The sequence below is a fragment of the Capricornis sumatraensis genome, chromosome 5 (genome assembly GCF_032405125.1).
Source record: "Capricornis sumatraensis isolate serow.1 chromosome 5, serow.2, whole genome shotgun sequence".
Lineage (NCBI taxonomy): Eukaryota > Metazoa > Chordata > Mammalia > Artiodactyla > Bovidae > Capricornis > Capricornis sumatraensis.
In genome coordinates, this window is record NC_091073.1 from 25,389,197 (window position 1) to 25,533,375 (window position 144,179).

Sequence of the window (144,179 nt, forward strand, 5' to 3'; positions counted from 1 at the left end):
TGGTGAGTTCAGCACTTCGATAGCCTGCGTTCAGATGCCAATTCAGCACTGATTATAAAAGTGACTTTGGACAAATTTCTTATCCCACCTGTATCTCAGTTTCTCTATCATGAAAAGGGAGATGAAGACTTCCCTGGTGGTCCAGTGGTTAAGACTCCACACTTTTACTGCAGGGGGCATGGGTTTAATCCCTGGTTAGGGAAGTTCCACATGCTGCACTGGTGAGGCCAGAAAAACAGGGGGGGAGCTGATAATAGTGGCACCTGTCTGATATGATTGTTGCATGACTAGGTTGGCAATGCATGTAAAAACACTTAAACAGTACATGGCACACACGAAATACTATAAGTAAAATGTGTTCATTTATGATTTAAACTCAAATCTGAAGATACTAATTTGTGAAAGTGAAAGTTAGTTGCACAGTCATGTCCGACTCTTTTCGATTCCATAGACTACAGCTTGTCCCGCTGCTCTGTCCATGGAATTCTCCAGGCAAGAGTACTGCAGTGGGTTGCCATTTCCTTCTTCAATACTAATTTGTATCTTGTTTAATTTTTCTTTCATTTACATTTTAAGAAAAACTTTCCAATCATTCTATATTATTCTAAACACTTAGTAATTTTTAAATGTTATCAAATCCTCTCATATCATCTATTGATATAATTATATCCTTTTTATTCTTTCAATCTTGAAGATGAGCCTATTATTGCACACATATAGTAATGCAGATGTATCATATATTTAATTATAAAAGATTTATGAATAAGAATTTTTTTTAATCCTGAAATAATACTGATTTTTATAAACCAAGACATGACCAAATGCAAAGATTATACCATGTTCCCAACATAGTAGATTAAATTAATGTTAATAGACAGGTTTCCAAAGAAGACATAGATGGCCAATGGTTACATGAAAAGATGCTCAACATCACTAATCATCAAGAAAATACAAATCAAAACCACAATGAGATATCATCTCATACCTGTCAGAATGCATATTATTGGGAAGACAACACATAACTACTAGCATTTGGCTTCCCTGCTGGCTCAGTGGTATAGAATCTGCCTGCCAATGCAGGAGACATCAGTGCTGGATCCCTGATTGCGGAAGATCCCATGGAGCAACTAAGCCCATTTGCCACAGCTCCTGAGTCTGTGCTCTGCAGCCCTGGAGCTGAAACTGCTGAGCCCGTGTGCTGCAACCACTGAAGCTTGTGTACCCTAGAGCCTGTGATGGGCAACAGAAGAAGCTGCTACAGTGAGGAGCCTATGCCCTGCAACTAGAGAGAGGTCTCTGCTCATCACAACTAGAGAAAGGCCTGCACAACATCAAGGACCCAGCACAGCCAAAAATAAATGAATAAATCAGTAAAATCAATTTTTAAAAAATAACGAGCATTGGTAAGGATGTGAAGAAAAGGGAACCCTTGTGCCCAGTTAGTGGGAATGTAAATTGGTACAGCTACTGTGGAAAACAGTATGGAGGTTCCTCAAAAATTTTAAAGTAGAACTACCATAGAATCCAGCTATTCCACTTCTGGGTATTTTTCCAAAGAAGGGAAAAAACACTAACTTAAAAAGATACAAGGACTTCCCTGCTGGTCCAGTGGTTAAGATTCTGAGCTTTCACTGCAAGGGAAGCAGGTTCAATTCCTGGTCAGGGAACTAAGATCCCACATGCTGTGCACTTTGGCCAAAAAAAAAAAAAAATTAGCTCTTTCAAAAAGATACATGCACACCTATGTTCATTGTGACATTATTTGCTGTAGCCAAGCTATCAAAGCAATCTAAGTGTCTGTCAAAAGATGAATGGATATATATATGTATACAATGAAATACTGCTCAGCCATAAAAATGAAATCTGGTCATTTGCAACAGCATGTATGGGCCTAGATGGTATTATGCTAAGTGAAATAATAAGACAGAAATACTGTATAATTTCACTTATATGTAGAATCTTCTGAAAAATGAATAAATAGAACAAAAGAACAAATTCATAAATACAGAGAACAAATAGGTGGTTGCCAGAGGGGATAGGGTTTGGGGGGATGAGTGAAATAGGTGAGGTAGATTAAAAGTTACCAAAAAAATGAGTCATGGGGATGAAATGTACAGCAAGAGGAATATAGTCAGTTCTATTGCTATATCTTTGATTGTGACAGATGATAACTAGACATATCATGGTGATCATGTGTAATGTATAGAAATATTGAGTCAGTGTTGTGTACCGGAAACTAACAGTAATGTAGATCAATTATACTTCAGTTAAAAAAATACATAGACACTGGCAAGAAATGCATCAAAATGCTAGTGATGGTTATCTCTCTGGGGCGGGCATTATGGGTTATTGTTAATCTTTATGTATTTATGTATGTCTTGAAACATTAGAAAGAAAACAATAAATGTCATTTTAAAAGTTTAATGTTCAAATGATTCTTAATATTACATGTCAAATATGTAAGAATTGATAAGGAAGTTTTGAAGAAAATAGGACCTACCATAGCAGAAATTAAAGGAAAATATAATTATTGTAATAAAAGAAGCATGCCACAATGAATACATAAATCAGTAGATGGAATGGAAAGCTTAGAAATAAGAATTTCATGTATGATATATATTATCTTTCAAATCAATACATAAATATGAGGAGACATTATTTGATCTAGAAATCCCAGTTTTGAAATCTATTCTACAGAAATAGTGACATACGCATAAAGAATAATACATATGGAAGATTGTTTATTGACATGTTATTTAAATTGATGCTTTTGAAAGTAACTAGAAGTACATATTTGGGGAATGGTATATTAATATAATGGAATACAAAGCAGTTACTATTTTTAATAAGGTTCGATATATCCTTACCTGAAATGATGTTTATAATTTATTAATAATTTTTAAAGCAAGCTACATACTCTATTTTGGTTGAAATATGTATGTGAATATATGTGTATGTGTGTGAATAATAATATACATTTATTGAGAGTTCACTATCTGCCAAGAATTTTTTCAAGTTTATCTATATCAACTTATTTACTCCACACAGTAATCCTACCATGTGGTACCCCCGTTTTAAAGATGAGAAAACTGAGGTGCCACAGGTTACACAGCTCAAATTGACTGAGCAGGGAACTGAACCTAGGACAGTTGAGTCCAAACTGTGCTTTTAACCACTGACGTACATAGAGATGGGTGAATGCGAGGATGAGCAGAGATGGATAGACAGAAAGTCATAAAGATGATTCATGGATATGTCTGTAACAATGAAAAACTTGAAAAAATTGTGCATCAGATTGTTAAAATGTGTCCTCTACAAAGTGGACTTCAATGGGCCAGATGGGCATTCACTTCTTAAATAATACAATGTTTGTCGAAATAGAGAGTAAGAAAGATGTGATTATGGGTGAGTGTGAATCTCTTATAATTTTTTTAAATAAAAATAAAAGGTAAAATGGTATTCTTAAAGACTCTAAAATGACACATGATTTGTTCATGCCTTACAAATCAGGGTTTCCAAAGGTGAAGACAAGACTTCTGAAAATTCTACATTGAGTTCAGCTCCACCTGCCCAGTGAAAAGATCTATGTATTAATATTAGAGATGATACACTACATATCAAAATGTAGAGTTTCATTTCATGATCTTATTTTTGGTTAAAATGTTATCAGAACTTATCCTTAGGTTGTGTAATTAAGGATCATTTTAATCTCATTCATAATTGGTACTTTCAAAATCGTCTTCAATAAACATATATAACTATTATAATCAGAAAAAGCACAATAAAAATAGTAGAAAAAAAAAACAAAAGAACCCTGCCATCTTTTTATAAGACCCCCAAGTATCCCAGTGCCCCACAATTTCTTTGGTGAAGGAAACTGTCTTCCATTTTTCCTCTGTGGGCCTCAGCAAGAAGCATGAGTTCCAAGCATCCAGTGAACAGTTATTGAATGACTTATTTTGAATCTTGGTCATTTCAGGAGAGAGACTGGGTAGACATGGAAGAGGTGAAATCTAAGAGTAAAAGGACTACCAGTCAGATTGCTCAACTTACACCCACAGAAACAGATACTGAGTCAAGAAGAGAGCTAGCTAGAAGAAGTGACTTCTGGTCAGTGAGAAAGGTATAGTCAAGCCTTAACTTTTCAGGAATCTGCTCTTTGGTTTAGGTGAGTTAATTAATCCTAATTTGCAAGTACCTGTGCAAGAAAACAATGATCTGATCATGTCTGATTTCTATTATTCTCTATGATCACAGTTCTAACATTCAAATGCCTTAAATAATTGATGACGTAGTTCTCAAAAATCTTAGGTTATCTCTCACAAGATGGTAAACTCAGGATTACAAACAAACAAACCTAAATAAAATGCTTATCATGATTTTCAGTAAATAGTTATATTTAGAAAAATCAGGGAAAAAAAAAAAAAAAAACCTGTTCTAGCAGCTTTTGCCTCAATTCTGTCATAGTTTTAAAGCTAGAATCCTCCTCAGACCCCTATTTGCATAAAAATAAGCTTAAAACAAAAATTACCATTTTAAGATCATAAATTTTTGTAAGAGCTTGGACCCTCAATCTTCTTTTGGTCATATGCATTCTCTAATATGTAAATTCCTAAAATAATGATGATGTCTCAATAATCTCATAGGGGTTAGCTATTTCCTGTACAATAACAATAATAAATGATTTTATATATAACAAAAAATTACAGAAAAGTACTGAATCAACCCACTGTAGTAAATAAGTTTATAAGAAATAAATTATCCCAGATGCAGATATTCAAGACCAATAAAACCTTTACTGTAGCATTGAGCCATGAACATGGCTATAGTTATAGTCTATAGTTATAGTATTATGTGCAATTTTAAACTGACTGGTAAAAGATAAAGTCCTAGATACTGACTGATCTAAAAAAAAGAAAGAAAGGTGAATTTTTAAAAAGTTCTACTTTGTCTGATATGGACAGGAGAGATGGAAGTATACTTCCTTAGAGTGCATTTTCGCTTTTAATAATCACCTGCTTTAGAAAAGCACTGGGGTTTAGGATCCAGGCTGATTATTAACTATGTTCATTGACTGTGTTCACAGGGTTTTGACATACCTTACTTCTTTCAATCTTCACAACACTCACTCTTCTGACTCCAGGTTCCATGCTTAAACCCTGAACTTATTTGGTAAATCAAACATGTTAGAACAGTTTAGCAGGATTTTAATTATGTTCTTTTATTATTTAGTCAAAGGAAAACAAAAAATAAGACGAAGCATTTTCTTCTACTGGAAAAAAAAAGTGTATACATCCTGTTATTCACATATGTTTAATTTCAACAATTCTGTAGTCATGAATCAGTAATGGAAATAAAATTAGCTGCCTCTCAACTCTAAGATTTTATGATTTGGAGAATGAAGGCCACTTGAAGCCAACTTTTTGTTTTGTTTTTTTTAAATAGCTCATCCCAGTGAATTGCACAATGAATTAATTATATTATTTAACATTGCTATTTATTTTACAGATTAAACTATGTACCATTTTCCCTTGGGTATTAACATTCTAGACGAATAAGGACCTTGAATTCAACAAAGGCTCCATACCTCAAATCTTCAGACTCTTAGTAAAAAACAAAAAACAAACAAAAAACTTATCCACCTTGGTAGTTTTTATCTGGACTGAGAGAGGATTGATACACTGACCAAAAATAATAATAATAATAATTTAATCCAAAATCAATTATTTAACCACACATTTTCAACATGTGTTACCATAAGGTCAGAGAATAAAATAATGAGATATTCATCTCTGAGTGAGCCTACAGTCTTGTGAGAGAAAACTTGCTTCAGAGCGTGGTAGTTGCTATAATGTACGAGCATACCAAGAGCATTAGGAAAAGAGTTTCCTAAAATTTAGAGATGCCAGGGGTATAATGACAATGAAGATGTGTATCTTCAATTAAACCTGAAAGAAATGGTAAAACTTCAATAGATGGATAGTGGGAGAAGGGCAATAGCATGAAGAGGAGAAAATAATCAGTTTAAAGAATCTAGGTTATGAGAGAAAGGAAGACAAAGAGAATATAAAGGCATGGAAAAGAAATTGACATCTGGTTTTAGAGACCTATTTTTGTATAGGAAATGGGCAGTTCTTATCTGAACTAGACTTAGAAACATATTTCTTCAAGGATTGGATTTGGAGAAGTGAATTAACCATTCATCAATCTCAGCTGAGTTTATGCCAGGCACTATTGCAGGCTTATATTTACTTATCCATTTAATGGGCTTCCCTGGTGGCTCAATGGTAATCTGCCTGCCAGTGCAGGAGATGTGGGTTTGATCCCTGGGTTGGGAGGATCCCCAGGAGGAGGGCTTGGCAAACCACTCCAGTATTCTTGTCTGGGAAATCCCATAGACAGAAGATCCTGGCAGTCTAGTCCATGGGGTTGCAAACAACAACCCATTTAATAATTACAATTTTACAAGGATTCCTGTCTGTATTCCCATTTCACAGACAAGAAAAATGAGACACAAGGGAGTAAAGATTCAGACATGACTTAGTGACTGAACAACAACAATGCAAAAAAAACCCCACAATAAACAAAGATATCAAAATTTTAAGTAAAGGAAGATCAGTATTTTTTCCTTTGTTTCAGCATCCAATATGGTCCCATCTAGCACTGTTAACAAGTCTGTCCTTATTTTAAACTTTGCTATTTTTATTATAATTTTTTGCATTAATCTTGATTTTAAAAAAACACTGCCTTAAAATATTATTGATCTCGATTATTGAACATTTTTGCTGCCCTTGTAAATTCTGCATCCCAGGCAGGGACCTCACTTGCTGTGTGCTAAGTCACTTCAGTTGTGTCTGACTCTTTGTGACCCTATGGACTGTAGCCTGCCAGGCTCCTCTGTCTATGGGATTCTCCAGGCAAGAATACTGGAGTGGCTTGCCAGGCTCTCCTCCAGGAGATCTTCCAGATCCAGGGATTGAACCCACTTTTCTTATGTCTCCTGCATTGGCAGGTGGGTTTTCTACCACTAGCGCCACCTGGGAAGCCCACCCTAGTGCCTGTGTAAGCAAGAGGGAATTTCACTTATCCATCAAAGTTCCTTTTTATTTCTTCAGTAAAAAGAAATTATCTCCTTTCATTTTTATTTAATCATTAAGAGGAATTCCTTCACGAGAAGGAAAGGAATTATCACTAAAACTGAAACTGAACTTAAGTGATAATTCTGATTTTTAAATTGTCTTAATTCTAGATCACCAGTTTTCATATTTTTTTTTTCCCTAGAGGAAGGAAGAGAACAAATGATTTTAACTTTACAGATAAGAAAACCAAAACATGTAACAGCTCAGTGACAAAGCTAAACTTCCTAGTGCTAAATGGGACACATGAGATCAGAAGTTCTCTAGGACGAGTCTGAAGAAAATAAAAATACAACGCATACTACATGAACAAATCTTGGCCAAATAATTTGTCTTGAAAGAATAAGGTTTGGTAAGACACAGTGAATTAGGTTTTGAATTAGACACAGTGAGCTTGAATTCTCCTTTGGCCATTCACTAGCTCCATGATCTTTGACAAGTTACAAAGCTTCAGTTGCCTCATTTATAAAATAAGCCTTCTCATATCTACCTAACATTGTGTTAGGGGAAAAAAAAAAAAAAGAACGTAGCTAATAGTTTTTAGCAATTAGGATCTCAATCTGTGACAGAGGGCACATACAAAACAGAAAAATTCATATTATTAATTTTTTAGAGGTTACATACATTAGTAGAAGGGCAGAGGAACCAAAAGGGATAGTGCATCTAAGGGTACAGTTGCTTGAATCCAAAGGAGAGGAAAAGTCAGTTATTTGTCTTTAAAAGTATAGGGACTTTTGGTAGAGGAAGTCGAGGAAATAAATACTCTGACCTTACTCTCCTCCCCCTCTCATTTTCAAGCAGCCCCTAAGCCAGAGGACACTGAAGCCCAATTGCTCTATGTCATGCAGTCGGGTCTTAAGGGAGAGCTACAAGGTGCAGAAGGATGGAGAAGGAGTTTAGAGGAGCAAAAGGAAGCTTGCTGCTAAGTCACTTCAGTCGTGTTCGACTCTGTGTGACCTCATGGACGGCAGCCCATCAGGCTTCCCCATCCCTGGGATTTTCCAGGCAAGAACACTGGAGTGGTGCGGGGGACCGCCCGTAAAGGGTTAAGTCTTGGGAGCTGCTCGGCAGGTATGCAGAGCCTTAGGCATTGTTCCTAAGCTCCCTGTCCCGCCACCCTTGAAGAATTTTTATAGCCCTTAAGGTCAGGATGTCTTGCAACATGTCATAGAAGATAGATTACTTAGTATACTCTGTACACAATGGTAAGGGTCTAGTGATTGTATCCTGAGGTTAAAAAATAATCTTGTACATGTCTTAAGTCACGTACATTATCCTATAAATACTATAGCCTAATAAAGAAAGGCATCAGCCAATTGTGGTCTGATCCTCTCAACCCCATCTTTTGTCTCTCTCTTATTTTTCTTAGCGGGGACGCTCCGTTCTCTCCCTGTGCAGGTGCAACTCTTGCTTGTGCTGGCCGCGGCAGGTGGCGCCCAACGTGGGGCAGTTCGACAGTTTTCCTCGCCACTACTCTTATTAAGCTGAAAAGAGTGAGTATATAAGCATACAAGTGATTTAAATTAAGGAGGAGTAGTAAGGTATATAGTTGAGAGTATAAATATGGGACAGACGCATAGTCGTCAATTGTTTGCACATATGTTATCTGTAATGTTAAAACACCGGGGAATTACTATTTCCAAACCTAAATTAATCAATTTTCTTTCATTTATTGAGGAAGTTTGCCCTTGGTTCCCCAGAGAAGGCACAGTAAGTTTAGAGACGTGGAAGAAGGTAGGGGAACAAATTCGGACTCATTATACTTTACATGGCCCTGAAAAGGTTCCTGTAGAAACTTTATCCTTTTGGACACTAATTCGTGATTGCCTGGACTTTGATAATGATGAATTAAAACGTTTAAGAAATTTATTAAAACAGGAAGAAAATCCTCTTCATGTTCCTGATTCGGAGCCCACGTATGCTGTTCCCGAGGGAATTGAAGGTGACCCTCCCTTTTGTAACTTATCGCGTCCGCCGGATAATGATGATTCACTTTCCTCCACAGATGAGGCAGAATTAGACGAAGAGGCTGCTAAATACCATCAAGAAGATTGGGGTTTTTTGGCACAAGAAAAGGGGGCGTCAACATCTAAAGATGATTTGGTTGAATGTTTAAAAAATCTCACTGTTGCTTTACAGAACTCAGGAATCAAGCTTCCTAGTAACAACTCAAAATCTCCTTCTGCTCCGCCTCTCCCCCCTGCCTATGCTCCTTCCATAGTTGCTGGTCTCGATCCCCCTCCGGGGCCTCCTCCTCCGCCATCTGAAAATGTGTCTCCGCTACAAAAGGCATTGAGACAAGCACAACGACTTGGTGTCAGCTGATATATCCTATCCTCGAGTGACTATTTCTGACATTGATGAAAAAACCGGAAAAAGATCGCACCGTGACAGAACTGGACCTCTCGACATTCCGTTTTGTGGCAAACATCTAAGCATCCGCATAAGAATAGACACTCCTTGGACTTTATGTCGAGCCCGGGTTGCGTCGGTGTACAACATCAACAATGCCAATACCACCTTTTTATGAGATTGGGCACCTGGAAGAAAACCTGATTTTCCTGAATATCGAGGACAGCATCCACCCATTCTCTCTGTAAATGCTGCTCACACATATCAAACAGAACTGTGGAAACTTTTGGCTGCTTTTTGTCATGGCAGTAGTCTATATTTACAACCCAATATCAGTGGGAGTAAATATGGTAATGTAGGAGTTACGGGGTTTTTATATCCCCGAGCTTGTGTCCCTTACCCATTTATGTTGATACAAGGCCATGTAAAAATAACATTGTCATTAAATATTTATCATTTAAATTGTTCTAATTGCATACTTACTAATTGCATAAGACGTGTTGCAAAAGGAGAACAAGTTATAATAGTAAAACAACCTGCTTTTGTAATGTTACCAGTTAAAATAACTAAAGCTTGGTATGACGAGACTGCTTTAAAATTGCTACAACGCATTAACACGGCTCTTAACCGCACTAAAAAAAGTGTGAGCCTGATTGTTCTGGGTATAGTATCTTTAATCACCCTTATAGCAACTGCTGTTACCGCTTCTGTATCTCTAGCACAATCCATTCAAGCTGCTCATACTGTAGATTCCTTGTCATATAATGTTACTAAAGTAATGGGAACACAAGAAGATATAGATAGAAAAATAGAAGATAGATTATCAGCTTTATATGATGTGGTTAGAGTTCTAGGAGAACAAGTTCAGAGCATTAGCTTTCGCATGAAAATTCAATGTCATGCTAATTATAAATGGATTTGTGTTACAAAAAAGGCTTATAATGCATCTGACTTTCCATGGGATAAGGTGAAGAAACATCTACAAGGAATTTGGTTTAATACTAATGTTTCTCTAGACCTATTGCAATTACATAATGAAATTCTTAATATTGAAAATTCTCCTAAAGCTACTCTAAACATAGCTGATACTGTTGACAATTTTTTACAGAACTTATTTTCTACCTTCCCTAGCTTGCATTCACTGTGGCGAAGCATAATTGCTGTGGGCGCGGTTTTGACTGTTGTGCTTATCGTGATTTGTTTGGCTCCTTGTTTTATTCGTAGTATTGTTAAAGAATTCTTACACATGAAAATTCTGATACATAAAAACATGTTGCAACACCAACACCTTATGGAGCTTTAAAAAAAAAATAGAGGGGAGCTGCGGGGGACCGCCCGTAAAGGGTTAAGTCTTGGGAGCTGCTCGGCAGGTATGCAGAGCCTTAGGCATTGTTCCTAAGCTCCCTGTCCCGCCACCCTTGAAGAATTTTTATAGCCCTTAAGGTCAGGATGTCTTGCAACATGTCATAGAAGATAGATTACTTAGTATACTCTGTACACAATGGTAAGGGTCTAGTGATTGTATCCTGAGGTTAAAAAATAATCTTGTACATGTCTTAAGTCACGTACATTATCCTATAAATACTATAGCCTAATAAAGAAAGGCATCAGCCAATTGTGGTCTGATCCTCTCAACCCCATCTTTTGTCTCTCTCTTATTTTTCTTAGCGGGGACGCTCCGTTCTCTCCCTGTGCAGGTGCAACTCTTGCTTGTGCTGGCCGCAGCAGAGTGGGTTGCCATTTCCTTCTCCAATGCATGAGTGAAAAGTGAAAGTGAAGTCACTCAGTCGTGTCTGACTCTTAGCGACCCCATGGACTACAGCCCACCAGGCTCCTCCATCCATGGGATTTTCCAGGCAAGAGTACTGGAGTGGGGTGCCATTGCCTTACCACCGCATAATGTGCATTCGTGGTCAGTCATTCAATCTTGTCCAACTCTTTGCGACCCCATGGACTGCAGCATGCCAGGCTTCCCTGTCCATCACCAACTCCCAGAGCCTACTCAAACTCATGTCCATCGCATCAGGGATGCATCCAACCATCTCATCCTCAGTTGTCCCCTTCTCCTCCTGCCTTCAAGCTTTCCCAGCATCAGGGTTTTTTCCAATGAGTCCGTTCTTCGCATCAGGTGGCCAAAGTATTGAAGTTTCAGCTTCAGCACAGGTCCTTCCAGTGAATATTCAGGACTGATTTCCTTTAGGATTGACTGGTTGGATCTCCTTGTGAGAGAGTCAATTCCTAGGCAGGTTGATAAGAAGTCCGGGGGGTCCCCAAGGAGAGAGGGGTCTGAAATTCTCAAGGAGGAGGAAAGGACAAACTTTCTTTCCTCTACATTCCTTCTGTTCAGTTTAGTTCAGTCACTCAGTCGTGTCCGACTTTTTGAGACCCCATGAATCGCAGCATGCCAGGCCTCCCTGTCCATCACCAATTCCTGGAGCTTCTTAGGATTATATAACAATAATGTATCCTGCTTGAGGACAGTTTCTGGAAAAAACCTTCTGGCTAGTCCTGTTATCTTACAATGTAAATTATGAGAGTGGGTCTAGTAAGGTCTTCACAACCTCCAGACATTCTTTTGATTCACTGTAATAACTAATTAAAAAGTATAGAACTCCATTGCTAACACTGGCGAGGGGGTACTCTTTCTGCCCCCTTCTGATGTCTATGTCAGAAGTTTTCTCTATCTCTTTTATACTTTAATAAAACTTTATTACACAAAAGTTCTGAGTGATCAAGCCTCATCTCTGGCCCCATATTGAATTCTCCTCTGGAGGCCAAGAATCCCAGCGTCTTTTGTGGTTCAGCAACAACCTTTAATCTTGAGGGCTCATCCGGGAATCTTCAGGACAAGGTAAGGATGCTTGGAGCTCTAGTTCTCTGTTCTAGTGAACACGTTTTCTGCTGTACTTTACTAACTCTACAGTGTGCTTGCGTGAATGAATGACAGTGAGGAGCCCTGCTCTGCGGTTCCGCGGTGACCTCATATGGCTTATAGCAGAAACCTGTTGGGGGTTTATACTGACCTGGCAATGCCAAGAGGCACCCAATGTCTCCTTCGGGGACCAACCAGAAATGGACAAGGCATGTGGACTGAACTTTCCTTTCTTGGTCAAACCTTCCGGTCTCTTTGACCATTTCATAACTTCTTGGGAATTAGAACTACTCACCTATCTGTCGGATCATAGACTTTCTTTTCTTTTTTTTTTGGATCATAGACTTTCAAGGGACTTGTGATCTATGCTGTTACTGTGTACTGTTACTTAGGCCCCAGACTTGAACTGGTAGTCGGGAAGTGCCTAGCTAGGAGTCGAAAGTTTGGAAGCTAGATGGAGATGTAGCTCCAGGAGCATCTCTGAGGTTAAAGGTTACTCAGATTGGAAGTGCAATGGGCTTCTTCCTCTGGTAACACTAGCTCTTAGTGGACCAGAGAAGGCTTTCCAGTGGCTTCTGTCCCAACTCTTTAGATATTCTTTCTGTGAAATCTGTGGGAATGAACTGGACGGACTGGCCCTAATAACTCGAGGACAAAAATCACTTTTTCCTCACTGGCCAGCCCTTTACCATCTCTTTTGCTATCGCTTATACTGGTGTGGTGACGCTTGGAAGGAACATCTCAGTTTATGTTCGTACCGGTCCTATTGTGGTCAGGAATATACTCAGGGTCGTGCACAGGCAGTCAGGTGATGAATGTTTCCCCCAGCAGTCTTAGATTGGGAGGCATTCCGGAAGGTTACTTGGACAGCACCCTGGGTGGCATCAGAGGCAAGCAAGGTTTTAATGGTGAGGAGCTGGACATCAGTCTGGGATGCCATCAGGTCTAGGCCTGGTGCATCTCCACCCCGCCTCAGTGGGAGAACCAGGAGGGATGAGTACAGCGCCTGCATCGGTAAGGGACCAACTAAGTCCAACCAGGCAAGGAATGCTTCAGTGTAAAGTCTGTCAACATCCCCTTCTAGACCAGGGAGGGACGCTTCTGATAGAAAGATCCAGCCTCACTCCTTTGACACGCTTGATCTTCCTGTGTGATACTGCATGGCCATGGCATCCGTTGGAAGATGGTGAACGGTGGCCGGTTGGAGGGCCTCTTAATTATAATGCTGTTTTACAATTAGACCGGTTCTGTAGAAAACAAGGGAAATGGGTAGGAGTAGCATATGTGTTGCTCTTTTTCTCTCTGCGAGGTATGCCAGACTTATGTCCTAAGGCTATAGATTTGGGTGTGAAACCTTTAGCTCCCTTTTGTCCTCCTGCTTTGCCCCCTTACCTGGAGCTCCAAACTGAGCAAACTGATAGTCAGAGAACCATCCCCAGGAAGGGTTACTTTGGTCTCAGTAAAAACCCAAACTGAGAGTCAAACAGCCCAAGTAGCGGTCCAAACAACCCCTTTCTCAGTACAACCTCAGACTACTCTGGTTTCAGTAGAAACTCAGACAATCGAAGTAAGAGAAGCTCAGACAGCAAAAGCTAATGGTGAAATACAGGATGAGATGGAGGACAGCAGACAAAGAGATAAAGAAAAGCAGGTTTCTCCAATCTATCCCTGGGATCGTATGTGCAGAGCAGCCAGAGAGGCTGAGAAACAGCCACACAAGCTGTTGCCTCTTCATGAAGCACCCACCAGGGGAAATAATCAGTCTATGAGAGTTAACAAGCCCTTTTCTTGTCATGAAATAGAAAGAATCAAGGAGGATCTGGGAGACTATTTAGAGGACCCAGAAAAATATATTAGAGCTTTTAAAGGTGTTACTCTGCTTTATGACCTTACATGGAAGGATGTGATATATATCTTGGGACAAATGCTGACTCCCAGCTCAAAAAGTCGAGTTTGGGGGAACGCTGTTGCTTATGGAGATGAATGGCTTGGTAATGAATCAGTAGGGAAGAGGGAGAACCCACAGGGAATCAGGCAGTCCCAACTATAGTTAAGGAGGAAACAGAAAAGGCTCCATCTTGAAAGCAGGACTCCATCTTGGGCCGGACTGTGGACTTTGAGCGATATGCCCAGTATCTATGGAAACGACATATCAACTGGAAAACCAGGCCCCCCCAAAGGAAGAGCCCCAGGGCTCCTACCTAGACTCTCAGTCGCCTAAAAGAATACCCTAATTATCTGTGTAACCGAATAGAATCATACATTCTATTAGGCTTATTGGGGTATGACCACAGGCCTATTGATAATTGTCCACTGTTAACGATCTAGGCTTAAGGCATATGATTGTGGGTTAACATTGATTGTATCTTTTTCCTTTGTTCAGACTAGTTTCAGGGAACCTTATACACTTAGGGTATATAAGGTTTTCACAAAAACTGGTCGGGGTCCTTGGCTAAGAGGAGACTCTGCCTTGGGCCCGCCGGTGTCCACTATCTGCACTGTCCTTCTGAGTGAGATTGTTTCCCAGAACGTGTGGCTACAACTGTAGAACCAGACTGGGACTATAACAAGGCTAAAGGAAGATGGCATCAGAGTCAGTTTGTCAGATGTATTCTTGAAGGACTCAGGCAAGTGCGTGCTAAGACTTTATGCCGAAGCGGCAAACATAGAACAGGAGAAGGAAGCTCCTGGTAAATTCCTGGATAGAATGAGAGAAGCCCTTTGCAGATTCACTGAGACTGATCCCAAAAACGAAGAGGAAAGAGTGATCTCAAAAGATAGATTTCTCACTCAGTTACGGCTCCATATATCCACTGTAAGCTATTAAAACAGGCCTATGGATTGGAGAAGGAAATGGCAACCCACTCCGGTATTCTTGCCTGGAGAATCCCAGGGACGGAGGAGCCTGGTGGGCTGCCATCTATGGGGTCGCACAGAGTCGGACACGACTGAAGCGACTTAGCAGCAGCAGCAGCATGGACCAAATCAGTCTTTAGATAATTTGTTGCAACCGGCTCAAACTGTCTATTATGGTAGGGAATATGAGGAAAAGAAAGAAAGGCAGAAAAAGACAAAGGAACAGGCGGAAGCCCTTGTAATGGCTGTCAGGACCGTTCTTAAACAGCCTGAGAAAAATGCCAAGAGAGACCCAGGTGAAAAGGGATGGGTTTGCTATTAGTGTGGAAAGGAGGGGCACCTCAAGCGGGATTGCCCTCAGGCATCTAAGCCGCCCCCGGCTCCATGTCCAGTCTGCAAGGGACCACACTGGAGGAGAGACTGCCCCGAGAGGTTTAGGTTTCAGGGGTCAGGCTCTCAAGACAATCAGGACTGAAGGAGCCTGGGGGTGCCCACACAAGCTCCCATCCTAATTACACCTGAGGAACCCCGGGTAGTAATAATTGTGGGGAGCCGATCCATTGATTTCTTTTTAGATACTGGGGCAACTTACTCTGTGCTTACTGAAGCCCCTGGCCCACTTTCTTCCCGATCTGCTTCCGTAGTGGACTGTCTGGGCAGTCCACTGCCCAGTCTACTTTGCTTATTTGGGCTAAGTTTGTCAAGGGATCTACAAAACTTTACTGGCTCCGAAGCAGTTGTGCTATAATATGTAGATGATATTTCACTCTGTGCTGAGACAGAGGAATCTTGCTCACAAGCCTCAGAGGAATTCTTAAACTTTCTGGGAGGCTGCAGTTACAAGGCATCAAGAGAAAAGGCTCAGCTTAGTCAACAATCTGTTAGCTATCTGGGCCTAATCATATCAGAAGGGACTAGGGCCATAGGCCCCGTAAGAATTAAACCTATACTAAATCGTCCCCTGCCTATGACTTTGAGACAATTGAAAGGATTTTTAGGAATCACAGGCTACTGCTCCATTTGGATTCGGGGTTATGGGGAACTTGCCCAGCCTTTATATAAACTTATAACTGAGACCCAACAGGCCCAAACCGACAAACTGGTTTGGTCTCCAGATACTCAAAAGGCTTTTAAAGCTCTTCAGACTGCTCTCCTGAAAGCTCCCTCTCTGAGCTTGCCTACAGGGTCAGAATTTAATTTGTTTGTCACTGAAAGAAAAGGTATGGCCCTAGGTGTTTTGACACAACCCTGAGGGCCTCACCAGCAACCTATTGCTTATCTAAGTAGAGAATTAAACCTAATTTCACTAGATTGCATTGTCTAAGAATAATTGGGGCAATGGCTTTATTAACACCTGAGGCCTTAAAAATAATTATGGACGAAATCTTACTGTACTGACTTCTCATGATGTGAGTGGAATCTTAAATTCTAAGGTTAATACTTGGATGGCAGACAGTAGGCTTCTTAAATATTAGTCATTGTTGTTAGAAGGACCAATAACTAAGCTTTAAAGTTTGTGGAAATTTAAATCCTGCCACCTTCCTTGCTGAGAAGGAAAATGAAACACCTGATCATGATTGCTTCCAATTGCTAACTTTAAACTATGCAGCTTGGGAAGATCTGCCCTATTAAACAATCCTGACACAGAAATATTTACAGATGGCCGTTCTTTTGTTAGGGATGGGAAGCATAAAGTAGGTAACCTACTGCCGCTGTGCTGAGGGCTGAACAGGTTTTAGAAGCAAAATCTCTCCCCCAGGGAACCAGTGCTCAGTTAACGGAGCTTGTGGCTCTGGCATGAGCTCTAGAGTTAAGCAGAGGGCAGAGAGTAAATATCTACACTGATTCTAAGTACGCTTATTTGACTTTACATGCTCGTACTGCAATATGGAAAGAAAGACAGTTTAATATGGCAACAGGAGAACCTATTAAGCATTTCAGAGAGATCGAGAGACTTTTAACTGCTGTATATTGTCCTAAAGAAGTAGCTGTTACGCATTGCAAAGGGCACAGCAGGGATGGGAGTAAAGTAGCAGAAGGCAATCAGGTGGCTGACTTGCCAAGCCAGAAAAGCGCATTTTCACAAAACCCCTTCACTGCAGACACCCTTGATCTGGACAGGTCCTGTGGAACAGGAAAAACCACAACATACTGAGGAAGATTTAGAAAGATATGAGAAAAGGGGAGCAAAGATTACTGATAAAGGATGGTTACAGTCAGAGGATGGCTGATTAATACTTCCTGAAAATGCTCAATGGAAAAGTTTTCCTGAAGCCTTAGAATTAACTAATTATGTAACTCAGTTCTCAGCTTTTCAACAGGCATTAATGGAACTCCAGGAGGTGTCTCCTGACCCAGCCTCTGAGCCAAGCAAGCCTCTAATTGAGCCAGGAGCCAACGTCCTGAAAAAAACACTGGGATCTGGGGGCCACTCTCTCAAGCCCCTCTGGGAAGGCCCTAATTGCCAGGTTATTCTTTCTTTTCCCACAGCTGTCAAAGTGGCAGGAATTGATTCGCGCATGCATCACACTTAAGAGGTGGCACCCTGACCAGAACTAAGTGACATCATTTATGTCTTTACTTTCTATACTCTGACTTTGTACTTTTTAGATGAGCCTGATAATCTATGTGAGCCTACTTCTGCTGACTCCAAAAGTCCTGAGTCTGCCATTTGACCCTCAAGACAATGCCTTCCTGTCCTGAACTCATTCCTATGTCACATTCCACAATTGGTCTAATTGCTGGGTCTGCGGAGTGATCCCCTTATCATCAGTAGAAGGCTTCCCTTGGTGGACACCTCCACTTCAAGGAAAGGACTCTCTTCAACTCTGTAATGACATCTAACAATCTTAAGATGGACTGATATAACTATGGACATAATGTGACTTTTAATTTTGAGTTTAACTTGGTTTAATGACTATTTTGCCTTACATCTATAACTGTAAAACAGGGTTTGTTTCTAACCATCTGAAAGCTTTTAAGTTACAAATGGTTGTCCAAGCTTCTACGAGTGCCACAGCCTCCTCCAACTAATAGTCGGGGCCCCTGGAACAGAGATCCTCAATATGAGGGTTAGGAGAATATGTTGTCTCAGCAATTTAGGGACAATGCCCCTAAATAGCAGGAAGTAGTTATGGGATGAAAACAATGCCCCTTTCCCTTGGCAAAATAATTCTCTTAAAAGAAAAGGGGGGAATGAGAGAGTCAATTCCTAGGAGGGTTGATAAGAAGTCTGGGGGTCCCCAAGGAGAGAGGGATCTGGAATTCTCAAGGAGGAGGAAAGGACAAACTTTTTTTCCTCTACATTCCTTAGGATTATATAACAATAATGTATCCTGCTTGAGGACAGTTTCTGGAAAAAACCTTCTGGCTAGTCCTGTTTTCTTAAAATGTAAATTATGGGAGTGGGTCTAGCAAGGTCTTTACAACCTCCAGACATGCTTTTGAGTCACTGTAATAATTAATTAAAAAGTATATAACTCCATTGCTAACACTAGTGAGGGCGTACTCTCTGCCCCCTTCTGATGTCTATGTCAAAAGCTTTCTCTATCTATTTTATACTTTAATAAACTTTATTACACAAAAGTTCTGAGTGATCAAGCCTCGTTTCTGGCCCCCTATTGAATTCTTCTTCTCTGGAGGCCAAGAATCCTGGCGTCTTTTATGGTTCAGCAACAACCTTAAAGTTGCAGTCCAAGGGACTCTCAAGAGTCTTCTCCAACACTACAATTCAAAAGCGTCAATTCTTCGGTGCTCAGCCTTCTTTATAGTGTAACTCTCACATCCATACATGACTACTGGAAAAACCATAGCTTTGGCTAGATGGGTCTTTGTTGGCAAAGTAATGTCTTTGCTTTTTAATACACTGTCTAGGTTGGTCATAGCTTTTCTTCCAAGGAGCAGGCGTCTTTTAATTTCATGGCTGCAGTCACCATCTGCAGTGATTTTGGAGCCCAAGAAAAGCCTCTCACTGTTTCCATTGTTTCCCCATCTATTTGCCATGAAGTGATGGGACTGGATGCCATGATCTTAGTTTTCTGAAAGTTGAGTTTTAAGCCAGCTTTTTCACTCTCCTCTTTCACTTTCATCAAGAAGCTCTTTAGTTCTTGGCTTTCTGCCATAAGGATGGTGTCATCTGTGTATCTGAGGTTATTGATATTTCGCCCGGCAATCTTGATTCCAGCTTGTGCTTCATCCAGCCTGGCATTTCACATGATGTACTGTGCATATAAGTTAAATAAGCAGGGTGACAATATACAGCTTTGATGTACTCCTTTCCTGATTTGGAACCAATCTGTTGTTCCAAGTCCAGCTCTAACTGTTGCTTCTTGATCTGCATACAGATTTCTCAGGAGGCAGGTCAGGTGGTCTGGTATTCTCATCTCCTGAATTATTTTCCACAGTTTGTTGTGATCCACATAGTCAAAGGCTTTGGCGTAGTCAATAAAGCAAAGGTAGATGTTTTCCTGAAACTCTCTTGCTTTTTTGGTGATCCAGCAGATGTTGGCAATTTGATCTCTGGTTCCTCTACCTTTTCTAAGTTCAGCTTGAACACCTGAAAGCAACAACAAAAGAGAAGACTGTACACATGGACATCACCAGATGGTCAATACTGAAATCCGATTGATTATATTCTTTGCAGCCAAAGATGGAGAAGCTCTATACAGGCAGCAAAATCAAGACAAGGAGCTGACTGTGGAACAGACCATGAACTCCTTATTGCCAAATTCAGATTGAAATTGAAGAAAGTAGGGAAAACCCATAGACCATTCAGGTATGACCTAAATCAAATCCCTTACGATTATATAGTGGAAGTGACAAATAGATTCAAGGGGTTAGATATGACAGACAGAGTGCCTGATGAATTATGGACAGAGGTTCATGACATTGTACAGCATGCAGTGGTCAAGACCATCCCCAAGAAAAAGAAATGCAAAAAGGCAAAATGGCTGCCTGAGGAGGCCTTACAAATAGCTGAGAAAAGAAAAGCAAAAGGCAAAGGAGAAGAGGATATATATACCCATTTGAATGCAGAGTTCCAGAGAATAGCAAGGAGAGATAAGAAAGCCTTCTTCAGTGATCAGTGCAAAGAAATAGAGGAAAACAATAGAATGAGAAAGACTAGAGATCTCTTCAAGAAAATTAGAAATACCAAGGGAATATTTCATGCAAAGATGGACACAATAAAGGACAGAAATGGTATGGACCTAACAGAAGCAGAAGATATTAAGAAGAGGTGGCAAGAATACACAGAAGAACTGTACAAAAAAGATCTTCATGACCCAGATAACCAAGATATCTTGATCACTCACCTTGAGCCAGACATCCTGGAGTCAGAAGTCTTGTGGGCCTTAGGAAGCACCACTATGAACAAAGCTAGTGGGGGTGATGGAATTCCATTGAGCTATTTTAGTTCCTAAAAGATGATGCTGTGAAAGTGCTGCACTCAATATGCCAGCAAATTTGGAAAACACAGCAGTGGCCACAGGACTGGAAAATGTCAATTTTCATTCCAATCCCAAAGAAAGGCAATGCCAAAGTATGTTCAAACAAACACAGGTACTTGTGCATTTAATTCAAATAACAGTCCAATGGCACACCACTCCAGTACTCTTGCCTGGAAAATCCCATGGATGGAGAAGCCTGGTGGGTTGCAGTCCATGGGGTTGCTAAGAGTCGGACACGACTGAGCGACTTCTCTTTCACTTTTCACTTTCATGCATTGGAGAAGGAAATGGCAACCCACTCCAGTGTTCTTGCCTGGAGAACCCCAGGGATGGGGGAGCCTGGTGGGCTGCCGTCTATGGGGTCGCACAGAGTTGGACACAACTGAAGCGACATAGCAGCAGCAGCAGCAAGGTGAAAACTATTATTTTCCCATTTTATACATGAGGAACCTGAGGCTTGCTGTAGTTAGGAAGTTGCTAAAGCCTCAGAACCAAGAGTAGTGGCTTGCAAGAAATATTGTTTCCAACATTGTGTTAGCAAAATATAGACAAAATTTAAATACCTATGAACCTCAACAGATTAAATAAATTACAGTACATTTATAAGATTTAATACCATGTGTCAGTAAAAAGAAGAGGCTCTATGAGTATTGGGTAATGATATTTTGATATGTTGTTACAGAACAGTGTGTATATTACCATTTCTGTTAGAAAATAAAATTACTATGCTATCTATATTCTTGTAGATGCTGTTGCTGCTGCTAAGTCGCTTCAGTCGTGTCCAACTCTGTGCGACCCCAGAGACGGCAGCCCACCAGGCTCCCCCGTCCCTGGGATTCTCTAGGCAAGAACACTGGAGTGGGTTGCCATTTCCTTCTCCAATGCATGAAAGTGAAAAGTGAAAGTGAAGTCACTCAGTCGCTCAGTCGTGTCAGACTCTTAGCGACCCCATGGACTGCAGCCTACCAGGCTCCTCCGTCCATGGGATTTTCCAGGCAAGAGTACTGGAGGGGTGCCATTGCCTTCTCCATTCCTGTAGATGAAAGAATATCAAATATGTCTGGAAAAATACACAGGAAACTGTTAACTCAGCTGCCTCTGGTGAAAGCTGAAATAGAGATACATTTTTATTGCTCACCTATACTTCTGAATTTTTTTACCATGGTCATGTAATACTTATTTCAAAACAAATTAATTAAAGAAAAATCAAATTGTATGTAACTAGCGACTTCCAGAGAAGGCAATGGCACCCCTCTCCAGTACTCTTGCCTGGAAAATCCCATGGATGGAGGAGCCTGGTAGGCTGCAATCCATAGAGTTGCTAAGAGTTGGACACGACTGAGCGACTTCACTTTCATTTTTCACTTTTCATGCACTGGGGAAGGAAATGGCAGCCTACTCCAGTGTTCTTGCCTGGAGAATCCCAGGGATAGGGGAGCCTGGTGGGCTGCCGTCTGTGGGGTCACACAGAGTTGGACACGACTGAAACGACTTAGCAGCAGCAGCAGCAGCAGTGACCTCCAGAGAAGCCTGTAATTTGGAATACAGTGACAGAAAATGTACATGCATAAAAACTAGCTTTCTTCCTCTGCATCCTGAGCAATTTGCTTTCTCAATAACAATGAAGTCAATTGCCACATCAGCTTCAGTTAAATGACTGCAAAATAAGGAGTAAACTTTCATCTATATTTTACAGTGTTCTGCCCACGCTACAAAAGCAAACTCTGTAGGGAAAACAATAAGATCAGCACCCTGAAGCATTTGTAAGAGGTAACTCACACGGTAAGCTAAATATATAATACCACAGTCACAAACAGCCCAGCCTGAGAACATCCCAAAAGGATTGCTGCTTTTTTTTTTTTTTTCAAAAAATTTTTCTTGGTAAAGGAAGCAGGTGGCAAAGAGATTAACCACAGCTCCCTGAACCCCGGAAGACATAGAGCTCTGTCCCCCGGGTAAGACCGCTATCCTTCCAGGTTTTCATTCTTTCCAGGAAAACTAACAAGCTGTTTCTCGTGGCACTTTCAAACAGGGAAGATCAAGACAGAGAGAAACTGTGGCCAGCAGGGATGGAGAGACTGGCAGATGAAATGATGGGGTTGATTGTTACCTGGACAGCTAATTTTTTTCCCCCTAAACGATGCACTAAACACTTTTAATTGTTGATCTCCTCCATCTGTTGCCAAGGAAAATGTCCTTCCTGGGAGGACGCATTTCCTGGATTTTCAGTAAGTTCTCTCAGGATCTCTACGATTTCTGAGATTCCGATTGCCCTCGGGCTGCAGGAAAGGGCGCAGGAGGTTGGTACAGGATGCTGAGCTTAGGCTGAGAAAGGATTGCCTCTTCGCTAGTAACTCCTGCCTGGTCACTTGGCCCCTCCCGGTTGGGGGCCCCGCCCCCTCCTCCGCCTCCCCGCAGAGCAAACCTTATAAAACCGCTGCGACCTGGGTCCATCCAATCGGTCTGGGTTCAGTCCGACTCGCAGGTCAGCGAGATCTCGCGCCCACTCCCCGGAACACCGCGTGCCCGAGTTATGGCCCAGGGGCTGTACCACGAGGAGTTCGCCCGCGCGGGCAAGCGGGCGGGGCTGCAGGTCTGGAGAATTGAGAAGCTGGAGCTGGTGCCGGTGCCCGAGAGCGCGTACGGCGACTTCTACGTCGGGGATGCCTACCTGGTGCTCCACACGACGCAGGCCAGCCGGGGCTTCACCTACCGCCTGCACTTCTGGCTGGGTAAGGGGCCAGCCGGCCGCGGGGCCGACTCGGGGAGGGGCGAGGCCGCCCGGGGATTGCGAGTGGCGGGCTGGGGGAGGCAGCGCTAGCGGGACCCCCCTGGAGACCCGTCGCGCCGGTTGCGCCCCGGCGGGCGCCCCCTCCAACTCTGGGGTTGGACACCTTCCCCTCGCGAGAGTCCGCGCCTGCAAACGCGGCAGCGAACGCAGGGCGCGGCGAAGTGGGGGCGCAGGCTTACCTCCATCGCTTTGACCTTTGTCGAGTCCACCTCCCAGGTTTTGCAGCTGGTTCCTCTAGCTTCTCCCCCTTTCACCTTCCAGTCTCCAAACTCCCGCTTCCTCCCAGGGCGGCTGCCAGCCGCGCCCTGGGGCCGGCCAAGTGAGGCTCACCTTCCGACAAGTTCATTCCTGGTTTCCCTGTCAGCAAGGAGATGAAGTCAAACAAGTTTGTGGGCATTCGCCCGCAGCCGCGGGAAATCCTTTAAAAAAAAAAAAAAATATATATATATATATGTTTTGTTTTGTTTTGTTTTGCCTTGGACTCAGCTTAGCGTTCTCTAGTAATTGCAACGGTTAAGTAAGTTCTTGGCTGCTTTAAAAATCATATTACAAGCCTGCACCGCGCTGCTTGCAGCTTTGGTGAACAGAAATTCCTCTTGATTAGGATGCTGGCGGCCGTATCAATACAAAGTAAATAACTTTCTATGGCAGATTTTGTATTTAGATGAGTCGCTTTATAATGACTGTTTTCATATTTATTACTTACGTGTTTGAACAAGGACACAGTTTGAAACAAAACAGCTCCTTCATCGGTAGTAATTATTTTGGGCTTCACCCGCACCGGGCTCTTGGGACACTGGGCCTTGTGTGCTCTACTTTTTCCACCTTCTACTTTTACTGGTAAACATCCTGAATGTCTAACCTCTCCCTGTGAGATCCTGTGCCACTGGGCACACCCCGTCTAACAACACACCGATTATCTGAGCCTTATTGCCTTCGTTGAGAATCAGCTTGCCTCCCCTAGACTGGGTTTATTTTTAGTTTTATTCATTATGGGGAAAACACACAAAACCACATACATATACATTTTGAAGTCCCTGAAAGTCGTTTTTCCTTCCTAACGTTTGAAGATTTTGAGGCAAGATGGTAGAGAACACTGAGAAGTGATGTTCTCAATATTAGCCACCACCTGGAGCAAACACTTCCAAATGAGAAATCCATACAGGGAGACAGGACTGTTTCATTATAACATTTATTTGATACTAAAATTTTGTGCCTGCTTGAGGAGGCTGAGGCTGAGATCCAAATTCATTGTGGTTTTCTAGTGTAACGTCACTATTCCTTTTATCACAGACAATGATCTGTTTATGTTTTATACCAAGAATCACCCCACTGAAATCTTAATGAATAACTTATGTTCATGAATGAGTGATGCCACATAGAATAGTAATGCCTTCACCTTGGTCCTTCTGTTTAGAACTTAGTTCTGCAGTGAGTAAAAGTGTCATAAATGAATGAATGAATGAATCAGACTTCAGAAAGGGAAGAGAAACTAAACTGATGTAGTTCATCAGTTTCAAAAAATGTAATAGAAATACTTTGGGCAGAAACGTTTTATGATCTTAAAGATCTATAAAAACTGAACTTAATAGTGCGTTAATTAATAGGTTAATTCAGTAACTTTCAATGTGTCCAGCACTGTGTAAGGCATTTTTACATACGAATAACTTATGGAACTTCCCTGAAAGTTTACAATCTCAATAATGCAATAAAACAAAAGTGATAGAACACAGGTAAAATGTGATGAGCGCCAGTGAAGAGACACAAAGTGTCTGTGGTCACTGCGAAGCAGAAAAGCCTTGATGGAAAAAAAAGGAAAATGGGGGGAGTTGGGAGGGATTGTGCGATAGAAGCTCATGGGAAATGTGGAAAGTTTAGAGCACAGTAGCCAGCAGGACCTGTAAATATAACTAGATCTAAATTTGGGCTTCCCAAGTGGCACAGTGGTTAAAGAACCCTTGTCAATGCAGTAGACACAGGAGATGGGAGTTCGATCTCTGGGTTGGGAAGATCCCCTGGAGGAAGAAATGACAACCCACTCCAGTATTCTTGCCTGGGAAATCCCCTGGACAGAGGAGCCTGACAGGCTACCGTCCACGGAGTAGCAAAGAGTCAGATACAACTGAGCACAGGCACACCATTAGACCTAAATTTGGGTGAATTCATGAGGTTTGTTCAGAAAAACAGATTGAGAGCACCTTCCAAGAGGGAGAGCTGAAAGTTCAAGGGAAGAGAAAGCCTGACTAAAGAAAGTCAGTGGAGAGGAAGAGGAAAGAGAATAGAGTTAAAATCAGCCTGGAATGAGAAGGAGCATAGCGTAGAAATGAAGAAACAGGCCAGCTGAGAGGAAGAAAAGGGAAACAGGAAGAAGTGGGACCCCAAAGAGGAGAACAGAAGAAGAGTTATCTTCCCTGGCCTCTCCCTCAGTGTCTTTCCATAATACCCTTGCATATCTCAGATCTTTTTATTTGATTATTTTTTTTTTCTTTTACAAAGTAAGCATTTATTGCATGTAATTTAGAAGTTGTTACATTGGTTCTTCCTGAAAAAAATGTCAGCTTTGTACCTAGCAGTTTAAATGCATCTACCAACTAGTCTGTGCTGGGTGCTATATCAAGGCACTGAATCCAAAAAACGGGGTGAGAGTATATGACACACAATACGAAGAACTTATACACTGGCTGGGGAGGATGCTGAGAAACTGGAGCTTTATACATTGCTTGTGGGGGGGGGGTGGAATATAAAATGTACAACCATTATGGAAAAGACTTTGGCAGTTTCTTATGAAACTGAACATGCAACTTCCATGTGACCCAGTAGTTGCATTCACGGATATTTAATCCAGAGAAATTTCAGATTCATGCAAGAACCAACACATTGATGTCGTAGCAGCTTTGTTTGAATAGACAAAAATTTCAGTCAGCGCGCATAACTTTCAACAGGTTACTGATTAAACAAGTGGCACCTCTATACCAAGGACTAATACTCAACAACAAAAAGGAACAAACTTTTTTTTAAATTAATTTTTATTGGAGTATAGTTGCTTTACAATGTTATGTTAGTTTCTATTGTACAGCAAAGTGAATCAACTATACATATGTATATATATATATATATATATATATATACACATACTCTTTTTTTTTTTAATTTCCTTCCCATTTAGGTCACCACCAAGCACTGAGTAGAGTTCCCTGAGCTATCCAGTACGTTCTTATTAGTAATCTAGTATATACATAGTGTCAATAGAATATATGTGTCAATCGCAATCTCCCCATTCATCCCACTCTCCTTCCCCACGTGGTGTCCATACATTTGTTCTCTGTGGCTCTGTCTCTATTTCTGTTTTGAAAATAAGATCATCGATACCATTTTTCTAGCTTCCACATATACGAGCTAATATATATTTGTTTTTCTCTTTCTGACGTCACTCTGGATGAGAGCCCCAAACTCCAGATAAACACAAGTCAGATGAATCCCTTAGGGAATTATGCCTAATGGGAAGAAGAAAAACAACACCAGAAGGTCTGATGCTCTATGATTCTACTCATATAACAGTTAAAAAATCTAGATTCATTGCTACCAGAGGTTAAGGATGAGGTGAGGAAGGAGTGGTTCAGGTGGGAGGTGGGTGGAGTTTTAAAAAGGCACCATGAGGGATTTTTTGGTGATGGAACTATACAGTGTCTTGACTATGATGGTGGGTATGTAAATTTACACATGTGATAAAATTATATTTAATTAATGTACAAATGCAGATGACTACAAGTAAAATTGGGGAAATATGAAAAATGTAAGTGGATTGTATCAGTGTCAATATCCTGGTTGTGGCAGTCTGTGCTGTCCTGTACTTATATACTTATACTTTAATGTATGTATACTGAATTAGTGGGGAAGGCAATGGCACCCCACTCCAGTACTCTTGCCTGGAAAATCCCATGGACGGAAGAGCCTGGTAGGCTGCAGTCCATAGGGTCGCGAAGAGTCAGACACGACTGAACAAATTCACTTTCACTTTTCACTTTCATGCATTGGAGAAGGAAATGGCAACCCACTGCAGTGTTCTTGCCTGGAGAATCCCAGGGACGGGGGGAGCCTGGTGGGCTGCCGTCTATGGGGTTGCACAGAGTCGGACATGACTGAAGTGACTTAGCAGCAGCAGCGACATACTGAATTAGTATACATACAGTATACTAATTTAGTATACTAAACTATGCATACTAAAGTTTTACAAAATGTTCCATTTGAGGAAACTTGGTCTATTGATCCATCTGTCTATTCTTCAACCAGTACCATACTATCTTAATTAATTATTGTGCCTATATAAGAAAACTTAATATCATAGTTAGTTTTTTTACCTTATTTTTCTTTGTCAGGATTGCTTTAGCTACTCCAGGGACTATCCCTTTTCACATTAATTTTATAACAAATTCATGTGATCTGTAATAAACCTTGATATGATTTTGATAGGAACAGCATTAAGTCTATAGTTTAATTTGGGGAAAATTGACATATTTATTATATTACAAGACTTACAATTCATGAACACTGTCTTTACTAAGGTCTTTGATTTTTGTCATCATTTTGTAGTTGTTAGCATGTAGATCATACTTGATTTGTTAAACATATTCCTGAGTATTTCAATTTCTTTGAAGTGACTGAAAATGGTATTGTGCTTTCAATTCCAATTTCTGCATGTTCATTGTTTCTGTATAAAAATGAGACTGCTTTTTGTTATTGATTAATATTTATCATGCTATCTTGCTGAATGCATTTATTCTTAAGGGTTTGTTTTATTCTTAGGATTTTCTATGCAGATCATCCTGTCATTTCTAAATAGACACATTGTTTTATTCCTTTACAACCTCTATGTTTTTTATTTCTTTTTCCTGCCTTTCTGCAATAGTGAGAACTTCCCGTGTTATGTTCAGTAAGAGTACTTGCCTTGTTCCCCATCTTTGGGGGAAAGGATTCAGTCCTTGATCATTAAAAATTATGTTAGCTTTAGGTTTTTTGAAGATGCTGTTTATTTAAGTTGATAATTTTCCCCTGTATTCCAGACTTGCCGAGAGCTTTTATCATGAATGGATATTCCATTAACCTAGTCATTAAACCTCTCTTTTTATTATGTTTTATATATAAAATCATCACATCCTCAAAACAATTTCAGGAAGTTTACAGCATATGGCTTCCCAAGGTGCTCAGTGATAAAAGAATCTGCCTTCAGTGCAGGAGACGCAAATTAGATCCCTAGGTCGGGAAGATTCCCTTGAGAAGGAATTGACAACTCACTCCAGTATTGTTGCCTGGAAAATCCCATGGACAGAGGAGCTTGGCGGGCTTCAGTCCACGGGTGTTACAAAAAAGTCATACACGACTTGGAGGCTAAACATACAGCATATATACAAATAAAATATAACACAATATAATGTAAATAACGTAACATAAAACAATATAACATGAAAGGCATTGGGAAAATCAGCATGGGAAAAATAAATGAAGTCATAAGAACTCATTCCAAACACTCAATAGTTTTTGTACACTTATGAGAATTTCATCATGCTATAACTGATTTTGATTTTAGTTTTTATATTCAAAAGCTAGTATTGGTTTCATTAAGACCTTTCAGCCTTTTTAGAAGACTCTGGTTTACTCATACCGACATTCCCTGGCCTAGCACAGTTCATAGGCATCAACAAATTATAGGCTAATTTAATTAACTTACTTCCAGTTCATTCATTAATCACATACCTTTCCATTTGTATCTACCTCAAGAAACTCGGATTTCAACTTGTTCTCAAGTAAGAATATGTGTATCAGATGCATCATCCTGAACACCTTTCCTATTAAGGCTGATTTAAGTTTCCTCCCTTAACGTCTTTGCCTTCATTGATAATCTAATTTATGGGTGGGGAAGTGGATGGAAGAATGACACTCGAGCCCTTTCAGATTGCAAAATCGCATATGTTTTTTATGAGTGTTAAGTAATTTCTTTTGGCCACAACGAGTTCATAAAATTGATACCTAGCTACTGATTTTTTTTTCTGAGAAGATAGTACACCAGTCTTCTTTGAGAGTAAGAGAGGAGTTATAAATAAATCCAATTCTTTCTTTAATATACTTGACTGACTTCCTTTCTTCAACTTTAGTGAATACTCCTAGTTGGGGTTCCAGGTGAACTCTAGTATTGTTATAGCTTCTAAATATTTATGTGTCAATTATCCAGGGAGGAAAATTACATTCCCCAGTCACCTCAAACTTGCACTGCTCGTGAGAGTCTGAGTTTAAAAAATGCCTACCAGTATTGTAGTTTCTAAGATCTGTGCCTCAGAGTCACAGAAACCTATCTTAGTAACCTGGATTGTGTCTGCCAAAGATCAACTTTATGACCTCAAGGAAGTTACTTTTTCTGTCTAAGCCTCCATGTCCTCTGCTGTAACATGGTAGAAAATGATTTCTGCTGCATTGGGGCTATTTGAAGATTAAAGCAGATCATTAATGTAAAACACTAGCACAATGTCTGGCCCATAGCAAGGGTGCTATAAATGTATATTAGCTACTATTATTTCTAGAATCATTAACGGTTTTCATACAGGTTGCTGCTGCTAAGTCACTTCAGTCGTGTCCAACTCTGCAACCCCATAGACTGCAGCCCACCAGGCTCCCCCTCCCTGGGATTCTCCAGGCAAGAACACTGGAGTGGGTTGTCATTTCCTTCTCCAATGCATGAAAATGAAAAGTGAAAGTGAAGTCTCTCAGTTGCATCTGACTCTTCGCGACCCCATGGACTGCAGCCTACCAGGCTCCTCCGTCCGTAGGATTTTCCAGGCAAGAGTACCAGAGTGGGGTGCCATTGCCTTCTCCTTTCACACAGGTTAGGTATAGTAAAAGTTTTTAAATGTCCTATAAATTTTGAGGTCCTCTCAGGACTGTCCTGGTTCTGATCTTTGTGTACACCGAGGACACTGGGTCTTGAGAATTGGTGTTTTGACCTCAGTGAGGTTGCCTGGATCAGATCTGTATTAGAATTATGAAAATTAAATGCATGTTATATGTTAAATTCCCAGGATAATACTGCATATGTTAACATTCAAAAGATGTGAGCATGCTGCTTCTTTTATTCTCCCTTTTCCTTCAGAGAATATTATCTGATGCCAGTAAGATAATGAAGTGGGGACACTGGGACTCAAACACAGGGGAAAGCTTAAGATATGAGGGAAATAATCAGCTCTGTAGTCCTAGAAGCGATCTTTATGTTTATCTTAAGAACACAGTGTCTGGACTTAAAAAAAAGAGTATTGGCATATCCCAACAATCTGTACTGTTCTAGGATTTTATCGCTTAGGAGTGAATATGATTTGAACTTAATACATTTTTGTTGTTGTTCAGTTGCTAAGTTATATCTGACTCTTTTGTGACCCCATGGACTCTAGCCCATCAGGCCCTCTGTCCATGGGATTTTCCAGGCAAGAATACTGGAGTGGGTTGCCATTTCCTTCTCCAGAGGATCTTTCTGACCCAGGAATCGAACCCACATCTCCTGCATTGACAGATAGATTCTTTTGCACTGAGCCACCAGGGAAGCCTCATCTTTAAAACTGTCAAATCAGAAAAAGACAGATCCATCTCTTGATCTTAAACATGGTACTAAGGTAAATTGCTTGAGAAAATTGGATTCCAAAGATTACATGTGGAGAATTTTGAAGTATGACCATATTCCACTGAAGTTCAGAGAAGCCCAAATAAAAGAATTATGGACTGACTGACAGCTGTGTGTTGAGCTTTTTGAAAGGGCTATCTTATCTTGAAGATTATGACTTTGGAGGAACTAAGGTGCTTGGCAGTGGAAAGATTCAGAACATGTGGAATTCCTTAAAAATGTATTGACTTAATTATGCCTATGTTGCACATACTTATAAAAAAAAAAACCCTTTGTACTTTAAAAAATAGGAATAAGTTCAAGTTACATTAATTTTCCCATTTTCAAAGTGCTGTTTAGTTCTGGCCTATGATGTTTGTATTCCTTACAAATATTATTATATTGACATGCTAGAAATCTGGAGATTAATGCTGAGAAAAATGTTTTGACAGCCTGATCTTATCGACTGTACCAAATGAATCTGAATCCTACTGGAATATATTGTTATATCATCCTGAACATATTTGGACAGTGGTGATTCTTTTAAGGTTTTAAAAAAAAACTAGAAAGCAGGTACAGAGCTATTCTTTTAGTTATTAGAAAAATAGTATTTTATATTGCATCATTCCTGCTGAAAGATTGTTCTGTTGAAGAGGAACAATTTATACAAAAATTTATGGTTCAGTTCAGTCACTCACTCATATCTGACTCTTTGCGACCCCATGAATCGCAGCATGCCAGGCCTCCCTGTCCATCACCAACTCCTGGAGTTAAGTCGGTGATGCCATACGGCCATCTCATCCTCTGTCTTCCCCTTCTCCTCCTGCCCCCAATCCCTCCCAGCATCAGAGTCTTTTCCAATGAGTCACCTCTTCGCATGAGGTGGCCAGAGTACTGGAGTTTCAGCTTTAGCATCATCCCTTCCAAAGAACACCCAGGGCTGATCTCCTTTAGAATGGACTGATTGGATCTCCTTGCAGTCCAAGGGACTCTCAAGAGTCTTCTCCAACACCACACTTCAAAAGCATCCATTCTTTGGTGCTCAGCTTTCTTCACAGTCCAACTCTCACATCCGTACATGACCACTGGAAAAACCATAGCCTTGACTAGATGGACTTTTGTTGGCAAAGTAATGTCTCTGCTTTTTAATATGCTATCTAGGTTGGTCATAACTTTCCTTCCAAGGAGTAAGCATCTTTTAATTTCATGGCTGCAATCACCATCTGCAGTGATTTTGGAGCCCCCCCAAAATAAAGTCTGACACTGTTTCCCCAATTCCCCATCCATTTCCCATGAAGTGATGGGACCAGATGCCATGATCTTAGTTTTCTGAATGTTGAACTTTAAGCCAACTTTTTCACTCTCCTCTTTTACTTTCATCAAGAGGCTTTTTAGTTCCTCTTCACTTTCTGCCATAAGGGTGGTGTCATCTGCATATCTGAGGTTATTGATATTTCTCCCGGCAATCTTAATTCCAGCTTGTGCTTCCTCCAGCCCAGCATTTCTCAAGATGTACTCTGCATAGAAGTTAAATAAGCAGGGTGACAGTATACAGCCTTGACGTACTCCTTTTCCTATTTGGAACCAGTCTGTTGTTCCAGGTCCAGTTCTAACTGTTGCTTCCTGACTTGTATATATAGGCTTCTCAAGAGGCAGGTCAGATGGTCTGGTATTCCCATCTCTTTCAGAATTTTCCACAGTTTATTGTGATCCACACAGTATAATTCAAAGATAGTTTCTGAGTTTTCTGTCTCTCAGTTGACAAATGAGATACTGTCATTTGCTGTTTTAGGAAAGGAATGTACTCAGGATGAAAGCACAGCAGCTGCCATCTTTACTGTTCAGATGGATGACTACTTGGGTGGCAAACCTGTGCAGAACAGAGAACTTCAAGGCTATGAGTCTACGGATTTTGTTGGCTACTTTAGAGGAGGTCTGAAATACAAGGTAAGCAGCTCCCTCATTGTTTTATGACCCCCTTGAAGGCGATGGCACCCCACTCCAGTACTCTTGCCTGGGAAATCCCATGGACAGAGGAGCCTGGTAGGCTGTGGTCCATGGGGTTGCGAAGAGTCGGACACGACTGAGCAACTTCCCTTTCTCTTTCTCTTCCTATGCATCCTTGATAAAATAAAAGTTCATTGAGGGCAGGTTTTTTTTTTTTTTAATTGGAAGATAATTGCTTTACCCTATTGTGTTGGCTTCTGGCATACAGCAATGTGAATCAGCCGTAAGTATACACATGTCTTCTTCCTCTTGAACCTCCCCTCCGTGCCCCCACCAGCTCATCCCACCCCTCGGGTTGTCACAGAGCACCGGGTTGAGCTCCTTGTGCTTGTACAGCAGCTTCCCATGGCTGGCTATTTTACTCATGGTGGTATATGTCAATGCTACTTAAACCGAGTGAAGTAATTCAGAAAGAGGGCGGGGTATTTCGTTTTCATTTAAATCTATTTTGTTCACTGATATAGCCCCAGGACTCTCTGGACACATAATAGGTACTTGATAAATGTTTGTGGAATATATGGTATAATGTGTGACATATTCTGACTTAATCTCATTTGGCAGGGTAATTTTTAATGAAGTTAAGTAAATATAGGCAACATGGACATTAATAGTGTTATCTTTTGCTATTCTAAAGAATCTCTGAATTTGCTACAAATAACCCATGACTCTGGAATTTCAGTTGTTCTGGAACATATGAATGCAGTATTTATAGCAATTATAACTTCAGTGAATACATAGAACTATACATGCATTTCCCAAATAGCTTAGTTTGATCTTAGAAATGTTGCAAATGAAACCACTGAATTGAACATACGTGTGGTTCAGCCTCAAACTCCTACACATATACTGGCATACACACATTACCCTCACCCCCGCCCCCGCCACACACACACACACACACACACACACACACACACACACACACAGAGTCACAGAGTTTATGTGTTTTAGCCTGAAACTCATCATCAAATGACTTTACTTTGGAAATAAACAAGTAAAATATCAGATAATTCACTATCTCTATACCTTTAAGGCAACTTTCAGTAAAGGATAGCTTTTTTGGGAATTCTCTCAGTGACCCTTGCAGATTGTCCATCTTTCATTATTCCCCATGCCCCTGAGAATGTTCAGTTAAAGTGTGAAGAATACCTTCCCGACAAACACCCCAGAAACAGTCTTTTTTAAAATCAAACGTGCTTTGGCAGCAGTCTGTGAGACCCTACCACCTCACCCCTCCAGTATATTAGCCCTGTGGAGACCTTAAACTTCAGAAGTAAACTACTAAACTAGAATTCTGACTCTAGTCTAGAGACTATTAAATATGAAACTATTCCTTTTATTTAATTCACTCGAGTTACTTTTATGTCAAATGATCCTGAAATATACTGTATATTAGTGAATCCAAGATTTAGAGTAAGCTGGGGCTTGTATTACTAAATGCATGTACTGTACCATCATCCTGGTTATGAACCCATTTCTGTCACATGTAGCTTGTTTGCCTCAGGAGAAACAGGTTTTCTGTGCTCAGTTTCCTCAAATGTGCAACAGGGTAACAACAGCTTTCTTGTGTAGGTATCATAAGGATTAGATTAAATGATAAAAATGTGTATGTTATAGTGCATATGCAGTCATTTGAGATTCATGCTTATTAATTCTTCTGGTATTAGTGGGTCTTCTGAAATCAAATTTCTGGAAATTAGTGGACATGACAAAAGTAATTTTACAGTTATTGAATAATTGTCTTCTAATTGTCAACATTAAAAGCACCACAAATCAGCATTTTTGAGAAAGAGGATATTTGCACATAGAGGTCAAATTTATCAGCAAAAAAATCAGTTTACTATCTTATCATTAGTGACATTAACCAGATGGTAACATGTGTAGTTGTAGCTAGACTTGATAGGAGATGTGGAAACAGAGATCATTTTACCACCCCCCGGAACAGCAAAGATTATTATTATTATGTTATACTTAATTTCATGCTTTTAGGGATGTACTAAGCACTTCGCATGTGTCATCTCATCTAATTAAAAAAAAAAAGCCCTGTAGTACAGTTTCTATCATTAGCATCCTATTAAGATAAGTAAGTGGAAGCTTAGAGAGCTTGATTTGTGAAGGTCTCATAGGTGCTATATGACTGAATTGGGTGACCGACTCCAGTGCCTAAGCTAGAAACCATGATATTAATGATGCTTTCAATATAAGTAAATGGTTCAAATGTCTGGATGAATTTTTTATTTAAGAACACTCTTTGAAAGGATATTGTGTCTATTTGAAATGAGTAAAACTTGGCAAAGTCTACCATTACCAAATCAGCAATGGTCCCATTTAGTTGCCATATGTAGTATAAAGATGTAGCTAGGAAATGTTGAGACCATCTTCCCATGTCCCATGTCATTTAATTGTCTTGTGGTTTTTTTTCTCTGTGAAGTTTTATAGGGAGTTGGGGAGGAGTTATACAGGATTAATTACTTACTACTGCTTCCTTTTATTATATCTCTGGCTAAGCCCCTTTCCCAGCTTGAACAAGACCCAGCCCCAACTGTGGTTGTAAATAGCAACAATTAGACATCTGTCAGCCAGTAAAACAGTATTTATGGTGCCCTTGGTTTAGAAGATTATTCACCTTGCTTTCATTCTGTAAAGTAGGTAGAAGGAGACTGGGTGTTTCTAGGGTTCGTTCAAGCAATGTTCACAGAAGAAGTAATTACTTTCTGATATGGATATATGTGAAACTTGTTTTTTGGTCATTTTTGGCATCAAATATTAGAGACAAAATTAATTTTTAAAATACCATTAAATGTTCACAGGCTATATATATATATATCACTCTGATAGTTCACTGTATGAAATTATCCTAATATTATATATTTATTTTCAGCCTAAGTCAACTCTATACTTTATGACTTTTTTCAGAGCACAGTGTTCTTACACTATTTTTTGTTATCAGATCACAGTATAATTCTTATTTTAAAAAATTAAAATGGCCAAGCATAAGTAATATGTAGATGAAAAACTTTATTTTTATTGTATACTACTTTGTGCTGTCAAGAAATATGGCGATCCTTTTAAAATTATGAACTGGGAAATTATTATGTGTTTGTAAAAGCTTGTGGTTATAGTTATCCTGAAGTCAATATTTAAGCCTGTACTAATAAAACTTTTATATTCATGAGGGCCTTTTGGAAAAGCGGAGAAGTCTAAAAGTCATTGGAAATTTAAAGAATGTGCTATTAATTATATATGAAGCTTGACCTCTTTCTTTGTATATGTTGATGTAATAAACTTGAAATTTGGATTATTTAATAGACTTCATTTTTCAAAGATTTTGTTTGATGTGAGCCATTTATTTTTAAAGGCTTTATTGAATTTGTTACCATATTCTTTCTGTTTTATGTTTTTGGTTGTTTGGCCCTGAGGCTGTGGGATCTTAACTCTCCAACCTGGGATTGAACTCGCACCCCTGCATTGGAAGGCAGAGTCTTAACCACTGGACTCTGGGGAAGTCCCATATAGACTTTTTATACTGCTAATTTTCTTTCCATATTATCATGGGAGGACTTTGATTAATAAATAACAGATTTATTTCCACTACACCTTTATTTTGCAAATTCAGTTCAGTTCAGTTCAGTCGCTCAGTTGTGTCCGACTCTGCGACCTCATGAATCGCAGCACGCCAGGCCTCCCTGTCCATCACCATCTCCTGGAGTTCACTCAAACTCATGTCCTTCGAGTTGGTGATGCCATCCAGCCATCTCATCCTCTGTCATCCCCTTTTCCTCCTGCCCCCAATCCCTCCCAGCATCAGAGTCTTTAATTATGGAAGTAAATAAATATTGTTGTACCTAACATTTTAATTCAAGAAAAGAATGAAAAGCTTGAAAAAGTTGAAAGCTAATTTCAAATGATGCAAGAAGACGTGCTTGATACAGTTCATCTTTTTTCGTCACCATTTCTTAGTTCAACGTGGTTGGACTTTGATTTTCTTTTTGTTTTGATGGGGATAAGCAACCAATTTAGACTGTAAATACTTAGGCCTGGCATGTTTTGTAAACTCTTTTTACCTAAATAAATAGATAAATAAGACAGGTGATTACTTAATGTAAAATCAAGGACTAAGATTAGAAGCAGCCCATACCTGGCAAGCACTCAGGTCCTTCCTCTGTCTTGAGGCTGTGACCGTGGGAATTTCATGCTGCCTGGTTCCCGGGCCCCCTTCGTGTATGCTTGTGACCTCTGACTCTCTAACCTCCTATCACCTTTTCCTCTGAAATCCTTATCTGCCTTCTCATTCAGTGTTTTGAGAATCATTAGTTCCCCAAAGGAAAAGAATAACAACTCTTTTCTGTTTATTTAGCAGATTTTATATATTGAGGTATTAACTGGAATGGTTAAAATAGGAAGGACAAAGCCTAAAATAAAACAATTACCTATTGATTTGCCTGTTGGAAATTCTCTTCTGTGTATTTAATTTTTCACACGCACTTGGCTGTTTTCTCTTGGCCTAGCAGGCAGTTTGGTACCAACACCAGCGGTTTTCTAAGCTGCCGTGTCAAAGCCTCATCTGTTTTGTTTTGTTTTCTTTCTCTCACTGATCAGGCTGGAGGTGTGGCGTCTGGATTCAATCATGTGCTTACAAATGACTTGACCGCTCAGAGGCTCCTGCATGTGAAAGGTCGCAGAGTTGTCAGGGCCACGGAAGTTCCCCTGAGCTGGGACAGTTTCAACAAGGGTGACTGCTTCATCATTGACCTTGGCGCTGTAAGTTTTATGCTTACCTGGAGATGTCTAGGGGAAGGTAGATTATCTTCAGATCAAATCAGATGTATGTGTTGTGGAAGATACTCACTTTTTCTGCACACTAGAAAGTGGTCATGGCTACGTGAGATGCAGTCATATCATATGACTAGTTGGCAAGTATTTAAATGACACATAAAACTTCAGAAGTTTTTATTTCTTTTGATAAACTTAATTAGAATGGAGCAATGATTTAGTTCTTCCTTCCATAGAACAGAAATTGAATAATTCTTAATATATTTCCCCTTCTTCTTGAACAGAGCTTCCTCTAATTATTTTTGTCCTGAAATGTGTGTGGGAAAACATTGCTTGAGGGGGAAATTGATTCCCCCAGGAAGCAAAGATTCTAGAATTTAGCATGGACGTAGGATGAGCGTAAATAGCCTGCCTGAAGGGTGTAGGGAAAGTGTTTCAACAAATACTAATATATTCCATATATCCACACACATAGCACTATTTCGTACTTGTTAATTCTCTCAGAATTGTTAGAAAAGGCACAAGTACCAATGTCAAGCATTATTTTAGTGGGATGGGCAATATCTGACTTAAGTCTTTAAAACTTTGTAAGGTTTCAAAAGTAGAAGGGGAAAAAAAAGTAGAAATAAAGGGTATTTCCTGCTATTGGAAACCATGTGCAGTGGCAGGGTTGCCCTTTTCTTCTCCAGGGGATCTTCCCAAACCAGGGATCAAACCCATGTCTCCTATATTGCAGGTGGATTCTCTACCACTGAGCCACGAGGGAACAGTGATTCCTACCTAAGTATTTTGTTTTTCTGCCTCTCCTTAGGCAGTATGTTGGGGAAGAGCATCAGTCAGAGGCCAAAAGAGTTTATTTCATGTATATAGAGAGAAGTGATACTAAGGAATATAAAAATGGAACTACACAAAACTCAGTGTGAGCAGTGTTAAGCTGGCAGGAGCACAGAAATTGAATATGCTAAGGTTGTAAATGGTTTGGAAAATGACCCAAATTTTAAACTGCATTGGGTTCTCTAAGAGTCACCTCTACTTTTATCACTACTAGTGTATAATCTGACTGTCTTAGATTGTACTAGCTGTGTGCATAGTTGAGAGTATGCTGCTAATGCCCAAAGTACAATTTCCAGTGTCACATTTAGACACCTACACGCAGAATGGCAGTATTCTTGCTCTGTATTTCACAGTGAATTTCATGGAAATGTCCTTTTCAACTTTAGATGCTATCCTGTTGCCCTAACCAGACTTCCTAACCAGAAGTCCTAACCTTCATATCTAGGCAGAAAACAGATAACTATTCTCTCTCTCCACTCACCAGCAAGCAAAATCTTGACATACAAACAGATGATCTGGTGTATTAAGCTGTGCATTTCCAAAGACAGTCACAGCACTTGGAATCTCTCACAGCTAATGTACAATGATTAATTTTCTCTCTTAACTATTTATATTTTATAGCCTTTTATCCCTTTATAATTTACAAAGTATTTTTATATATAAGGTGATATGGTTCATGGAGAAAGTGGACCTCAGTTTTCATCAAGTTGAATATAATCTCAGGTTCTCATCTATAAATTTGGGTATTTGATTAGATGTGCTCTGGGGTCCGTAAATACTTCCCATTGATAATGTAATTCATCATTGCTATTACTTGAAAATATTTCTTCCCTAAAAAAATTTTTTTATATATAATGTATTTGCTTTGCAAGTGCAATAATCTCTTTGTCATGAATAGTGTCCAGTTGAACTTTCCAACTCTCTACTCTTTGATGTTGAGCAAGTCATTAACATCTTTGAGCCGTAACTTCCTTGTTTTTTTTTTCATCTTGACTGTGGTTTCTAGTGACATACTGATCTCAGCTGATGATGATTCAGTCCCGTCTGACACACAATCATATCTGAAAATGGCAGTTACCATCCCAGTTTCCAGGAAAAACCACCTTAGAAGATGTGAGAAAGTCACTTGCGTTAAAGCAGGTTGAGCAGCGATCTGGGATGAGACCTGAATCTTTCTATTCATAGTTTACATCCTTTGCATTCTATGAAGTGTGGTATGGCTCTATACCAGAGTATCTTGCAACAGTTTCAGAATCTGCTTAATTCAGAATAGATTATGTCTAATCTGGCTTAGAATCTACTGATATTAGTATTAATAATGAAATTATTTGGCTTCCCTGGTGATTTAATGGTAAAGAATTTGCCTACAGTATAAGAGACACGGAGATGCAGGTTTGATCCCTGGGTTCAGAATATCCCCTGGAGGAGAAAATGGCAACCTACTCCAGTAGTCTTGCCTGGAAAATCCCATGGACAAAGGAGCCCAGTGGGCTATAGTCCATGGGGTTGCAAAAGCGTTGGACACGACTGAGCAACTAAACAACAATGAAATTGCTTATTATTTTATTGAATAAGTATTGAGTTTCCACAATGGGCTGCATAGTTCAGTGCTGTGCTAGACTGATTATAGCTCTGGTAACATGCTGTCTTCCCATAGGTAATACCTGTCATAGGAATATTCCCCATAAATCCAGGCTCATGTCATAGGGAAGAGTCTCTATAAAAGGTTCAAGGACATTGATCTATTTAACAGTAAATTTTCTTTATTTTATGTAGTTAATATTTCCATTGACTTTCAAGTTATCTCCTGCTCTCGTGGCTGATTGGAGACATTTGGGATAATTTTCTTACATACTTGAAGCTGATTCCCTCTTATGTCGTGAAAATTTCCCACCACTCCTAGAGATATCCTAGTAGGATTCAAGCTCTGAATTCCTAAGTATTTTAGAAAAAACACCCACATGACCTGTGTTTATATTACTGACCTTTAACCAGTTGGTATGTTGCCAAAAGTTTCTAAAAGGTGATAAGATCTTGCAATTACCTTGGGGACTTTATTTTTGGGGTGTGTCACAGTCAGCCAAGAAGAATGGATTCAAAATCTCTGTCATAATATTTCAATAGCAGTTATTGAGGTAACTATTTCATGACCACTTTCTGCTTTAGTGGGCACAAAGGGAAGCCAGTGGTGTTACTTCGAGTGTTTCATGACCCAGGTATGAAGAAGATAGGTTGAACATCTCAAGCTGTCATTCAGCTAAAGCCACATGGCCAACACTAAGGTTATGGGTATAACCTACATCCTGTATCTTGATTGTTTTTGAGGGAAGTGAGCTTTTTTTTCTTGGATAAACAATCACTAGTATTAAGGTGATGTGGCATATACCTTAGTAACATTTGGTGTGATAGGATTTTAGACTACAGTAAATATTCCCTAGGGGCTTCCTTCCCTGGTGGCTCAGCAGCAAAGAACCTGTCTGCCAGTGCAGGGATGCGGAGTCGATCCCTGGGTCAGGAAGATCCCCTGGAGAAGGAAATGGCAACCCGCCCCAAGATTTCTTGCTTGGGAAATCCCATGGACAGAAAAGGCTGGCAGGCTATAGTCCATGGGGTCGCAAAAGAGTCGGACCTGATTGCGTGACTGCACAACAATGACAAAATATTCCCTAGACATGACAGCGTAATTTTTTCAACCTAAAGCATGAAATTGTAAAATTATTCATTTAATCACTTTGGAAGTTAAGAGAATTATCGTTTTAGGGGATGATTTGGATAAATTGTCTTATATTTAGTGTATTTTCAGTAAATAATATGAGACATGGCTAGATTTCAGCAATTTGGAATTTACCGAATTATTGGAAAAATGCTTTTGAAATATATATTTTAATGTTGCTGAATTTATGAATCAGTACTCTCCCACTATTTTTAAAGATATGAGGAATTTGGAGACATTAATGACATCACAGCTTAATATTGCAACAGAACATCTGTAACCCGAGAATGTGAGTGATAATGAAAAAAAGCCCATGTTCTCAAAGTTTGGCATCTGAAGTTAACTCTTTTAGAAGTGTGTTATCAGAGCCAGCCACTAGTGGAGAATTAGGTTTCAGAGAAATAGGAATCTGTGCTGAATTTTTTTTTTTCTTGTTGATTATCCATTTTACTCATTTTAAAAAATTTATTTATTTTAGATGGAAGGATAATTGCTGTGGTGGGTTTTCAATCATGCTGTTCTGCACGTTCTGTTCCCTTGTTAACTTACTTGGGGAGTTACGCAGTGTTGCCCTACTGCCTTGCTATTTATAAGCTATCCTGCCCTCTCATAGTCACCTGCTTCAAGAAAGCAGCCTACACTTCCTCATTGACCAGACCTGGCCTTCAACCCACGTCTTCTGACTTTCACTCCCACCGTTTCTTTGAAACTGTGCTTCCTATGAGCATCAATGCCTTCTGCTAAATCCAGTGAACTCATCCTTCTACGAGCCTTCTGTGCTGCAGTTGACACTGCGTTTTGTCATTAAAGCGCATCAGATTATCCCACCCACCCCCTCCCCCATCCCAGAGGAAGGGTATGGAATGTTAATGGCCTGGGATGGGGAGAGGGCTGAGAATGAAAGCGTGAGTCTGGCTTGCAGTCTTCAGCCTCCCTCCTCTTTAACCTTACTAGAACCACTGACATTTCACTGAATCTTAAGTGCTGGGCTTTGACCTCTATCCTAAGGCATTTGCTGGAACGTATCCTCACTTTGGTCTTCTGAGATGCCCACATCTCCACGGCAAGGCCCTTCCCAGTTCTGTCAGCCGCAACTGTACCCACCCTTAGGCGTTCTGCTTAGTTTTTCCTATGCCACATAAAAGTTTCGGGAACAGCGTGTCCAAGTTGTTGCCAATACCCGTTAGTCCAACTGCCTGGACACTGTCCAGAGTTGTTTCTGCTCTCCTGCTCAGCATCACAGATAAATGTATGACAAACATGTAGGACAAGAAGTTTACCAAGCTCTTCTCAAAGATTCATTGCACCTGGTCATGTTTCCTCGTCTGCTTGTAATGACCTACTTTTTTTGGACCAGACAAACTAGTCTTACACTGTTTTACACTGCTGCCCTCGTGCACTCTAGTCCCTAAGGCCAAGACCCTCGTTCTTGATATACAGATCTGACTTTCTAGACCACATCCTCACTCCTCCCCTGCAAAACCCTTAACTCTGGCAAAATCAAGTTTCTTTTAAATTAAAATTTTGTTGGCTTTCAGACTTTTGTCTCTAGTGTGACTTAAGGAGGCTAACTTTAAAACTGAAAACTGAGCAGAATGGTCTTTGTTCTGGATACGTTTTCCTTACTCCAAAGTACTCCACTAGATCTACTGGGGACAAGAGGAAGAGAAATGGGAAAGATCAACCTAATTGTAAATCTGTAGAATTTACTCTGCAGTAAAACTATGGACGAATGGCATTTAGTGTGTTCTTAGCATGTGTTGGGTGTTTGGAATATCAAGATGAAAACCAGATAGCCTTTGACCTCAAGGTGCTGTGAAGTGGTGAGAGACACAAACACATACACAAATCAGAGTATGATCAGGTAGAATGTTAGAAGCGCTGGAATAGAGCTACACGCGTGCTGTAACTGGAGAATCTATGATCTCAAGGTATTAGGAATTATATTTTAATTCTCAATCATGGTTTCACACTGGAATCATTTAGAAGAGGTTTTAAGAGTACTGATACCTGTGATTTGATTCCTGAAATTCTGATTTTAAGGTTTTGGAATGGGCCTTTGGTATAAGTTCTTTTTTTTTTTTTTTTAATTTTTAACTTTTTTTGGCTGTGCCACATGTCACATGGAATTTTAGTTCCTTGACCAGTGATGAAACCCGTGTTTCTGCATTGGAAGTGGGAAGTCTTAACCACTGGACTGCCAAGGAAGTCCTGATGTAGATTCTTTCTAAGCCCCGCCCCCAGATTATTGAACATTCCCATTTCAATATGGGAACTGTCTAAAGGTGCTGGGAAGTTCACAGTCATATGTCTAAAGAACAAATAAGTCAGTTAAAAATAGTTGAGTCACCTACTTAGGCGGCTGGTGGAAATTATTTTAATAAGGTGTGACTCTAAGACTTCCTTGATTTTCTAGGTACTTTGAGTAGAACACAATCTCACCTTCTCTTCTTATGAAAAGTTTGCCCCGAAAGCTGTCGCTTGGTCCTGATAAGTGACATCACTGCTGCAGCCATGCTCGAGTTGTCCAAGTCATTTCCCCGCTTCCCTGTCCTCCAGTACCCATCCAAAGGCATGGCTGACCCTCCCTGTAGACTCTGGTCTTATAAACATCCCTCTGTTCCTCTCTGCTTCTCCATCAGCACTGCTCTGTCCTACCTCACACGCAATTCCTCCTTTCTGGTCGCTCAGCATTCTGTGACCATCCACACCCCATGCATCCATCTTCTATCCTTCAGTCAGAGATGCTTTTAAAAACACATATGAGCATGTGTGCACCCCTGGCGGATTCATGTTGATGTATGGCAAAACCAATACAATATTGTAAAGTAATTAGCCTTCAATTGAAATAAATACATTTAAATTAAAAAAAAAACACAGGCATGGCATTGAAGGATATTGAGGTAGCTTGACTTTAAACAACAAAAAAAATAGAATATAAATGAACATTTGTTTATCAAAAACTAAAAATCATGTTTTAAAGTTTAAAAACATGGAGATTCTTGGGAATATTGTGCAAGTTAATATCCTTTTTAAAGCAATGCTTAAAGACCCTTCAAGCCTAGAGGGGTATCTGAATGAACTTCTGTATTTGGGTAACTAAGGGAGGTCAGTGGTAAAGAACCTGCGTGCAATGCAGGAGACACGGGTTTGATCTTTGGGTAGGAAAGATCCCCTGGAGATGGAAATGGTAACTTACTCCAGTATTCTTGCCTGGGAAAATTCCATGGACAGAGGAGCCTAGCGGGCTACAGTCCATGGGCTCACGGGAGCCAGACACGACTTAGTGACTAAACAACAACAAAGGACAAACCAAGCACTGGAAACATAAAAGCGATAGAAGCAGGGAGAGTAAGAGGTCTGCTCCTCCCACCCCCCGCTTTTGTAAACTTTTAGATGTATTTAGAATAAAATAGCTTGGAAAAAGGAGCAAGTCCATGCTGAGTTCTTTGCCCATGTTATGAGTCACCATCATTGGAGGGTTCCTTTAAACTCAGCTTCTGAAATCTTGCCTCCCTTCAAGGGCATCATTAACCACTGTTTTATTTCTGCTCTTATTTCCTGTCCCCAAATGAGGTTTGGCTACACTTTGATGTTTGACTTGTTAGCTCTGACCATGTAGTTTAGAAGAAATTTTAGAAACCTCTGGTCTGCCCCCGGTGTGGTTGTTTCTATGAATACCACTCACTTTCTTTTGTTTCTTGTTACTGGTGGTCCAAACTGATTGCCGGTAACAGAGTGTCTTTACTCCCTTGTTTCTTCCAACTATCCAGAATAATTTTACTTTCCTTAAATAGTTTGTACATTAAGAGTTAATTGTGGCTTCACAAGTTTCTACTCGAGGTGTACATACGTCAGCAAATTTCAGCCAAAATTTAAGTGGACTTCAGTCTGAATTGAATGGATAATTCCATATTTACAGGGAGTTTTTATGTCCTTTCCCGCCAAAAATGTAAAGTTTAGTGTTGAGTTATTAAAGTCTCTAGGATCTTAGAAGGTAAAATAGTTGCCCCGAAACTGTATTTGCTTTATAATTTTCAGTGTCCAGTACACTTAAATCAGATTTACAAAAAGTTTATCTAACTACCACTCAAGTATTATAATCAAAACAATTTAAATTATAATGAAAACTTTTTCTGTTTAAAAATACACATCAACCTATCACATCAGTTATATTTTTTAGCTCTGTACAGAATTTCTTATTTTTTAGCCCTTGTCCTCTAAAAAAAAGGTTAAGTTGAATTATTAGGGGAGTTTTTCAAGCATGGGGCCAGTTGAGTACAAGGTTTCCTCATTTGCAGAGTGGTGAAGTAGTCCTGACCAACTGCCTCTGAATAGGGTGCGTGTTGGGCTAGTGCAGTTTATTAATAGTGCTGCACACATGCGTTTCATCACTGTAGCACTCTGTTAAAATGAGATGTCTTAAACACATCACCTGCATGTGGTGAAATATGAACTGCTCAAATTGAATGAATTGCTCAAATTCTGTTCCAAATTTAAAATATATTTTAGTGTCCATAATTGAACAAACTATGTTTGTATAAAAAACACAGTGTTGAATGAAAAGTGTTTTTTAATAACTTAAAAAGTTTTAGTTTTATTTTTTTATTAACTTTTTAAACAGTTCTGGCTTTTAGCAATTTAAAGTCCATATTTTATTGCATTTCTTGTCTAAGTTAATCACTGAAAATTAAATCTAGTAAATAAACTATGTTACTTCTAGAAATATCACAAAATAAGGTGAAAATAATAAAAGAGTAAGCATAACACACAACATCCGTTTTCATCCTCAGTGAGAAATTTTTTGGCAATGCTTTCTTTGATGATTTAGTCTTCTTTGAGTTAAAAAGAAAACTTCACTTTTAAAAGTTTTATCATTTTTATGAGTTTTTCCTAGATATATTTTTTCTATTTTAAAGGTTGAAACTGGTCTCTAAGCAATGGTGAGGAATATTTTCTAAAACTAAATTTATCTGTGAATTGATACTGCACATAAAAAGCTCTCAGAGTTATATCATAGAAAATATTTTGGGGTCCAAGGAATATTATAAAATTCTATGTTAAATAATAATATTTATAAACTTATCATTAACTATTATTCATTTTTAAACATATTTTACCAGGCTTCCTTAATGCTTTACAAACACTAATAAAAACTCAGTTCAGCTGCTCAGTTTTGTCCAACTCTTTGTGACCCCTTGGACTGCAGCACACCGGCTTCCCTGTTCATCACTAACTCCTCAAACTCATGTCCATCGTGTTGGTGATGCCATCCAACCATCTCAACCTCTGTCATCCCCTTCTCCTGCCTTCAATCTTTTCCAGGATCGGGGTGTTTTCAAATGAGTCAGTTCTTCGCATCAGGTGGCCAAAGTATTGGAGCTTCAGTTTCAGCATGAGTCCTTCCAATGAATATTCAGGACTGATTTCCTTTAGGATTGACTGGTTTGATTTCCTTACAGTTAGTGTGATTTTATATAATTTCTTTAAAGTAGGTAAGAGGTCATTTATAAAACTAAAGTAGGGAGAATATAAACATCTATTGGATGAATATAAAAATACAGAGCAAATCAGTAATGAAAGTGGCTAACAGTCTGAGAAATCTTGAGAGATAATGTCTTATCCACTTCTTACATTTCACTGTAATGTAAATATTAGAAGTTTGTTCTCTCAGATCTACTAAGAAAAAAATCAATTGCAAAATATCAAAGAACAAGGTAGAAAAGGTACCTAAGCTAAGAGCCCAAGTGTACTGGCAGAGTAGCCTGCTTTGCTTCATGGGGTAATTAGAAATGATAGATTCCCTGCAACACCTGCTGGGTGCAGTTTGCTCCTAGAGACCAGCAGATGTTCCAGCCCTGGTTTAATGCTTAGAGTTATCAGGGGAGTGTCAGTAAACGCAGTTGCCTAGAACACACCTGAGAGTCCCTAAAGGGTAGGCTCAGATATCCATATTTAAAAAAAAAAAATCACTATCCTACTCTAACATCTGATTTTAATGCTCAGTGATAAGGTATTGGCTGATCATTGGGAACCATTTGTTTTCACTGTTTGTAATTGCTAACGTGGACCTGGTATTCAAATCACCTCTAAATATGAGTCTCATATTCAGAAGCCCAGGTGTAGAAAACAGAAAAAGAAAAAAAAGAAAGAAGGAAAAAAAAACCCACTCCCTTAACCATGTTGAATAACTAGATCGGATTCTGAAATGGAGGGAGTTGCAAGGCACAGTCCCTTTTTCTTTTATGAATTCCTAATAGTTATATTTTATTCTTGAAAAGGAAAGTGGAGCAGATGAATAAGGAACATGGGAGTTGGGGGTACAGCTTAAGGGGTTAGAGAAACTGTTATTGGCCTGTGTGCTGTGAAGTTGCACCCCCACAGGGAGCCTGCCCAATTTTAGGCAATAGTAAGCTATCTTTGAATGAAGAAACAACTCTGGACTGTATCAGAGAAAAGAGACCGTTTCTCTGATTTTGAGGGTGCTGTTTTATTTTGCTGTTATTAATTTATTCCCTTGTTTGAAAGTTTGCAAACATAAAGTCACATAGTAAAGGACTGCTAAAGTCTGTCTCCTTTACACTTAACCACAGTGCAGCCTTCTCTCCAGATTGACTAGACAAGTATGTATGGAAACGTTTTGAAAACCAATGATAATGCAAACATATTATTAGCCTTCGTTATCAGCATGTCAGTCTCTCCTTGCTAGTGTTCACTCATTCCTCTCTATTTCCAACATCTAGCTCCTAATAAGCACTTAATAAATAAGTAACATTATTTTTTTAAAAAAAAGGATAAAAACACTGACAGATTAAAAACTGAAGGTTTTCTTTCTGCAAATATGTGCCCCTCCCCATGAGATACTGTGTAGCTTTAAAAATCTTTTTCCTGCAAAGGCAGAAACAGAGCTTATAATTTTGTATCTAGTTAAATGGAACCGTATGATTGTGTGGTTTTATTTAAGTCTTTATGATGTACCTGGATATTTTCAACATCAGTGTTTAAACATTATCCTTGATTTCTAACCACTGAAGGATAGTCTGTAGTATCCACATAATGACATTTTTATGTTGACTTCCCTATTGAATGGGCATTTTGTTTTGTGTCTTTGTTTTTGTATCTGATGTCTGATACGTCTATAAAATAGATTCCTAGAAATGGTCCTGATTCTAAAAGCACATGTAATTTTTTGATATGACGCCAGACTGCCCTTGAAAAGAGACTGTCTCAGTATCTGTCACCTTAATAGTGTGTGATAATACCTACTCCCACATCCCACCAGCCTGGGTACCATTACACTTCTTTATTGTGTTAAATCACATTTAGTGGAGAAAATGACATTTATTGTTACTTTACGTTTGTTACTGATACTTTCGGAACACTGTACCTAAGTCCAAAATATATACTGTAATATAAATGGCAAGTAATGTATTTGATTTACTATTTATCAAACTGCTGTTCTGTTTCTATTTTTTTTCAATTTCTGTTAAAGTATAATTTTTATATTTAAGTATATTCTCTATATGTCATAATTTATATAACTGTTATCCTATTGTTGAGCATTTAATGTCTTTTCAATGCCTTACAAAAATCTCAGCTGTGAAAAATGCCTGTACACGTGTTTTTTTCTCTTCTTTATGAATAATTTATTAAAATAAATTCCAGTTAGTGATATTGTATTACTGGGTCAAAGGTTTAACTTTTTATGACTCAGTAAAGATTGTTAAATTGCTTTACAAAAGTGATATCATTTTTTATGATCAGCAAGATCATATTACTACTGTAATAGATTCTTGACTAACTTTCTGAAGAATGTTAGATTTATTATTCTAAATTTATAGAACTTGTATAAGTTTACTTTCATAAATTGTACTTTGCGGATTATATACAGAGAATGCTGAGATATGTATTTATATTTTCCATGTTTAACAATGCCCACTTTATCATGCTAACTGAAAGCAACAGGATACACAATGAGGTATAAATTAAATATATCAAATTATATATACCTCAACAGTGGATAACTTTAATTTTTATGCCTTTTTGTTTGTTCCTAATTAATCACAGTGTGTATACCCAGGCTGAATGTCTGTCATGTATTCTTGAGGTCAAAAGATCTGTCTCTTTCTTTTAGGAAATTTACCAGTGGTGTGGATCGTCTTGCAACAAGTATGAGCGTCTGAAGGCCAGCCAGGTTGCCACTGGCATTCGGGACAATGAAAGGAAAGGAAGATCTCAGCTAATTGTGGTAGAAGAAGGGAGTGAACCATCAGAGCTTATACAGGTATTATGAGTTGTGTAGGTTTTTAAAAGCTTGCCACTCTAAGCTGTATGTGTGAGCGTGTGTGTTAGATTTAATAACATCTCTGATAAGCTCAGATTAGGTAAGAGGATGTATCAGAGTTTTCTAAGTCATGGTACTAGGAGAATAGAGTATCACAACTGTTTTTCCCCACCACTGGAATGACTATCAAAGGAAGCCTTATTCCTTATCTTCTGTGATATTCAAGGACTGATAGGTGGGCAACACCTTTGAGATTGACTGTAAGAAAATATTTTGGAAGAAAAACAATAATTTATTTGAGCTTCTCAACTTTTTTTAATGTAGTGATTTTTTTCAATTTGAAAATTAAGTATTTCATTAAAAGAATGAAATAAAGTCTTATACCAGGTGATTAAATACACCAATGTTTTAACTATTTCAGTCATTTTAAATTAAGATTTATAGTATAGGTAAGGCACTTATAATTTTAGTATAGTTGTTAAATTAACATGAATTGTCTGTATGGCTCTTTACATCTCTGTCATTTACTTAATCAGTATACCAGTCCTGAACACTTAGTTGTGAACAGTTTTTCCCTTTTAAGAACACTACAGTGAGTACCTGAGTCTAAATATTGTATATATGCCCTTAAATAAGATTGTCAGTCAGAGGAAATAATCATATTCAACTCTCTAAATACATGTTGGTAAACTGATTCCCATTCATTTATTTAACAAATATTTATTGAACTCCTGTGTGAGCTAGGCCCTAAATATTTGTACCAGTTGCTGCTTCCTTGCGTAAGCACTGTGTTCCTCATGACTTTACAGAGCCCTGTCAGCATTTCCTATCTTAGTACCTTTTTGAATCTTCCCATTTTTCTCTTTGAGTTTTCATTTCTCTAATTTCCTAGGATATTACACCTTTTCCCCAAAGATTTTAGCCATTTGCACTTAAATTTTTCTAAAGATAGTTTTATAAACATATATTTTAATATTTTTTATTTACAGCAATTTAATGCATTAAATTAAATTATATTAAATTATTTAATATATATTTATTATATTTCATTATTATAATTAAATTAAATTATTATTAATAGAGTTACCTGAGCCAATGCTAGGCTACATAATCCAGTAAATGAAAATTATATAATGGAATCATTTTATTGATTATAGTGTCTTTAAACTTTTTTACTTTAATAACCACTAAACACAAATTTTCACGTTAATGTTTTAGAAATAATTTGAATTCAGTGGGAAGATGATCTTGGTGTAACGCTAAGAGAAAGGATAGGCTGTAAAATTTTATGTGTAATATTATCTTAATATGAACGTTTATACCATATAGCTGTATATTCATATATACATTTATATCTGGAAAGAAATATGCTGAAATATTACCAATATTATCAATAATGTCTTTGACTCTGGATATATGTCTTCTTATTATCTTCCTCTTCATTTGTGTTTTCAAAATTTATCATAATGGATTCCTTTTACAATCAGAGAAAAAAGACCATCTGAAAAAATAAAATTAGGAATGGCTTACCTGGGTTTTCAATAGTCAAAATTACATTACTAATAAATTAGACCTTGAAACTACTTACAGCAAATTCTTGATCTTTTCATATTTTTTAAAGACCTCTCTTCTGGAAATGTGACCATCATGTAAGTTATCTAATTCTCATATTGAGAAGCAAAAACCTATAAATTAGATGTATTTTTGATTGATTGTAACCCCTTGCTTCAATAGCTAAGTTTTGATAGAAGTGGCCCCTGGAACACAACTGGTCCTTGCCGGGAGCTGGAGGGAGTGTTGCATTAACTGTCAGGCCAACTTCTCCATGTCATCTTGGAAGTCCCTTAAACTCTCATTGTCTCTGGTTCCTCATTAGTAATGTGAGGATTAGCCAAAGTGGCTTCTTGGGTCCCTTTAGGTGCCAATGATCTGTGATTCCACATGTTTAATTACCAGTCACTTTAGTCTGTTCTGGGGCTTCCCTGGTGGCTCAGAGGTTAAACCGTCTGCCTTCAATGTGGGAGACCTGGGTTCGATCCCTGGGTCGGGAAGATCCCCTGGAGAAGGAAATGGCAACCCACTCCAGTATTCTTGCCTGGAGAATCCCATGGACGGAGGAGCCTGGTGGGCTACAGTCCACAGGGTCGCAAAGAGTCGGACAGGACTGAGCGACTTCTCCTTCACCTTAGTCTATTCCAGAGAATGAAGCTGCTGAGGCTGAGGGCCTTAACTGTACATATGTACTTTTGATGTCTTTGCTTGTTGGATTTCATTCAGAGTTCTGAGAAATAAATCCTTAAGTATGACTGTATGATGCTGTTAAATTAAAACAAGGTAATTCAAATCTGAGGAAAAAATTTTGTAAAAATGTAACTGATTTTAAAATATTAGAGATAGGAATAAGGGACGCACTGTTTAATATAAAAATGCTTTGTCTGTGCTTTAGGGGCTCTTTGTTTTCTTAAAAAACTCCTAGAAAATGCCTACTTTGTTTCTGTTTAGTACATTCAATGTATACTGCGTTATGATTGACAGTTCTCACAACTGATCTGAAATGAATTTTCAGTGGAAGCCTTCTTTTTTTGTTGTTGTTAAAAAGCATTCAATGGGAAGTTTTGTTTTTAGAAATGTTCTTTTGTAGCTTGATTACCTGGGTAAGTAGTTGTTTGATGAATTAAGTATGCGCTTACGATAAACTAGTTTGACTTTTAGGCCTTCTTAATGTTGTACCTGTAACAATAGAATTCAGAAAGTTCATGAATTTGGTTGGGAAAAAAAATCACAGTTTCATTTTCACTAACCTCTTCATGAAAAATTCCTCCAGTTGTGAATGTAGTTAATAAACCACAGTAGCACGAGCAGAACCTGTGACTTTTCAGATCACGCTATAGGTATTGCAGACAACTTCAAAATATTATTTATGCTTATCACTATTTGGTAATTATGGCAGTTATTAGACTTGCTAGTCAATAATATTATGTAATGAGTATATGAAGGAGCTTATTTACTACTTTATCATGTTTGTTTTTTTAACATATATTTTTATTTTTGATGCTTGTATTCTAATATAATTGGTTTTCATTGTAATAGTGTTTTATTTTAAACATTTTAAAAATACATTCATTAGTAGGGGTTCACAGACTTGGCAAAAATGGTCCAAAGTGGTCCATAGCACAGGGTCAAAAAAAGGTTACCTTGTTTAAGATGATGGAATGCCACTTTTTTTTTTTCTGAGATTCTAATGCAACTGTTGACTTTGCTAGAGGATTCTAAAAAATCTTTCAGAATATCTTCTAAAACTGATCTTTTAAGTGACTCATTTTTAATGAGAATTTTAAAAAGTTATTTCCCAAAATTTTGAAAGTCTATATATGAAGGTTGTTAATGGCTTGAACTTAAGGACTTTTCAACCAATTAAATGATGCGATTGGCATGATTCCATATTCAATGCTGAATTTTTGGAACATGTCTGTAACACATTCAAGTGATCAACATAGAAAATAAAGAAAAGTAATTTTTCTGAGAATCTCTTGAAAAATTGATGTTTATTTAGAGGTGGTTCAACTATCTATTGATCACAGTATTGTAATATTTTCACACTGTTTTCATATGGCTTATCTCTAGGATGATCATACATTTATAATACTTTAAAACCAAACACACTGGAGAGTAACGGGGGGCGCTAACCAGACAGGACATCGCATGCATTAACAAGAACCGTCTGGGGAAACAGGATGTGTGGTCAGCCTCTTCTCTGTATCTTCAGCACTTTTAAAAGTCATATGCCTAAATAATGAAAGTGATACTATAAGCATAACTAATTAAAGCCTGTAACTAAGGTCGCATTTCCTCTGTGCTGGTTTTCTCCTCTTTGTAAGCATATTTACCATGAAAAGCTGCATATAAATTATGTAAAGCTTTTTTTCTTCGTCTTTTTTCTTTTCCTATTTAAAATAATCAGTGAATGTGAAGGAAAATCAAATATCTCACTAGCCCGAAGGTCTCAAACTTTCATTGTTGGTTCTACTCATTCTCTAAACATCAGGAGGGAGGAAGAATAGCGAAGATGAATAATTTATCAGTATGTTTTATAGACTTTCATTTTTAAAAAAGACAGCATCTTGCTATCTATAGGGTAGATAGCAAAAAGAAGGAGCAAGTAGTTTGAAACAACAACAAAGCAACTAACCAGGAGAGAGTTGTTTTCAGTGTAATTTAATGAACTTGTTTAGCCCATAATCACTGTACATGCTGGAGAAGGAATCCTGGCAGTAAAAATACTACAGGGAAATTATGAACAGATGCTGTGTTGTTGAACTGTTAGATTTCTTGCTTCTATAAAACGCACTAAGGCTCCCTGGAAAGTCATATGTACAATCATTGTTTTAAATTTTGGATTACAAGAGAAAACTGGAAAGAACACTTAGAATGTCATATGATAGTTCAGTCAATCAGTGTTTATTGATCACCTGGTTGGTTCCCAATCAAGTTCAGAGGCCACATTTCATTGTCTGATTGAGAAGATAAGCATGTACTGAATCTAAAACATAGCCCAAGAGTAGGAACAGATTGCAGGGTCCTCAAATGCTGGAAAGCATGGTCAGAGTGATGCCATCAGAAGCCGAAAGATTTCTCATGATAAAACTTATGTACTTTATATTACCTTTTTTTAAAATTTATTTTTTGAAGTATAGATAATTTACAATGTTGTGTTAATTGCTGCTGTACAGCAAAGTGATTCACTTATATATACATTTTGTTCATATTCTTTCCAATATCACAGGATATTGGATATAGTTCGCTGTGCTATATACAGTAGGACCTTATAGTTTATCCATTCTGTATATAGTCGTTTGCATCTGCGAACCCCAAACTCCCAATACATCCCTCCCAAACTTATGTATTTTAAACTGTGTGAAAATAGCATATAAGATAATCTCTAGAGGATCTCCCCATATAGTAATTATGTTCATCTTGTTATTATAAGTCATAATTGCTTGAAAATAAGAAAATTTATTCAGTCATTTTTTTGCCAAGTTGATTAGATACTCATGATGGATGATGGATATTTATATTTAAGATCTGAGTATCTTGTAAGTAAAATCTAAAGTTGAATTATAAAGGTGTTTCTTAAAGTATCCTTTAGCGATGTCTGTTTAGACAAAGAGTAAAACTTTAGTTATATTTCCCCAAAGTACTTTGCCCAGTGAAATTTGTGTCTTAATTATGACGCTACACTAAATTCCGTGAGGGCAAGGTACTGCCTTATTATCTGTGTGACCTTCGCAGCTCTAACTCATGGCTCGTTCATATGAAGATAATTAATACAATTAACTGCGAACTTTAAGTTACTAGATAACCAATTACATTTGTGTTCCTCTTGCATAGAGGGTAGTATTGCTTTAAAATTTTTCCTGTGTTTTAGATGATAGTGTTGGCAAAGATATGAAGAAAGCCATATGACTGATTAACTTATAAATCTGACAACATTGATATAGGAGCAGTTAGTGTTTAGATAAGCATAATCTATATATTCTGCTCGTCTTCTTTCTATAAATCAACAGTTACAACTTATCTCCTGGAAAGTGATAACCGACTCTTGAGCTTATCTGCCTTCCCATGTATTAGGTAGACTGTATGTTCTCCAGGTGAGAATACCTAGTCCAGGAAGAAATAGATAGCTGATGGTCTAAAACTGTTCATTCTGTGAAAGCGCAGGCCCCCAGGAGCTACATTTGGGTCTTGCCATCTGTAAAATCTTCCTTCTCAGGTCTAGTCACTTCCCCATTTAGTGTTCAGTAAAATTGGACACCATTTCTATGTTTGTTCACGTAGAGTCCAAAACCCTCCTCTCACTCTAGCACACACCAGTGCTGGCCACTACCCCTGACCACTTTGAATGGTCACTGTCAATAATCCTGGTGCTGCCTCTCCTGATGTCTGTGTTAAAAGTAATACACTCCATGAACTCTAAGAAACTATAGAGACGTAGGGCTTTATTTTTGAAATCACCCTACATATTTATTTTTCTCCAATACTTTACATTAAAGGCTGGGGTACTAATGCATCCCAAGGTTGTACAATTTGAATTTACAGGAAGTAAAAGCAGGAATGCTTTTGAATGTTTAATAATCTAAGCACTGGAATAGTCATACATTTTTATCACATAAAGTAAAAGATGAAGAAAAAGCAAGTTAGAATTTGCAAATTTATAATTCTGTTGACATTCCATGAAGCTTCTTCGTGGAAATGTTTGCTTTCATAGCATAATCTTGAGTTTACTGGATTTATATGGGATTATATTTTAATCTTTTAACTAAAATAACATTGTATATTTGAATCAAGCTTGATCATTTTGAAAGTGATACCACAGAGAATAGGAGAAACTTTATTTTCTGGGGGTGATTTTTGATTAAATGTATCAGCCCCCATTTATCTTTGTAGGATAGTGTCAAATGAACCAAAGAAGTACCTCTAAATAGAAATTGGGAGCTATTTTGAAAATCCCCTCATGACAATTTTGGAACAACGAGTATGTAGTATTTTTAAAGGGTCTAAAGATTTATAGGGAAATAGTATAAATAAGAATAAAAATCACAGGTTTTTAGTGTTAGGGAAAAAACATGGGTATTTTGAACTCCTTAAATGTAAAACACAAGGTTGTTTTGGGGGGTTTGTAACACACACACACACACACACACACACACATCACTCATTAAATTAGTCTCTGTTGCTCTCTTGTGTGTGTCCTCAGTCACTAAGTCGTGTCCAGCTCTTTGTGACTCCATGGACTGTCGCTGGCCAGGCTCCTCTGTCCATGGGATTTCCCAGGAAAGCATACCAGAGTGGGTTGCCATTTCCTTCTCTGGGGGTCTTCCTGACCCAAGGACTGAACCTGCATCTACTGCAATGGCGGGCAGATTCTTTACTGTCTGAGCCACCGGGGAACCACCTCTCACCCTCTTAATTCCCTGTTAGTCACAACTTTATGCTTTGCGAGGATGGACATCTGAGTTGCGTAAGATATTAGTTTGGTCAGTAGGCACAGTAAGCATATTAACACTAAGAGACAATAGAAAACATTTTGTTAGAGCAATGTGCTTGTTAGAGAAGTACACTTCTCTTTGTGTGCTATCCAAGTAGCTTTAGCTTCCTTGTTTACCCCTCCTTTATTTTCCAGCCTCTTTTACTTCTTGGGAAATTGAACAATGTCTTACATACTTTGGAATTTCCTAGTCATGTCGCGTGGTGTCTGGCACCCCAGAGAAGTTCACCAGAATTTGTTGTGTGATTGAAATAACATTGTTATTCAATGTGGTCCATTTATGGGCTTACCATTCAAAGATTTTTGAGGTAAGAGGATTAAAAATATTTGCCACTCTCTCTAGACTAATCCTCATATTACATATTAAGTAGAGAGGAAGTATCAGAGGTACCAGCAAATAGAAATCTTTCCATTTCTTCTCTCTGTTGCAGTACACTTAAATTATCCCCCATTTTGCTTTACAGTAAATGATACTTTGTACACATGCCAAATCAACAGAATTATAGTGACAAGTAGGGCATGCTGCAAGGCTATGCTTCTAACAGCACTACAATTGCTGTAGCTACTTGTATCTACCACTTATTGATAGCTTATTTTCTGTGCCAGGCACTGTTCAAGGCGCTGTTCATTTGCTATTTATTTTAACAAATATTTTTATTGGGTGCTTCCTCAGTTGCTTCAGTTGTATCTAAATCTTTGCGCCCCTATGGACTGCAGCCTGCCAAGCCCTTCTGTCCTTGGGATTCTGCAGGCAAGAATACTGGAGTCAGTTGCCATGCCCTCCTCCAGGGGATCTTCCCAACCCAGGGATTGAACCTGGGTCTCCAGCACTGCAGGCAGATTCTTTACCTCTGAGCCACCAGCCAAGTCCTGGCTAGTATTTAATTCAGATACCCACTTTGTTCCTCATTGGCTCATCCAGTGGGGGCAGTTGAAATATTCTGAACAAAGATAAGAAATATAGTAAAAGTATAGCTAACCATAAACTATAAGAAGATGATTTTTCAAATAATTTACTTTATCACACCAAAGTTCAACATAAAGATTCATGACCTTACTGATAAGATGTCACTTTATATAGTCCATCCAAGCTAATACTACTTGGCAAGCTTTTCTGAATGAGGTAATTTCTCCTTTAGTTTGTAGCTGAAGTGAGGGAAGAGTGATAAGCCCTATCAACAGAATAATGCAGGTTCATGACAGATGGCCTGTATGGAAGGGTGGCACTTCCCTATATCTGGATTGATAAACGAACACAAATATTACACTAGAATGGCATGTTTCTCTATTAGTAATATTTCTCCTCATGTTTGCTGTGATATTAGTGATTATATATATGTCAGTTCAGTTCAGTCGCTCAGTCGTGTCCGACTCTTTGTGACCCCATGAATCGCAGCACGCCAGGCCTCCCTGTCCATCACCAACTCCCGGAGTTCACTCAGACTCATGTCTATCGAGTCAGTGATGCCATCCAGCCATCTCATCCTCTGTCATCCCCTTCTCCTCCTGCCCCCAATCCCTCCCAGCATCAGAGTCTTTTCCAATGAGTCAACTCTTTGCATGAGGTGGCCAAAGTACTGGAGTTTCAGCTTTAGCATCATTCCATCCAAAGAAATCCCGGGCTGATCTTCAGAATGGACTGGTTGGATCTCCTTGCAGTCCAAGGGACTCTCAGGAGTCTTCTCCAACACCACAGTTCAAAAGCATCAATTCTTTGGCCCTCGGGTTTCTTCACAGTCCAACTCTCATATCCACACATGACTACTGGAAAAACCATAAGTGTATACAAATAAAAAGAGAGAGAGTAAAAAAAAAGAACTGATAGTAAGACTGTATTTCTTTTGGCAGTTTCAGGTGATTTTTTCTTATCCCTGTGCTAAGAATTAACCAGACTCAAATATCAAAGGGATAGATCTCTGAGATTTAGTGATTCACAACTCATTGACATTCATTTTGTAAATTAAATATTAAAATATATAATAATAATTTCATCTTATTCTCCTTTACATGGGTAAGGGCAAATGGTTCACTATTTGGCTGAAGTTTCTGTCCACTTTTTCTTCTTTCTAGCTGCATTTTTCTTTAGGTGATGCAAGTGCTTCTTACCAATGACACAAAAATTCAATAACCTAAGAAACAAATTTGTCACCGATTTTATTTTCTGCAGAGGAGGTAAAACAAGCAGCTCCAGGACAAACATCCAGGGCCTTCTTGCAACTGGCATTGTTGTATGGGCCGTGCATGGATAAGCTAGTTTATGAAAGGCTGTTGCTGAACTACGAAAAGACACCGGGATTCTTGGTCTCCGGAAGAGAAGAATTCAGTCCGGGGCCAGAGACGAGGCTTAATCGCTCAGAGCTTTTGTGTAACAAAGTCTTATTAAAGTATAACGGAGATGGAGAAAGCTTCTGACATAGACATCAGAAGGGGGCAGAAAGAACACCCTCCGCTTGTTTTTAGCTGGATATTATATAGTCACTGGCACCCCACTCCAGTACTCTTGCCTGGAAAATCCCATGGATGGAGGAGCCTGGTAGGCTACAGTCCATGGGGTCGCGAAAAGTCGGACACGACTGAGTGACTTGACTTTCACTTTTCATTTTCATGCATTGGAGAAGGAAATGGCAGCCCACTCCAGTGTTCTTGCCTGGAGAATCCCAGGGACGGTGGAGCCTGGTGGGCTGCCGTCTATGGGGTCACACAGAGTCGGACACGACTGAAGCGACTTAGCAGCAGCAGCAGCAGCAGCAGCAGTCTATTAATGAAAGAAAGGAATGTCTTAAAATTCAGAATGGCACCAAGCCCCTCATCCAGAGGATGTATTTTGGGATAATCTTGGCACCAGGGGAGTCATCCAGGGCCATAAAATGGTTGACTTGATTTGTATGGCAGATTACCATACAAATAGTTTCATTTACATAGATTAGGGGAACAGAGTCTGAGTATAACATACTGGTTTGTCAAGTTGGTTCTGAGCCATTAGGCATTAGAGACTTGAAGACAAAGTCTGGGGTAAATGCATAGTATATTAACATAGTTTAAGAACATTTCCATAAGAAAAATGCATTGGTTTACTCAAGGTTTTAGAATAGTTAACTTCAGGTGAACCAGACGTCATTATGGCAGCACAGTATTTTAAGGGGAACCTCCTTTTTAAATTTGAATAGAGAAGGGAAAAAAAACATATCACTAGTTTGTTTCCTCCTGCCACTTAAGAGAGAGATAAAAAATGTCTGACTCTTGCAGGCTTTTTCCTCTGTTTGGAGACCCCTGGCCTTCCTGCCTGTTATCCTCTCACTTACTTCATAAATAGCCCTATGAAGTGGATACATTTATTATCCCCTGTCCTGGTTTATGTTCCTCAAATGCCTATTCAGGGAGAAGGACTTGGGAGCAGATTGTTATTTGGAAGATGATCCTGGAAGCACGGAGTAAGAGTAAAATGAGGCAATAGTTAGTTAGTAAGTTACGTACTGCTGTAGGCAACTGGGACTTAGTCCCAGAGGGATCCTCTCAGAGACTATATGGAAAACACTTCAGAACTGGCCTACTGAAGGCTGAGGTGGCTGCAGGATTTAGCTGGTAACTCTCATCCCTCATTGGTTGAGGGTTGCTAAGTCACTTCAGTCGTGTACGACTCTGTGCGACCCCATAGATGGCAGCCCACCAGACTCCCCTATCCCTGGGATTCTCCAGGCAAGAACACTGGAGTGGGTTGCCATTTCCTTCTCCAGTGCATGAAAGTGAAAGTGAAGTCGCTCAGTTGTGTCCGACTCCTCGTGACCCCATAGTCTGCAGCCTACCAGGCTCCTCCGCCCATGGGATTCCCCAGCAAGGGTACTGAAGTGGGATGCCATTGCCTTCTCCGGGTTGAGGGTTACCCCTTTGGTATTAGGTCCCCAGAACCTCCAGGTGCCTTGTGTGTGGCTATGGTACAGCTTCTTGGCCAGATCATGCCATCAGATAAGAGAGCAGAAGGCTTTGGTCTTTAAGGAATTACTTGCTGATTGAGTTTGGGGGTAGACCCAGGTGAGATGGGCAAAACACCAATAGCATCTCTGCATCCTCACTCTATGAAGAAAGTCAGAGAGAGCTTATATAACTTGCCCATGTGGGTTGCGAATAGGACATCTGTGGTTCACATATCATGGCAGATTTTCATTCCATGGCAGATCTTAAACATGCGGAGAGATGGAACCCACATCTGTTGATCTTCCAAAATTTTGCTATGCATTTTTGACAGTCATACTTATTTTGTGTATTCCATACTGAAAGTGTTCGTTTTTGTAGCACAATTTTTGTGCTCAATGGGCTGGCTTGACCCTTTATTTTAAATCACTTAGGATTAGCGTGCAGCCTTTCATCCATACTGTAGAGGCATTAGGTGCAGAGTAATTGGGGTAGACATTTTCTTCGAAAGACAATACGTTGTTTTAATGTGACTGTAAAAGGTAGGCAGATATTTTTCAAGCACCTCAGAGTACATGAAAGCCATTTTGAATTTGCTCAGTTAAATGTTGGTGCTTGGGAATTTTCTGAATTAAATAAAGAGGAAACTTTCACAACTGTCTTGTCATAAAACTCTACCTAATCTGATTAAGTTTTCTATGTAAGTCAGGTTTATTTACCTCATTTAATCATCATCATAACTGTGAGTGGTATTAATTATTATACCATTTTAAATATGAGAATAAGGTCACCGACTCATTTAGTTGTGGGTCCATCCAGCTCAGATTGTCTAATATTAGTAAGTGAAGGGATTGTGAGAAAGACAAGGGTGGAGGGTGCTCATTGTGAAGCATAAAGATTAGGAACCGTAAAGGCCAATGATGAAAGTGTCCATTCAAGCACTGATCAGATAGAAATGTCCAAATGGGTTTGAGATCTTACAAGTGAAGTGAAGTGAAGTTGCCCAGTCGTGTCCGACTCTTTGCAGCCCCATGAACTGTAGCCTACCAGGCTCCTCAGTCCATGGAATTTTCCAGGCAAGAATACTGGAGTGGGTTGCCATTTCCTTCTCCAGGGGATCTTCCCAACCCAGGGATCTTACAGGAAAAGGTTTAATAATCCCCAGAAGAAGCAGAAAGCCTAGAGTCTTTAAGATTTGACCCAGGGCAACCTCCAGACCACCAACCTATGCTAATTTGTCCACAAGATTAATTCTTTTTGTGAAGGTATGGGCTTCCCAGGTGGCGCTAGTAGTAAAGAACCCACCTGCCAGTGCAGGAGATGTAAGAGACGTGGGTTTGATCCCTGGGTTGGGAAGATCCCCTAGAGAAGGAAATGGCAACCCACTCCAGAGTTCTTGCCCGGAGAATCCCATGGACTGAGGAGTCTGGAGGGCTGCAGTCCACAGGATTGCAAAGAGTTGGACACGATTGAAGTGACTTAGCCCGCATGCATATGAAAGTCAGAAATGCTCGGCAGACTTGTCCTGATGGTTAAGATGAGTGAGCCATGCTAACAAAGCTGATACCACTAAAGGTTTAAGTTGTATCACTGTACCCAGCCCAGGGTCTCTCCAAATACACAGTGCCAGGGCTTCATTCAGCATCTTTGGGGCTGGGATTCAGACGTGAGAGTTCTTTATCATAACTCCTAGGTGGTTCTAGTATGCAGTCAGCAGAAAACAGCTGCTTCAGTTGTAAGTTGACATTCTGGCTTATATATTTTAACAACTTGGGAGTTATGTTTCCATGTTAAAAAAAATCATGTTAGCTATATGTAGTATAATTTGTGGATTAGCTTTCTATATTATAATAATTTATGAGTTAACTTTCTCATGATGTTGACTCCTTAAGTTGACTCTACAGTGTGGATGTTACAGTAATGCTGAGGTTCAGGTCTCCGTCATGATCAGTTCCCCTAGGCCACAGTGTTCTCTGCATCCTCCTGAGCTACATTGTCAAATGGGGCATGTATTTGACGTGTGAGACACAAGTGGCTATTTAGGTTTTGATTGAAATTAGCTACAATTAAATAACACTTAAAATTTAGTTACTTGGTGACATTCACCACATTTCAGGTGCTCAGTAGCTACAGGTAGCTAGTGACTACTGTATTGGATCACAGAGATATGAAACGTTATAGTCACAGAAAATTCTACTGGACAGCCCTGAGCGAGATAATGAAACGAAGCTCTCTTGTAGACATTCATTTCACTTTTGTCCTTTTATCCAAACAGGTATTTTACATGCTTTCCCTCGGTCTAAAATACCTTACCCACTATTTGATGTATTAAATTACCCTTTATATGACTTATCAGTGAAGGGATAAAGGTGTTTTAGAGGTGGGGAAGTACATCAGTGAGAGACAGCAGGAGGGCAAATGTTGCACTGTTTCCATATTAGGTGGAGCTGGCTACAGGAGGGTGCCACTTTTCTCAGAATTGCCTGTCATTTTATATGAGTGTTTCTTCCCTGTTATCAAATATTAGTCTTATCAAAGACATAAACTGTCTCGAAGTAAGTAAATATACTGTAACTATGAGGCTGTACTTCACTTGAACAATTTCTTTCTGTTCACCATATGCTTGCACTGTATTGATCTTTTTTCCAGTTAGGGAAAGGAAATAAGACACAAAAACTATTGAGCAATTAAAATTTTAGCTCTTAGAATGCAGAAACTTACTCTGTTTGTAGTGAAAAAAGAAGCAGAGCCATTTACAGTAAAATAATTAAGGTAAAGACAATGCCATGTATCATTCTCTTAAAAGCACTGCAGTAGGAGTTGGAATTCCAGGGGGTTAGTTACATCCTTGCTTCAATGTTTTTAAGACCTGGGCCTAAGGCACACTCCTAACTCATTTTCCTAATCTTGCGATGAAATTGGGTTGAGAAGTACATAAGACCCTCTGTTTAACACTGTAGGACTTGACACCAGTGTAAATAATTTTTATCCCAGGTGATTTGGAGTTTGAGTTATATACTGTTCTTCTTCCAGGCCACATAATTATCTCTTCTTTTCTTATTATTTACTTCAATTTCTTACTGTAAAGTGTCCAAGCATCTTGACGTTTCTGTTGAATGTCAAAGGAAGGAAAATGGATCTTGTATGAGCTATATTGCAAATGTTGGAATTTTATATCCAAAACAGATGGCTCTGGCTAAAAGCTTCAAAATAAAGACAGTTGCAAATGTGAGAAGTCAGTAAGGATTATGAAAATATAGCAAAGTTTTCCTTAACTGCTTGATCCTTCTTTCTAAGAAAACAAATTTACACATGGGCCAACTTATGCTTAAAACAAAGTTGCAGTGGTTCCTACAAAAGAAACACACAAGATGCTGAGGATGGTCTTGGCACAGGTCATGAAAACCTAGAAATTCTGAAGATAGGGGATTGTGAATACAGAGCTAGGTTGTGTGTTTGCTTTAATAATTTAATATAAATATCTCCTGATATTTATTTTAGTTGTTGTTTAGAATTAGAGTTGTTTTGAATTGAGCTCCTGTTGAAGGCAAAGAATAAAGGGCAGAAAAGAAAGTCTAGGCAAAGAACAAAATTGTATTTTCACAAATTTCCAACCTCTTTAATATATTTGGAGTAGTTTTTACATTGTTAAGCATTTCCATTATGTTACTGATAAAACAGAGAGGAAAAGATACAGATACTCCCATTTTTGTATTCACATCCCCTCTGTAACAAACTAGGCCCTCATCTGTAACAAACTAGTCCCTGTGATCTTTGGAGCTACTTCATTTCCTAGCTGAAAACTTAAGAACCCTGGGGCCCTGCTGCTGCTGCTGCTGCTAAGTCAGTCGTGTCCGACTCTTAGCCACCCCACAGATGGCAGCCCAACAGGCTCCTCTGTCCCTGGGATTCTCCAGGCAAGAACACTGGAGTGGGTTGCCATTTCCTTCTCCAATGCATGAAAGTGAAAAGTGATAGTGAAGTCGCTCAGTCGTGTCTGACTCTTAGTGACCCCATGGACTGCAGCCCACCAGGCTCCTCTGTCCCTGGGATTCTCCAGGCAAGAACACTGGAGTGGGTTGCCATGTCCTTCTCCAGTGCATGAAAGTGAAAAGTGAAAGTGAAATCACTCAGCCGTGTCCGACTCTTAGTGACCCCATGGACTGCAGCCCACCAGGCTCCTCCATCTGGGGTTCTGCAGGCTAGAGTACTGGAGTGGGGTGCCATTTGGTAACTCCTTCTACGTCTTTACATTAACAAGTGCTTCTTCGGTCAAAATGCCTAGAGCTGTTAGGGATCCAGTAATATTTACTATCCTTTGGTGAACTGAGGGAGTACGGCTGAGACAGAAGCCTAAGGTAGTCAGGCTTCCCTGGTGGCTTAGTTGGTAAAGAATCTGCCTGCAATGCAGGAAACCTGGGTTTGATCCCTGGGTTGGGAGGATCCCCTGGAGAAGGGAATGGCAACTCACTCCAATATTCTTGCCTGGAAAATCCCATGGATAGAGAAGTCTGTTGGACTCTACAGTCCGTGCAGTCACAGAGTCAGATACGATTTTGCGACTAAACCTCCATCACAAAGTTAAAATGAAGTGGTAATTACTCTCGTTTAAGTAAGGCAATGGCACCCCACTCCAGCACTCTTGCCTGGAAAATCCCGTGGATGGAGGAGCCTGGTAGGCTGCAGTCTATGGGGTCGCGAAGAGTCGGACATGACTGAGTGACTTCACTTTCCCTTTTCACTTTCATGCATTGGAGAAGGAAATGGCAACCCACTCCAGTGTTCTTGCCTGGAGAATCCCAGGGACGGGGGAGCCTGGTGGACTGCCGTCTATGGTGTCACACAGAGTCGGACATGACTGAAGCGACTTAGCAGCAGCAGCAGCAGCAAGTAATAAGTTACTACTGGGAAACAAATACGAGATGTCAACATTTTTTAAATAAAAGTTTTTATAGTTTTATTAAAGAAAAATACATGTTTGTTGTTGAACATTTTGAATTAGTCATAGTAGAGAAAGGTATTACCCTAAGTCCCACCTTTGAAAACAGAGTAACCAAATTTTCTCAGTCTTTGTTTTCACATACATAGCTCAGTGCTTTTGTAAGAAAGAGTTCATACTGTAGATAATGCTTTGAAATCTAAATTTTTACTTGAAATGTTGGGTAATCATTTTCCTAATCATCAAATAATTTTCATACTATAATGACTGTAAAATTTTCCACTGTATTGCTATAGCCTAATTTATTTAATCAGTTCCTTCCATGTTGAGCATTTAGGTGGTTTTAATATTATAAAACAGTGTAATGAACATTTATCAAGTTAATTTTAATTATTTCTTTAGAATAAACTAGAATAGAAGGATTGAATCAAATGATAGGTGTCCTTTTTTTTTTTTTTCTATCCAAGTCATTTATTTGAAATGCCATCATATTCCTTAATGTGCATTTATATGCATATGTTGACATGAATTACCTTACACATAAGAGTAAATAGAGTACAGTGTTGGTGATATAGTGGTGAGCAGAGCTGCCTTCCAAGTGTGAGTAGACATAGTTGGTGGAGGAACTCTTTCTTATCTCTGACCTGTATATTTTAAAAACATTTCGTGAGTGCTGTTGATGCCACACATGCATTTTTCTGAAAATTTATTAAATATTAAATATTCTTCCATATCTTTAAAATACAATTATAAAAGAAGTGGCCACTGTTCATAGCTTAATTTATGAAGCTTGCTTTTAATAATTTAGTAGCATACCTGGCTAAACTATATGTATACAGAGAAACATGCTCTGCGTGGCTGTGATCTTCACAAGGTAAACAGATGGGTTTTTTTGTGTTAGGATATGTGTTTAGTGGACTTTTCACGTATCTTGTGAAGTATGGTCAACAGAGTTAGCTGGATAGGCCATGCTTTTAAGGTTTTTGTTTCTGTTCATCACTTTGAAAAATGTTCCTTCTCACCAGAATGCCTGGTAGAATACTGAATTTTTCCCAACACTGGATATTGTCAGTTTCTTCCTAACCTCTGACGATTTTATGGATAAAAAAGTATCATAGTTTTACTGTTTTACATTTTTTAGCAGCTCTTTCATGTTTGTTTTATCTTTTTTAAGGGCTGTTTGCTCCCACAACACTGATAGATGAAAGAACTCCTCTCTTTCAGCCTTTAATGCCCACAGCATAGGCAGAACTGCGAGGAAAGGGGAGTAGACAGATAGGACTTTGAGCAAAATGAAAGCTATGCAGAGAGGGAGAGTACTCTACGCATTGTGTATAGGATGAGTGCTGCATGGAGTATTTGCTGGCATTATTCTGATCAGCATGGGAGAAATAAACATGACAATAAATAGAAATATACAATCTCTGCTTTGAAACACCCTCTGTTTCATCTCCAGTGACAAGTCCTCAACAGTTGAGTGAAGACTTTTTGACATAGCTTGGAGACACAGCACAGCCTGCTAGTTAAGAACATATACTCTGGAGTCAGAGTTCAAATCTGAACTTTGTCACCTACTAGCTGCATGAACTTAGTCTTTTTTCTTCAGGCGTAAAATGGGATAATGAAAGTGCCACCTCAGAGCTTGTTATGAATATGAAACAATTTAATAAATGTAAAGTGCTTAGAAAGGTGTCTGGTACACACTGATATATAAGCATTGGTTATATTAAGTGTGGCACATTATGGCACTTGAAAAGTTTTAGTTGAATACATGCAACATAATAAAAAGCAATAAATATATAAATGCATTCCACTACATGGTGTTTAGACAAGTGGGGTACTATCATTAATGGATAATTTTCAAAGAAATAAAATCATCAATCTCAGACAGGTATAAAATAACCCATGTCAAGAAAATTGGAGATATCAAGGGAACATTTCATGTAAGGATGGGCATGATAAAGGACAGAAACAGTAAGGACCTATTAGAAGCAGAAGAGATTAAGAAGAATACAAGAATACACAGAAAAACTGTACAAAAAAAGTCCTAATGACCTAGATAACCATGATGGTATGGTCACTCACCTAGAGCCAGACATCATGGAGTCTGAAGTAAGGTGGGCCTTAGGAAGTATTACTATGAACAAGGCAAGTGGAGGTGATGGATTTCCAGTTGAGCTATCTCAAATCCTAAAAGATGATGCTATGAAAGTGCTGCATTCAATATGTCAGCACATTTGGAAAACTCAATAGTGACCACAGGACTGGAAAAGGTCAGTTTCATTCCAGTCCCCCAAAAAGGGCAATGCCAAAGGATGGTCAAACTACCACACAATTGTGCTCATTGTACCTCCTAGGAAGGTTATGCTCAAAAGGTTATGCTCAAGCTAGGCTTCAACAGTATGTGAACTAAGAACTTCCAGATGTACAAGCTGGATTTTGAAAAGGCAGAGGAACCAGAGATCAAATTGCCAACATTTTTTGGATTATAGAAAAAGCAAGGGGATTCCAGAAAAATAGCTACTTCTGCTTCATTGATTACTTGAAAACCTTTGACTGTATGGATTACCACAAACTGGAAAATTCTTAAATGGATGGGAATGCCAGGCTACCTTACCTGTCTCCTGAGAAACCTTATAAAAGATTTTATTTTGCTGGACTCCAAAATTACTGTGGACGGTGACTGCAGCCATGAAATTAAAAGACACTTGCTCCTTGGAAGAAAAGCTATGACAAAAATAGACAGTGTATTAAAAAGCAGAGACATCACTTTGTCGACAAAAGTCCGTATAGTCGAAGCTACAGTTTTTCCAGCAGTCATGTATGATTATGAGAGTTGGACCACAGAGAAAGCTGAGTGCCGAAGCATTGACGTTTTTGAACTGTGGCATCGGAGAAGACTCTTGAGAGTCCCTTGGACTGCAAGGATATCCAACGAGACAACGCTAAAGAATATCAACCTTGAATATTCATTGGAAGGACTGATGTTGAAGCTGAAGCTCCAATACTTTGGCCACCTGATGCGAAGAGCCAGCTCATTAGAAAAGACCCTGATGCTGGGAAAGATTGAAGGTGGGAGGAGAAGGGGACGACAGAGGATGAGATGGTTGGATGGCATCACTGACTCAATGGACATGAGTTTGAGTAAACTTTGGGAGATGGTGAAGAACAGGGAAGACTGGTGTGCTGCAGTCCATTGAATCACAAAGAGTCAGACATGACTGAGCAACTGAACAACAACCAGAATCTCAGCCTCAACACGTAGCGGTGTGTAAAACAATCACTTTGCTTCATTGGGTATCAGTGACATTTTCTGTAAAATGATAACAGTATCTGGTTCACGGGAGTTCTTATAAGGTTGAAATTAACATGTGTCTAAAGCTCCTTATCCAATGTGTGACTCACAGGAGACATTCAATAAGTGGTAGCTATCACTATGCTGAACAGTATTGTGCTAATTGTAATTAGCTGAATCAACCAAAGAGTTAATTGCTCGGTTTTGGTTCTGCCACACCCAGTCAACCTAGGTGACAGTTACATGCAGCTTTATGTACCGCCCTGGGGAAGGAGAGTGCATGGGTGCTGGGGAACGTGGAAAACAGCAGCCTGATTAGAGGACATGCTGGGAAATAATGCCGAGTACGTTACATCCAGCCTCTGGAGGTGCCTTGGGATCCAAGCAGAGGGGCTCTGTCAGTAGCATCCCGTTCAGAATCATCTCCAAGGAGTTGGAGCTCTGTCAGTAGCAGCCAGTTCAGAATCATCTCCAAGGAGTTGGAGCTCTGTCAGTAGCATCCCGTTCAGAATCATCTGCAGATTTCTGGTGCATGCCTGTGTGCTAAGTCGCTTCCATTTTGTCTGACTCTTTGCAGCCACATGGACTGTAGCTCACCTGGCTCCTCTGTCTGTGGGATTCGCCAGCCGAGAATACTGGAGTGGGCTGCCATGCCCTCCTCCAGGGGATCTTCTCAACCCAGGGATAGAACCCACTTATCTTATGGTTCCAGTATTGGCAGGCGGGTTCTTTACCACTAGTGCCACCTGGGAATCCTGCAGCTTTCTGGGTTTCACCTCAAATCCACTGTAGCAGTTGGCAGTTGGGAATCTGTATTTTATCAAGTTACCCAGATGGTGCTTGAGCGCATTGAACCTTAAGAATCACTACTGCCAGGCTTCCCTGATGGCTCACTGATAAAGAATCCCCCTGCCAACGAAGGGGACATGGGTTCCATCCCCAGTCCAGGAAGATTCCGCACGCCTCGAGGCAGCTGAGCCAGTGTGCCACAACTACAAAGCCTGTGCTCTAGAGTCTGGGAGGTGCAAATACTGAAGCCCACGCTCCCTAGAGCCCTGCTCCACAACGAGAGAAGCCACTGTAGCGAGAAGCCTGTGTACCCTCCGCAACTAGAGGAAAGCCCAGGCATCAGTGAAGACCCAGCACAGCCATAAAGAAATAAATAAAACAAAAAAATTGAAAAAAAAAATCACTACCCCAGATAAAAGATGTAAATCTTATCTGGAGTCATCTTCTTGAAACACTGAAGTGAAGTAAGGAGTCTTCCAGCCATTGTAAAGAATAACTTTCTGGGTAAAAAGATGAATGGGGCCCTGAAGGCAGGAGGGAACTGATAGGAGTAGGCATAACCTGTGACTTGGGTGATGAAGAACTTCACTAGGGTGGAGGTTAATGTAGACAGGGATCGGAGACTTTCAACATCATCAGTTAAGAGGGAGAATCTAATGACTGAGCAGCTAAGAGATTCAAAATGAAGGACAGCAGGTATTCAAACCTGATGTCATGATTTTAAGTCCAGGTGGAGAGAGGAATAGAGATTCACTGACATGGACAGAGAATGGTCAGTTTTGTGGAAAGATAAAGCTGTTTGGAGCATGTTAGAGGATGGTGGTACTTTTAAGTGGAAACTTACAGGAAATAATTGAAGGAAAGAGGGGACTCCAAGCTGGAATGACAGGTCTTGGTTTAGGTGAAACTTTCAAGGAGCATTCTCAGATTCTCTGTTTCAGAATTAAATATGTCCTTTAACCCAAACTATTGATTGCAGACTACTGTCTTCATTGGAGTAGAACTTTAAAAGGGTATATGACATCTTTCACTGCTCTTACAAGGAATACATATTTCTAACCAAGATAAAATTGTTATAAAAAAAGCAATTTGGTTGCATTTTAACTTTTGTCTTGATCCTACTTTTAGCAAAAGAAGAAAAACTATATTGCAATCATTTAGTATGTTCAATAATAAAAGGATTTTATGGATCATTGTGTAAGCAAAAAGAGGGCATATTCCCAGAGGAAAATAAGTCTTTAGTATATTTCTAAACTCGAGACTGTGCTGTACTCATGCATAGATTAGAATTCAAACTTCTATTGTCGTCTGGTATTCAGCAGTATGTATTTTCATACAGTATATTTGTAAGGAATACTGACTGTAAAACACATTATGCGTGGAATCTCATTGTATATTAAATATTTATTAAATCTAAATGAATAGCATCTTTACATTTTTAAACTTGAATTTATATCTTTGTGTTATAAAACTCATATGGTTTTGAATAAATTTATATTTGATTCCTGTTCTTAACATACTATGATACTTATGTCAATTAATTAAATTCATTAATTAAGGTCTTTATAGGCATTTTTGGGGATGATTTTAGTGTACAGAAATTCAAAGCATATCCAAATGTATTTTCTACCAAATGCTTTCCTTAAACTTTTGGATTGCATCAGCTGTGCAAAGAGTACATAAGCACATTCATTCATTCAACGTTCGTTTGTTCTGTGTCAAAAATGCACCAGGAAGCAAAGCATGATATGATTAACTGACAGTTCATCTAGCCTAGCCTATATCAATCGGAGAAGGCAATGGCACCCCACTCCAGTACTTTTGCCTGGAAAATCCCATGGACAGAGGAGCCTGGTGGGCTGCAGTCCATGGGGTCGCTAGAGTTGGGCATGACTGAGCGACTTCACTTTCACTTTTCACTTTCATGCATTGGAGAAGGAAATGGCAACCCACTCCAGTGTTCTTGCCTGGAGAATCCCAGGGACAGGGAGCCTGGTGGGCTGCCATCTATGGGGTCGCACAGAGTCAGACACCACTGAAGCGACTTAGCAGCAGCAGCAGCCTATATCAATAATAATAATAGTACCCTACCCTCAAATAGTAATTTTGCCCAAGACTTTGTTACAATAAATTAATAAAACCTATAGATTGCTTGTAGAAGCAGAGGTTATGGAAGATATTTTGTTGCACAGCTGAACTTAGAACTCATATTTTAATTAATTCCTACTAGTTTTCAATAATACGGAGACCTACACTTTCAAGTTTGGGATTTCACTTCCTTGAAAGTTCGCATCACCAGCAGACTCCGTGTTTGTTTACTTAAGGCTATTGATTGATTTGATCTGTGGGAGAAGGCCAGTTTAGCATGATTGGTGAGAAATGTCCGAGCCTTGTCATTTCAGTTGCTAATATTTTATAATCTATGACTTTAGAATCTTTTTTTTTAACTTCAGTACTAATGAGAGGTCTTTATCTTTTTATCTGTACTCTTTTTTTCCAGGTATTAGGGAAAAAGCCAGAGCTTAGGGATGGAGAAGATGATGATGACATCAAAGCAGATATAACTAATAGGAAAATGGCTAAACTCTATATGGTGAGTTCACTGGTAGGAAGTTCTGTTGTTTTTATTGGACAGGATGGTGCTGGGGAGACCTGCTGGGGAGGGACAGTTTGCCACAGATGACAATGCTCCTCATTGCCCTCAAAGAGAAATGTGTGGGAAGAATTTGTTCTTTGCTTTAACACAGTTATTTAAAACTCCTATTTCTATTACTTTTAAATTTTTTTATTAAAAACAACAAATAATTTGCTGTGATTTAAATTAAAAAATTATATATATTGTTGCTGTACTAGTTTGCAACAGTTCAGTTCAGTTCAATCACTCAGTCGTGTCCGACTCCTTGCAACCCCATGGACCACAGCACGCCAGGCCTCCCTGTCCATCACCAACTCCCGGAGTTTACCCAGACCCATGTCCATTGAGTCGGTGACACCATCCATCCATCTCATGCTCTGTCATCCCCTTCTCCTCCCACCTTCAATCTTTCCCAGCATCAGGGTCTTTTAAAATGAGTTAGCTCTTCGCATCAGGTGGCCAAAGTATTGGAGTTTCAGCTTCAACATCAGTCCTTCCAATGATTATTTAGGACTGATCTCCTTTAGGATGGACTGGTTGAATCTCCCTTCAGTCCAAGGGACTCTCAAGAGTCTTTTGCAACACCGCAGTTCAAAAGCATCAATTCTTTGGAGCAAAACACAGCCGGTGCTCCTTGCCTCGGAGGTGGGGTATCTCCTCTCGACTGCTCGTCGCTCCAGCGACAATATGTCCTGATATCTTACATTCAGTACAATACATTCAATAAAGTGTTTCCTTCGTAGAGTAAAGAGACTGTAAGCTTTTTTTTATGAAATCCTAATGAGCTATAAAATTGTGACCTCACTTGAAATATCCTGTTTAGCCATCATAAAGTCTTATTTTATAAGAGGGCAATGTTATCAAATCAAATAGCTGGAAGGAAAAAGGTAAAAACTGTCCTGGCTGTTGGCAGACTTAGTTCCTTATTAACTCTGTGGGAAGGACTGCCAGAGTGACCTTGGCCAAGACACGGCCATTCTGGGTCTTAGTTTTCTTATCTGAAAAAAGAGAGATTAAATTGGAAGACTACTTAGGTTCCTTCCAATCCACAATTTTATGATTTTATTGCTGGTGAGGGTAACAAAATCCAGAAGATGTACCAGGTGAGGAGACTGTTCACATGGGATCCGTTAAGCATTCCCTGCTTTTGTAACTTTCCAAGCAGATGATTTGGAGCAGACCACAATCTCCCTGTGGAATTGAGTCCTTTTCTTATCTCTGATAAGAAGGACATCTATTTTCTGCTCTTTAAAGGGATGGTCTAGCTCAGACACACTGTGATTTTTAAATGAAGTTCAAGCTACTGTCTTGTCTAGAATAACTTCCTTTTCTGTAGAAAGAAAGGAGAAATAGATTCTTTTTTTCTAGATGGCAAAGGAAAATGTCTTAACCACTCCTAAATGCTGATGATTTTAATATAAGCCACACAGAAATTGTTATTCTAAAGATTTTGTGACTGCTTATTTTTTATTATTGGGTTTCATTTTTTATTATTTTTATTTTAAAATTATTTTAAAATTAATTTTAATTAAATAATTTATTATTTTTTGAACATAAATTTATTTTAATTTATATTTACTATTTTTATTGTTAGAATTGGGTTTCTAAAACCCAATTTCAAGAGTTTAACAAACACCTTTTATGTCACCTCATTAAATAAAGCTGTTCTCCCCTGAGATAGCATCATGAGAGTAAATAAATAAGATGAACATGTTAATCGTGGGGCTTCCCTGGTGGCTCAGTTGATAAATAATCTGCCTGCAGTGCAGGAGACCAGAGTTCTATCTCTGGGTCAGGAAGATCCCGTGGAGAAGGGAATGGCAACCCATTCCAGATTTCTTGCCTGGAGAATTCCATGGACAGAGGAGCCTGGCAGGTTACAGTCCATAGGATCTCAAAAGAGTTGGACACGACTGAGCGACTGACACACACATGTTAATCTTGGGTCAATGCTCCCTCTAGTGGGTGTATCATGTATTGCATACTTCTATTTCAGTCGTGAAAATAATTTGAAATAGCTGAACAGGGTTTCCCAGGTGGCGCTAGTGGTAAAGACCCTTCCTGCCAATGCAGGAGACGTAAGAGACTCGGGTTCGATCCCTGGGTAGGGAAGATCCCCTGGAGAAGGGCATGGCAACCCACTCCAGTAGTCTTGCCTAGAGAATCCCATGCACAGAGGAGCCTAGCAGGTTACAGTCCATAGGGTCTCAAAGAGTCGGACACGATTGAAGTGACTTAACGCAACAGCACAGGGCTGGGAAGCTGAGTCACCTAGGGTGATTTCTAAAAATACAGAATTCAAGCGCCACCGCAGTGCTGTAAAACCCCACCACTCATCTAGGGAGGACCCTCAAATCTGCATATTTAACAAGTGCCTAGGTGGATTACCTTTCAGCCTACCAGGCCTTGAAAAAACTGAATTCTAACCTAGGAAATTTTGTAAGACTTTGTAAGCTGTACGTCTCCAGCTTATTAAAAAAAAAAAAAGTTCTATAGCCGTTTCCAAACTTCGGGAGTCTTGGTAAATTGACTTGTGACACAGATGTCACAAGTTTTATTTTATGATGTTTTATTTGTGACATGAGATTTACTTTGATAATTTATACAGCATATTTAAGTAAATGACAGGCTCCATATTGAAAAAAGTCTGTAAGCATAAGGTATAATATATCAGTGCATTCTTTACCACAGTGTCTGGGATATGGTAGTACTCAGCGAATATTGAATGAATGAGTGTTTAAGCTTCAGCTTTGTGTGTGTGCAATGAGTACAAGGGTATCTATTTCAAAGATTTTTATAAAGACTAAGAAATAATCATGTGAAGTTCATTGTGTGGTGCCTGGTAAATGTGAAAACTGAAACAAACTTTATCCATGAAACTTAGCCTTTTATTAGTAGTACTTTTATCCTAAAGGGCTTTAAGAAAGTCTTTTCCAAGGTATAACTGGGTTCATGAGGGGTTTTTTTGGTCTTTGTTTTCTTTGAAATAGCTTTGTTGAGATATAACGTACATATTATGTAGTTTATCCATTTAAAGTGTGCAATTCAGTAGTTTTTATTACATGTACAGAGTTGAGCAACCGTCACCATGATCATAGTTTAGAGCTCACTGATCATCCTCAAGCAAGCTCATAGTTTTCATGTCAGGTTTCAGATGCCAGCGGCTCCATGAAAGTGAGTCTGGTGGCAGAAGAAAACCCCTTCTCCATGGCGATGCTGCTGTCTGAAGAATGCTTCATTTTGGACCACGGTGCTGCAAAACAGATTTTCGTATGGAAAGGTGAAAAAAAAGACAAATGCCATTGGCATTGTTGACATAATTCAGATTTATATGTATTTCTTCAGAAAGATAAAACATCTTTTCTGACTTAAAAAAAAGCTTGCCTTTCTGCATGATCTATACAATGCAGACATCAAAACCATATTTTCTTATTATTAGCCTTATTTACTAGGGATGATGGGGTAAAAGAAAGTCTTTGGGCACTAGAATAGAATTTTTTATATATTCTATATTATAATATTGTTAAATATATTTAGTATACTAGGAAGTTTTGCCATTTTTCAGTATTGTAGTTAAATTATAATTATGTTTAAATTTTGGTGCACAAGTATCTCTTAATCATGTAATATCTTGTGTCTCTAAAATTCTCTTTCATTTATGTTGCATGTTAGGTAAAGATGCTAATCCCCAGGAGAGAAAGGCTGCCATGAAGACAGCTGAGGAATTCCTAGAGCAAATGAATTATTCTACAAATACCCAAGTACGTATGGAAATGAACTAGCTAGGAAAAATTTTTTTAGATATGGGAGCTCGTGACATCACCACAGAACTCCTGAGCGAATTTGGTTCAAAAACACATACACAGAAGGCATTCCTACCTATGTGCGTGCAATGTTGGGTCCTGTGCTCCTAGAACTCTTGTGTGGAGGACGACATTTTGCAGCAATTGGAGATTAGACTTTCAGTGGGACTCTGTGATTAGAATAAAAGCCCATTCACTTCTTGCACAGCCTTTAAGTCGAGATGGTCAAGCACAGTTGAATTAACTGAGAGCACGTATCAGTTATTCCCTGGAGCCAGTTGTATAAACATGGACTAAGGCCCAGAAAATACTTGCCTTCATGGAGATTAATTTAGACACTGACTAGTTGCTCTTCTTTTCTGAACCTCCTAGCTTCATCTGTTCTCTTCCTTTTTATGTCCTGGCAAAAGCAGCACGAGGAGATAATTTCTTTCAGGTCACAGGCCTCCTATGAACCTAAAATAGAAAAACAGTCAAACTTGCTTGACTGTAATGGAAACATATGAAATGACTTGATTCTTCTCTCAAACATCCAAATTCATTGGCAGTTACTTTAGCTATCAGAAAAAAAGCAGGGTTGGATTGTTTTCGCTTCATATTTGATATTTTTCCTTTTGTGTTCATATATGGAATCCAGCTTCTAAGTTTACATTTGTTATCTTTAAAAAAAAAAAAAAGACTCTTCTTTGTGTTTCCTTAGTTTTTTCTCCAAAACTAGACTATTGTTTTTCCTTGGTCTCTTATTTTTCTGTTTATAATTATTGTTGTTTAGTCACTAGTCGTGTTCGACTATTTGTGATCCCATGGACTATATCCTGCCAGGCTCTTCTGTCCATGGAATTTCCCAGGCAAGGATACTGGAGTGGGTTGCCATTCCCTTTTCCAGGGGATCTTCCTGACCCAGAGATCAAACCCATCTCTCCTGCACTGGCTAGCGGATTCTTTACTACTGAGCCACCAGGGAAGCCCAAACCAGAGCACCTGAACAGGGACATGAACCCTGGACCCTTGGATTAAAAGTCTGATGCTCTACCCACTGAGCTAATAATAATAGTAATTTTTTACATTTCAGATTCAAGTTCTTCCAGAAGGAGGTGAAACACCAATCTTCAAACAGTTCTTTAAGGACTGGAGAGATAGAGATCAGAGCGATGGCTTCGGGAAAGTGTATGTCACAGAAAAAGTGGCTCACATAAAACAAATTCCATTTGACGCCTCAAAATTGCACAGTTCTCCACAAATGGCAGCCCAGCATCATATGGTGGATGATGGTTCTGGCAAAGTGGAGGTACTTACATATTTCTGTTTATTTGTTTGTCAAGCCCATTTTTGCCAGTTTACGTGGAAATATAACTTCAGGAAGCTGCAAATTGTAAAATGTGCATTTTCATGATTAATAAAGATGATCCAAGATTGTATATTAAACCAGGGAGTTGAAAGTTGGAAGACAGCATTGTCTGACCTTCAGTCTTAGTGTATAGTGTGTTTGCTGAGATTCTAAGAAACTAGGTAATTTGTGTAAGATCACCTAACCACCTTAGAGGCCTCCAAGGAACCCAGCTGTCTCCATCTCATTTCCTGGTCCAAGCCTGCTTCTGCTCTCGGAACTAGACTTGTCCAGTGTGGGTACATTGTTCCAAAAGCTCCAAGGACCTAAGTTTTTCCTTCCCTTGCACCTTAGGGGCATTCACAAAGGCAAATTGTGTGTTATGTGCCAACATCACAGATGTTTTTAGAGCATTCAAAATGAATTTGTTGATTATTGCTATTATTTTACAAAAATTGTTGAAATCCTCTTAAGTATTCTCCCTAACTAAAATCTCTTCATGTTTGGTCTGCCATTGAGTCATCTAACTTAAGGGGAACCGTATAAGATCACTTCTGTTCTAGAGTATGTTGGTGGCTCTCCACAGTCTTCCTGAGAACATCCGTCCTTAACTGGGCCTCCCAGGCCTTCCATGACTGAGCCTTGCTCTCTGCACCTCAGCCTCCTCAGCCTCGAGGGCTCCTCCAGCTCCTCCTTTGTAACTCAGTTAAGTCACAAGCTTCATCTCTTCTGAAGAGACTTCTCTCTGCACTGAAATGACCTTTCTCTGTTCGCAAGCCAGAAGTCATGTTCTTCACAGATTCATCGTAGAAGTACCACAGAGTTGTTCATTTACTTAGAGATTTCTCCTCCCAGACCTCTTGTCGTTCCTTGAGGGAAGGAATTGAATAATTTATCTCTTCATTCCCAGAGCTTATCACACACTGCTCAGACCAAAGTCTGAGATTTAATGTAAGGGATTTAAGAAGGTGTTTTCCTCTTTTCAAAGGCATGAAGTGTGAATCTAAGCTGGGCAGGGGTTATGGGGACTACCCAGGGAGAAGTGCCTCCTGTGGTCGCTGTCAGAGGGTTATCAGCTTTGGGGCCTGGGTCTGTGTCCTGCTCAGACACCCTTTTCTGGAGCTCAGCACAGCCAGAGAGCCCCGTGGTGGACATGGATCCCCAGCTCCAAATGTGTCCTGGCTGCAGTCTCCACCTCAGAGCATAGTGTTCTGAGAAGTCCTCCCATGCCACCCTGGGAAGATGATGGCTAAGGTTTTCTCTAGGATTTTGGGTGTAGCCAAGCCATGCTGCCATTGTTCCTGTCGGATGGTGCAGGAAGGCTGCTCTCTGAAAGCACTGCACTGCTTCATTCCACTTGCTCATCTTCAATTTCAAAGTGAAAGTGGAGTCGCTCAGCCATGTCTGACTCTTTGTGACCCCATGGACTGTAGCCCACCAGGCTCTTCAGTCCATGGAATTTTCCAGGCAAGAGTACTGGAGTGCGTTGCCATTTCCTTCTCCAGGGGATCTTCCCAACCCAGGGATCGAACCCGGGTCTCCCACACTGCAGGCAGATGCTTTACTGTCTGAGCCACCAGGGAAGCCCCAATTTCAAAACAGAGGATCTGTCCTGAGCCTCTCAGGACCCAGGCAGGAGGATGTGTGTGCACGCGGCGCCGGCAGTCTCTCACTCACGTGTACTTGCCCATTTCATTTACAGCTCTCATCTCTCCAACTTTTAATCAAAAATACCTTTAGTTTGTGATGAGGAGGAGGAAATAGAAAATAACTAGTTCTGCCTGCTTCTATCTTAGTCTTATGGCCCATTTTGAAAATAGAAGTCATGCAATTTGGCATTTTTATTGTTTAGTCACAATCTGCCACTCTTACCTGGGGGGAAAAAAAAAAACAGTCTCATGCCTTAAAGCACAGGGAAGGAGAAGTTTTTAAAAATTGCCTCCCAACTGATGAAAAATTTATATACGTTAAGAGATGTATTTCTGAGCTAAGTATTTCAGTTTGCCGTGTAACTAGAGTGTCATGCTATTTTCACTAATCAATCAAACAATAGGTATTTATTAATCCACAGGCTCAGAACTGAGGGAAGTACTATGAAGGGTATAAAAGAAAAGAGTATAAAAGCACTCTAAACGCTTAACAAGTCAATAGCCAAACTGACAAAAATGTCTTCCTGTTGCTTGATTTGTAACTGGTTACAAAAGTCAAAGGTTTTTAATGACAGATCTAAACCAAAATGTTTTTTTTTTAAACCTTAGAGAAGTATTATTAGATAAAGAAGATTTTGATTTTGATACACATATTTATTTCTTTTAGATCTGGCGTGTAGAAAACAACGGTAGGGTCGAAATTGACCCAAACTCTTATGGTGAATTCTATGGTGGTGACTGCTACATTATACTTTACACTTATCCCAGAGGACAGATTATCTATACCTGGTAAGTTTCCCTCTTTCATAAAATCTCAAGTTCTGTAGAGGCCGCATGTTGCTCCAAAGTTAAATTTCATTATATTCCCTCAATATGGGAAACTATCCTATAATTTAGCCTAGTGAGCTTTGTATAATGTGAATGTAGTATTTTCTTCTAGTATGATTTTGGCTATGTTTTGGTAGCTGCTGTCCAAGAGCAGTTTAGAGAAAAGTCATCCTTAGTAATTTAGGAGAAAGGTTTTGATAGCTGAAGGGTGGTGTTCCTTTAGTGGATATGTAGTTGAGTAACTCCTCTCCTTTGAAAGCTAACAAACACTCCAACTGGCCAGCATCAGGTACCATGTCTTCTTATTGTTAAAATTCATAGAGGCTCATCCTGTTTGGAGTTGCAACATTTCAATGAATCAGATTCTCTAAGGCATGTATATAATTTATGGTTCTATTTCAGACTCTGGAGATCTCAAATTGATGCATCCTTATTCTTTGTCCTCATGAAATTCATAGCAGTACTAAACAAAAAATGCTATTGCTTCCATTTCTTATCCATTTCTTTTGCATAATGATTTGAGTTAATTGAAGTTTAAGTTTACTTCCCTGGTGGCTGGGACCATATAGAATCAGCCTGCAATGCAGGAGACTTGGGTTTGATCTTCAGGTCAGGAAGGTCCCCTGGAGAAGAAAATGGCAACCCACTCCAGTATTCCTGCCTGGAGAATCCCATGGACAGAGGAGCCTGGTGGGCTATGGTCCATAGGGTCGCAAAGCATCAGGACATGACTGAGTAACTAACACTTTCACCTTCAAACTGACTTAGAGTCAGTGCCAATGGAAACGTCCAACCAAGTAAGTGAAGTACACATAACAAATCGTGTAATGCTGGATTCTCAAACTATTTATGAAGTGAAATCAGATAAAGTGGAATATTTCTGAGAAGACTGAGAAAAAGAAAAGAATTTTCAAAAAGGGTATTAAAGCTGAGAGGTGTAGGTTGAAGTTGCGAGGATGAAGCAGGATCCTGCCTTTGCCTACGTGGTGGTAGCTGTCTTCAGTGAGGATACTGAGTGGACGAGGACTCGGGTGTCTGCTGATAGGGTGACTTTTCTCTATGGTGAGTGTCCCACCGGATGACAGTCATCCTTTGTCCTCACAGTGGGACCACTTCCCCCTTATACTGGCCAGTGCCTTGACCTTAACCAAGACTAGGAGATGAGGTGATTGTCCCCACCCCATGGGTTCTTGGTACCCCGAGGATGGTGTGGAAACCAGGAGTATCAGCATCACTGGGGAGCTGGTTAGAAATAGAGAATATCAGGCCCCACCTTTGACCTACTAAAGTGGAACCTATGTTTTAACAAGTTCTCAGGATGATTCAGAATCACGTTAGTGATTGATAGGCACTGCCTTAGGCAATGGCTCTGAACACTAGCTGCACCATACTAACCCGGATAATTTTTCCCAAAGCTGACTACCCAGTGCCCTCTTTATACCAAAGAAATCAGACCCCCAGTTGGCAGGACTCTTGAGTTTCTCATGTACACCATGGCATTAATGAGAACCACTGTGTTCAGAGACATTTCTGACCCCACAGTTGCATCATATCCTGTCAAAGATGAATGTACTTAGCTATTTAGCGCTGTGTTTAAGATGCCATCTTCATAGCAACCCGTTTTTTTGAGCAGCGTGTTTGTGCCAGCAAAATGTTAGATGTTTCCATGTATTCTCTCTCTTCCTCACAATCAGATAACTTTCAAAAGTTATATATAAAAGGAGGGGGGAATCAGATAGAGTAAATAATTTAATGCAAAGGCACAACTCTTGTGATGGGTGAAGTGACATTTCACACCTTGGTCTGCAGCTGTCTTTAAGGCCTGCCTGCAGCTATCCCCTGGTAGAAACTATGTCCTTATTTTGCAATTTCCTTTTCTAAAATTTTAATTCAGAAAAGTATCTGTGCAAAGCATGGCATCTGTAGGGATAAATTCATTGTAAGTAGGTAATGAATTTACATTACTTGCATTCTGAGTAAGCTTTTCTTTTACATTCTGTTTCTTGCTGCTACTACTGCTAAGTCGCTTCAGTCGTGTCCAACTCTGTGCGACCCCATAGATGGCAGCCCACCAGGCTCCCCCGTCCCTGGGATTCTCCAGGCAAGAACACTGGAGTGGGTTGCCATTTCCTTCTCCAATGCATGAAAGTGAAAAGGGAAAGTGGAGTTGCTCAGTCATGCCCGACTTAGCGACCCCATGGACTGCAGCCCACCAGGCTCCTCCATCCACGGGATTTTCCAGGCAAGAGTACTGGAGTGGGGTGCCATTGCCTTCTCCATCTATTTCTTAGTCTTCCTCTAAATACTTTTTGGTATGTAAAAAATATAGTTAATAATTGTGGCACTTAGATCAAACGGGAAAGATTAAATAAGTAATTCAAGAGAATGTTCTGAGGAATTAGCAATTTGCAATCCACATAAATAACTATGTGGATATAGATAAAATGGATTAAATCAGGTTATAAATTTTGAATGTAAAAGCTGTTCTTTAAATCATTTGAAAGTGCCCATTGAGCACTTTCTATGTGCTAAGCACTGAGCTAGATACTAAAGATACAATAAAAAGCGTTCCCCTAGAATTTATACTTAAAGAGAGGAAGATGGTTATCAGCCATTTCAATAAAGTATGAACGCTTAAGATAAAACCAAGCTGAATGGTCTGTGTAGAATTAGGAACAGACACTCGAGCTCACTGCTAGGTTATTGGCGAAGGACTCCTAAAAGTGACATCTAAGTGGGAGCAGAATGAGAGTGAAGAAAGCAAGCAAATGGGAAGGTGTTCCTAGCAATGCAAGAAAAAGCGTGCTCTAATCTATTAGTAATGGTGTATGGCACGAGCAAAGTTAGGGAGCAAAAGATAAAACCAGTGAATGAGAAGGAGCCAAGTGATTAGCTGGGCTTTCCTAGTGACTCAGACAGTAAAGAATCTGCCTGTAATGCCAGAGACTTGGGTTTGATCCCTGGGTCGGGAAGATCCCTTGGAGGAGGGCATGGCAACCCACTCCAGTATTCTTGCCTGGAGAATCCCATGGACAGAGGAGCCTGGCGGGCTACAGTCCATGGGGTCGTTTGATGGCACAGATGTTAAATTTGTCAGTTTGTTGATGTATAGTTTGCAGAACTTCGAAAACGTCCATAAACATAGTGAAGAGGCCTTTAGGAAGTGCCTCCTGAAGACTAGCTTCAAATTAAACAACTGTCCAGTTTATGTGGTCATTTCAATCATGGGGTATGAATAGGGTAAATCCAAGAGGCAGAGGTAAAGGTGACAAACTTGAATGAAATCACTGCTGAATACGCAAATTTGTCTTTTTACTTCTGAAACTCCTGAGACTCTAAAATGACAAGAGAAAACTAATTTCAGCAGTGATCTTTTCTCTGAAATGTCAAGTAATTGAAATTAAACAAACTTTGATCAGTGGTGATGATGAGTCTCTTGAAGCAGTAAATTCCATTTTCATGCATTTATTTTTAATGAGTAACAAGTACCACAGATTTGTAAAGAAGAAATCATATCAAAGTAGACAGCTTCTTTTCTCCCTCTAAGCACAGGATTTCAAAGTTAGAGACAAAGCAATCTTCTTATGGTCTTGATTGCAGTGCAGTCCTTGACTGCCTGGGTCACAGATCCATAAAGCAAATTAGTTTGAATCTGTGTGGGTGGAAGCGTGGTCACTTTGACAGGAAGAGGAAGAAGGGTTTGAGATAAACAGTGAAATATTTACTAAGTGTCAGAAGGCAAAAGTTTGGTGAGGGTTTTCAGTATTGCTGATTGAAATACTCTGGGAAAAAAAAAAAAAAAAACAAGTGAAATGATGACAAAAGTTTAGTGATGTTGTCTGTTAGCTGGTGTTTTCCTGAAGGAACAAAAAAAAGAAAATGAAGAAATATCCAAGAAATTGCCGAGCTAGGGAATAAAGGACAGGTGATAACAGACCCTGCTGTTTCCTAAGCTCTGTGTGACTCCCCGCCTGGTGCTTCCAGTGGCTCCCAGAAGTGTTTGCTAGCATGACAGGCTCATGGAAAATTTCAGTTATTCGCATTAAAAGACTATATCTTCATGTGTGCCCTTATTATGGAAAGCATTTTCTATTTTTTTTAAACATATGTCTGACATAAGCATGTGCTTTTTTTTCACCCCACTGTACAACATTTTCATTTCAACCATTTGACTCTGTTGGTTCAATGAAATATTCTAAGATAAATGAGACAGGCTTCCTGCACTCAGTGTTGTGGGGGTATGTGTGTGCATATGTGCATGTGTGGGGGGGGTGTATGTGTGTGTGTGTGTGTGTGTGTGTGTTGTCCAGGTTGGGAGCCTACTGTTAATCTGGTTCTGGGTATGGAACAGGTAGGTCACTCTCAAACCTTCAGAAGCAAGAATATGATTAATTGTCAAAATCTATTTCCAGGGCTGGTGTTCTTCCTGCTAACCTGTAGTCATGTAGAGATGGGAGGATTGGCTACAAACAATGCTTTCACTGCTTTTTGCCTCCCACAGTCTTCAAACAAGCAGATCTCCCAGAGGCTGTTGTGTAGGTTAAGCCAGTGTTTGGAGATAGAGCCACAAATTATCCTAGAAAGAGAAGTTGCCAATGAATTGAATGAACTGATTTATTGATTCCTATCTGGTCACTCGGAGAAGGCGATGGCACCCCACGCCAGTACTCTTGCCTGGAAAATCCCATGGATGGAGGAGCCTGGTAGGCTGCGGTCCATGGGGTCGTGAAGAGTCTGACACGACTGAGGGACTTCGCTTTCACTTTTCACTTTCACGCATTGGAGAAGGAAATGGCAACCCACTCCAGTGTTCTTGCCTGGAGAATTCCAGGGACAGGGGAGCCTGGTGGGCTGCCGTCTATGGGGTCGCACAGAGTTGGACACGACTGAAGCGACTTAGCAGCAGTGTCTGGTCACTGATGCTTTAGCTTCTCTTACCATTTTTTTCATAATTCCTTTAAAGAATGACACAATGGGGGCCTCTCCATTGCCTGTATGAGTTTGTGTGTGTGCGCTCCGTCAATTCAATCGTGTCCAACTCTTTGTGACACTATGGACTGCAGCCCATCAGGCTCCTCTGTCCATGGGAAACCCCTTTAAAGAATGACCAGAATTACAAAATGGGGGCCTCTCCATTACCTCTGTGTGTGTGTGTATGCACACGCTCAGTTGATTCAATCGTGTCCAACTCTTTGCGACACTCTAGACTGCCCGCCAGGCTCCTCTGTCCATGGGATTCTCCAGGCAAGAATACTGGAGTGGGTTGCCATGCCCTGCTCCAGGAGATCTGCCCAACCCACAGGTTGAACACACGTCTCCTGTGTCTCCTGCATTGCAGGCAGATTCTTTACTCACTGAGCCACCTGGAAAGCCCCTCCATCGCCTGCTTCTGATCATTATTGTCTTGATTTTTGTGGGTCCACACATTTGTTACTATGCTCACCAAATAGTCATGGAAAAAAAAGTGCCTCTAATATCCAGCCCAATAGATCTGGCTCATACACTACTCAAATGGATTATTTTCACTGTTGAGATTGTTTCCCAAAATAGGCAGCTCCAACTTGAAATCAGACAGAATTGACTACCTAGCTAAGTTATTATGGAACTAAAAATGGGCCCTTGAAATGGAGATTACAAACATCTATTATACGTTGTTCTAAACAATACACAGGATAGATCATGGCTCAGTGTTAGTACTTTAAAAAACAATAGCTTCTATGGCTTTTTAATGTCAAAACAGCAAAATTTCTTCTTGATCTTTCATAATAACTTAAGTTTCTGTTTGAAATGCCTGCCTTAGAGATCTTAAACTTAAATGCAAGCTAATTTGTTTTGCTTTGGTTCCTCCAGGCAAGGAGCAAATGCCACGAGGGATGAGCTGACAACCTCCGCATTCCTGACTGTTCAGTTGGATAGATCTCTCGGGGGACAGGCTGTGCAGGTTGGGATGTTTTTACCCCCTAAACTCATACAAGTTTTGCAAGCCCAATGTCTCCTTAAAACCCTTCTCCCACATCAGGATGCAGATTTGACACTTTGTAAATATTTCCTTTTTTTCATTTCAGAATTTAAATATTCCTACTCTCATGCCCTACTTGTTTTCTCAGATTCTGGAAAAGAGGGAACAAACAAATTTTTAAAAATAGAAACAAAAATAAGCTATTAACAAATTTAGAGCCCCAAAGAATCTTTCCTTTGGCATCATATCAGATCAACGGCAGCCACTTGTTACTAAGTATTAAAACCATTCTACCTGAGTTATCACTTCCAGCTGATCACCTCCAGTTTTCAAATCTTTATACATTTTCAGATCTTTATAAATCAAATCTCTATCTAAATTATTACCTGATTCAAAGGTAATAATTAATTAGAAAAGTAAGTCTGACACTTTAGTACATAATATGTAACATATAGAGATCCATTCCAGTCTTTGAGCTGGTTTTCATTCCATCTTGGTTTTTAGTTCCTAAATAAAGCAAGTTAGACTTAAATTTAAAGATGCATATTAACTTTATAATAAACTAACGTTGTTATTTATATTTATTTATATAAACTAACGTTTTAATTGTCAGTTAACAAGTTAACAAGATTATTGAATTCTTTAAATACACTTAACTCCGTCGACTTCCCCATGAACTGTTTACTACATTGATTTCCTGAATGAAATATGTCTAAGAACTGACATCACCTGTGTCATTTAATTAACCTTTCAGCTATTCTTACCAAATCACACAAAACTTTGAAGATATGCATTGTGCCTTATAAATTCTACATTTCAGAGTTAACTACTAATATTTAATACACCCAATGAATGAATTTATTGTCAGGCATTTGAATTCTGAATTAACAATGAAAGCATAATGCCTTGTTTTACCACTAGATGGCAGGGGTTTACAATAAATAAAATCGCTGTTTTAAACATTCCTTCATGCTCTGCTATCAACAGTACTGAAAAATTGTCAATTTACCTTTCTCTTTTCTCTCTCTCTGGCCTTGCTGCATCGCTTGCAGGATCATAGTTCCCTGATCAGGGATCAAACCTGAACTCCCTGCAATGGAAGTGTAGTCCTAAGCATGAACTGCCAGGGAATTCCCCTTTCTCTTTCTTGTTTTCATTCACAGTGGAGAATGGGTTTTAATCAGTAGCCCTCTTTCTCTCAATTTGGCAGTTGAGGTTTTCCCAATGTTATGGGAAATGCTAAGGCAACAATAGTTTTAGGTACTCTTAGCTAACCTTGCCCCAACACAGTTTCATAATTGGCTGCTTGCTTTTTTAAATAAATGTCTGCTAACTGAAGATTATCTGTGGAGTTACTTTCACCACTCCCTAGGCCTCCCCATGATGGTGTGTACTTCAGCATTCTCATTCACTTGGTTTCTAGAAAACAAACAGACCAGGGCAGGGTAGGGGAGATGGTTCAATTTTTGCAAAAGGCAACATAATTGAAAAAAACAGGAGACTGACACAAAATTTGAACTCTTCATGTAAATAAATGCATCAATAGTTTATGCAAAAAAATAGGAAATTCATGTCTAATCCAGTATCTGTTAAACTAATAGATGAAATTAAGTCATTTATCATTTATTTTCTTCAGTTTCTTTATCCTGACAAATGATTATGTTAAGTAAATCTACTATTACTGTTTCCATAGGTAAGTGAAAAAGTAAAAGTCTATTCTGTTTATTTTCCCAGCTTTTGATGTTTGGATTGAAATATTTGTTCACTCCTAGATTACGATGGTGGCTCAGATGGGAAAGAATATACCTGCAAAGCAGGAGACCTGGGTTTGATCCCTGGGTTGGGAAGATCCCTTGGAGAAGGGAATGGCAACCCACTCCAGTATTCTTGCTGAAGAATCCCATGGATAGAGGAGCCTGACGGGCTATAGTCCTTGGGGTCACAAAGAGTCAGACATGACTGAGCAACTAGCACTTTCACACATGTGTTCACCTACATCTCCAAAAGGAAAAACAACAAAGTGCTGATCTTTGTCATCTTTTATAAAAATTACTCTTTTTTTTTTTACATCTTTGTGCTAAGGTGTAAGTGGTGCAGTGAAGAAGCAGAAAGCCATGCAATGTGGTATTATAACCCCCTCCCCCCACCCCAGTGTGCTGTATCTGGAATAACTAATGGTTCCTAAGTCAGCAAGGAAGCTGTGCTTGATTTTTATGAACCTATATTTTCTGTTAATCATCGTTCCTCCTGCACTTGACTTTTTATTTACTTTTAATTTTGTTTTCGAAAAGAAAAATAAGGATGTCTTTGGAAATACTGCCTTCTTTCATTGCCCTCTTTATTACATTTCTTTATCCCCTCTGCCCCCAGATTCGAGTCTCCCAAGGCAAAGAACCTGCTCACCTGCTGAGTTTGTTCAAAGACAAACCGCTCATTATTTACAAGAACGGAACATCAAAGAAAGAAGGTCAGGCGCCGGCCCCCTCTACACGCCTCTTTCAAGTCCGAAGAAACCTGGCTTCGATCACCAGAATTATGGAGGTAATGTCACGCAGTCAATAAAACCTGCCCTGCTCATGGACTTCCCAGTGGCCCTGGGTCATCAGCCAATATTAGTCATTAAAAAAAGTGGCAAGTAAACTTCTTTCATTGCTATTACTTATCCAGTTTTCACCATTAAAAATACTAAAAGCAGGAGCATCAGGTAAAAAGTAAAAAAGTTAATCAGATAACAGGCCTCTCATATTTTTCAACCACATTGTAACAAAACAAATGGATTTAAGAATAATGGAAAGGGGACGGATTCATGTTGATGTTTGGCAGAAACCAACACAATACTGTAAAGCGATTATCCTTCCATTAAAAATAAATTTAATTATGTACAAAAAAAGAAGAATGTAACAAATCAAGTTGTTGAAGCCATGAGACAGCTTAAGCTCTGTCTTGAAAGGCCTGGGGGAAGATGGATCGCGGTGATGGTCCGGTGACCACACTGGGGAGGTTGAGAGAGAAGGCCCTTATTTGCACAAATGTAAAGGAACATGGAAGGCAAGCTTTGCCACACTGGGCCAGAGTCATAATTCAGCTGGCTGAACTAGCTGCCTCTGAGTGGCAGCTGTGAAAGAAGCCAAGCCCCAGATCGCGGTGTCCGGCCCCAAGCCCGCCAGGTATGGGGCAAGGCCAGTGGGCCCAGGGTTTTGAATGGCTGAGTACTTTGACTTCAAGGAGGATTCTTCACAGTTCCTTACCCCGTCACCTCAGTCTTCACTGAGACCCAGGTCTCCCAAGTCTCCTAACTGCCCTGCGCTCTCTGTATGCCCGCAAACCTGGACTGCTCTGCCAAGTTGTCCGGATGAGCCCTTAAAAGCAGGTGGGTCACAGCCTCCTTCCCCCTGGAACCTCTCCTCTAAGCCGCCCCTTTTCTTGTTCCATATTCTGAGGTCACAGAGGCCCATACAGCCCTCTCGAGTGGAAGCTGTGTTTTTCCCTGATGCCGGCTGACCAGGGATGGGATGGCAGGTGCCCCTCCTTGCTCACTTTTGCCTCATTGACTTCGTTCCTTCTTGTCCGTCTCCCTCCTCCATCTCTTTTCTGTGTCTGCTGAGCGGAGGGTCCTGCCCTCTTATTTGACAGCTTTCTTGTCTCACTGTCTCCATCGCTGGCTCCTCTCATCTAGCAGCCTTATCTTGACCACACTTCATCTCACACTGGTGATCCTGTACTAGACCTTGTCCTTGGTGATAACTTTAGCACCGCAAGCGTCTAATGTGTGACAAGGGTCCTTTAGCCCCTATTTCTTCCAGCAATTCTCCAGTCTCATGGCTGAATCCACGAACCCTCTCCACCCATCGCACCAACCCCCCAACATCTCCAACATCCCAGTTCTTCCCTGATAATGGATTCTGAAGTCACAGAGAATATAAAAATAATCCCAGAAGATTCACCTTATCTGCATGCGTGCGCGCTAAGTTGCTTCAGTCATGTCCGACTCTTTGTGACTCTATGGGTTATAGCTCGCCAGGCTCCTCTGTCCATGGGATTCTCCAGGCAAGGATACTAGAGTGGGTTGCCATGCCCTCTGACCCAGGGATCAAACCCACATCTCTTATGTCTCGTGCGTGGGCATGAGACAATTGAACACATGATCTTTCCCACTGGGTCCACGTGGGAAGCCCGATTACCTTACCTACTCCCCTCAAATATCACCAGCTTGTCTGCATCTGTATCGAATTCTCCTTCTTGCCTATTTTACGAAATCAATTTAAATTGTTAATTTATTGATAGCTAACAATTAATAAACATTTTATAATAGTAATTTATATATAAACACTAAGGTACACATTAATATTGATATATTGTTATCCATACATTAATAAAAATAATAATGTTTATATAAACTAATATACTGTTAAATAAATGAATACATATTTATTACATAAATAAAATGACTCCTGTCTCTCAGGCCAAATTCCATCTGCCCCCGTTCCCCTCCACTGACTTCTGTCCTGGGTCCCCTGTCCTGGGGCTTTCCAAGGACTTCCCTGGATTTCTCTGTCTAGTGCTCTCATCCTAACTGTAGTTCATCATTCTTGCAGGCAGTCATCTTCTTTCTCTTCATATCACTGATTTATTCTTCTCTCCTGGATTACTTACTCAGCAGCACAAACATGCCTTGAAAACACTTCCATGCTTTCTTTAAAAACTCTCTTGACTCTGACCCTCCCGGCTACCACATCCTTTCTCTGCGCTCCTTAAGAGTACAGATCCTCAGAAGAGTCATCTTCGCCCCTTCACTGTCCCTGCTATGCTAAGCCTCCTCTATCAAAAGCCACTCCACTCAGCCATCCCTTCCCGCCACACCATCCACATGGGATTTATCTAGTTTGCCAATGACCTACCTTTTGCCATCAAAATTCTCTTCTCTGATGCCATTGTTTTCAACCTCTTTCTAGCATTTGACTCAGTTGCTCTTTCTGTCTTCTCAAAACACTATTTTTTAATGAAGCTTCTGAAACCCCCCACACTTACCAGAATTTCTTCCACACCTGAGGGTCGTCCTTCTGAAGGCTGTTTTCACTCAACACTTACCAGAATTTCTTCCACACCTGAGGGTCGTCCTTCTGAAGGCTGTTTTCACTCGCACCCAGTTGCTGAATTCTTCTCTGCTTGTCCTCGAAGCTCTTGAGCTCTCCAGGGCTGTCTTGGCCTTCTTCAGAGTGATCTCATTTAGTCATATAATTTAAATGCCATTCTGGATTGACTCATCCATGACATTCTGTGCATGGATTCTCATGTGTTCAATTGTGACTGATTTTTTAATCTGTCAAATTGAAAGTGAAGTTTTCATCTCCAGGCCTTCTTAGCTGACTTCAGAGGCAAGAGTCAAGGAGAATTGTAACAGTCCTGGGCTCTTCCCAGTGGACACTTCTTTGTGAAGCATCGTGAGCTGCTTGTGATGCAGATTCTTTCGTTTCTTGCAGCCTCTCAAACTACCCTTTGCATTCCTAGCCTCTCTGAAATGCACCAGTCAAAACACTATTGAGAAGACTTTCTGTTTTCATCTCCTGGGAGGCTAAAGCTTTCTAAGGTTCTTTAGTGGAACTACCACCCTGACCTCACACCAGTCTGGGCATGGGCCTCTTATCACCCGTCTCTCCATCTTCCACGCTCTTTCCTCTATACCAACAAGGAGACGTTTGGACTTCCCAGGTGGTGCAGTTGGTAAAGAGCTAGCCTGCCTGTGAGGAGATGAAAGAGATGCAAGCTCATTCCCTGGGTCAGGAAGATCCCCTGGAGTTGAATGTGGGAATCCTCTCCAGTGTTCTTACCTGGAAAATTCCATGGACAGAGGAGCCTGGTGGGCCTACAGGCCACCAGGGTCCAAAAGAATTGGACATGCCTGAGTGACTGAAAACACACACACACACAAAACAAGGAGGCATTTGGATTAGGAATCGGAAGTCACAATTCCTATCAGTTTTCATCATCACATCTGATGGATTCCTTTGAGCTTGGTCGATGGGGCCAACTTCTTACTGAAAGAGGATGCTAACCCTTCCCCTGAATGTGACCAACACCTGGGCCACATCTTCAAAGCTTCCAGCAGTGCTTGCTTGCTCCTCCACTGCTGTCTCTGGGGACAGGGTCCTGATGAACCTGGGCAAGACCAGCTTTCCACACGCTGATGCTTTCCTCTGGCCACCCCACACAGTTGGTCAAACGGCATCATGTGCTGCTTCCCGAAGGGCTCTCTGCACTTGGCCTCAGGACACCACACTCTGGAATTCCTCCTCCCTCAGGGCTGCCCTATCACAGTCTTGTTTCGTCCTCCTTCTTCATCTGCCTGCTAGCACACGTCACACGGAGTCCTATGGAAAGTCGCACACACACTGTTGTGGTCACACAGTCCTATGTCCAGAGGGCCTCAGACCAGTGCAGAGACACAAGATGACAAGCTTACAGACGCAAGCCCATGCTAGGACCTCAGGCCCACTCCCAAGCCTGAGGCTTTGCACAATGCCTTGTTGCTGCCCCGAGGCTCCACCTTAAGGCTCACCCTCAGGCTGGGGTCTGGCCTCAGCCAGGCATCTTTCACTGGCCCTGGGCCACAGGGACCAGAACTGCGCTCATGTGGCTCATCCCAGATGGTATCCACAACATCTTGGTTAAAAGGAAGGGGGTCTGTCAGTGCTATGCTTTTAATGCCTTCTAAATATTCTTTTATAGTCTGAGCTATAATGTATCTGAGCCTGGAGAAGCTTTTAGTCAATCTCTGTTACAGTCTTCTCTTACATTAAATCTCAATCCCTGTTTTATGATTTTTAGATGTCCCCTTGATTATTTGACAAACCTCTTTAGTAGGGAAGAGAAAATCTGAACACTGTGCTTTATGTGTGTCATTTGGGAATATTACATCCTCTTTCCAAGTATCAGTTATAGGCCATCATCCTTTTTGCAGTCTCTTTGACTATTATCCTTGTTATGTATCACTTAAATTTGCCTCGTTTTATTCTCAGAGGACTATGGAGACAGGTGGGCCTTAGGTGACCCAGCAATATATGCTCCTGTTCTAAAGTTTCTAACCCCCTAGTGGTTACCTAGTGGTACCTAGGTGAATTCACTTCAGTTGCTCAGTCATGTCCAACTCTTTGCAACCCCATGGACTGCAGCATGCCATGTTTCCCTGTCCATCACCAGCTCCAGGATCTTACTCAAACTCATGTCCATCCAGTCGGTGATGCCATCCAACCATCTCATCCTCTGTCGTCCCTTTCTCCTCCCACCTTCAATCCTTCCCAGCATCAGGGTCTTTTCAGATGAGTCGTTTCTTTGCATCAGGTGGCCAAAGTATTGGAGTTTCAGCTTCAGCATCAGTCTTTCCAGTGAATATTCAGGACTGATTTCCTTTAGGATGGACTGGTTGGATCTCCTTCAACACCACAGTTCAAAAGCATCAATTCATCGGTGCTCAGCTTTCTTTATAATCCAACTCTCACATCCATACATGACCACGGGAAAAACCATAGCTTTGACTCAATGGACCTCTGTTGGCAAAGTAATGTCTCTGCTTTTTAATATGCTGTCTAGAATGGTCATAGCTTTTCTTCCAAGGAGCAAGTGTCTTTTAATTTCATGGCTGCAGTCACCATCTGCAGTGATTTTGGAGCCCAGAAAAATAAAGTCTCTCACTGTTTCCATTGTTTCCCCATCTATTTGCCATGAAGTGATGGGACCGGATGCTATGATCTTAGTTTTCTGAATGTTGAGCTTTAAGCCAACTTTTTCACTCTCCTCTTTTACTTTCATCAAGAGGCTCTTCACTTCTTCTTCACTTTCTGCCATAAGGGTGGTGTCATCTGTATATCTGAGGTTATTGGTATTTCCCCCTGCAATCTTGATTCCAGCTTGTGCTTCCTCCAGCCCAGTTTTTCTCGTGATGTACTCTATATATAAGTTAAATAAGCACAGTGACAGTATACAGCCTTGATGCACTCCTTTGCCTATTTGAAACCAGTCTGTTGTTCCATGTCCAGTTCTAACTGTTGCTTCCTGACCTGCATACAGATTTCTCAAGAGGCAGGTCAGGTGGTCTGGTATCCCTGCCTCTTTCAGAATTTTCCAGTTTATTGTGATCCACACAGTCAATGGCTTTGGTGTAGTCAATAAAGCAGAAGTAGATGGTTTTCTGGAACTCTTTTGCTTTTTCGATGATCCAGTAGATGTTGGCAATTTGATCTCTGGTTCCTCTGCCTTTTCTAAATCCAGCTTGAACATCTGGAAGTTCACAGTTTATGTACTGTTGAAGCCTGGCTCTGAGAATTTTTTGTACCTAGACAACATATTAAAAGCCAGAGACATCACTTTGCCAACAGAGGTCCATCTAGTCAAAGCTATGGTTTATCCAGTAGTCATGTATGGATCTGAGAGATGGACTATAAAGAAGGCTGAGTGCTGAAGAACTGATGCTTTTGAACTGCGGTTCTGGAGAAGACTCTTGAGAATCACTTGGACAGCAAGGAGATCAAACCAGTCAATCCTAAAGGGAAATCCTGAATATTCATTGGAAGGACTGATGCTGAAGCTGAAGCTCCAATACTTGGCCACCTGATGTGATGAGCCGAATCATTGGAAAAGACCCTGATGCTGGGAAAGATTGAAGGCAGGAGGAGGAGGGTGAGATGGTTGGATGGCATTACCGACTCAATGGACATGAGTTTCAGCAAGCTCCCAGAGGTAGTGAATGACGGGGAAGGCTGGTGTGCTGTAGTCCATGGAGTCATAAAGTTTTGGACACAACTTAGCAACTGAACAACAATAACAAGTGGTGTGCTAATGCCCCCTAAATTAATTCCTGGATCAGGACAGAAGTCTGTAGGTGGTTTGGCAGCAGCCCAGCTTCTTGGGCATGTTTACTGAGGGATCAGCAATGCATTTAAATCATGTTATTTTCCTTCATACTCTAGGTAGATGTTGATGCAAATTCATTGAATTCCAATGATGTTTTTGTCCTGAAACTGAGACAAAATAATGGCTACATCTGGATAGGAAAAGGCGCCACACAGGAGGAGGAGAAAGGAGCAGAGTACGCGGCAAGCATCCTCAAATGCAAAACTGCGGCGATTCAGGAAGGCGAGGAACCAGGTGTGTACAGGTGGGGCCAAGGACACGAGCCAGGACTTATGTTTGGTGTACTTGCTCATCATGTAATTTATCTTTTTTATAAATAGGAACTTTGTAATGGTTATAGGGCATTAAAAACCCGTTCACTAGTTGCAAGAACGGGTGATGGTACCTGCTCTATTTGTGTGACATCTGCTATATTTAAGTAACTTAACAGTGAACTTGAGGTGAGATGCAATTATTTGTTACTGTAAAGCAGTACCGACCATATGCTCCTGCAAATGCATAGGTTAACTCAGTGTGTTTTCCACAGAGGAGTTTTGGAATTCCCTTGGAGGGAAAAAAGACTACCAGACCTCTCCTCTGCTAGAATCCCAAGCTGAAGACCATCCACCTCGGCTTTACGGCTGCTCCAACAAAACTGGAAGATTCGTTGTAAGCGTCCTGAGAAACCACGGGGTGGAACCAAACAGTAGGGGGAGAGGGAGGCATTCTGATACTGCTCTGATTCTTTCCAGTGAGGTGCCTACTGCAATTGCCAGTTTTGGTTTACTTGCAAACCACAGATGACAGTCTTTGCTTCACACAGGGTTGATTTAAGAGCCAATGATAATGGATGGGAGGGCATGGGAATACTGTAATGTGCTGTAGAAATCAAGCGGCTCTTAAAAATACCAGCTACTTTGCACCCGTGTCAGCGTGTGGCTGTTGCTGTAAGCATATGCACATGGTTGGATTTGTTAATTTAATAATTTGACACTTTCGGTGTGCAGCAATAGTGGTTTCTCTGATCAAACTATGTAAAATTTTACACTTCAGTTTCCCAGGGGAGTAAATAGTCTCACCATGTTGATGGAATGAAAAACATTATGGAAATATTATGATCATTGAGCAAAATCACAGAAAGCTCTACACACACCTGCAAGTGAGCTGAAATCAGCAGGAATATTTTATGCCACAGTCACATTCACAAGCTTTGAATTCTAGGCAATTCGAAGTAAAAGTATCTGTGTACAAGAGTGATTTTCTATGCGTCTCTAAATATCCTGGGCTGAGCCCCTCATCTCAGTTTAATTACAAAAATTCTGCTTTCTCCATTTGACATACTAGGCTTTTGTATAAATTTTTCATTTAAGGAACAAATTCTTTGCTGATAAAATTTGAACTAAAGATTTGGTCACCCTGTCTTGGTAAATACAAGCTTTACTTTTGAACACACACATGAACATTAATATTTTCCCAGGTACGTTGCATGCTTGAAATAAAATGCTTTGAAGAAGAAACTGCTCATATGTGAAACACACTTGCAGCTTACAAGTGACTTGACCTAAAGATTAAAGATTTAAATGGTGAATTGTGATAAATATTAGGTTGTTAGGCACCACAATTGTTCATCTACTTTGCAGGAAATCCCTGTATTTTATAAATTTGTCGTCAGGAAAATCTGTTTTACTCTTGACTGTTTTTTGGTATCACATCCAAATAACATCTTTTTCAGTGTGAGCCTCTCTAATTTCTTGAGAGTATTATTTGCTAATATTGCTATAAATATCATGCTTGTTTCCAATGAAGATATGTTTTACAAAAATGAATATGCAAATATATACTTACAAATATCATTCCTAGGCTTTTTTCTTAGGTTTAAAAAATCTATTAGTTTTCAGCTTTTGTCATTCACATATTTAAGAGAAATATACTTTTTTCTTTACACCTATTCATTTTCTTTTTTGACATTTGGAACTGTAATTCTTAACATTTTAAGGAAAAGGAGTGTTGCTAAAAAGTGTTTGATCTTATTACCATCATCAGAAAACAGGCTTTAGATGTATAGATTCATACAAGACAGCAGAGTCTATTGGTCAAAATCACAGCTTTTAGAACACCAGTGTGCCTGTTCGATATCACTTACTTAGTGATATTTCTTCTTGGCTGTGTGACCTGAGGCTGGTCATTTACCCTCTCTGTGTTATAGTGTTCTCATCTGAAAAATGGGGCTAATCCTAGTACTGACTTCATAGAGTTGTTGTAAATATTATCTTGGTTGTTGCATATAAAGAATTAGAATGGTGCCTGGTATGGTATATTCTGTAAAAACATATATAAACACATTTCTTGCCCTCTGTAAATGGCTAGTGTTTGTTTTTGGTGTCACAATCTGAGAATACCATCAGATTACAACAAATAGGTATTGCCACGCTTAAGGGGCTGCAGGTTAGGTTCATGCCCGTTTATCCGTGGACAGAGCCCAGGAGGCTCTGCTGAGTCCCATTGGCTGATGTGACACGGCCAAGGCCACAGTCAACTTCATCTGCAGAATCACATGGCAGAGGGGAGATGTGAAGAACTGAAAACCCTAATCCAATCTGTCACCACCTTCCTAATGATTAGGGGGGAGTTTCATCCAGAATTCTTTCAAAAATTTGAACTTTAATGAATGCCTGCTGGTATTGGGTGTGTTAAACTAGCCCATTACCTTTTAGTGTTATCTCTGGAGAACACAATTTAACCCATTTAAAATAAAAATAATGACACTTTCTTATGGAATATTGTTATAATATTTTATTGAAAATGGTTGATTTTTTTAAATGACCAGACCTGTTGATTTTATTAAAATAATCTTGACCTACCTACAAAATGAAAGAAGATTTAATACCTGCATCATAAACTTAAATGTCTTTTGGCACTAGGAAGGCAACAGAAACCAGCGAAGCAACTTGTCACAAAGAACTAAAAGTAGCGGAAACCCTGGCTATATTTCTTGTGCATGGCCTCTCTAAAGCCATATGCAATATTTATGTTAAATACTCTCCTCCCTAAATAAGATAGCCTCAGTTTGTGATGCATGATTAAATAGATAAACAATTATTTAAGTCTTTATTGCCCAAAGGGAAGGAAAAAATGACTAACAAACTTTTTTTTTCTATGCTCCAGATAATACAAAGCATTTGTATCCTTTATATTAGAAAAATCACTGCTTGACTGTTGGGTTGTAAAGCTCTTTTATACATTTCAGATTGAAGAAGTTCCAGGAGAGTTCACCCAGGATGATTTAGCAGAAGATGATGTCATGCTATTAGATGCCTGGGAACAGGTAAAACTGTATTTTGTTCATGGCAAGAGAGTGTGCTTACAGTTGGGAGCTGATACTACCTTCTTTGAGAAATGGCAAGTTTAATAATAAATAGACCCATGGATTTAGGCTATATTTATAAGAAACTTTCCACAGTTTGGCCAAAAAATAAAACTGATGGATATGGCAAGTTTTTTTCTTAAGCTGAAAATGATTCCATGGCTGTCCATCTTTGGCTGTATAGTTTTAGGTGAAAACAACGAACAACAACAAAAAACTTCTGTTTTTTGTTTATTTGTAAGACTCATTTGTTTCTTATTTATTCAGACATTCATTCATTCTTATTCATTCATAAAGTTATGTCATAAATGCGTTAGTGGTTGCAGTGCCTCAGGGAGACTGAAATATTCAGAATTTCTCTTGCAATCTGACAAGACGTCATAGGAGACCTCTCCCCTAGAGAAGAAACAAACAATACTTTTGAATCTACACACTAAAATACCTATTAATATATATATTAACAGGTAATATATGTCTGTATATCTTTATTTGTAGCAAATTAATGGTGACTTTGTATGTCACATGGATATGTTATGTGTTAGTCGCTCAGTCGTGTCTGACTCTTTGTGACCCCATGTATTGTAGCCCACCAGCCTCCTCTGTCGATGGGATTCTGCAGGCAAGAATACGGGAGTGGGTTGCCATGCCCTCCTCCAGGGGATCTGCCTGACCCAGGAATCAAACCCAGGTCTCCTGCATTGCAGGCAGATTCTGTACTGTCCGAGCCACGAGGAAAGTCATACCTGAGAGTCATTTTCTTTCAACCTCTGTGTAAACTAATAATGGCTTCTTTGGTGGTTCATTGGTAAAGAATCTGCCTGATAATACAGGAGACACAGGTTTGATCCCTGGGTTGGGAAGATCCCCTGGAGAAGGAAATGGCAACCCACTCCAGTATTCTTGCCTGGAAAATCACATGGACAGAGGAGTCTGGAGGGCTACACTCTATGGGTTTGCGAAAGAGTCAGACATGATTTATCGACTAAAGAGCAGCAAATTAATAATAGTGACAGGGAAAAATAAATATGTTAGGAGCTACATTATGTAGAACAAATATAAAACACGTTCCTGAATTAGGCCTAGTTTTTAGTCAACCACAGAGGTTTGTTACTTTTAGGTCTGTTCTTACTTGCTAAATCATTCAGTTATATTATACTTTAGCTTCTTAATCTTGAATTAGCATATGTGAATTTGGGATCTGGTCACAGATCCTCCCTAAGTGAATGGATCACTTATTTCTAGATATGAAATGTAAAACCTCATGTCAATAAAACACCTTTGTGTATTTAAGAATTACAAAATAAAGTTTCATTATTCAGAAGAATTTAATTTTTCCCACTTGTAGTCAACTCTGTTGCTTCCATAATCAAGGATGCTTTAGAATATTTCCTGTACTATATTTTTTTAAACTATACTTTTTATTTACTCAGCTGTGCTGTCACGGTTTATTCTGTGCCTGCAGGCAAATATTCCAGCACTTTCAGTAGGAATTAGAATATAATCAAAACTAACTTGACCAAAATTTCTCTGCCAACAAGTGATCTTAAAGTGATTTAAATATAAGGGAATTCAGGAGAATTTTTCATCACTGAAGTACACAGCCTACATTTGACAAGAAGGACACATGCAGGATTTAGATCAGGTTTTAAAGAATCAGTATTTAAATACTAAACAATATTTGGGCTTTCCTGGTGGTTCAGACCGTAAAGAATCTGCCTGCAACGTGGGAGACCTGGATTCAGTCCCTGGGTTGGAAAGATCCCCTGGAGGAGGGCATGGCAACCCACTCCAGTATTCTTGCCTGGAGAATCCACATGGACAGAGGAGTCTGGCAAGCTGTAGTCCATGGGGTTGCAAAGAGTGGGACACAGCTGAGCGACTAAGCACACCCACCCACAGCACTTTTACCAAAGTGTGACAGGATACCATAACACAGGGGAAGACTAGGTTTAAGTTAGGGGTTCCTAAAGGGAGTGTGGGGTGCCCATGAACAAGCTACATGTGGCTCCCTCAGGATAATAATATGGGAATAATGCCTGCGTTACACACCCCAGGAGCATGTGTGCAAAAAAACCAGCCGGTATGTTGTTTTTGCCTGGAGAATCCAAGGGACGGGGGAGCCTGGTGGGCTGCTGTCTGTGGGGTCGCACAGAGTCAGACACGACTGAAGTGACTTAGCAGCAGCAGCATGTTGTTTTCAGGAAGGCTCACTTTGTAAACTAGAAAAATACTATATAAACATAAAATACCAGAATGTGATATCTGGAGTCAAACTGGCTGGATACAAATTCAGGCATCTCTTAATAAGACATTAGGAAAGCGACGGAACTTCTCTGCACCTGCATCTCCACATCCCTGACTTTGGGGCTGCTGTGAAGATTAAGTGAGATGGTATGAGAAGCACTTTGCATAAGGCTCACACTGCATCTGTACTCCCAATATTATGAATATTATTGTTGCTTCATTTTGCAGATTTTTATTTGGATTGGAAAAGATGCCAATGACGTTGAGAAAGCGGAATCTCTGAAGTCTGGTAAGCTGGATCCCATGGGCAATTAGGACATAATTCTAAACAGTTGTTACCAAGTTCCTGATTTCTCTTTGCACCACATCCTCCAAAACCACGTATCAAAACTGAGAAGAGTCAGCAGAATCTTAGCTTTCATCTTCAGAACTAAAGAGTAATGGAATTTTCTTTAAACTGAAGAATTTCAGAATAGGAACAAGAAAATTATGTTTTGTTATCTAATTTAGGATATAATTATATCAACTTATTCTTAGACTTTTAAATTCATTTTTAAAAATTATGGGAATAGTACAACTCCATAACACTCATAATCTAGATTTTTATAAATTCCTTTTGATGAATGCTGTTCTTTCTGGCAGTACTTTTTTTTTTTTCTTTGCATTATTGCAAAGTAAAGAATAATTATGCTGTAAGGATAATTCCATAAAGTTTGGAATTTTTTTCAGGCAATAATGAGACATGTACATTCTAGATGTGAGAAAATAATAAGGAATTGTCCAAATGGAGTAGCATTGGCTACTTTTGGCCAATGAAAATTTGATTTATTACTTTTATTGGAAGGATTTTCATTCTTTGGTTATTTTACTTTAGTTGAAACTAACCAAATTTATTTGTTTTTTAAACTCTTTAGCCAAAATATACCTTGAGACTGACCCTTCTGGAAGAGACAAGAGGACGCCAATTGTCATCATAAAACAGGGTCATGAGCCACCTACTTTCACAGGCTGGTTCCTGGGCTGGGATTCCGGCAGGTGGTAAACTGATTTTTGTAGGAAAAAAACAAATATAATGGGGCAGCTGTCCCATTGCTGTTTCAGGGGGGAAGGGGGAGCTTGTTTGACTTTAGAAAATTAACCTCAGCCATATGACTATTTTTCCGTGCTTAGAATTGGTTTGAAATTTCTTTTAAACTGGAATTTTCTTATGTGAATATTTTTATAACTTTTCTTATGGACCAATATTAGCTCTGCTGGATGCCGACGTATCTTTTTATATGACTTTTTAAAGGGGAAAAACTATACACAGGCTAGGGGAGTTTGTCTGCAACTTTTACAATTCAGGAGCCATTAGCCAAACTCCTACTTTTAATATACCATGGAAGAAAGTTATACCTGCCTTTGAGGTTATTCTTCTTTCTATGTGTTGTGTTGAAAAGAATCACCTATTTGCAGTAAGAGTTCTGTTAAGATGGTTTTAAAAGTTTGTTATTTTCCTTCTTTAGCTGATGTAACTGTGATAGTATTAACTCCTAAGCATCATTTCCTAAGAGAAACTTTACCTTTTTGGCCTTTTAAGAAGCCTTTGAAAGCACAGCTCTTTCTTGACAAAATGATTTATATTCTTAACCCACTTTTATATACATCCATATATTTGACAGTACATGTTTAACGTCACAAAATATACATACAACAAAAAGGCTTCACTAATACTGTCTTTTATCATTAAAATACATATCTTTAAAAAGGTAACATGTTGTGACATTTTATTCAGTGTGATGTGTGAGTTAATTACACGGACAACTTTAAGATTAAAATGCTTTTATATATAAATAAATATGAATTTAATTTTTTTAAACTCATTCTCATTAAGTAGTTAGAATTAAACTTTTCCAGCGTTATAGAGTTAAATATCATAGTGTGAATGAAACCCGGGCCCTGTTAAAAGATAAATAGAAGTGTATTAACCACTTTAAGAATATTTTTTGCGCAAAAACCTTCCAGCAGTGCCAAACCGAGCACTGGGGAGAGATTTTCATGAAGAAAAGGTGGCAAGAAAGCAAGGCAATTACTGCTGATTGGCTACAGCTTGAAGCCTAGTTGATTGTGATTGGTTGTCCTTAGGTTCGGATTTGCTTCTGGAGGTGGGAGCTTGCCGTATACAATGGGCCTGAAGCCTAAAAAAGCGGGGAGCTGCCTCGAAGTTTTCTCCTGTCACCACTGGGCTACAAAACATTCACCTTAACAGACCCAGCTGTTTAAGCCTGCGCTGTGAAAACATGACTTTCTCAAATCCCAAACGCAAGCACTCAGAGGCAGGTGCGCCATCAACACAAGCCCGGAGGGAAGGACAAAACCCTGGGGCGGTCACAGAAATTACCAGCAAAAACAGCTGCTGTATCATCAGTCCTGCGTTAGTCAATCGAAGGGCTGTTGGTGGACAGCGGGGATAAAGAGGATCTGTAAAAATTACCTGAAAAAGGTGAGCTAGGGAATTCCTTTTTGCATTTCATACCCAAAACTGGTGTGGCTGGAAGAAACGCCTGCAACACGTGTATCAGCCTAGGGCAGGGGAACCAGTATATGTCTAAAAAGAACATTTGGTGGATTATAGCAGGGCCGTCGTTCTGTGATATAGTGTAGCCTTAAAACTCCTATTACACGTAAACACATATGGATATTCGTCTTTTGGATTTGAAATGCACTTTCATACAGCCATATTAATAAATGTAAAAGTCACATGACTTATTTTCTGTTTTTCTAGAATGGAGCTATTGCTTACTGATGTTTAATATGAAAGGTTAGATTGCTTTATTGTCTCTGATTTTCCTCAAAGATTTTTGGGATGAAAAACTGTAACAGATTTAGCTGTCAGCTAGTGCTTTAATGGCACCCCACTCCAGTGTTCTTGCCTGGCGAATCCCAGGGACGGGGGAGCCTGGTGGGAGGCCGTCTATGGGGTCCCACAGAGTCGGACACGACTGAGGTGACTTAGCAGCAGCAGCAGCTGCAGCAGTGCTTTATAGACCTTTCTTTGCTTCAAAAAATATAGCAAACTGGTCTTTGTGTGAAATTTGTGACCGGGAAGAACATTGGTGAATCCAGGAAAGTCAAGTACTAGTCAGAAATAAGTATTACTTATTTACTACATCTTCTGAAGTAGCATGCTCAGGAATTTCAAATAAGGAATTGGATCATGGCATTAACTTTGAACAAAAGACCAGCAAACAAAGAACCTATGTGAAGTGAACTATTGTTTTGTGTCTGAGCGTTGTTCGTTTGTTTCGCAAGATTGTCCTAGAATTGGCTTCAAATTTCTGTGCTGGACAGATTACTCAGAGAAATTAAATTCTAGTCAAAAGAAAGAAAAGAATGTTAGTATTTATTGCATATAAGGAAGCACATCTTATTGTTTAAAAACTGTATTTTCAAAACCTTTTTTCTTGTTCTATCTTTAGATTTTTTTCCCATTATGATTTCTCCCTTTTTAGTTTTAAATACGTTAGATATTTTTAAAGTATGTCATATATTTTATATATTTTCTAAAATAGTCTCTCCTAAATACCATCCTTATGGTACTACCTAAAATATTAATGATGAAATACTTCAGTGATAAAAGAAGAAAAAGAAAAGGTTGGATCCACAATATGCCTGGATAAATTCCATAAGGTTCAAAAATTTAAATGTGAAAATGAAACTGAAAATAATAGACTAAAACATGGAATTCCATTGTAATGGGGAAATAATCTCTCAAGAACTGATAGAATAGGAAAATCAGTAAGGACATAGAGATTTTGAACAGCTTTCTCAGCCACTTTAACCTAATTGATGTGTAGTGAACACTTCACCAATAAAGTGCTTAGTTGCTCGTTGTGTCCAACTCTTTGACCCTGTGGACTGTAGCCTGCCAGGCTCCTTTGTTCATGGGAATTCTCCAGGCAAGAACACTGGAGTAGGTTGCCAGGCTTTCCTCCAGGAGATCTTCCCAATCCAGGGATTGAACCCAAGTCTCCTGCATTGCAGGTGGATTCTTTATCATCTGAGCCACCAGGGAAGCCCCCACCAATAATGGCAGTATACGTAATTGGTTTTTACTTAAATTATTTGCCAAGAGAGAAAATATTCTGGACCATACAACAAATTTCAACAAATGTTAAGTATTGAAATCATACGAACTGTGTTCTCTAATTACAATGGAATTAAAATAGAAATTACAGGCAGATATCTTTCTAATCTGCAAATGTTTGGATAAATGAAAAAATCACAAGAGAAACAAATTATTTTTATCTCAATGAAAATTGAAATACAGCCTATTAAAATGTGTGGGATACAGCTAGCTCTGGGTTTAAAAGGGAATTTATAGCACTAAATGCTAATATTAGACGAATAGGTCTCAAGGATGTACGCTTCCACCTTAAACTGAGTGGATTAAATCTAAAGGAAACAGAAGAAAATGGTTAATACAGACTATTACAGAAAATGGGGAGAAATATAAATTTATATTTATATATACTAATATCAGGAATAAAAGAGGGGTTACACCACAGAATCTATGGACACTGAAAAGAGTAAGAAACATAGTTTTATGCTTATGAATCTGACAGTGATGAAATGGGCAAATTTTTTGGAAGACAGAAACTAAGTTAACAGAACTTAAGTAGCAACACACTATTGTTATTGCTGAGTTGTATCCTGCTCTTTGTGACCCCATGGACTATAGTCCGCCAGTCTGCTATGTCCATGGGATTTCCCAGACAAGAATACTGGAATCAGTTGCCATTTTCTTCAGGGGATCTTCCCAGATCAGGGATTAAACCTGAGTCTCCTGCGTTGCTGTGCAGATTCTTCACCCTGAGCCACCAGGAGCAGGAGCAGCATGTACACACTTATTAATGGAATTCATAGTTAAATGTCTCTGGCAGAGAAAGGCCTGGGTCTAATCGGGCTTCACTGGTGACTTCTATCAAGCATTCGAAAAAAACAATTATACCAATTCTATACAAACTGTTCCCAACAATAGAAGATGAGAGAACATTTTCTGACCCATTTATTAAAGAAATTGAATTCATAGTTAAAATTTCTCTGGCAGAAAAAGGCCTAGGTCTAATTGGGCTTCACTGTTGACTTCTACCAAGCATTCGAAAAAACAATTATACCAATTCTATACAAACTGTTCCCAACAACAGAAGATGAGCGAACATTTTCTGACCCATTTAGAGGCTAGTACTACCCTAATATCAAAGCTAAACAAAGAATTATAAGAAAGGAATGGTATATGCCAGTATTCCTCCATACATAGATGGAAAAATCTTTAAAATTTATCAAATTAACTCTACATTGAATGGGTTTTATCCCAGGAACCCATTTTAACATTTAAAAATTAATCTCCACATTACCAGACTAAAAAGAAAAAAATCATATGAATATCTGGATAGGTGCAGAAAAGTAGTTGATAAAATTCAACAATCACTGATAATGAAAACTGGGCAAACTAGGTATAGAATGGAAGTTCCTTGAAGTTAAAAGGGTATCTATATAAAAAAAAAATGTACAGCTGACATCATACATAGGTTTCCCAGGAGGCTCAGTGCTAGAAAATCTGCCTGCAAGTGTAGGAGATGCGGGTTTGATCCCTGTGTTGGGAATATCCTCTGGAGGAGACGGCAGCCCACTCCAGTATTCTTGCCCGGGAAATCCCATAGACAGAGGAGCCTGGCGGGTCTATACTACACGGAGTCACAGAGTAGGAGATGACTGAGCACCACCAGCCAGTACCATATTTAAGAGCAGAAGACCAAATGTTTTCCCACTAAGACTGGTATGAAATACAGAAGTTTGTTTCCATCCCCTCTGTGCTTTTCTGGAGGTCCTAACCAGGCTGAGGAGGCAGGGTTTCTCAGTCTTGGCACTATGGACATTTTGATAATTGCTCTGGGAGCTCCCTGGGGTGTTACAGGATAACTGGTAGCATCATTGGCTTCTGCTTAACAGATACCAGTAACCCCTCCCTCCCCTAACCCTTCTGCCAGTGTACTAATTAAAACTGTCTCCAGACATTACAAATATCCTTGGGGGGAGAGGGAAGCCAAATTGCCCCCAGTGGAAAACCACTTCAGCATGGCAAGAGAAGGAAATAAAAGGCTCACAGACTGGCAAGGAAGACTTGAGTATTGTTGCTGAAAATGATCTGGATGTTAATAGTTTCAACTGCTCCCAGGTGAATACGATATGCTGCTGCTGCTAAGTCACTTCAATTGTGTCCGACTCTGTGCAACCCCATGGATGACAGCCCACCAGGCTCCCCCGTCCCTGGGATTCTCCAGGCAAGAACACTGGAGTGGGTTGCTCTTTTCTTCTCAAATGCATGAAAGTAAAAAGTGAAAGTGAAGTCAGTCAGTCGTGTCCGACTCTTAGTGACCACATGGATTGCAGCCCACCAGGCTCCTCCGTCCATGGGATTTTCCAGGCAAGAGTACCGGAGTAGGTTGCCATTGCCTTCTCCAAATACAGTATGCAGCCAGGCTAAATACCTACTGGCTGCTCCTACTGCTGCTAAGTCGCTTCATTCGTGTCCATCTCTGTGCGACCCCATAGACGGCAGCCCACCAGGCTCCCCCATCCCTGGGATTCTCCAGGCAAGAACACTGAAGTGGGTTGCCAAAAGCCTTCTGCAAATCACATACAGTTCTCTCCTGGCTTCGCTATCCAGGGAACCTTCTTATATTCATTCAGATGCAAGAAGCAGCAAAAACTGTAGCTGCTTCGCCTGCACAGTATTTGATAGCCGGCAAAACATCTCTTTGACTTAAAAACTCTGTTTATGTTCTACTGTTGCCTCAAATCCAATGTGAGGTGGTAAATAGCCATTAAAGAAAAATCTACACCCCAGCAGCATAAGATTTACTTTCTGTTTACTCTAGAAATACTAATAGCATCAGAGATGAAAATTATCTCTTTGTAAACCTCTTCAAACAGGGTTCTGCCTGATTAAAGCAAAAATTAAGAAAAAAAAAGATACCTTCAGGACTTCCCTGGTGGTGTAGCAGATAAGAATCTGCCTGCCAGTGCAGGGGACAGGTTCAGTCCCTGGTCCAGGAAGGTTCCACATGTCGTAGACCACCCAAGTCCATATAACTGCTGAAGCGTGTGTGCCTAGAGCCTGTCACGAGAAGCCCCTGGTAGCCGCAACTGGAGAAACATCCACAGCAATGAAGATCTAGCGTAGCCAATAAGAAATAAACAATTAAAAACAAAACCAAAAAACCCTTCAGAGATGCATGCATCTGTATAGCACAGTAGAGGGCACTCTTCGTTCATTTTAATAAAGATTTTGCTAGATCTTAAAAACACTGAAAAATACAGTCAATACTTACTTTTATTTTAGATTGGAAATGAAGAGTACTTCTAAGCAGATCGGACACAACTGAGTGACTTTGAAAGCAGGTCAGATGTGGCTGTAAAATACTGTGGAAGTATTTTATACTGTTTTCCAAGTTTGAAGTTCAGTGGAGTGAGTCATATATTGCTTTTATAATATATTTGCTATTTCCTAGGCTCTCCTGGAATGTATATCTTGAGGCATGCCCTTTTCCAGGGGATCTTCCTGACCCAGGGACCGAACCTGGATCTCCTGCATTGCAGGTGGATTCTTGACCATCTGAGCTACCAGGGGAGCCTAACAGAGTGCAACTATATATATATATATTGCTTTTAAAATATATTTGTTACTTGCTAGGCTATCCTGGCATGTGTATCCTGATGTGTGTATATGTGTATGTGAGTGTATATATATACACACACACACCTATATATATATATATATCTTTCTGTGATAGATACATATGAATATATATCTTATCTCATTCTCTCTATCTGGTTCTATAGCCTAGTGCTGGCAATACAGCAGAGGGTAGATAGTTAAGGATACCTTCCCTCAGTGAAGCTACTATCTAGTGGGTGGAAACAGAAAGATGCAAATACTAAAATCCATATTCTGTCAGTTAGTCATGTTATGAAGGAAAACAAGGCCAGGGATTGTGAGATGAGCAATTCTGTTTTAGATAGAGTGAACAGGAAAGGTCTCTCCAGGGTGGTATTTGGACAGAGACCTGGAATAAGTGAGGGAGTGAGCTGTGAGGGTTAACGGTATGTGTCATCTTGACGGGGCTATGGGATGCCCAGCTACCGGGTTAAACATTATTTGTGAGTGCATCTGTGAAGGTGTTTCCTGGAGAGATTAGTATTTGAATTGGTGGACTGGGTAAAGCAGACAGCTTTCCCCAACGTGGGCAGGCATCATCCCACCTACTGAGGGCCTGAATGAAACGCAAAGGTGGGGGAAGGTTGGATTGGCTCTCTCTGCCTGACTGCTTGAGGTGAGACGTCAGTCTTCTGTGCTTGGGCTGACTTCAGTTCAGTTCAGTTCAGTCTCTCAGTCATGTCCAACTCTTTGCGACCCCATGAATCGCAGCACGCCAGGCCTCCCTGTCTATCACCAACTCCCGGAGTTCACTCAGACTCATGTCCATCGAGTCAGTGATGCCATCAAGCCATCTCATCCTGGGTCGTCCCCTTCTCCTCCTGCCCCCAATCCCTCCCAGCATCAGAGTCTTTTCCAATGAGTCAACTCTTTGCATGAGGTGGCCAAAGTACTGGAGTTTCAGCTTTAGCATCATTCCTTCCAAAGAAATCCCAGGGCTGATCTTCAGAATGGACTGGTTGGATCTCCTTGCAGTCCAAGGGACTCTCAAGAGTCTTCTCCAACACCACAGTTCAAAAGGCTGACTTACATCATCAGATTTCCTGTTCTCAGGCCTTTGGACTCAGACTGGAAATTTATACTACTGGCTTTCCTGGGTCTCCAGCTTGCAGATGGCATATTGTGGAACTTCTCTGCCTTCCTAATCACGTAAGCCGATAACTTATAATAAATCTTATTTTGTATAGATAGATGTAAGTAGATACCGGGATCTGTATCTGTCTATTATGTTAGTTTTGTTCCATGGAGAACCATGGCTAGTAATTAACACAGAGCCTTGGGCACATCTCTAGTTGGGGCCTTTCTATGCAGAGGCATAAGAAGTTACTTGCTTTGCTCAAGAAATTGTGAGGAAGGCAATGGCACCCCACTCCAGTACTTTCGCCTAGAGAATCCCATGGATGGAGGAGCCTGGTAGGCTGCAGTCCATGGGGTCGCACAGAGTCCGACACGACTGAGCTGCTTCACTTTCACTTTTCCTTTCATGCATTGGAGAAGGAAATGGCAACCCACTCCAGTGTTCTTGCCTGGAGAATCCCAGGGATGGGGGAGCCTGGTGGGCTGCCGTCTATGGGGTCGCACAGAGTTGGACACGACTGAAGCGACTTATCAGTAGCAGCAGCAGCAGCAGCAGTGTGACTGTAGAGTGATGGAGAGGTGGAGAAGTGTGGGAAGTGAAAGCAGAAAGATTAGATCATATACAACTCGTGGCATTTTCATTTTCCCTCTGGATGGGATTTAGTGGAATGACGTGATTTGTCTGACATTTTCAAAGCATCACTCCGGCTGTTGAGTTGAGAAGAGACTGCAGAATGAGAAGTCAGAAAAAGAGAGGCCAGTTAGGAGGCACTGATTCTAATCCCAGACAGAGTTGGTAGTGCTGGTGGCAAAGAAGGATTGGATTTCTATGTGTTCTGAATATGGAGCCAGTGAGAGGATGGTGGAGCCAGATAGAGGATGTGAGAAAATGAGAGAAATTGAGTATCAGAGGAGATGTAATTTACTGAGCTGGGAAGGTGGAAGGAGAAGGTTTGAGTGGGGAAACAGGAACTGAATGTGTTTATCTGTGAGGTGCTTATCCTGTTGGACAGTTAATTGAAGTTGTTGAGTAGCTGTTCTAGTTCAGTAGAGAATTCATGGCCGGGGACGCGTATCTGCTGTGAGTCAGTGTATAGATGCATTTAGGGACTTAAGAGTGAATGTGATGACCTAGGGTGTGTGTCAATAAAGAAGACAAGTCTTGGAATGTGCCAGCATGTAGACGTGAGGCAGAGGCAGCAAAGAGGATACAAAAATCCTGTTGAGGCAAGAAGAAAACCAAGAGAGTCCACGAGAGACTGCCTTGTTGAGGCATCTCCTTTAGTTACAAACATGAATTTCAAAGAAACAGCAGCCTTTGTCTTTCTGATCATTTCCTAACATGTGCTAAGTTGCTTCAGTTCAGTTCCATTCAGTCGCTCAGTCGTGTCTGACTTTTTGCGACCCCATGAATCACACCACGCCAGGCCTCCCTGTCCATCACCAACTCCCGGAGTTCACTCAGACTCACGTCCATTGAGTCAGTTGTGTCCAACTCTTAGCGACTATGTGGACTGTAGCCCACCAGTTTCCTCTGTCCATGGGACTTTCCAGGCAAGCATACTGAATTGGGTTGCCATGCCCTCCTCCAGGGGATCTTCCTGACTTGGGGACCGAACCCGCCTCTCTTATGTCTTCTGTATTAGCAGGTGGGTTCTTTACTGCTGGCGCCACCTGGGAAGCCCTGACCAGTTCCCTGGTCAGGGAATGAAGATCCCATGAGCTACACCAGCGCAGCCAAAATAAATAAATAAAATAGAATAATAGCATATTATTCTATTTCCTCATAGCATAGCCAAATACTCTTGTGAAAATTCTAGTGGATACTTATGGGGTATTTATCCCCAAATAATGAGTTGCCTAAGTAGTGGTTTTCAGCCAGTGTCGATGGTGCCCCTGGGGATATTGGCAATGTCTGATGGCATTTTGGTCATCACGCCTGGGGGACATCTAGCGCTACTGGCACCTAGAGGGTAGAAGTCAGGGATGCACAGGAAGGTCTCTCCCAACAGAGGCCTGTCTAGTCTAAAATGTCAGTAGTGTCAAGACTGCAAATAACCTAGAGTCATTACAATGCAAAATGAAAATGCAGTTACTTCAGAGAAGTTTTAAGGAAATAAGCTCAATTGAGATACTACCATATGGTAGGACAGCTGCCTCGTTGTTTTTCTTTTAACATGTTGTTTCACATGAAGGACTAAATGAGAGCTCTAAATTAATTAACTAAATATGCTATATATTCTTGTCATCATGACACAGAAACCCTATACCGAAGATTTAATTATTTAACAGATAGGGAATTCCCTGGCCGTCCAGTGGTTAGGACTCCATGCTTTCACTGCCAAGCACGTAAATTCAACCCCTGGTCAGGGAACTAAGATCCCACAAGCTGCACCAGTGCTGCCAAAATAAATAAATAAGATATGTGGATACAGGTAAAGAATCCACCTGCAATGCGGGAGACATGGGTTCAATACCTGGGTTGGGAAGATCCCCTGGAGAAAGGCATGACAATTCACTCCACTATTCTTTGATATTCTATATTTAAAATTGATACTGTTGAATCATGGAATATTTATTTCCTTTTGCTGCTATGACAAGTTATCCCAAAGTGGCTTAAAACAGCATAAATATGTCATCTTCCAGTTCTGGAGCTCAGAATTCTAAATTGGGCCAGAGAGTTGCATCCCTTCTGGAAGCTTTGGGGGAAAATTCCCTTGCCTTGCCTTTTCTAGGTTCTAGTGGCCTATCTCCTGCGTTCCTTGGCTTGTGGTCACTTCTTCAATCTTTAAAGCTAGCCGTGTAGCATCTTCAAATATCTCTTTCCCTATCTGCCCCCTGCCATGTGACCATCAGTCGTTTCTCCTTCCCTGACTCTTTCTTGCCTCCTTCCTTCACTTATAAGGATCCTTATATTTTCTTGGACCCTCTTGAACAATCTTAGATAATCTCCCCTTCTCAAGATCTTTCATTTACTCATATTTGTAGTGTCCCTTTGCCTTGTAAGGTAATACATTCACAGGTTCAGGACAAGATGTGGTCATCCTTGGGGGTTGTTTCTCCACTGCCCCACTGGGTAGAAAGATAAACAGTGAAGCCAGTATTCTAGTTGGTTGGCACAGCGGATAAAAGCTAATAACCTGGAAAGCCAGTACATTTTCCTACTCTCTTCTGTCCTTCAGCTTAGACTCCGGTTTCTAAAACAGAAAATAAATATAATTGTAGCTAGGGGGAAACCTAGTCAATATTTCATCTCTTTCTTAATCCTTACAAGAGAGTATTCTGGTTTCAACCTGACCTTACAAACAGATGCAGAAAGAAATTTATCATACTAGCTTCGCATAAGGCACTTGCTATCTTCACAATTAGAGTAACACTGCTAAATATCCTATCGTGAGACACTTTGGAGACAAAGGAGTGTGCATGACAATTTTTTAGGGTCTAACTAAAAATAAAACAGTTTGAACAGTTAAATACCTAACTTAGTAAGATCATTTTTGAGCTTTGGAGTTTTAAAAACTATTTGGCTGTCCGGGGTCTGTGTTGCTGCTTGGGCTGCTTCTCTAGTTCCGACGGTGAGAGGTGGCTGCTCTCTAGACGCGTAGCCTTCTCATGGCAGTGGCGTCCTTGTTGCAGAGCATAGGCTCAAGGCACACAGGCCTCTTGGTTGCAGCTTTCAGGCTGTAGTGCACAGGCTAAGTAGTTGTGGCACACAGGTTTAGTTGTTCCACAGCATCTGGGATCTTCACAGACCAAGGATTGGACATGTGTCTCCTGCACTGGCAGGCAGATATTTTACCCCTAAGCCACCACAGGAGCCCTGAGCTTTGGTTTTTGAGAGTAGTAAATTTTATGTATTTGAAGAGCCAGTAATAACATTGCTAGAATGATAATATTCTCAGTGAGTCATCAGAGAGGTTAGCCAACAGACTTCTAATGGGATATAATATTCAACCCAGATTTGAATGAGAATAATTATTATTTGAGATCGTAACTTCTGAATATTAAAGTGTTTCAAAAAGATCATGTTTTTATAATGTCAAGTATTATTTTACATGGGGCTTCCCTGGTGGCTAGGTGGCTAGGTAGTAAAGAATCCACCTGCCAGTGCAGGAGACACAGATTGGATCCCTGGTCTGGGAAGATTCCCTCGGAAAGGAAATGGCAGTCCACTCCAGTATTTTTGCCTGGGAAATCCCATAGACAGAGGAGCCTGGCTGGCTACAGTTCGTGGTGTTGTAAAGAATCGGATGTGACTTGGCAACTCAAAAACAACAATTATTTTACATGAACTTTAAGGCACCAAAGCTAACATCTTTTTTTTTAAGCAATAGCTAAATAGACTGTAATTTTGTTCTTTTCTTTGTCATCAGTTACTCAAAACAGAAAATTTATATAACAGAGAACTACTCCTGTAGAATCAACATAAGCCTCTTCTTTATGTTCCTATGATGATATTCCTTAAGAGAAGAGGTTTCTGCAAACCACAATGTATTTCTCAGGGAATTTCATAAACAATACATAGGGGCAAATCATTCCATAGTCTAGCACTAAAATGAACACAAACTTAGAAGAATGTGTTGGAGAAAAAAGCGATAGAATAATGATTCCCCAATTTTTAATGAAAAAATAGTTAACAAAAAGTATGGAAGTTTTTGTTCTATTTCCCAACAAGGATTATAAGTTTGTTAAAATATTCTATGATCCTAAAATTTCCAGTTTTATAGGTTTTTGAAATGTATTTTGTACTTATTAGCTTTTAACATAATTTTTAAGTGAGACCTAAAAGAAATGGGTGTAATTTCATTGAATTTTCTGGGCATGGTTTTTCTCCCAGAAGGTAAATTACTCAGCCTTGGCAGAACCAGATCCCTGCCTGAACCTCCCGTGGATATAGTCAAATATAACCGACAGATTACTGAGGCTGTAGGACTTCCTTTGCTTTGTCTGAAAGCAGTGTGGTTGTTTATAATAGCAGTGCAATGCTAAAGAACACTGTATGATGTCCTGATAAGTCTTTTAATTAATCCTCTAATTAAAAGGATGTCAGGATTCTTGGGAGGAATCCTAATTCCACCACTGCTAGTTGAACTGAGTATATTAGGTAAATCATTTGTGTTTTTAACCTCAGTTTCGCTCAAGGTTAAGCATGCATCTGCCTGCCTACTCTTCTTACAGTCCGCATGCTCAGTGGCCTTCACTGGTCAGTGTGGGTACTGGGGAAAAAAACACAGCAAAGCTGGTGGAAGTCAGCACAAGGTTGTTGAGCTGCTGCCCCTGGTTAAGCTAAATGAGAAGAGAAGGAGGAGAGGATGGCACAGGCTCAGGACATGCAAAATACAGTGAAGAAAGAAAGACTATCTGAACAAAACTAAAATGAACGGATAGCATCCAAGAGTGCCGAGAAAGGGAAATATAAGCATAATTGTTTAACTGCTCATGGAAACCTTGTGGAAAGGAGGGAATATTGGAGAAAGCTCAAGAAGTGAGTAGAATAAATAACACAACAAAAATGGTGACGGCGGGCCCATAGGGAACAAAACTGAATGCCAGAGGCTATTACTAGGTTGCAGTACTTTATCCTTGATGAGACGGGTTATATATGCAGAGGTGAGAAGTAAAAATTAAGATGAACAATACCTGTTCAGAAGGCAGGGAGAATTCCTCCTTTGTTAACACCTCTCATATATCATCAGCTGTTTTATGTATTCACTCACCTTTTGCATTAGCATATATAGTCTCCTACCATCAAACACATTAGTAAGAAGTTTTGGTTTTATTGAACATTTCAGAAAGTAGAGGGTAGAAGTTTAGAGAGCTTTGAAAAAAAACTATGTGTAACTCGAAGGAGAAAAAAAAAATAAAAGCAGAAAGTAACAGATAAAAAATAATTTTATTGATTAGTGACTTGGTGCTGATAAACAGCCTGAATATTCAAAAGATATGAAATGTAAATGGAAAATTTGTAATTTTGTAACTTGCAAGCTAAAAACTGTTTGTAAATATGCATACCATTCTCCCAAAATGATGTCAAAAAACCAAGCAATATGTTTGTTTGTAAAATATGTTAGTGTGTTATCTGTATCCACTGATTGTTGTCTGTTATCCATTCTTCCATTCTTCTTGTTATTAACAGAAACCCCCTGAGTGACTTACTAGGTCACATCCTCTGTGTCCCTAGCAGCAAGGCCATCTGAATAAATTCAGGCTATTGATGTGAGCAGAAGTTCTTTGAGTTATGAAGGCAGGTGAGTAGTTACTTCCTTGAAAAGAAAGCTCTTTGCCCTCCACTTTTCTATTCTCTTTTCCACTGGCTGTGAAACAGCAAGAGCTCAAATAGCCACCTTGCACTCAGAGATGGAAGCCGCATGGAGCTGCTGACAGAGCTTGCCTATTACAGTCTTGTTTCAGATGAATAGATAAAACGAATCTTCTCGTTAGAGCCATTGCAGTCTCTTTTTAAAGCAGTTCAGTTTCAACCCTAATTAATACAAAAATTGGTACCATACATGGAGTTTTACACTGTAAAAGTATTCTAACATACATGGCCCTTCCTTGATGACAGACTTGCTGAGCATGAGTAAACAGGTACTTCAGACTGAAGAGCCAATAATCCTTTTTATGGTAAACATTAAATAAAACTGTTGCCCATGGTGACTAAGAAGGCAGATCATGTGCCTACCAATTCTGTATCTCCTGGAACAGGGATCAGAAAGTTACAAAATATTAATGTGCCTTGGCTGTCCCTTGAAGCTTTTAGCAATCCCCTCAGAGAGAGAGATGAGTCAGGCAAGAATTAATCAGTGTGACGCACAGCTGAAAACGGAGTATAACTCCGCTCTATTCTCAGCAGGTGGCCTTTAATCTAAATTGACTGAGGGATTAGTAACTTGGAAAAGACAACTGTTTCTGTAAACAAAATCACAGCAGATAAAACTTGTCACCCAGGACTTCTAGAGCCCTCTCTTAAGGATTCTCCATGAATGTGAGCCAGTCCAAAATCAGATTATGGATGTGGTTTCCAAACCCAGGGTAACTGCTGTTAATTCAAGGGAGAGAGAGAATATAGCATCATCAGGGTTACATACAGATAAGGCCTTTGGCTGTGCTTTCTTTCACATACAGCTACCTGGAATAGACATGAACTCAACTATTTTTGAGCAAATTATACTGCCAAAGAACTTGCAAGTCTAGTGTGTAAAAGTCTGATAAGAAAACACCTCCTGAGATTCTAAGCCTGTACCTGCAGAGAACTGAGAAACTTGGGCTGCATTCAATTTAAACCCTGAAAGTCCTTGTCGATCATTACATCTGAAGTGAAAAGAGAATATGCTTTCCAGTGTGCACTGTAGAAGTGTCCCGGGGATGATGGATAAAGAATTTCCTAAAGGACAAAGTCAGTAGACCACAAGGACAGTGGATTGGGGGTTTCCAAGAGAGCAGAGCCAGGATTTCAGCAAGGAGCTCGCTCCAGGGCTAGTGAGGGGAGTCTGCAATTGCTGCCCAGCAAGATTTCCGCATTGCTAGTGACCATCTTCTCTGTGTCATTTATTTCCTTCTCTTTTCCAAGTAGGAATTTTTATTGCAGTTGTCCTGGTTCTATTGCACTACTGTATATTGTGTTTTCATGGAAATGTGGGGGCTGTGGGAAGTGGCAGGGAAATTATCCATAGTTAGTCAATCACAGAACCAGATGACGCATGGACTTCCTCAGGACTCATGGAAAGAACTTCACATCATGTAGGAATTCTCGATTTTGAGCTGAACTGGGTTGGACTCTACATTGCTCACCTTTGGAAAAGAAGTGTGTCCACGTGGGGTAAAAGAAGCAAAAAAAAGTTGAGTTACACCCCAATGGGTTATGGCAAAAGCTGCCAAGTGTCCCTAGTATCAATATCTCTTAATTCCTTCTAATCATAGAAGCCACCAGAATTTTAACAAATATATGGGTGGTCCAAGTAGAAATGAAATTTCTCAGCCTCGCTTGGAGTTGACTGTGGCCATGTGACTGACTCAAGGCTGACATTTACCTAATAAGACGTTTGCCTAAGAAGTCATCTTGTGGACTTCCCTTGTGGTGCAGTGATTAAGAATCTGCCTGCCAATGCAGGGGACACAGTTTGGATCCCTGGTCTGGGAAGAGTCACATGCTACAGAGCAACTAAACCCATGCACCACAACTACTGAGCCTGTGCTCCAGAGCCCACATGCCTAGAGCCTGTGCTCCGCAACGAGAAAAGCTGCCACAATTTGCAACAAAGTGTAGCCCCCGTTCACTGCAACTAGAGAAAACCTTCACAAAGCTACAAAGATCCAGTGTAGCCAAAAATAAATGAAAAAAATTTTTTTTCTTTTTACACTAATAATGATAGCACTTCCCCTGCACTCAACAAGAATGCCATAGGAAGCCATCTAGCTACTTCTAAGAATAATGGAGTACAAAATAAAAACATATATATTTATAAGTATTAATATCTTATGTTGTTCAGTTTGCTCTGTACTGTCCTACTCTTCGTGACCCCACGGACTGCAGCACGCCAAGCTTCCCTGTCCTTCACCATCTCCCAGAGATTGCTCAAGCTCATGTCCATTGAGTCGGTGATGCCATCCAACCATCTCGTCCTCTGTTGTCCCCTTCTCCTCCTGCAAGCTTAATTGTGTATTTCAAGGCTAGTGAGAAGATAATGTCTAAAGAAGACTTTTTCATGAAATTAGTAAGGAACAAGGTTACTGGTTCAATGTAAATTGTATTTAAGTTTCTGTAGTTTAGTGAATGGCTTTTCTCATCCCAAATTTCAGCATAGGCCTAGGCAGATAGCTGGGTCTCAGTTAATATTCATTGAATGGAAATCTCAAAAATGGGATCTGGGCAAGATAATAAAGTAGAATGATTTTAGAGCCTGAAATGGTTACTTAATCCTGTTGCAAAAGTTTTAACCTGCCTGAAGGAGAGAGAAAAAACCACAGCCATACAAACAATTTTGTATGCATCACAGCAAAAGCATGTGCTCTCAGAAGGCATTAAAAGAAAAATAGAGTATGCTTTATTAAATGAAACTGCGACATACATAGTACCCCAAACTGAAAAACTTAGAAATTAATATGTAATACATACAGCTAACATTATTGCTATCCAAGTACTAATTTCTGTCATTGAAATGGAACTCTTAAAAACCAATAGTCAACAGTCCAGTAGAGAAACAGTCAAAAGATATGAAGAGACAGTCCACAGAAAAAAATGAAAGTGACCAATAAATATGGAAAAGATGTTCTATGACACTCATAATTTAATGAATTCAAAATTAAACAGAAGAAACATATTTTTTGTTTATCTACCAAACTGGCAAATGTTAAGATATCAAAATGTTAGTGGTCATCAGCGTATTAGGGATACAGGTTCACAAATACACTCTTAATGGCTGTACAAATTGCTCAGAACTTTTAATGTGCAGTGTAGTAATATTCTTTAAAAAATATACCCAAAACATTTTATATTTATCAAACATATGCACTGATCTAAAATCAAAGACATTTGGCTGGATACCTATGGAAGAGAGAGAAGTGTATATTCTTGTGTAGGCTAGTATTTTCACATCCCTCTGAAGTGATATTTTGGCATATTTACCTAATATATAATCACATGCAAGGAAAGGAAGTTCTTTTTCCTGGATTCAGCAGGGATCCAGATCTGTTATTAGAAGAAACCACGCCCATTTTGTCATTCTGATGCTCAAGGTACATACTCTATTCTATCAGTGACTCATTGGAAAAGACCTTGATTCTGCAAAAGATTGAGGGCAGGAGAAGGGGGCAGCAAGGATGAAATGGTTGGATAGCATCACTGACTCAAAAGACATGACTTTGAGCAAGCTCCAGGAGCTAGTGAAGGACAGGGAAGCCTGGCGTGCTGTAGTCCATGAGGTTGCAAAGAGTCAGACATGACTTGGCAACTGAACAACAACAACCCTTACCTTGAAGAGTCATTTATTGAGATCATCAATATTTATACAAGCATAATTCTTGGTATTCTCATCTCCTGTCTCATGTAGCTTATCAAATAGGTTTTCACACCACATATTTCTAACAGTCCTGGTAAATAGAATTGCCTCCATATTATATTTTTCTAATATTTGGCCTCCAGTAATGGTTAGGAACACACAATAACTTTAAACATTAAGCATCTGTCCACCGGGCTCATCACTCAGTCATGCAGCAGTTTTCATACTAGTCATTTTCCAAAGCTATACAGCTGGGAACACATATCATTGTGTAAAGAAACCAGCTTTTCTACTAAAATAATAATAATAAGTTGAGACGTACTGAACTAAGAGGAAGAAAATGATAAGTATTTATTATGTATTTGAACTGGGTTTGAATTTTAAAGCTGCATAGGTCAAAAACATGTAGACTGCCCATTCATTCCAGTTTGCTGTTGTCCCTGGGAAGACAAATGACTTGAGGCTTATACATGCACTTCACAAAGAATGATATACAAAAGCCATTAGACTTATAGAAAGTGGTCCAAACAAAGTATTCATTAGGGAATGGCTAAAATCAAATATTGTCAATACAAAGTGAAAATACTGAAGAGGATGTGGTGCTACTGGAGCTCTCATCCATGGCTGGTGGAAGTATGAAAGGATACGTTGGTTTTGAAAAGCTTTCACTTTCTATTAAAATGAACATATACATATCCTTGGAGAAGGAAATGGCAACTGTCTCCAGTAGTCTTACTTACATGGACAGAGGAGCCTAGCAGACTACAGTCCACGGGGTCACAAAAGAGTTGCACAAGACTAAGTGACTGAACACACACACACACACACACACACACACACACACACACACACATCCTATAACCTAGAAATTCTACTCCATGGAATAAACCCAACAGAACTGCATATAAAAGCGCACCAAGGGATGTAACTGAATGTTTAAGTGATAAGCTTCTTTTTTGCACTGGCAAAGAATTGAAGATACTGATTAGTAATTTCCTTGTATAATGCAGTCACTTGAAGACAAATCAGAAATATTGTTTCCCTTGTGCTTTGCAACTTGTGTTTATTTCATACTAATATGAAAAGCAATTGACTATTATTTGACAACATGAGTCTCCTATTAAGATATCATTTTCAATATACAATTGGCTGTGATATTTGCATATATTTTATCTGGTCTCTAGTTGTTCAGAATGATTTCTAACATATTTTCTCCTAGTGCAAGAATAAGAATTCAGGAGTCATAATATTTTCTGTTGCTGGTGAAAAATGGGTCTTTTAATTTAGTTAACCTGACAAAGTTCATCTTATTTAGAGGGATTATTTTTAATGTTATTATAATGAAAATGACACCTTTATTACCAATACTTAATCATAAGATACTTTTCCATCATTTCAGCACTGATTGCAAACAGAACCAGATTAAAATATTATTCCTGCATATTTACTGTGACTCAGTCTAAGGTTTTAATAATTCATGAATTAAGATTAATGTTGATGTTATCCTAATCATTCCGGCTAATGCCAACTCCTTGGTAAACAAGTAAACAAGATGAACTAATTTCAGGTTTACTAATTATCTGGCGCTGGCATTTGCTTGTGCTAGGTCTATAACTGGAATGTACTTTGTTAGATTTTTCTTCCCCTTGAGACTGGGTGGGGTAAAGTGAGAACAACCAAGAATAGTTCTTAACTCCTTAGAAAGGTCGGAGGATTCGATGAATGTGGGTAGGTTTTTGCTGGACTTTTGACTCCTCATAGATGATATAGAGACAAAAATTTATCCTGATACCCTCCCTTTCCAATGAACTGGAAATAGCGGTTGAGTTAGGAGCTCTCAGTAATGTAATACCTTCTGGAAAGTCTTGCTTCGCATGGTTAAGCTTTATGGAGCTCATAGTGGATAGAGTTTTGGGGTTAAGATAAACAAGGAAGGGAGGCAACTGAAGTAAGGTTCATTGTCTCCATCATTTTAGAGGAGACATGTGATTGTCAAGAGTGGTTGTGATGAGAGCTGAAGCTAAGACTCCTTGTATGACCTCTCTATAGCTTGGTGCTGTGTCCTGCCTTTTGCCTATGGGTAAAATGCCGTCCTGGAGGTATTTTTAACCATCCTTTCTTTTCTTTTCGGGCTTCCCAGTGGTTCAGTGGTAAAGAATCTGCCTGCCAATACCGGAGATTCAGGAAACATGTCTTCGATCCCTGAGTCAGGAAGATCCCCTAGAGTAGGAAATGGCAACCCACTCCAGTATTCTTGCCTAGAGAATTCCAGGGATAGAGGAGCCTGGTGGGCTGCAGTCCATGGGATCCCAAAGAGCCATGTGACATGACTGGGCACACAGCACACATCTTTTTTTTTTAGATACAGATTGCCTCAAGTGTATCAGTGAAGTTGGGGAACTCATGGAACACGAGAAACAGGAATTGTAATGGCTGTAGAGAATGAAGTGTTCTGGACAGAGCTGTCGTCGTTTTTAATTCGGTGGGGTGAAAATAGGCAACTACACAGCTGTTCATCCTCCTTGAGAGCACATTTGATCCTGCATTTGTCTATGGATTGGCCTGCTTCTGTATGGACAGTACTCCGTGGAAAAGTAAATGCGGAAGTGGGTGTATTTGAACACCATCTTTAAAAATCAGGAGCCACAAATCAGGGAGCCGGACCTGTCTATGGGATCAGAAGATTATCTTAACTGGTGATGCCTGGAGTGGCGATAAGACAAGACATGCTACGGATCATGTGTCATTTTGGTGTGGATACAAAACACCACCACACATTCAGAAGGAGATACCAATCCAGAAAAAGTATCTACATGGTCATCCAGAAGAAGAAAATGGCTTAAATAGTGCATTAGACTACTACTTAACTGGAGATAGATATCACAATACAAATCACTATCCCTCTTCTAAACCATCTTTAATATGTTAAGAGAACCACAGTAGCCGGCTAAAATGCCACAGTGGCAAATCCTGGCCACAGGCTGCTCCCCAAAATATATAGTCCCCACCTTACACAGAGCATCCCATAGGCGGCCTTGGAATTTTCACATGTGTAGACTACCTGAGTGTATTTGATGCTCGTGATGACTTCACTCATTCAGTATCAAATGGGACTCAATAAAAAAAGCAAAGTTTTCAGAGTACAGGTATTGTCCTGTATTGGCTACGTCTATTAGTCCCTGGTAAACTGGCAGCATGGAGAAGGTGATGGCACCCCACTCCAGTACTCTTGCCTGGAAAATCCCATGGACGGAGGAGCCTGGTGGGCTGCAGTCCATGGGGTCGCTAGGATTCGGACACGACTGAGCGACTTCACTTTCACTTTTCACTTTCATGCATTGGAGAAGGAAATGGCAACCCACTCCAGGGCTCTTTCCTGGAGAATCCCAGGGATGGCGGAGCCTGGTGGGCTGCCGTCTATGGGGTCTCACAGAGTCGGACACGACTGAAGCAACTTACCAGCAGTAGCAGCAGCAAACTGGCAGCAGGAGACTTGGGTTTGATCCCTGAGTTGGGAAGAGCCCCTGGAGAAGGGAATGGCTACCCACTCCAGTATTCTTACCTAATGAATTCCATGGACAGAGAAACCTGGCAGGCAACAATCCATGGGGGTGTAGAGTCAGATATGACTGAGTGATTGACACTTTCACTTTCTTTTACACTGGCTTCTAGGGCTCCAGAGAGTTTTACAATATTGCTGCTACTTCTGTTGTTTTGGGAGGTGCCCTAGGTATGAACTCTTGTCTGACAGAGTTTGCAGTGCTAAAATATGCAGGCTCTGCGGCCAGAAAAGGCAGGGTCCCAGGCTTCCCTGCAGTTGCTCCAGGCCGCAGTGCATTATAACTGGATTAGTACAGCACAGTCCAGAAGGCAATATGATGGCAATTTTCACTCTCAGATGAGAACGTACTATTTTGGGAGTCAGTTTCCCAGGCACATCAGGCAGGGAACGAAGTTCTGAAGACGAGGAGAGGACATCTGTTGTCCAGCTAGAATTGAAAGTCTTGACAGCATCAGTCTGGAGGGATCTGGTGACTCTTGTCAGGTCAGAAGAAATCTTTTATTTTCCTGAACATCTATAACCATCTCTGAATATGAGCTATCATGAGTAGCCTGGTGTACATATACACACCCATACACACATCCTGTCTTGTCAGAGAAATTGCCTTTATTTTCTGATCATAAAAATTTTGATCATTTAAAAACTTCTGATCACTTAAATTTTCCTTACCAGCTGTCTATGATCTCAGTGTTGTAATACATCCTTAAAAAAACCCAAATACTATCTTTTAGAGAGCCAATTAAAAAATAAATAAAAACAAAACAAAACTGCATGGGGTACAAGTTAGATGCCTTTTTAGGGAACTAAGATCCCACATGCCTTGCAGTGTGGCGAAAAAAAAGAAAAAAACAAAAGTGGGGCAAGGTTCTGCTAGCCTCTGCTCCCTTTCATAGAAGCAGCATGGTGGTGTGAGGATGGGGAAACAAACAAAGAAGCTCTTCATCCCCTGGTGGAAGATTGGTCGCAGTTGGAAGCACGTTCTGGCATGAGAGTTGAGTTGGAAGTATCATCTTATGAGGCCAGAGTTAGAGGGGGTGAGGGGACGGCCTTAACATTCAATTTATGGGAAACAGATGAAGAGAAAGAACAGACTCCAAAGCAAAGAGTTGAGTAAGGAGCAAGAAAGGCACAACAAAATGCATTCAGCTAGTAGGGTCTAGAGTCTAGTAAGTTCTGCGGGAAAGCAATGATATTCATGGACTGTCCACGGCCAGTGGAGCTGGCAGTGACTCTGAGCTGGTGTGGAGATAGCCCACTGAAATGACTCAAAAGCAAAGAAAAGTCAAACACTATTGGAATGGTTAGATTTTTATGAGGAAATAAATAGGAATCAATCTATGTAGCTACTATTAATGCTTGTGGATTTTCTCAGTAATTTCCTGCAGCTGTTTAAAACTTGTTCTCACTTGAACTTCTCCTACCATCTTTCCAAACACAGGCTCAGACTCAGCTAATCTATAAATTCAAGAGATGGATTGAATAGTAAGGTCTTCAGAGATAGATGAAAGGCCAAGGTAAAAGAAAAACATTTTTGGGAAAAGCACTGGAAACAGAGAGGCCTCCCTCCTTCCTTCCTTCTCTCTTCCTTTTCTTCCTTCCTTCCTTTTTCTCTTTTTTAATTATGCAAACTTCTGTTTGGCAACTCTCTATTATGTAGGCGTTTACTTTCCCACAATTCTTTTTGGACACTCATTCAGTTTCTGATGAATCAAGTAGAAATATGAAACAGGATGTATTAGCCTTGTATGAATCAGAAAATCTGCTTTCCTCATCATCCTTTGGTGGAAATCCACCAAAGTTATGAAATGAAGGTTATTCCCTAGAGAGTGCACAAAATGATTAATTAAGAAATATTGGTTCTACCTTGAAAACTTTATGTTAAGTGAAATAAGTTAGACAAAGAAAGAACTGCAAGTTGCTCTTAAATATAGAATCTAAAAAAAACAGTAGAGAGAAACAGAGAGTAGAGTGGTGGTTACCAGGGTCTGGGTGGAGGAAATAGGGAGAAAACGGTTAAAGGGTACAAACTTCTGGTCATAAGATCAACAAGTTCTGGGGGGCTGACATAGAGCATGGTGATTATGGTCATGATACTGCGTTATACACTGAGAGCTGGTAAGAGAATAGCAGCTTAAATGTTCTAACTACAGAAAAGAAATGGTAATTATGTGATGGCATGGGAGTGTTAGCTAAGGCTATAAGGGGTATCCTTTGCAATATTTAAGTGTATCAAATCAACAGGCTATGTATCTTTAACTTTTACAATGTTATATGTCAATTATATCTCAGCAAATCTGAGAAGAAGTAACATTAGAGGGAGAAAAGAAGAAAAATATTGCTTCTAGGTTTGAAAGCAAACATTTGCCCAGTTGAGACCTCCCTTGTATCATAGCAGGTGATTAATTTGGATGAAGATAGAAAGAATGAATAAGTAATAGCTTATTTACAAGAAGACTTTTAACTTCACTTATGCCTTGAAGTTCTTTAATTTTTTAATAATGTTTTTATAACATTATGTCAGCTCACTGAAAATAGAAATGTCATCACTTGATGTTTTACATTGTAATGTTTTACATTATTCATATTAGTGAAATATGGAAGTTAAAGTATTTAATTCATTCAGAGATATGGCTTGTTTTCCCAAAGCATTTTCTCTGATGACTGTCCCACTTAGAATGAGGTTCAGTTCAGTTCAGTCACTCAGTTGTGTCCGACTCTTTGCGACCCCATGGACTGCAGCACGCCAGGCCTCCCTGTCCATCACCAACTCCTGGAGTTTACTCAAACTCTTGTCCATTGTGTAAGTGATGCCATCTAACCATCTCATCCTCTGTTGTCCCCTTCTCCTCCTGCCTTCAATCTTTCCCAGCGTTAGAATGAGGTTAGCAAACATTAACTTCTTCTTCAATCTTAATTTTTAGTTTACACTTCAATTTTTCCTCAATTTTCAGGAAGCATTAATTCATAAATAATTCATAAATAAATTTTGGAGTCCAGGTTTACCTAAGAGGGAAGATGGATGTGGTAAATTATCAATACATGTCATAGGGATTAATAAAAAGATACAGAATTCTACACAGAAGAAAAATTAGGCCTGAGAAACCTGCATGGAGTCTTATTCTTCTGCGAAATACAATATGGAAATCCTTAGACAACAATTTCTAAGCTAAGTTTTGCCATTTTTCTCCTTATATGAAGAATAATGACATTTTGTTGTTGTTCAGTTACTAAGTCATGTCCAACTCTTTGTGACCCCATTAACTACAGGACACCAGGCTCTCTGTGCTCCGTTATCTCGCCAAATTTGCTGAAGTTTATTGAATCAGCGATGTTTTCTAACCATCTCGTCCTCTGCCAGCCCCTTCCTCTTTTGCCTTCAGTCTTTTCCAGCATCAGGTCTTTTTTCCAGTGAGTCAGCTCTTCCTATTGGGTGGCCAAAGTATTGGAGCTTCAGCATCGGTCCTTCCAATGAATATTCAGGGTTGATTCTGTTTAGGGTTGACTTGGTTTGATCTCTTTGCAGTCCAAGGGACCCTCAAGAGTCTTCTCCAGCATCAGTTCTTCAGTGCTTAGCCCTCTTTATGGTCCAACTCTTACATCCATATATGACTACTGGAAAAGCCATAGCTTTGACTATATGGACCTTGGTCAGCAAAGTGATGTCTTCTCTTTTTAATATGCTGTCTTTTTAATAGCTTTCCTTCCAAGGAGCAACTATCTTTTAATTGCATGTTTGCAGTCACCAACCACAGTGATTTTGGAGCCCAAGAAAATAAAGTCTGTCACTGCTTCCACTTTTTCCCCTTCTATTTGTCATGAAGTGAAGGGACCAGATCTTATTTTTTTGATGGTTGAGTTTTAAACCAGCTTTTTCACTGTCCTCTTTAACCCTCATCAAGAGACTTTTTAGTTCTTGTTCACTTTCTGCCATTAGAGTGATATCATCTGCATATCTGAAGCTGTTGATATTTCTCCTGGCAATCTTAATTCTAGCTTATGATTCATCCTGCCCAACATTTGCATGATGTTAAATAAGCATATAAGTTAAATAAGCAGGGCGACTACATATAGACTTGATATACCCCTTTCCCAATTTTTGGAACCAGTCTATTGTTACATGTCTGGTTCTAACTGTTGCATATCCAGCCACTTTCCTGGCACATTTTTATCCAACAGAATTTTGTTTACTGTCTGCTAAATGTTAAGGCATTGGGAAGTGGGAGAGGATGTGTAACACATTTGAAAGTTGATGATGATAGTTTAAAACATGAGTAAGGCTTCATAAAGTGATAATAAAACTATTATGTTCCAATTAGAAAGCTTTCATTGCCAAGATGAGAGAAAGAGAGAGAGAAATATTAGAATCTCTCCTTTGATTCATCATTTGGTATATTCTTTAATCCTGATCTTTATTCTAGTCATTCATTTCTTCAAAGTAGCTACCTTTTTTGAATCTGATTGATCTGTCTTACATATACTAACATCTTAAAAATGACACATCCAAGCAAGTGGCCAGTAACATTATAGGGGTGGTGGCAGGGGATAGGGAGCACATATTATTAATTTTGAGTAAAATTGATCCACCCCATGATTCAGCCCATATTTTTCTTCAAGTATGTTCTAATTCCTTGGATGTCTGTGTTGGGAGAGTGTGTTATTTCCTTGGTTCTGTCTTGCCACAACAAAGATTTAAAATGGCGAACCAAAGTTATAGCTTGGTTACAGCTCACAATTTTATTTGTTAAACAAAGGATAGGAAACCCTGGAGGCGTGAGGGCAGGCTGGCCCCAAAAGAGAGGCCTCAATCCCTCTTAGCTTCCTCTTTTTATACGTTTTGTCTCCTCCTTCGCACCCCCGCCCGCCCCGCCCACACACACACAACCAGGCTGCCCTATGCAAATTGGCCTAGCCAGGAAAGCGACGTATTTGTTTCACCTGAAGTTCTCACTCCAGTCCCTGGATTTTCTTTTGTTCCATTTTTGAGGGCTTTTCCCTTTCTTTGTCTTTTAGCCACTGTCGTTTTGGATTCCTTTTTCCTATTCTAACTACTAACATCTGTATACTGTGTTAAATAGATATATAACGTATATAAATAGTATATATATATTATATACATCCTTTCAATCACTAACATATTCATGTGTATTTCATATTCATTCAACAAGTTATACTGAGTGTATATACTGCATACTCTGAACATACAGTAGTGAGCAAAATAGACAGGCTTATGGGAAAGCCTGGGGAGTAAAAAGAAAATTATGTCAGAGTTTAAAAATCCAATCCAACCATCATGAGAGTACACAGGAAGTGTTGGTTTGGAATCTGAAGGAAGGTGAAACAGGAGTGGTTCAAAACAGACATTCTGAAAGAAGTGATATTTAGGGTAGACCTGAGGTATACGTAGAAGTTGGCCAGGCACCTCCGAGTTCCGAAAAGTTGTTCCAGGTGAAAACAGCAGCAAGGGACAAAGAAAAAAGGACCTGAGAGAGAATGTTTTAATATTTCAGGGATTCATAAAATTTCCTGTGGTAAATTCTGTTACTTAGTCAAAATGGCATTTTTAGTTCGTTCTTATTAACACAGCTCTCATTTTGTTCAAAGTAGCAAAACACCCAGGTTAAAAGACATATAAAAACAGACAGAAAGCTCCTTGTTCTTGTTTGACTTAGAGTTAAGGGCCACAAGATAGAGCTCTGCCCAAAACATGAGTAGATGTTGAGGAAATTTATGAGTAGGTTTAGCCTTCCTGGTACAGGTATTCTTGTTACCTAGTCCAAACTCACTCTGCTGGCTGCACGTAAGCCAGTAACTCCAAGAGAAAAGGGGTTAAGACAAGTAAGGGATATATTTAGGGAGCCAGCTGACCAAGAAGATGGCAGATTTAGTTCAGTTCAGTTCAGTTGCTCAGTCGTGTCTGACTCTTTGCGACCCCACAGACTACAGAAGCCAGGCTTCCCTGTACATCACTAACTCCCCGAGCTTATTCAAACTCATGTCTATCGAGTCAGTGATGCCATCCAACCATCTCATCCTCTGTCATCTCCTTCTCCTCCCACCTTCAAGCTTTCCCAGCATCACAGTCTTTTCAGGTGAGTCAGTTCTTCACATCAGGTGGCCCAAATATTGCAGTTTCACCTTCAGCATCTGTCCTTCCAATGAATATTCAGGACTGATTTCCTTTAGGATGGACTGGTTGGATCTCCTTGCTGTCCAAGGGACTCTCAAGAGTCTACTCTAAAACCACAGTTCAAAAGCATCAATTCTTCAGCGCTCAGCTTTCTTTATAGTCCAACTCTCACATTCATACATGACTACTGGAAAAAACATAGCTTTCACTAGTAGGACCTTTGTTGGCAAAGTAATGTCTCTGCTTTTTAATGTGCTGTCTAGGTTGGTCATAACTTTTCTTCCAAGGAGCAAGCATCTTTTAATTTCATACCTACAGTCACAATCTGCAGTGATTTTGGAGACCTCCCCCAAAAAAGCCTCTCACTGTCTCCATTGTTTTCCCATCTATTTGCCACGAAGTGATGGGACCAGGTGTCATGATCTTAGTTTTCTGAACGTTGAGTTTCAAGCCAACTTTTTCACTCTCCTCTTTCACTTTCATCAAGAGGCTCTTTAGTTCTTCTTCACTTTCTGCCATAAGGGTGGCATCATCTGCATATCTGAGGTTATTAATATTTCTCCTGCCAATCTTGATTCCATCTTGTGCTTCATTCAGCCCAGCATTTCTCATGATGTGCTCTACATATAAATTAAATAAGCAGGGTGAGAATATATAGTCTTGATGTATTTCCCAATTAGGAACCAGTCTGTTGTTCCATGTCCAGTTCTAACTGTTGCTTCCTGAACTGCATACACATTTCTCAAGAGGCAGGTCAGGTGGTCTGGTATTCCCATCTCTTTCAGAATTTTCCACAGTTTGTTCTGATCCACACAGTCAAAGGCTTTGGCATAGTCAATAAAACAGATGTTTTCTGGAACTCTCTTGCTTTTTCAGTGATCCAAAAGATGTTGGCAATTTGACCTATGATTCCTCTGCCTTTTCTAAATTCAGACTGAACATCTGGAAGTTCCTGGTTCATGTACTGTTGAAGCCTGACTTGGAGAATTTTGAGCATTACTTTTCTAGCATGTGAGATGAGTGCAATTGTGTGGTAGTTTAAACATTCTTTGGCATTGCCTTTCTTTGGGATTGGAATGAAAACTGACCTCTTCCAGTCCTGTGGCCACTGCTGAGTTTTCCACATTTGCTGGCATATTGAGTGCGATACTTTCAGAGCACCATCTTTTAGGATTTGAAATAGCTCAAGTAGAATTCCATCACCTCCACTAGCTTTGTTTGTAGTGATGCTTCCTAAGGCCCACTTGACTTCACATTCCAGGATGTCTGGTTCTAGGTGAGTGATCACACCATCATGGTTATCTGGGTCATGAAGATCTTTTTTGTATAGTTCTTCTGTGTTTTCTTGCCACCTCTTCTTAATATCTTCTGCTTCTGTTAGGTCCATGCCATTTCTGTCCTTTAGTGAGCCCATCATTGCATGAAAAGTTCCCTTGATATCTCTAATTTTCTTGAAGAAATCTCTAGGTTTTCCCATTTTATTTTTTTCCTCTATTTCTTTGCACTGATCACTGAGGAAGGCTTTCTTATCTCTTCTTGCTATTCTTTGGAACTCTGCATTCAAATGGCTATATCTTTCCTTTTCTCCTTTGCTGTTCACTTGTCTTCTTTTCATAGCTCTTTGTAAGGCCTCCTCAGACAACCATTTTGCCTTTTTGCATTTCTTTTCCTTGGGGATGGTCTTGATCACTGCCTCCTATACAATGTCATGAACCTCTGTCCATAGTTTTTCAGGCACTCTATCAGATCTAATCCCTTGAATTTATTTGTCACTTCCACTGGTATAGTTGTAAGGGATTTGATTTAGGTCATACCAGAATGGTCTAGTGGTTTTCCCTACTTTCTTCAATTTAAGTCTGAATTTGGCAATAAGGAGTTCATGATCTGAGCCACAGTCAGCTCCCGGTCTTGTTTTTGCTGACTGTATAGAGCTTCTCCCTCTTTGGCTGCAAAGAATATAATCAGTCTGATTTCAGTATTGACCATCTAGTGATGTCCATGTGTAGAGTCTTCTCTTGTGTTGTTGGAAGAGGGTGTTTGCTATGACCAGTGCGTTCTCTTGGCAAAACTCTGTTAGCTTTTGCCCTGCTTAATTCTGTACTCCAAGGCGAAATTTACCTGTTACTCCAGAAATTTCTTGACTTCCTACTTTTGCATTCCAGTCCCCTATAATGAAAAAGACATCTTTTGGGGGTGTTAGTTCTAAAAGGTCTTGTAGGTCTTCATAGAACCATTCAACTTCCTATTCTTCAGCATTACTTGTCAGGGCATAGTCTTGGATTACTGTGATATTGAATGCTTTGCCTTGGAAATGAACAGAGATCTTTCTGTCATTTTTGAGGTTGCATCCAAGTACTGTATTTCGGACTCTTTTGTTGGCTATGATGGCTACTCCATTTATTCTAAGGGATTCTTGCCCACAGTCATCTGGGTTAAATTCACCCATTTCAGTCCGTTTTATTTCGTTGATTCCTAAAATGTTGATGTTCACTCTTTCCATCTCCAGTTTGACCACTTCCAATATGCCTTGATTCATGGACCTAACATTCCAGGTTCCTATGCAATATTGCTCTTTACAGCATTGGACTTTACTTCCATCACCAGTCATATCCACAGCTGGATGTTGTGTTTGCTTTGGCTCCGTCTCTTCTTTCTTTCTGGAGTTAGTTCTCCACTAATCACCAGTAGCATACTGGGTACCTACCAACCTGGGGAGTTCATCTTTCAGTGTCCTATCATTTTGCCTTTTCATACTGTTCATTGGGTTCTCAAGGCTAGAATACTGAAGTGGTTTGCCATTCCCTTCCCCAGTGGACCTCGTTTTGTTAGAACTCCCCACCATGACCTGTCCATCTTGGGTGGCCCTACACAGCATGGCTCAGAGTTTCACTGAGTTAGACAAGGCTGTGGTCCATGTGAGCAGATTGGTTAGTTTTCTGTGATTGTGGTTTTCAGTCTGTCTGCCCTCTGATTGAGAAGGATAAGAGGCTTATGGAAGCTTCCTGATGGGAGAGACTGACTGAGGGGGAAACTGGGTCTTGTTCTGATCAGGGGCCCATGTTCAGTAAATCTTTAATTTTCTGTTGATGGGCAAGGCTGTGTTCCCTCCCTGTTATTTGACCTGAGGCCAAACTATGGTGGAGGTAATGAAGATAATGGGGACCTCCTTCAGAAGGTCCCATGCACACACTGCTGCACTCAGTACCCCCATCTCTGAAGCAGGCTACTGCTGACCCACACCTCTGCCAGAGACTCCTGGACACTCAGAGGCAAGTCTGGGTCAGTTTCTTGTGGGGTCACTGCTCCTTTCTCCTGTCCTGGTGTGCCCAAGGTTTTGTTTATGCCCTCCAGGAGTCTGTATCCCAGTCCTTTTCCAGATGCAGGATAGTGCCTCAAAATAACTGTCTTGTGGGGTCTGTATGCTAGGTGCTTTTGGAGAGTCAGAGAGAAAGAAGCAATGAGGAACTAAAGTCAAAAGGCAGAATACAGAGGGAGAGACAGTGGGGCATTAAAGTGAAAGGGTCTTCAGTCTTGTAAAACATCTCCAAGGGAATGGCCAGCCTTTTGAAGGGCTGTGTTAATCTCTTCTGTTCACGGGTGGGCAGGGTCAGATTATCTCTCTATGAGCTAAACAAAGGCATTTTAGTTTACAGTTAGGCAGAGGGGCAGGGTCCTCTAAAGAAAGCTATTAAGTATGATTATAATAACAAAAGCAATGAAAAGCAAGTCAAAGAGACAAGTTTTCAACATGGAGTCAGAATTGACTTTTCCTTGCAACACTCTTTTTTCATCCTTGTTTCTTCCTGTCTCATCTGCTATCTGTAAAGAGAATATATTGTTCAAGGTGAAGCAGTCATCTTATTCCTGAGAAGTGACCATAAGGAGGAAAGCTGTAGGTGGTAACGTTGTTCAGTCACTCAGTCGTGTCTGACTCTTTGTGACCCCATGGACTGTAGCGTGCCAGGCTTCCCTGTCCTTCCCTATCTCCCAGAGTTTGCTCAGACTCATGTCCATTGAGTCGATAGTTGACATCCAACTATCTCATCCTCTGTTGTCCCTGTTCTCCTTCTGCCTCCAATCTTTCCCAGCATCAGGGTCTTTTCCAGTGGCCAAAGGATTGGAGCTTTAGCTTCACCATCAGTCTTTCCAAGGGTTGATTTCCTTTATGATTGACTGGTTTGATCTCCTTGTAGTCCAAGGGATTCTCAAGAGTTTTCTCCAACACCACAGTTCAAAAGCATCATTTCTTTGGGGCTCAACCTTCTTTAGGGTCCAACTCTCATGTCTGAACATGACTACTAGACAAATCATTACTTTGACTCTAGGGATCTTTGTTGGCAAAGTGTTGTCTTTGCTTTTGAATATGCTGCCTAGGTCCATCATAGCTTTTCTTCCAAGGAGCAAGTGTCTTTTGATTTCATGGCTGCAATCACCACCTACAGTGATTTTGGAGCCCAAGAAAATAAAGCCTGTCACTGTTTCCACTGTTTCCCCATCTATTTGTCATTAAATGATGGGACTGAATGCCGTGATCTTAATTTTTTGTATGTTGAGTTTAAAGACAGCTTTTCCGCTCTCCTCTTTCACTTTCATCAAGAGGTTCTTTAGTTCCTCTTCACTTTCTGCCATTAGGGTTGTGTCATTTGCATCTCTGAGATTCTTGATCTTTCTCCTGGCAATCTTGATTCCAGCTTGTGCTTCATCCAGCCCAACATTGTGCATGATATACTCTGTATATAAGTTAAATAAGCAGGATGACAATATACAGACTGTAGGTGGTAGCATAAAAGGATATAATAAGGAGCCTGGGAGGTGGATGATATCAAGGAGCAGCAGTTGTAACCCTGAACCATATCCCTCTGGATTTTCTAATACAATAAGTCACCTACATACAAATGAGTTCCATTTCAAGAGCGCTTTCATAAGTCTGTCAACTTAAAAAATATTCACAACCTAAAAGTTGAGAGTTATGTTGTATATGATAGGAATTTTAGGACTTCAAGCCCAGGAGACAGCATCTCAAGTAATCCTGAGAGAACTGCTCTGAGAAGGTGAGGGGAGGAGCCAGTTATATAAAAGTTTTGCAACAAAGGGCAGATAGTCTGAACAGTAAAAAATTATTGTTAATGAAAGAAAACCAGATAACCCAAATTAAGGAATTTAGTGTTTTTCTATGTATGGGAAGATGCAAGAATCTGGGCTCAATGGAATCATTCCCTTCATATGCATCTCAGGTATCCTGCAGCCATTATCCCGTATTTTCTCATCCTGAGCTTCGTTTCTTCAGGGCTTACCTTAGGAAATTGCTGTAGTCTGATGGCTGCTAGAGAGCAGGTATTCTTCTCCTTTCTGAGTCCTCGTAGGGCTCACCAGCTCATGCAGGAGGGCTGCAATCTCTGATGACTATGACATCCTTGTTTACTGCTATGGCAGTAAATATGGCAGTAATATATGTTAGTTGCTCAGTCGTGTCCAACTCTTTGCGACCCCATGGACGATAGCCTGCCAGGCTCCTCTGTCCATAGGCTTTTCCAGGCAAGAATACTGGAGTGGATAGCCATTCCCTTCTCCAGGGGATCTTCCCTACCCAAGGATTGAGCCCGAGCCTCCTGCATTGCATGCAGATTCTTTATTGTCTGAGCCACCAGGCAAGCCCCCTATATGGCAGGAAATATTCCATTTCTCAAGCCCAGTTTATCTGTAAGTCCAACAAAGTTAGCCTTCATACCCAATTAACTCAACTGGATATATAGTTCTGTACTGTAATAGATTTTTAATACTTTCCACACAAATAATACATAAACAAATACAAAAAATAAAAAATATTTTTTCATCTTGGAATACAGTACCTTGAAAGGTACAGTTGTACAGGACAACAGCTGGTACTTCTTATCAATACCAGCTACATCACCTCTGCCTTCATACTTCCTTTCAGACATCGTGGACTTGAGATAAAAATACTGTACTGTGTACCCCATACAGTAGTGTAAAGTTCACAAAAGCAGATCCACTTAGACAGGATGCATGCGATGAAAATATACGCCGGACACGTGAACTAACTTTCCCAAATGGACATGCAAACGCACATTTACATCTTTGAAAGTTTGCAACTTAAAGTCTCCAGTGTAGAGGACTTACTGTAATAATGCCACTCCTCCTACCCAGTTCAGTTATTTGGGTCACTGTTTACATGTGGCCAGGTGTAACGGCCAACAGAAACAGTGCTACAGTGGCTGGAGCGTTGTGAGTAACTATTAAGGCTGAAAAAGCAAGCAGGAGCAAGGTCAATGAAAGATCTTAAAACATATTAGAGTTTAGACTTTATTCTTGGAGCCCTTGGGGGCACAGTAAAAGATGTTAGACAAAGAAGCCAGCAGGCATATTTGGATACTAGAGAGCCCCCCTTGGCTGCAACGTAGACAGTGCCCTGGAGGGGGTGGGATTGGAGGCAGGGGAAATACTGAAGCTGGGTGGCCATCCAAATGCAGACATGAGACAGTCATGGCACAAACTGGAGTGAAACTTTAGGGATGGAGAGATGAACAGTCCTGAGTGATACTTGAACTGGTAAATCAGCAGAAAGAGCTTCATGGATGGCTGGATAGGAGGAGTGAGAAAAACTTGATGAGTGAAGGATAATGGCAGTTTTCTGGCTCGGTCAGCTGGGACGATGCTTCCTGAAGGATTCCCTAAGGAATGCTTCCATAAGGAAGAGAGCTGGCTGTGGAAACAGGCAGGCTTAGAGGGAGGAATCGGGAGCTCCGTTTTGAGCATTCTGAGTGGGTGATTCCTGTGGCATTTCCAGGAGGCTATGTGAGATAAGGTGTCAGAAACGTGGGCCTAGAGCTTAGAAGCTTAGAAGATGAGGGAGAAGATGTAGGTTTTAGAGTCTCATTATTTAGACGATATTTGGAATCATGAGAGGAAATGCAGAAGCCCACTGAGGTGTGAAGAGAAAAAAAAATGTAAGGTCAAAGACTAAGGTTGGGGAATAATGACATTAAGAGGTAAGTGGGTTAAAGCTTTCCAAGCAGCCTGAGAAGAAGCGACCAGAGAAGAAGGGGAGGACGAAGAGACTGTAGTTTCAGAGAAATGAAGAGAAACGTGGTGTCGACAGTCTCAAAGCTGCTGAGTGATGGAGGAAGATAAAACCCAAGAACTAGATAAAACCTAAGAACTATTGGACTCAGTTCTCACAGCCTTTGCTGACTTCTGGGAGCACCAAAGGGGATCCCAGGGGCTGAAGAGGGCCTGCAGAGTGAGATAATAGAGGTAGTCCAGGAAACTTGTGGGGAAAAATGGGGCTGTGAGGGCAATGACCAACTTGGTAGCAACAGGAAGACAGACCTCTGGATGAAGAGAGAGGTTTTTGAGAATGTGAGAGCCTTGAGCATGTCTCCATGCCGAGGAGGAATAGCCAGTATAGATTAGAGTTGTGCAAACCTATGATACAGTGAAATAAATGATAGTGGGGACCCATGAAAAGTGGGAGAAGATGGGGTCCAGAGCACGGGCGGGATTAGTCTCGGGCAAGAGGGTCTCAGGCTCTGTCATCACTAGAGGGAAAGAGAATGATAGCCAGAGAATGAGGTGCTTATCTGCCCTGGGCAGGATGAGACGGACATTCAAGGCGAATAGATAAAGCTTAAAACAGTCACCATGGAGAGAGGGGTGTTTTTGAGAAAAGAAAAACTTAAACAGGAGAGGAATGATGTTGAGAAACTGTTTGTTTTTTTATAACCATGAATTTATGAAAGTGCCAAATTTTTTAAGTTTAGTAATTATGTTTTATTTCCAGAAGCATTCCAGGCCTATGAGGAAGACAGTCACATCAACTCTTCTGCCATAGTTTCAACTTCCCTTATTTCTCTCTTTTTTTATAATTGTGTATCACAAATTTATTATCAAGTTTCATGTACTGGCACTGAAATTTTACGATGCTGAACATAATCTATAAGTAAACATGCATATGAAAGAATTATGTGAAAGGGAATACAGTGTTTGGAAGAACACTTTCTGTTCTCCAACCCTCTGAATCTGTTTCTCCAACCCTCTCCACCTTCACAGAAGTTATATTTTCAGAGCAGAGAAAGGCGTGGTCCACCAGGAATCTGAAAAGCAATGTTTTCACATCCTGTTGAATATTTTAGGCTGTTAGGCCATCCAGCACTTTTGGCCCGTGTTTCCCCCACTGTTGTGGAGAAGAAGCCAGTTCTTACTCCATTTTGGAAACTTTCTTTGACTTGCTTTTGTTATTATAATCATAGTTAATGGGTTGCCTGAAAGGACCCTGCCCCACTGCCTAACTGCAAACTAAAGTGCCTTTGTTTAGCTTATAGAGAGATTATCTGACCCTGCCCACCTGTGAACAGACGAGATTAACACAGCCCTTCCAAAGGCTGGCCATTCCCTTGGAGATGTTTTACAAGACTGAAGACCCTTTCACTTCAATTCCCCACAGCCTCTCCCTGTCTATTCTGCCTTTTGACTTTAGTTCCTCGTTGCTTCTTTCTGAAGGAAAGTTACAGGGCTCAAAATAACCTGGAGTTAAAATAAAACTTCCCTCCAGGTCCTCCCCACCATTCTGTGCAATACAAAGAACTCTCTCACCTGAAGGAAAAAGAAAATGGACATTAAGGTTGATTTGCTGTTTCTGCTGGTCCAGTCCCTGGCCGATCTCCAGAATTCCTTGCCCCAGCCGTTTAAGAGATAACTACTCCGAACAATCTTGGAGAAGAACAGGCCCCCTTAAGACAGTAGCTTTCCACATATACGCCTATATATACTCACTCTTTTCTTGGGTTAGTGCAGCAGCTCACTAATCTGACTGCTGCCCCTTCTCGCCTCATTAAAGGTGATATGGTCCTGTAAAGTGCAGGTCTTGTTCTTTTTCGGAACCTAGCCTTCTCTAACTCCCTTACCCTACACTTTCTCTCTGACTCTACAAAAGAACCTAGCATCCAGACCCCACAAGAGGGTTTTTTTGAGGTGCTAGCCTGCCATCTTCTCAGTCAGCCTCTTCTTTGAATGAAGTCCCTTTCTGGTCTCAACTCCTTGTCTTTATTGGCTTATTGTGCAGCGGGCAGAGTGAGCTTGAGCTTGGTAACACCACCACCACCTTTTGAGCACCCATCTCCTGCAAGGAAGTGGGCAGCCAGGACTCCCATCTTTCCTTGCCATTAGTGGAGGGCAGACCATTCCAGACTTGAACTAGGAGCTGATGGCACTGGTACTGTCGAATCCACTTGCATGAGAGCCATGGGGTGTGTGTGTGTGTGTGTGTGTGTGTTTAGGTTCAGTCACTCAGTCATGTCTGACTCTTTGCGACCCAATGGACTGTAGCCCGCCAGGCTCCTCTGTCCATGCAATTTTCCAGGCAAGAATACTGGAGTGGGTTGCCATTTCCTACTCCAGGGGATCTTCCCCACCCAGGGATGGAACTTGTGTTTCTTGTGTCTCCTGCATTGGTATGTAATTTTTTTTTAACCACTAGTGCCATCTAGGAAGCCTGAGAGTCATGGTGGGTGCTCTCGGTTTACAGAGTTGCCTGTGGCCAAGGTTCTAGTGGTTCTGTCCAGGACTCACCCTCAGCAGTGTGGGCAGTGTGGTCTGTGGTGGCCTCATCAGCGGCTGCTACAGCGGTTGGTATCTTTGCTGGTGCCATTTATCAATGGTGGGAGTAGAATTACGGTTCTTGACTGTGCAGCCTCCAAGCCAGGCTCTCTGGCCCTCCTGCAGATTCAAAGAGCTGCCTGACATCTTTATCAATCATCTTTCTGCTTAACTACTTAGAACTGATTTCATCTGTTGGTAGCTAACAACACTGAATGCTATACACAGACAAAGCTGTTTGAGTTGAGGGTTTCTTGAAAAAAATAAAATCTTCCCACATGGTCAACTCTAATTCTGGCTTCAGTGAAGGCTGAATTTCCAAAAAATTTGTGGGTGATGCAGAATGTTCCATGATCTCAGAAGAGTCCCCAAAGTTACTTTAGTGGTTAATTTTGAATATCTCAAAAATCTGAAAAAGAGCCCACCATTTGTCTATTCCATGTGTGAAATGATTTGTTGTCAAAGCTCCTTGGGATGGAAAAAGGAAAGTCTGGTATCCTGATCCTTATCATTTTCCTTATAATACAAGGAAATATATAGTATATAATATATTCCTTATATAATATAAGGAAATATAATTTTTCTTATAATTTTAAGTTACTTAAAATTATAGGCAAAGAAGAGGCAGAGGGGAAAACAAAACAAATAAAATTTTAGTGTTTTAGATATTTGATTAAATATTTTATAAGGTGTTTAGGACTAAAATCATGAAGGAAAATAATACATGGGGATATCTATTATAATAATGATTAAAGAACATATTGTATCTCTTTTGCATGTTTTTTATAAATACATATCATCATGCATTTTTAATTCCCCAGAGCCTACTACAATACTGGCAAGAAGGTAATCTCTAAATACCATGCGTATGTACTGATATACTCTCTTTTTGCATAAATTCATGTTTAATTTCCACGACATAAATATCAGGCTGCAAAAGGAACCCATATACACAACACTGTCTGTGTTTATGCCAAAATCCAGTCACATGAGTGTTGAGCTTGATCAGCAGTCCAGATGTTCAGCCTGGATTAGCATGTATACAAACACAGCTGCTAAACTAAGTCCCCATCCACTGGCACAGTGGATTGCCAAATACCTTCGCTTGCTCTTTGTTTAGTCCTCTTCTTTGATGTTGTAGCAGGGCAATTTTTATATTAATACTTTACTTGGAATGGATTATCTGTGAGATGAAAACACACAGTGGACACAGTCCTGAACTGAACCCCTCAGAGGCATTCTGTTGTTTCGTGAAGTCTTAGATATATGATTTCAGATAGTCAGCTGATACATGCTAACTGTGTGCTTGTTAGTGAATTACTCTTCAGATGATCAGATATATTTTGATATACTTACATGTTTATAATATAGTGATTGATTGATTGATTTTGATATAAAAACTCAAGGAGACCTATTAAAGCCTGGTGATGTTTTCCCTTTGTAGTCAAAGAACTATAATGAATTCAGTCAAAATGTTCTACTGAACATGAATAATAGCCTGCCTATTCATTCACATTTTCAGTTCCTGAAGAACTGGAGTACTGTAAATTGTCTTTTTTACTCCTATAAACATGCTAGATTTAAATATCTTTGTATATGGGCAAGTGTGCAAGTCTTTTTTGAAGAAACATGATTTATTTGCATCAGTTAGTTTTTAAGAGATTGCTATTGCTCCCCCCTTTTTTCACAGTTGTACAACCATCATTGAAATCAGTTTTAGGACATTTTCTCACCCTAAAAAGAAATTCCATGCATGTTAGTGGTCAATTCTCATTTTTTCCCAGCATTCCCCCTTCCTAGCCTAGAGTCACTATAGAGATGCTGTTTGTTTTGTCTCTATAGATTTGCCTGAATTGGACATTTCATACATAGGGACTCATGCAGCATTTGGTCCTTTGTGACTCACTGCTTTCACTTGGCACCATGTTTTCAAGGTTCTTCCATGTTATAGTGTGCAGCAGTATTCATTCATTCTTACTGCCAAATAATATTCCTTTATGTGGATGCATCACATTTTTGTTTATCCATTCTTCTGTTGAAGGACACATTTGGGTTGTTTTCACTTTTTAACTGTTATGAATAATGCTGCTATGAACATTAATATATGAGTTTTCTATAAACATCTGTTTCCATTTCTCTTGGGTTGATACCTAGCAATAAAATTGCTGGCTTATATGATAACTCCATGTTTTACCTTTTGAGGAACTGCCAGTTTTCCAAAAGCAGCTGCACCATTTATATTCCCATCAGCATTTGTATATACTTTTTAACATCAAAATATTTTTATATTCTTGTGTGTGTATTAGTCACTCAGTTGTGTCCAATTCTTTGCGACCCCGTGGACTGTAGCCCACCAGGCTCTCCTGTCCATGGAATTCTCCAAGTCAGAATACTGGAGTGGGTAGCCTTTCCCTTCTTCAGGGGCTCTTCCCAACCCAGGGATACGAATCTAGATCTCCTGCATTGCAGGTGGATTCTTGAAACTTATTAAAACTTTTAACTTTTGTATTCAATAATATATTATTCCATAATATTTGAGTAAAACTTAACCAAGTGAAATTTTTTAATTGTTTGGAAATTATAGTTTCAGATTCAAAACATTAAAAGGAAATTGATTTTTAGAAGCCCAATTTTAATATCCATTTCTTCAAAGAAGAGAAAATAGATTTTTTCCTTAATTAATATAGTTATATTTATGAGTTTACAGCTCAGTCATGTCTGACTCTTTGCGACCCCATGAATTGCAGCACGCTGGCCTCCCTGTCCATCACCAACTCTCAGAGTTCACTCAAACTCATGTGATGTATATGAAATTCAGAAGATCCAATTACAGTCCGTTTTTCATCTCTGCTTTAGAGGCTAATCCAATCCACCTCTAACCTTCAACTAAATAAGTGGAAAGTTCAAGTGGAAAATATTAACTGTGTCCATTTTTGATAATTTCCTTTTTAAACAGAATATACAAAATTCTTAGTATTTTTTCAGGTATGTTTACAATTTTACACATGGATAAACAGCACTGAGAAATAATTTTAATTTTACTCTTAGATAAATAGATCTTCTGATACTGATAGTTTAGCATCTATAATGTGGCTGGGTTTTAACACACACACATGCACACTGAGATCTATAGTTTTCCCAAGGTATTTTAATGGATCACTTATACTTTCTTTATACCTACTATTGTAGAATGAAATAAATTTTTTTCCAATATGAGACTTAAATGGTAAGATGGAGTTCTACTTTGTGGTCTATAGTACACAGCATTGCATATACAGCAAGATTGCCAGTTGAATACTACTTACCTTTGTCATAACTCAGCACATAACTTTCTTTCTAATATTTCAGATTTTCCCTGAAACAACATTGCCTTATTATACTTGGCACTTAGCACACCTTGAAGCCAAGTTTCATTTCAGACTTATAGGCATATTTGAGAACCTGGCTTGTACGACATATCTACATTTCTATCTATTGTCGTAAGATATGAATTAAAACATAAGCGATTTCTCAATCTGAATATCAGCCTGATTTAATTGTCAGGTTCCTGAAAAAGCAACTGACTCTAAGATTAATAAGCCATCCATGAATACCTTCAATTTGTATCACGGAGAAGCACTATTCGAAAGAAAATGTAAAGACCCATCATTTTATTGGAGGATGATCTCATTCAGAAAACCTCCAATTTCCTTGAAAGGGCAGAGTTATCTTTAAATAGAAAATAGGGCAGTTGCCCAACACTCGTTTTTTCTGTGTCAGTGCTAAACTTTAAACTTTATTTCATTCCCTGATTTTAAAACTACATCTGGATATGTGTTAAGACCATAAAAATCCCTTTGGATTGAGAACATCATAAATTTGCTGCCAACTCTCAATAGATTTCAGCCTGCTGGTTATTAATCCTTAAATATTACATCATCATGATAAAAGAAGCAAGCATATGAGGGATTATTGTGTTAAAAATAGGAAATGTACTTTTAAACAAGGACATATTGACCTTCTGTAATTTTCTGCTGCATGGACTGCAGCCCCCCAGGCTCCTCTGTCCATGGGATTCTCCAGGCAAGAGTACTGGAGTGAGTTGCCATTTCCTAACCCAGAGTCAAATCTAGGTCTCCTGTATTGCAAGTAGAGCCACTAGGGAAGCCCCAGTTTGGTACAGCAGAAGCCTTCTGGAAAAATCTTTTCTGCTCTGCTTCTACTCCACATCCCAAAGTTGGTCAGCATGTGGTCATGGTGGAGCTCTTACCTGGAATCAGCCAAGCTGCAACTCCGAAACGTTAGCTTAGTGACCCTCAGCAAATAAATCTCTCACTGTCACAGAGCCTCACTTTCTTCATTTATGAAATTAGGATCAATCACAGATTTTGCTTTCTTTTTAAGGCAGTTTGGAAGGTCATTGCTAAATATGGAAAATTCCTTTTAAAATAGCTTTGTAAACTGTAACTGCTCTTTCATTTAAGAAATAATGATTTTTATAAAAATGCAAAACTCTTATCAAATATCAAATTTAGGACTCAGTTTGCTCATTAAAATACTTGCAAATAGCCACTAGTGTTATTTTTCTGTTCAACAGTTCAGAAATTTTGCTGTGTCTTTGCTCAGCTTATCAATTTCACACCAGAAAATTTCAGTGGCTTAGAGTAATTTTTAAATCGTCATCACTTTGACTAAAATGCTGTGTAGTTACTAGATTCTGTAATCACCAGGTAGCTAAAAAATTAAAATTAATCATAAATTAATAAAGGACTATTTTACATAACAATTATTGACCTTATACTTCAGTTTTGTCCGACTCTTTGCAACTCCATGGACTGCAGCATGCCAGGCCTCCCTGTCCATCACCAACTCCCAGAGTCCACTCAAACTTATGTCCATTGAGCAGGTGATGCCATGCAAACATCTCATCCTCTGTCGTCCCCTTCTCCTCCCGCCTTCAATCTTTCCCAGCATCAGGGTCTTTTCCAACGAATCAGTTCTTTGCATCAGGTGGCCAAAGTATAACTAGTAGAATTTCTGAGAAGGGTGGTTTGATTTGATTCCTGCTTCAACCCACTCCAGTATTGCCTGGAGAATCCCATGGACAGAGGAGCCTGGCGGGCTACAGTCCACGGGGTCACAAAGAGTCGGATACGACTGAGTGACTTCACTTCACTTCACTTTTGATCCTGTACCACCTACAGAGGGCGCTCTTCTCACTCCTATCTTCGATCCCTGTACCCAGCCTTCTTGGGCCAGGGATGACCTAGATTCTTCCCTTCTAGTGAAAGGGAGATCCTCTTTCATATCAGTATTTAACAGTACTGATTAAATGTAACTGAACAGGAGCAAATCCCCCCTTAGCCTCCTTGTAAGTCCTCTTTTAGTTCTGGATTATAATATTCGTACATATTGACCAGGATTGTATGCATAATAGAGACACAGTCTACCCCGCCAGAGCCAACATACCCTTTCTTCTGACCCCCATCTGTTTTGGCACCATCTCTTCTGACCACTTCCTGACAGATGAAGAATTACATAAAGTAATGTAAGTTTTAAAACTGCTGTGCATGTGGAAACATAGGCCTCCAAATTTCTGTCCTCTCTTCTCTAATAGTCACACCTATCCTGCATGGACCCCAGAACCCCTGGGAATTTATCCTGCGCCAACTTCTGTCAATGATTTCTA

At 40.0% G+C, this 144,179-nt stretch overlaps 1 protein-coding gene across 1 annotated transcript; it reads left to right on the forward strand.

Annotated features, from left to right (window-relative positions):
• The first annotated feature begins 23,196 nt into the window (after positions 1-23,196).
• Positions 23,197-101,627, forward strand: SCIN (scinderin). Its single transcript, XM_068972613.1, has 16 exons — positions 23,197-23,395; positions 32,886-33,040; positions 37,700-37,861; positions 49,555-49,704; positions 72,182-72,274; positions 75,464-75,596; positions 75,989-76,077; positions 77,192-77,407; positions 79,763-79,884; positions 85,774-85,864; positions 88,253-88,423; positions 94,846-95,023; positions 95,316-95,437; positions 98,016-98,093; positions 100,605-100,665; positions 101,291-101,627. Exons 1-16 carry the CDS (start codon positions 23,197-23,199, stop codon positions 101,416-101,418), a joined length of 2,148 nt encoding a protein of 715 aa, XP_068828714.1. The 3' UTR covers positions 101,419-101,627.
• The last annotated feature ends 42,552 nt before the right edge of the window (positions 101,628-144,179 follow it).

Excerpts from the sequence above, each read along its gene's own strand:
- SCIN (XM_068972613.1), top strand. The coding sequence starts at position 23,197 with ATGGCCCAGGGGCTGTACCACGAGGAGTTCGCCCGCGCGGGCAAGCGG. Across the intron at positions 98,094-100,604 it reads TATTAGATGCCTGGGAACAG|ATTTTTATTTGGATTGGAAA; the intron begins GTAAAACTGTAT and ends TTCATTTTGCAG. Across the intron at positions 100,666-101,290 it reads AGCGGAATCTCTGAAGTCTG|CCAAAATATACCTTGAGACT; the intron begins GTAAGCTGGATC and ends TAAACTCTTTAG.